Consider the following 140,742-nt stretch of genomic DNA (forward strand, 5'->3'; position numbering starts at 1 on the left):
GAAACCACTCGTGACATCATCTCTAAAATCACTGATATGCTCCAAATGCAAACTAACATTGTAAAACCATCTAGATGCAAGAATCAATGGACAAACAGATTTGAATCAAGTGCAGGACAGTAAGCCTCAAACAAGAAAAGGATCGCATTGATTCTCTCCATGAAATATGACATGCATAACAATCCAACTTGCAATTAATTCCAAGGCGAGCAAAGAAGAGTTCCATACCTTCTCAAAAATGCCAAGTACGAACAGCCTCATTTTTCTCCTTTTCAATCTGCCGTACTTCTCTCTCAAGCTCTCTGACCTCCTCAGGAAGCTATAAGAAAGGAATTCTCATTAGCCAAACACATATGCGGAAGACATATCAGGCCACAATACAAACAGCCAATCAAATAAAAGAGTCCAAAATACAGACAAAATAAGATCTCATACAAGCACATACCCATGCATCTTGAAGCCAAATCTGAGGATTCCATTGATGATACAAACACGGCTTTGTGGGGGCAGAAAATGGTCACTGAAGCACAGAGGATATAGACGAAGATTATGTGTAGTCCCCGTGGACAGCAATGAATTTCAGCATCAGGGATCTGTAACCACACAGAAGGAGATGCTATCTCAGCAACTGATAAACTAGTCACATACGTATAACATTTATTCCCCCAGCAAGCAGGTTGGAGAAAAAAATTCCACAAAAGGAACTGGAAACCCAAATTAATGCCTCGGGAATTAACACATATCCACTCTGAAAAATCCATGCAAAAGACTAGAACAGTCAAGATCCCATAAATTTGAACAAAATGATTTAACAGGAATCCCCTATTTATATGACCATAAAGCAGATACCATATGGATGAAGTTGGACCTAATTAACCAATAGGCAAACAGGCGGAATACTTTAGGCATACCACACAGTTTATACATGGGTTTACCATCCCGTCGCAGATACCAATGAGCTTACTCTTTTGACACTGAAATTGGATGTCAGATTAAGGAGCACATCATACCGTTCCACTTATCATTGCTGAAAAAGATACATCCACCTACAAATATGTCACTGGATGATGCATTCATTTTCATCCATCATGAAGAGGTAGCAACAACAGCTCCGTACAAAGTGAAGCTGATTCGTTTTTGAAGCTCTCCTAACAGAATACACGCATTCAATTTCATGTACAATAGAGAGAAGAACCATACAATAATAAGTCCATTTATCCAAAACTGGAGAATGGAATACTTCAGATTCAATGCCTTACTGATTTTACAAAACCTCATCAAATAAAGGAGAGACAAAATTCCTTATCACATACCAGCTGAATTAGGCTCCTTCAGTGACTTTAAAAGACCTGACAAACAAAGAAAATCATATCTTATATAATGCCAGACGTCTAAACATCACATGGAAGGCATTAAAAAGAAAGAAAAGCCACATAAGACATTCAAAATGATTTGTCTAGTTCAGACAGCAAGAGGAGAATTTTATAATCTGGCATGGATTCTTTCACAAGCTAATTAGCTCAAGCATACAAAGAGATCGTTAACTTACAGACGTGAGATATGTTTTAACAATTTTTTGGGACAGACGCCGAAGGCAGCGTGTCCGAAGTCATTTTCTTTGAGACCGACCCTTTATCGACCATCAAATTGTCCTCATCCCTTGAACTAATAGTCCCTGGCCTCATCTTTTGAACCTCCTCTCTAGAATAAATAAACATCTTTCGGACAATGCCACAAAATTCCCTGAAACAACAAAATAAAACTGGTCAGTTAAAAGAACAATGGCATCAAGCAGATTGCCATCAAAATTGAAGGCCGCGAAACATAATCCAAAACATTATTCAACATAAACACTCACTGCCACGGGTCATCCCCAACAAGCATCATGTCATCCTCGTCATCAGTATATACAATTAGCCAGTTGCTTCTCGGATTCATCAACTCCCCACCAAATTCAAATAATCGATCTAATTCGGCCATCAGTTCATCATAATTGTTGAACTTGGCTAGGTCCACAGATCTACCAAGTGCAATCCCCTGCTTGTGAACCTGAATAAATACTTCATTAATATAAGAGAACTCAAAGAAGTCACCTTGCTTGGAAAAATCATTGGAGAAAAATGATAACCTTGGTACAACTTCTAGTTGAGCTACCCTGAACCCTATGTTGGACATCTCTGTTATGTGGTTGACTATTCTGGAACAGCTTCTCCTTCTCCAGCTCATTGGCAACCAGATCATCTCCACCGTTTGCCCCATTTAGTGGCTCTGTTGGCTGATCCAGTGGAAACCCATGAGCTTGACACGACGGGGAATGCCTATCGTCCATTAACACATTTGTCATGACAGCAGACTTAGGCAAAACAGGATTGCTGACCAGAGGAATTCCAAAGAGCTTGCAGTTGCCTTCCTTTGCTTTTATGGCTTGATGCTGTTGCGCCAAGGGAGACTTCGAGATTGACTCACTTGCATGAGGAAAATTAAAATGAGGTGAGGTGGGTGGACGCATCACCCAGTTCTGATGTGGCTGCTCAACTCTCTGGCCATGAACAACCGGATATTCATTCAACCCGCTATATTTACCAATACCTCGTGGAGAGTGCATATCATTTCCATGTAAAGAAGTGTTCCTATTAGATTCTGACAAGTAAAGCGATAGACTAGAAGGTATCATGGACCAAGAATTCCCGATTATATGAAATTTCCTTTCCTGATCAACTAAATGTTTCCTCGCTGGATTAGCTGCAGAAGATTGTTCAGAGGACAAGCTGAACCCACGGGAGACATCAGTATCTCCACCGAAACCTGATAGTAAATCAGCGCAGGTTGGCCCCCTCCTGCCTGAAGTCATCCAGCTCTCAAGCCCATGTCTTTTAGAAGAAGAAAGCATATCAATCTTTTCTTCCTCCATTGAAGATGGAAACATTACAGACTTCTCCACAGCATCAAAATCATTATCGGTGGCAATTCCTCTCAAGGTCGACGATTCTGGACCTTGCAAGACCCTCGAATGCCCATTTGAAGATAAAGGGTCTGCAGCTACTTTACATATATAACCTGAACAAAGTCAGTCAACAGGCCCTGAACCTAGAAATTTATGGACATTACACGAACAAGAGCAATAAAAGCTGTACCTTCCCTAGTAAGAACAGAAGATTCAGGAGACGAGGGCAAAATGCTTGACCTAGGCCTTTTAGGCCTGGAAACTGGAAGAGGGTTTAGTGCAAGAGGAGCCAGAGCAGGTTCTATATTCCAAGGTGATACTCTATCCGGACGAGGTATGGCAGAATTCTCATCCCATCTCACCTGAAAAAATCGCATGGATTTTAAATGGGAACCATGCCAGCAACACCATATAGGCCAGGGATCAAAATACTACCTTGAGATTTCTCCATTTTGAATCTTGCCACCCTTTTGGGTCAGCATCTTCAATGCCGACTATTGTTCCAGTAAACCTATGTGATTTTGAAATGCCCAAGAAAGAGAAATCTTAAAATCAACCATTCAACAACTTAATAAGTCACGCACATTAACAATATCAACCGACTCATCTTGCTTTAGTAAATTCTGAGACCATTAGACACACAAAATCCTCACTGCTAGCCATGTAAGGTCCTAATGTCAACCAGAGAATACAAATACAAGAAGTAACAGATACCGAATAAGGAGCAGAATCTCAGGCATTGATGGTGTGTGGGGTGGGAGGGAGAGAGAGATTAGATTTTATCCCTATTCATCGAGACAAGCAGATATCGTATTCATGCAGTGACACTGGTACTTTTGGCCTTGAAAGCTGAATCCACATATTGTCGTTCTTAAATATAGCCACAACATTGAAGAGAATACTTAAGATCTCATTTGGAAACAAGTTCTATACCTCTGCTCCGGAGCTTCTTCCCCTTCAAATCTCATTTTGAATCTCATTCCAATAAAGTAATTCTTCTTGAGAGACTCCATGTACTGATCATAAGGGATGATGAACTCAGCAGGGCTTATCCTAAGACAACATATTTGTCACAAAACATTTGGTTAAAACAACATAACAACAATAAACTTAAGCAACTTGACAATTTTGCTTGCTCCATTCAATAAAGAAAAGGGTCAATAATTTGTAGACTACTGAAAAATCTAAATTGAACGTGACTGGTCCAACCATGTAAAAGCCATATTTGTTGCTAGACTTTGCTATAGCAAAACCATTAACGAGGGCAATTGCATATCTAAGTATATTAAAAAAATGTCAACCACAGGGCCATACATATTCTAGAGCAGACTGTCAACTACATTACAGTGTGTTCAAATATGTCAAAAATTGGAAAAAAAAATGTCAAAGCAAACACAGTTATCTCACAAAACTGTTAAAGAAGCAATTTCTTTCCATCTCACCCTATACAAGGTAGGAGAAAATATTTTCCGTCTCCCTCCTCCACAAGGGACAACAGAAGTAGGAGATTTGGGTATCATATGTCAGTGCATCACCTGATACTCTTTTTCCCCCTTATTTTAAGGGGAGTGACGGGCATAGGTTAACAAAGTTGGTCAACCGCATGCATAAGATACCAGGACTATCCTCTGGTACGATCACACCTCATTTCTATATATAAATATGAAGCCCATAGACTCTTTAAAGAAGCATACGACAAGAGAATCCCAAACCTATGCTAGAGTCAAAATTGCAAAGCTGGTTAAGCAAGCACCTCCATGAATTGAAGCATAAAGCATAATGTTCGAACTGACCAGTTAATATCTGCATCTAGAACAAACTATGAAGTACAAAGTTATATTTGGCTTAAAAAAAATTCAAATCACAAATTCTAAATGGAAACCGAAAACTTTCTTCTTGACCATATGTACATACAAGTATCCGATGCAAAGTACTGACCTAGGTTTGTAGTAAACAGTGAACATAGTTCCTGTAGAAATGGCATGCCATGCAGTAGCAAGGACACCAAGATGCATGCTGTGACTAGATATGACTGATGGTGAAATGTTGGCTTGCTGTCTCATAGCTCGTCTAACACCAACACGAAGTTCCCCATTTTCGCCCCTGTATTACATACATCAGTGATGCCTGGGTTTTGATGCCACAAAAACCATAGAAAAATTTCGACCAAAAAAAAAACCATAGAAAAATAATTCTGAAGACAATACAGCCACCTTAGGAATATAAATGCATCCCCGGCAACAAGTCTTTTGGAGCTCACAAAAACACTCCAACCACTTTGCAAAAGGTGCCTCTTCGGCTGGCCTGGCAATATCATACCAGATTAATAGGGTTAACCATGATGAGAGGGTCAACAAATTTGGTTTAAAGGCTGATAAAAGCTATGGTATATTGATGCAATAATAAACCCAAACTCGGAACAATTTCCCAGCACATTTGATTAGGGGGTGAGAATTTTTAGCCCAAATACCATGTATATGGAACTTAGCATTCATGTCAAAGACAATTTCGAGCAGCTAGGGCTATTAATAGCCAAGAATCATAGTCATCGATTTGTACCCCGGAATATATGCCGAAAATGCCATTCATTCCCATGCAAATCCTTGGCGACTAGTTCTTGTGTAGGAGGTTGCTTGGACATGTCCTGTGAACGTTAGGGCGAAAGGCAATAAATTAGTGAGCGTGCACGGATTGTTTGGAAGGAAAGAAGTTCAGGTTCTCCATATCATGAGCAGGTCGACATCCTCACCAGGGGTGGAAGGCATTCATCCGCATGACGTCTCAACACCGAGAATCCACCGTGAGTGCTGGTGTCCGAGGCAGTCAAGGTCTTGCAGAAAGAATGCACCTTGAATCTCGGAGGAGGCGGAGGAGGAGGTTCTTTGTCCGGGGAGTTCTCATCTTGCTGAAATTGAAGAAGCAGGTCAGCTCAAATATAAGGACGAATATACTAGAATAATGCCCATCCATCGATACAATGGATCATCACTTACGTTTGCCTCGGGAAGCAAGGTCATTTGCGCAAACACCTCGTCAGTGTCTGGCTCGGCCTGCAAAGCCAAGAGAATGAGGTAAGCGAACGGAAAGCAAGCAGTCGATCAAGTCAAAGTTGAGTGGATATTTGCCAGGAACAGGACATGAATGAAAAGGGGGGGCTGATGATTGATACCAACCTTCAATTGGACGTTGATGACACGACAAAGGATCTTCGAGGGAAGGTTATAGAGGGGCATCTGCTGGTTCCCGACCTGATTGATGGAGGCCTCGACCTGAAACCAAACTCGAAAAAAGTAACATCAGTTGAGTTGGTCATAAACAAGCACTACTTGGGGTTCATCATCAGAGAAAGACCCGTGTTCTGGACTCCACACACACACACACACACACACACACACACACACACACACACAGAGGGAGGTGATTGACCTGCTCGATGTGGCCCTGGGGAAAATAGAAAACACGCTCGCCTTGACGAGGGACGGCGACGAGAGGACCAGCGCAGGCTTGCCAGAGCTCGTTGTAGAGCGCGGTTTCAGCATCTGCCAAAGTGCAAAAAAAACACGCAACTTCACAATCAGTTCACAGATCTCAAGCAGCACACCTCGACCTCGCCGGACAAAAGAAAGCAGGAATTACCAGCTCGGCCCTCTACCCTGGCGTTCCCGGACGCCATTTCTCTCCGGTCGCGGCACAGATCTCTGGTCTCCCGCCAAAACGATAGTCAGACAAAACGGCAAAAGACACACACAACCCCCCCTGAGCTCTTCACTCGGCCCGCTCGGTCAGTCCATGAACCGAGGCCGCTCCGGTTCTTCACGACGAGGTCGAAGGAGAAGCAGCGCAGTCCCACTAAGCGAAAAGGGAGAGAAATCGAGGTGGGACAGGGAGGGTATCAGGACGGAAGGGCTTGTGCTCGGAGCCCGTGGTGGTGGTGGTGGTGGTCGTCCTCTGAATCAGGGAACCAACCCGCATCAAAAGGAAGAGGAGACAACGCAGACGAGACCGCGAAATCGCCGGCGATTCGTTCCTCGAGAATATGGGAATCGATGGTCTCGCGTGTGCTTTTTGCTGCAGGTTGCTTGCAGTTGCAGATGCCACTACTAGAAGAATCGATCCAACTCGCTCTCTCTCTCTCTCTCTCTCTCTCTCTGAGTTGCAGATGACTCGAGGGGGCGGTGGGGAAGGGGGACGCAATTATTCAACCGCGGTCAATTCTCAACCACCCTCCCGCTGACCGGCCTTCGCCGGTTGGAGTGCTTTATGAGACCGGCTGCAGGCGGTGGAAGCCGTAGGTTGCTTTCGGGGCGCTGTTTGTTGTTGTGCGCATGTCGGGGTGTGGTTGGCCAAGGGGCACGCAACGATAATAATAACAAGATATAATGTGGGGGGAATTCGGGTGGGTCCCCCCGTTCGTTTTGTCGTGGGAGCGACAGGCAAGTCGGAGTGTGGTTGGGACTCCTAACCGGGGTTACTTTTCCCCACTCTCCTTTTCCTCGCTCAGGATCCTCCTCAAACATGAAATGCATTCTCAAAAGCCATCGCCATTGCCACGTCACGAAATCTATCCAAACGCCATATTAAAAGAGATGGCAATATGCATTGAATATTAATACGTGCCTCGTGCATAGTTATTGGTTCAAACGGTGCGTGGCCCATGATGCGAAACTAGTAACTTTGTGACGGATGGATGCAAGGCTGCACATCACGGGGTGTGCTCTGTAAGTGTACAAAGAGGATCGCAACGATGGAGCACGTGATGGGGGGTGCTCTGGCAAATGGCAATGGCATCCATCCCCAAGCAACTAAAATGGGCGTCGTGTCGCGAGGGGGGCTATAAAGCGGAAGCCATTTGTGAGCCAGCAAGGGAGAATCCGAGCGCGTGCACGCTGCCACTTTTTGCTGCTTCTAGCATTTTCACGAGCCCATTGAAGGGACAGGAGAGAGAGAGGGACATTTCAATGGGAGAGGAGGTGGACCCATGGTGAAGAAGTTTTCCGACTCGTTTCACGAGCCCAAGAGAGAGGATTTTGATTTGTCACGGGACTGTGATGCGGCATCGCAGCTCCTCCTGCCGCTTGCCAGCGGTTTGACTGGCAGGTGAAGGGAGGGAGACACGCTGGGACCAGGGCTCCGTCCCTGGATTTCTGCTCCATAATTAATATCATTCAGGACAACATTATTTTAGCCCCAAATTATACACAAAATAAAGGAAAAGGCCTTAAGTAGGACCCTCTATGGGGTTAGATTGCGCGGGTGTCCGCTCTTCAGCTTACACTAACCCGATGTTACGGGGGGGTCTTTCACCTTTCCTTTGGCTCCTCTCTCTTTCCCCCGAACCCCCAAGCCCGACCAAAAACAAGCATACTTTCCTAATTAACCCAAACGTAATTTCACGTCACAGTTTCGCGACATTACAAGTCACGTATGTCACAAAAAAGGGAATTCATGGAAATTGAATGAATTTCAAGTTTAAATATCAAATGTAATGACAGAGACTACATCGCGTTCCCTCAAAGATACTTGTAACTTTTACCTACAACTTAAGTGTATTTCGACAAGTCGAATGGAAAGTTTGTTTAATAAATCCTCATCCCAAATGTGTCGTTGCATCGTTCAGTAAGAAAAGCCGGGGTCAATTTCACTGACCATCAGCTCTTTTCATTAGAATTTTTCAAATCTGATTTTCCATGTTCCCTTTTTCCGTGCCTACCACACGCATACATATGTATCAATTCGAGCCCACGCGTGACGTGTAGAACGTATACAAAAGGGAATCAGAAGGATAAGGAAGAAAGTGAAAGGATTCGTCCTTCGACAATTCACGGCTAGCAAAGGCTAACTCATGCAAGCAAGCAACTTGTGAGTCATGGTAAGACAAGACAAAGTAGGAGAAGTAAACTACATTTAAATGGTGATAAATCGGGTTCCGATCAGACCAGCAGCTCCACATCATCTTGAATCTCCTCGATCTGCTTCTACGTGTCTCGTTTCTCATGTGACCAAATAGGATCTTTTAATTATCTCCCCGTACCTCCTCGAAGACGGCTGAGTAGTTCCACCAAACCGGTTTAATATGAAGATTAGGAGCCATCATCACGTTCATTATTCGGACAATTTGGACTAAAACTCCCAATTGAGACGACTTTGTCCAAGTCAAACCACCTGAAGATAAGCTTTTGTATTACTTAGAATCGAGGGCCAAAGGATCTGGATTGAACATTATTATTATAAATTCAATGTACTTGGGTACACGCACGTCATTCTTAGAATGACTTGTGTGTACTCTCTTCTCTCGTTTTCAACGACCCTATAATAGTAGCCAGCCAAGGACCGTGTCTACGTGTCTCAAGATCTGTGATCGACCCTTTGAGTGGACCGTCCACCAGAGCAATTTCAATATGTTTATCATGGTCAGCTCCAAAACATGGTGGCGTGGGAGAAAGCAAATATATATCAAGACATTATCTAGATCATGGTCGATCCGTGAATTTTGGCCAAATTCCATACTTGGGATCGCGGGGTTGGAGGAGAGCTTCCTCGATCCCAGCAACACAAAAGTGATTGTTAATTGCCAAAGGTCAAGGATAGCCCACGACAATCACTAGCATGATCGCACTTTGAATTCAATCGCCGTCACCGCCCCTATCCATTTGCTTAATTAATTCACATATAGATCAATCTAGGTGCCACCTCAGTCTACACCATACCGTTCAATTAAATTCTCAATTATATCTGGCGTTTGGATGGCTTCCATCTTCTTCTTATCTATAGTTTTAGGTTATATTAATCTATCTTCATTATCTCTCCCCGTGTCAATCATCGACATGTCTCTACTCGACCCTTAATACCGAGTTGTAGGTAAGCTGGAATAGCTAATTATGTAATTACGTATGATTGCAGCACGTTTTGAATTATTCTTCAATTTGAACGAAATCTATAAGAATATATGAGAGGAGGGTATTGGGGGTGAACGCTTGTCGCTCGCCCGAGCTCTCATTGTGTTATTTTCTTCATTTTGTATTCACAATCCATCTAATCTTTTCTTTTGGTTTATTTCTTCTTTGGATTAACAATTTAACCACTTTTATCAACAAAACTACGAGCTATACTTTATAATGTTCATGTTCATAGATGTTTTCATAAATTTTCGCCTTTTCTTTTTTCTTAATTATAGAGTTTTCTGAGAAAAAAATTGTTTAATGTTATTTTCAATCTTTAGAATTCATGTAGATTTGTCATTCTCTTTAAGCACGTTTTCTTAAATTTATTGCATACAATAATTTGTATGCTCGGTTCCGGATACTATCAAACCGGAAAATTACTTACCGCATGGAAAGGGATACTTAAATATTGAAATATTGTTAGGATTTGGAAATGACTCTGGATATTAACAATTGTTCATCTTTGTTTGCATTTGAAGTGTTTGATACAATATAATTATTCAATATCATGCGTATGATTAACATGCACTTCACAAATTAAACGGCGAATTGAGTTTGGGAACTTAACCAGTAACAAGGTAAATTGTATTGAAAATATATCATCAGATTGCTAACCATTCGTCACATGTAATTGGCCCTCGTGCTCGTATACGAAACGTTATCGATCAACTTAACCATTGCCCGTGCACTCTTATTATTTCATTCATTCTCCTAAACAAACAAACCTTTCTTTGACATAATTAAAACTCGAGTAAGAGCTCCATTTGCGTGAGACGTTACACTGTCCTACAATCCGGTATGTTGCGATTTTCTTCTCCTCTTTCTTCTGAGTTTTCCCGATTGATTAATTTTATATAATTTAGTGACTGGGACAATTTAGTTTGCACGAAGTTGAATTCCTTCTAATCAAATGGTCAGTGAGACGTGTGAATCACAATTAAACAATCAGTCTTTGAACTGCGCAATTCTTAAGATCATTGATTGTGGGGTAACTCTCAAACAGTAACTTGAGCGTGTATTGATCTAAATCACCCTTTTTTTTTTTACCTTGGAAAGTGAACTGTGCTTCTGACTAGGGGTGTCAACAAAACCCGGGCTGGCCCGGCCCGGACCGCCCCGGCCCGACTCGACCCTAAAATTTGGGGTATTTTGGGGTCGGGCCTCAACCTGGCCCTAAAATTTGGGGTATCACAGGATTGGGGGTAAAATCGGGCCGACCCATTGACACTCTGGGCCGACCCATCTGAGCCATCTCCCTCTCTCAGTCTCTCTCCCATTCTCTCTCCCCTCTCTACGCGCAGAGCGGGATGAAAAAACCCTAGGTCTATCGGCGACGAAATCGAACGCCTCCATCGCCGTCTCGCCGGAGCTCGCTCGTTCGCTCGCTTGCTCAGATCTCTCCGCTTCCGCCGACAGGGTCATGTCCTCCCGAATTCATCTCTCTCTCTCTCTCTCTCTCTCTCTCTCTCTCTCTCTCTCTCGTCTCTGCGAATTGTCTGCAACTAGAGAGAGAGAAATGGTGAAGAAGACGAATCGCGGCAGCTATGTCGGTCGCACTGCACGGCGGCCGCGGGGTAGAGGTCGAGCCCCCCGCGTTCTCGATCGGTGCCGCCCGGCCCTCGGCCTTCGATCTGCCGGAGCTTGACTCCTCCGGCGGCGAGGGGGGCGCGGCGGCGCCGACGTGAAGCGGCTCATCGTTGGCGGGGTTGTCCTCGATCGGGAAGGACAACGACGACACCGGGAACCGCTCGTCGGGGGGAGGAGGAGGAGGACAAGGAGGAGAACGAGGTGCAGAGCTCTTACAAGGGGCCGCTGGAGATGATGGACACGCTGGAGGAGGTCTTGCTTATGATGTAAATCGATCAAAGCTCGTCGATTTAGTCGATCTCTTAGGGGACTGAGAGCTTACTTGAGGATGGGATTGGGTTTAGATCGCTCTGTGCTGCAAGTCTGATGCTTACAGGAGATTCTCATCGGTGGGTGTCGGAAGAATGTTTCATAGATTGTTGTCCCTCTGTATCAAATTCATCTCTCTCTCTCTCTGGTCTCTACAAATTGTCTGCAACTAGAGAGAGAGAAACGGTGAAGAAGACGAAGAGGAGGAGGAGAGAGAGTGGGAGAAAGGTGTGTCATTGTGTTTGAAGAGAAAAAAAAAATCTGAAACCCGACCCGGCCCTGACCGGCCCGACCCGGCCCTTGGGGTGTATGTTGAACAGGGTCTTGGGCCGAGTCTGGGCGGGTCAAGCGCAACCCTATTGTTTTGGGGTCGGGTCGGGTATCATGAAAGCCCGACACGATCCGATCCATTGACACCCCTACTTCTGATCCCCCCCCCCCCCCAAACACAAAAAAAAAAAGCGAACTGTGCTTTTATACTAGGATTTGTACCTCCCCTAACCCAAGAGAGATATTGGTCCCATTTAGTCCAACATTCCAAATGGGGCTTTGGGGCTCTAAAATTCTTCGGATCGTTTTTGCTCAACTTTGGACAAAATGCAATTGCATTTCCAAAGCCCTCTAAGGGTGCGTTTGTTTAACGAAAAACGTAATATTTCTTGGCAAATGTTTTCCGGAAAATCATTTTCCAGAAAAATGGTTAATTTTCATTTATTTAGTGATATGTAATTGAAAAAGTTTTATGGTGTTTGGATCTCATATGGAAAATGATTTCAAAATGCGTTTGTTTCGCCAACCCATGCTTGTGGCCGGTCGCTGAAGCGGAGGGAGGAAGAAGGAAAAAGAAAAAGAAAAAGAAAAAAGAAATAAAAGAAAAGAATAAAATAAAATATTAACAAATTCAAGATGAGTAATTCTGAAAAGTATTTTCATTTTCTTAGATTAAGAAATTCATTTTCCTAATTTTATACATGAATATTTTCCTTGATTGAAAAGTGTTTTCGGTTGGCTAATCATTTTCGGCGAACCAAACGAGTGAAAGTCCGAAAAATGGATTCCCGGAAAATATTTTCTGTGAAACAAACAGAGCCTAAACGAAGGGAGAAGTTCCTATCAAATACTAAAATATGAGTCCTCTTATTTAAATATCCGATTACAAATTATGACATCACTTAATTGACCACCATCATAAATCATTCTATACTCTAGCATTACTTTTTGTCTTCATCTCCTCTCTCTAAATTGCGACGCCAACGTGAGTATAGTTTGCACAGCATAGCTTTGGTCGTATTCAGCTTCGAAATCTTCCATTTGAATATCTTCAGTGGTTCTGAGAGGAAGAGAGTGGGACGATGGCCATCTTCATGGCTGAGAATCCATGAATACTCACTTTTCGAGTTCTAGGTACTTTACACATATTATCTGACTGTTTTCTAGTTACTATCGAACTCCAACCAATGACTTCGTTTTCACGCGTTTGTCAACCTTTGGATGATTCTTGTCGTTGCTAATATCCTATCCATCGTGATCGTTTTGGCCCCAGTGTTAGTTAACTCTTTCTCGCTCCGTGCACGCTGACAGTATAAGGTTTAGGACTTAATTTAACTTTTTTTTGGCAGGCCGACATGTTTTTAGGGTATGCAGGAAGGAGGTCAACTGAAGGGTTTGAATCAGTTCCATACGTGGTTTCTTTGTTTAGCGCCATGCTTTGGCTATACTACGCATCCCTCAAGTCCGAGTCCAACGCTTTCCTACTCATCACGGTCATCTCGGTCGGATGTGTCATAGAGGCCATCTACATCGCTCTCTACCTTGCTTATGCTTCTAAACAAGCCAGGGTATTCTACGTACAAAGTTGTTCGCGAGGAACAGAGTTAGAAGTAGTTTAATTGTTGCAGACTGGATGCAGATGCTGACACTGAGGCTGCTGATCCTGCCGAATTTTGGAGGGTATTGTTCCATTCTCCTTCTCTTTTACTTCTTGGCAAAGGGATCGACGAGGATCCAACTTCTTGGGTGGATATGCATTGCGTTCTCCATTGCGGTCTTTGCTGCTCCTCTAAGCATCATCGTAATTACTAATATGTGACTCCTTTCTCTTTTCTGCAACACAAGTTGTGCATGGCAAGCATTTAGTTTTTGACGTACATGTAAGTTTATATATGTGCATGTAAGAATATGACTTGATGGAAAGCTAGGTGGAGGAAAACCTGGGATAAAAAAGTGTATATTGCTGTCTCATATCGAAAATGTACGAATACATCCCTATTTATATTACAAAGGGCTTAATTAATCTAGGGAAGAAATGTACAAAAAAATCAATTTCCTGATATACAATATCCCAATAAATCAATTAAGGACAATCGTATCAATTTATGTTATCAACAATATCTTCAATATCTTCATCGTATCAATTACGAGGCAACGGTATCTTTAACACTCCCCCTTAAGTTGGTGGCCTGTACACATCGAGGACACCAAGCTTGCTTAGTAGATACATATGTTGCCTTTGACACGAAGGTTTGGTGAAGCTGTCTACAAGGTGCTCTATCGTCTGGATTTCCATTGTCTTAATCACTCCATCGTGGATTTTGTCTCTGATGAAATGACAATCAACTTCTACATGCTTCATTCTTTCATGAAAAACTGGATTCATTGCCAGCTTGAGCGTAGCATCATTATCACAAAACAGAATCAATGGTTTCCTCACCCATATACCGAGATTTCGAAGCAATCCTCTTATCCAGACAATTCCACAGCCAGTCTCTGCCATTGCTCGATATTCTATCTGTACGGATGATGAGGAAACACTTTTCTGTTTCTTCGTTTTCCACGAGACCAGTGAGTTTCCTAATTTGATGCAAAACCTCGTTACCGGATTTCTACTCATAGGGCAAGTAGTATAATCTGTCACAATATGCCATCATTTTCATGTCGTTCTCTCGAGTATTCCCAATATCGGACATCCTTTCAAGTACTTCACTACTTTCAATACAGCATTTATATGGAACTGTTTTGGACCATGCATGAATTGGTTGACGATTTGTACCACATAGCATATATAGGGTCTGGTCATGGTGAGGTAGATGAATTTCCCAACAAGTCTTTGATATGCTGAAGGATCCTTGAGTAAGGGGTCCTCATTCACCGGTAACAATTCCTTGTCATATTCAGCAGTTGTCAACTTAGCATTATGCTTAATTGGAATAACAAGCTGGTTTGGAACTGGATAATCCTGCTGCTAATATGCTTTCTACGACAAATTTGCGTTGACTGAGACAAATTCCTTTATCTGATCATGCAATTTCAATCCCAAGAAAATATTTGGGGATCCTAAATCTTTAATGTTAAAAGTGGAATGCAGGTACTTCTTAAAATCTTTAATGGCAGACTCATCATTCCCCATAATCAATATATCATCGACACGTATCAACAAGTAGATGGATGATGTACCGACTCCATGTGAATAAGGCATAATCGTGTTTTGACCGCTTGAACTTTGCAGCTGTGAGTGCACTGGTAAATTTAGCATACCACTGACGAAATGCATTTGAGTCCATATGGGGATTTGCGGAGACGACATACTCAATCCTCCCCCTATCCCCGTAGTTCCGGTGGAAGATGAAAAGCACTGTGAACGTCCATCTGATGTAGAGGCCAATCACGAAGAAAAGAATGAACAGTGACTTCCTTGGCTATCGGAGAAAATGTCTCCTGATAATCGAAGCCTTCTCGCTTTGTGAATCCCTTGACTACCTAGCCTTATATCGCTCAACAGACCCGGTCCAAGAGTATGTGAAAGAATTCATTGAATGGATGGACTAATTGTGGGCACAACTCGAGCTCAAGCGAAGGGACGTTCGAAGTATCTCAAGGGCGCTAACCATAGCTGAGTCTCTTGCCACTTCACCAGAGTCGAGTCCTCCAAGTCCAAAGAGAATGAACGGAAACAGGGTACCATCTTCTTTAGACTGCATCGCTAAAGAAGCATGGGTAAAACAGTGAGAATAAGTAGACCCAAGGCAATTGGCGTACCTGGTGCAAGGCTAGAAGCGATAGGCAAGAAGTCGAGTAACGAGTTGAAAAAAATATACTTGGATAGCCAGAAAAGCAAGAAACCTACATGCTCATTAGCAGCAATCGGGCTAGATGTTCGGTAAAACCTATAAAATAAAAAAACCTAACGTAAACAAGGACATTATCGGGTTTAAGAGATTCGAGAGGGCCAATATCCTTTACAGGTACGCCATTGGGGAGAAAACCAGCTATAGCATAAATGTCTAAAAGAGTGATCGACATAGGGCCCCAAGAAAAAATGAAGCACTTACTCGATGGAGACCAAAAGCTTATGGCAGCACCTAAAAGCCCCAAGTCCAAATCACAAATCAGACTACTAAGTTGTAGAGTAGACTCAATCCCAACCTTTTTCCAAGTATTCGAAGATCATCTTTCATCCGTAGGTACCATATGTGGAAGTCTGCTTCAGAAGAAGGAAAACCTCGGATACAAGAAGGGTCGGTAGGCCAGATATCCATGATAAAGGGCCTCTGACAGGGAAGTAGCTCCCCACGTTGTTGAGGAAAACAAGGTTTAAGGGAGGCTGGAATTCGAAGATGACTTTGGAAACAGGGGCCAAGGATAAGACGCTCGGGGTATTTTTCGATCAGGTTCAAAAGATGAAAACAACAATTGTCGGAGTGCTCATCTCTCTCAAAGCCGTCGAAATTGGCGATATAATCCGTGGAAGAGTACGGAGGGGGATTGGGTGCCATAAAAAATGATGAAGCAAGGAACAGAGAAGAAACCAAGGGCTTTAGACCAAAAGAGAAGACTGGCTTAAATACGAAGATGAGGGAAGTACGAAGATGGGGGAAGTGTAAAAATCAAATCTTTTTGCGTATATACGCTTTCGCAAGATAAACAGCAATCCAGAAGATGATGATTCGCAAGATGTGTTCCATAATGACAACGCAGACGATAGGCAATCAGCACGACGTGTCGAAGTACTACAGGGTACCATGAGCTGGCCGATTGCGCGTAGAGTACGAAACGTAAGAGGGACAACATGCATGTCAGGATTACCTACAAAGGAAAAACGCACTCGATTGAAGTTCTTGACTCTTTTGAAAAAGGGACATATGTCGACACCAAAAATAATCTAGTCATCGATAAGCACATGCCTAGCATGTGAATGAGAACAAGCATGTGAACAGCACATGTGAAAAATTTATTCTGCAACTTTTTGAACCCAAAACTTGCCTTTTCCAAGCCCGGAGTCTGAAGCATTTGGTAAGTACTTTGATAGTCATTTCCAGGTGACACAAACAAATGTGAAAAATTAAACATGCAATAAGTTGTGAGGAATGATACTGGAAGAACAAATGGCTGATGATCAAGGGAGTTCAGTATAAAACTAGGTTCTATGTTTTTAACATTTAAAATTACGCCACATTATCAATAAACGCACATATTATTCTTCCAGCAATAGATTCTCATTATACCTGACTAGAGGTGCATAAGTTAGTTTTAACAGTAGACTAGCACTGGTATGAAAAATACATAGAGTGTGCTGAAAATACATAGCACAATAGGAATTGTGTCCGGCATATTGTCAGCAACGAGCGACTACTGCACAGCATAGGAAATATAACAGAGGTCAATTGTACATCCTAACCTACTGACACGCCTTAAGGTGGATTTATCTATCTAACAATTTTCTTAACTTGTGGCGCATAAAATATTGAGGATGGGAATAAAATGGGAAAACAAAACATGCTTTGTCTACATCAATTAGATACTGGGAAAAGGACATGTCAATATCTTCAGGGAAGTAACACCAGCCCTCAAGACAGTTCTGCTTCGTTAAGAACTTCCTCAGGATTACTAAACTTCCTCCAAATTTGTTATAGCATTGAAAAGTCACCCATGACAATCCACGGAAAAGACCTGAAATACTATCAGCAATATTCCACAGAAATCCCATACAACCGTCCTATCAGATAAAAAGTTAACCTAGATCTAGAAGCAATGAGTTGAAGCCTGCGATGCTGGAGGCTTATAAGTTCGGCTCTTTGGAGCGATGACTGAGACGAGCGACCGTGACACCGAGAGAGGAGCCTGTTTTACAAAAAAAACGAGTTACCCATACTGAAATATGAGTCACAAAATGGGTTTAGGAACCACTTTGCAGGCTCTAGCAAGAGTGTTAAAGTTTACAGGAAACTTAGACGAGGTCCTCCTCCTGCTACAATCAAACAAGAACGAGATTTACAAGAAACAAAAATCCAGTATCAGCTTTTTCCCCTAGTCGAAACACTAAAAGGTTCCTTAGAGGCTTGAACTACTAAATTATCAAGGCAAATCAGCAACCAATGATGTTCACATATGCGAAGATGCAATCTTACTCTATTCTAGCCCTGCATGAAGTGAACTATTTCATTTACACAGATAGTCTTTGTCGTCTTTCTACTGTACTTCAAGGAAAATTTTGACATTTTACTTTATGCATTTTGCACTAGGTCTCCTTGCTCCTATCAAACAAAAAATTCCTACATAACCAATATTCATTACATCTCGGACGAAGTCCATTCACTAGCACCACATGTAAACGACTTTGCACGTAATACTAGCAATAACAACAATGACAACTCATTCAAGGTTCATTTCCCCAGTTTTTCAACTCACTGAGAACAGAAGATAACAGCAACAATCCCACATCCGTTCTCCAGTTTCATCTCGTAAAATTACAGGTTTTTTTTCGTACTCATGATTATTATTTTTTCTTTTATGAGAAAACATGAGTATGAGTTTCTCTATAATATTGTGCTACTGCAGATATACCTTGGGGAATAGATATAGATAGGGAAAAGATCATCTTAGGTGAGGGAACAACTACAAAGTCAACTTGGTAACAACTATAGACGATATCTATTCCCTGGCTTCTTTATCATCTTTGCATCTAGCAGCTCCTAGCTCAATGCCGGCTACCCTCTCGACAAACTTGAGAGTAGCAACTGTCTGAGAATATGAATCTCTCAGGATTGATATGGACAAACATGAGTCTTTGCTTGACCACCTGAGCAAAGGAAAGATTGGAGAAGCAGTTAGCAAGAACTACAAATTAAACTTCATGTGCTGTGGGCAAAAAAAATCATTAAGAATGCTTTAGTTCCCTCATCATTATACGTTGACATACATCCATCTTCTCCCAACCCTCCCATCCACCTGGGTAGTTCTGCATGGAGGGGTGATAAAACTAAAATGCGAAACACTTGAAACATTATCTTACATAAACTAAAGTACCTAAACAACTCTGAAGAATTCTCGTCAATTTGCTATTCCAGTAAGGTACATGAGACTTCTTTTGTGCAAGTGCAAAAATAACATCTCCTAGGGCCGAGAGTGATCGATTTATATATCGAGCCTCTTTTAGCGTATCTCCTGTAGCTTTTGAACTATCCACTCTTTCACTTCCAGCAAGATCAACGAGGGAGAGACTACCATGTATTATACCATCACTTTTTCCTTGCACGTGAATGATCAAAACACTGCATGTGCACGAGTAAAAGAGGAGAACCTCATGATTAGATTTCAAGATTTAATAAAGCAAATACAGAGGCGCTAAAAATAAAAAGTGAACAACCTATGGGATCTGCTCCTTTCATTCAAAGCTGTGGCACTTACAGCCCGCTTACTTAAGCCGATCCTCATCAATTCCAGCACATCCGACGTTGATTCGACGAGAAGCAGGCACAGCTAACCCACTTGGTTGGATGATATTACAAATCCCACGCGTGCACAAGTCAAAGAAAAACCAGTGACTCTTTATTTCAGAAAAGAAAAAAATAAAGAGTGCAAACTGCAAAGAAACACATTGTCCGAGATATGATATGGACTGATAATATGAAATCATCAATAGCTAATGAAATTTAGGGAATACCAAACAAAAACATTATAGCAAAACTAGAAAGAAACCATATGGAAAGGATATCTTGTATGAAGTCCATAATTTGAAAGTAAATCACGAACTTGCTCATTATATATTTCAACCATTTGCACAACTTCATATGAAACATCCGTTCTGCTTTGTGCAATTTGAAAAAGATCATTTAGGGCCCGATAATTGACACCCCAATCCTCCCTTGATGATGCACCAGATCCACTCTGTATTAGCAGAACAATGTCTTTTAATAAATAAAAGAGCAGTCCAAATTTTGTAAAGACGAACAAAAATTCCGACGAACCATCGTATATGTTTTTCCTGATCCAGTAGGACCATAGGCAAATATACAAACATTACATCCGTTAAAAACAGACTGAATTAATGGTCCAGTGTCCGAGAAGACCTCCTCTGCAAAATAGGTATAGTTAGAGTTTACTGAAATAGCGTTGGTGCATGCAAACAGTAAACTATTCAATAGAGATGCTTTATGGAAAGACAAAAGAAACCTTGTGTTGCAGTAGGACCAAACACCTTGTTGAACTTGAACAGCCAAGTGCTGTCTCTTCCCTGCTTGGGATTTGAAATTACCAATTCGCCAATACTATTAACTGTCTTCTCTTTCGTGCTTTGACCTGGAAGGATTGGTCTAATTCTACAGTACACTCTGATATTTCCTACTCATCAAACACAAGAACAATCAAATAAACAAAAAATGAAAGGAAGAGATCGATAGAGCAAAATAAATGCAAGTACCTTTCAATTCTTGCATCTTATTGTATAGCCACCTGTTTTCTGCAAGAGCCTGCTGGTAATTTTGAGTAGCATCTGCTACTAACCCGTTCAATATTACTCCTGATCAATTCGAATGTAGATGAGAAAGTGACATGAGAAAGATTCAACGGCGGGTAACAATTATAAGCGTAGCCATACCCAAGTCACTTAGCTCCTTTAAGTGTCGTCTTCTATTCTCCAACAGTTCTTTTTTCATATATTCTGAGGCCGCTCTCAAGTCCTAGCAATCCAATGTGCTCATTGTAAACATAATGAATTATCAACGGAAGGATGGCTAACATACCTGCAAAGCATTGACTTGAAAGTCAACAAACCTTTGGAACTCCTGTTGTTGTCTCTTCCATGCGGCCTCCTCTCTCGAATCCTCTATTAGACTCTCAAGCGCCTCCACCTTCTTTTTCAATTGAATCTTATCATTCTGCATTATTAAAGCAATGATTATAGCACTTTTCAAGAATTAAAAAATTAGAAGGATTATGTAGCAAAAATTCAGAAATAAACATGAAAGACGTGCTCAATCATAGAGGAAGATGAAAAACAGGATTTGAAGATAACAATCACACCTGAAGACTCTCTAACATCTCCACACTCTCCTGTTAACCAAAGGAAATATGTGAACAGGTGATAAATGAGTCATTTGATTCAAGTAAAACGAGATGTTACAAGGAATACCCGATAACTTCAATAGCTTCCATTCTAAGCTTCTCAAGTTCATTGTCAACATCGTCTACCTGCAAACAAAGCTAGTTAAGAACTTGCCATGCCCTATATGTGAATTTCCAAATGTAATTACATGTCTAAAACTCTTGCCCAGTACCTTAGACGAAGCCTCTGAGCCCTAGTAGAGTTGCCCATCCCGAGACCTGCAATGACCACATTGGGTATGCACTCATAAACATGGCGCAGTATAGATGACAATCATATTGGCCCAATTCCTGGTCAGTAGATCATGAGTTTGCAGGAGCGATCGAGTGCAGACCCATTTCCAACGGTCCACGTCACAGGCTTATGTGGTGGGTGTCATCCTAGTCAACTTAACTCAAAGAGGGACGCGTTTCATTTGGATGAAAAATACTAAATCCTACTCTCTCATATCTCGGCTTGGAGAGAGCTTTCTGTGAAGAGAACTCAGAAAATGTGAAAGAGCATCTGCGCAGAGACGGCAGAAGGAGCTCAGAAATGTGAAAGAGCATCTCTGCAACTAGTTACAGAGGTGCTCCTTCCTGTTTCTTAGCGACCTGCTGCCCATGGAACCCCAATTTGTTCTATTTCTCTTGCGGACCGACTTTCAATCCTCTCATTTCCTTGCGACCGAATCATCTCCTGCGATTTGACGACGGCCATCGCCTCAATCACGATCTAAACTCGATCTGACATAAGAGGAAACAGACACCATGCAACAAAGTTTCTTAATTTTGTAAAGCAATCCGGCATTTTCAGTTCTAATAATGATTTGCACATCGAATTTTCGGACGTTCTGGTGCAAACAACATCAAGGGAGAGGGGAATCCGAGGATCCAATGAACCCAAAGACAGAGAATTCTCTAGATCGGTGACAGAAACTCAACTACAACGACATGCATCCCGATCAATCACGTGCAGCCAAGAGATCACGTGACGATCTGTCTTTTGGATCCAGTTATACAATTCAGAGACCAATTGTTGGTGCAATATATCCAAATTGCTTAAGGCATACTTGTTAGGACGTTTGAATATATTGCACCAACTATTGGTCTCTGAATTGTTTATCTGGATCGAAAAGACAGATCGTCGCGTGATCTCTTGGCTGCACGTGATTGATCGGGATGCATGTCGTTGTAGTTGAGTTTCTGTCACCGATCTAGAGAATTCTCTGTCTTTGGGTTCATTGGATCCTCGGATTCCCCTCTCCCTCGATGTTGTTTGCACCAGAACGTCCGAAAATTCGATGTGCAAATCATTATTAGAACTGAAAATGCCGGATTGCTTTACGAAATTAAGAAACTTTGTTGCATGGTGTCTGTTTCCTCTTATGTCAGATCGAGTTTAGATCGTGATTGAGGCGATGGCCGTCGTCAAATCGCAGGAGATGATTCGGTCGCAAGGAAATGAGAGGATTGAAAGTCGGTCCGCAAGAGAAATAGAACAAATTGGGGTTCCATGGGCAGCAGGTCGCTAAGAAACAGGAAGGAGCACCTCTGTAACTAGTTGCAGAGATGCTCTTTCACATTTCTGAGCTCCCTCTGCCATCTCTGCACAGATCCTCTTTCCAATTTTCTGAGTTCTCTTCACAAAAAGCTCTCTCCAAGCCGAGATATGAGAGAGTAGGATTTAGTATTTTTCATCCAAATGAAACGCGTCACTCTTTGAGTTAAGTTGACTAGGATGACACCCACCACATAAGCCTGTGACATGGACCGTTGGAAATGGGTCTGCACTCGATCGCTCCTGCAAACTCATGATCTACTGACCAGGAATTGGGCCAATATGATTGTCATCTGTACTGCGCCATGTTTATGAGTGCATACCCAATGTGGGCATTGCAGGTCTCGGGATGGGCAACTCTACTTCTCTGGAGAAGAAGGGCTCAGAGGCTTCGTCTTCGTCTAAGGTACTGGGCAAGAGTTTGACATGTAATTACATTTGGAAATTCACATATAGGGCATGGCAAGTTCTTAACTAGCTTTGTTTGCAGGTAGACGATGTTGACATTGAACTTGAGAAGCTCAGAACGGAAGTTATCGGGGTATTCCTTGTAACATCTCGTTTTACTTGAATCAAATGACTCATTTATCACCTGTTCACATATTTCCTTTGTATACTTTGGTTAACAGGAGAGTGTGGAGATGTTAGAGAGTCTTCAGGTGTGATTGTTATCTTCAAATCCTATTTTTCATCTTCCTCTATGATTGAGCACGTCTTTCATGTTTATTTCTGAACTTTTGCTACATAATCCTTCCAATTTTTTAATTCTTGAAAAGTGCTATAATCATTGCTTTAATAATGCAGAATGATAAGATTCAATTGAAAAAGAAGATGGAGGCGCTTGAGAGTCTAATAGAGGATTCGAGGGAGGAGGCCGCATGGAAGAGACAACAACAGGAGTTCCAAAGGTTTGTTGACTTTCAAGTCAATGCTTTGCAGGTATGTTAGCCATCCTTCCGTTGATAATTCATTATGTTTTACAATGAGCACATTGGATTGCTAGGACTTGAGAGCGGCCTCAGAATATATGAAAAAAGAACTGTTGGAGAATAGAAGACGACACTTAGAGGAGCTAAGTGACTTGGGTATGGCTACGCTTATAATTGTTACTCGCCGTTGAATCTTTCTCATCTACATTCGAATTGATCAGGAGTAATATTGAACGGGTTAGCAGCAGATGCTATTCAAAATTACCAGCAAGCTCTTGCAGAAAACAAGTGGCTGTACAATAAGATGCAAGAATTGAAAGGTACTTGCATTTATTTTGCTCTATCGATCTCTTCCTTTCATTTTTTGTTTATTTGATTGTTCTTGTGCTTGATGAGTAAGAAATATCAGTGTACTGTAGAATTAGATCAATCCTTCCAGGTCAAAGCACGAAAGAGAAGACAGTTAATAGTATTGGCGACAATGGCGAATTGGTAATTTCAAATCCCAAGCAGGGAAGAGACAGCACTTGGCTGTTCAAGTTCAACAAGGTGTTTGGTCCTACTGCAACACAAGGTTTCTTTTGTCTTTCCATAAAGCATCTCTATTGAATAGTTTACTGTTTGCATGCACCAACGCTATTTCAGTAAACTCTAACTGCACCTATTTTGCAGAGGAGGTCTTCTCGGACACTGGACCATTAATTCAGTCTGTTTTTAACGGATGTAATGTTTGTATATTTGCCTATGGTCCTACTGGATCAGGAAAAACATATACGATGGTACGTCGGAATTTTTGTTCGTCTTTACAAAATTTGGACTGCTCTTTTATTTATTAAAAGACATTGTTCTACTAATAAATAAATAGGAAATAAAAAAAGATCCACTCTTACAATTTAATCTCTATCGAATTTGAATATCAGAATAGTGGATATAGTCATGATTCAATGGGCTAGGTCTAATTACTTTTTCTTTTGTTTGTTGGTTTCTAATTTTTAGAATAGATTTGATTGGAATAATGGAAAATAGGAATATTTGGCAATTCAAGAGACGACTTATCATTATTCATTATAATAAATATAAACAAGTGTTCCACTTTATTTTATAACTAGAATTACTATAAATCATGATAATGATAACTTATCGATAATGATAACTTATCCTAATAAAGATTATAGAGTTAGTTCCTTTTTTTATTACAAATATCAACAATATCTCTATTTTTCTACAGAGTGGATCTGGTGCATCATCAAGGGAGGATTGGAGTGTCAATTATCGGGCCCTAAATGATCTTTTTCAAATTGCACAAAGCAGAACGGATGTTTCATATGAAGTTGTGCAAATGGTTGAAATATATAATGAGCAAGTTCGTGATTTACTTTCAAATTATGGACTTCATACAAGATATCCTTTCCATATGGTTTCTTTCTAGTTTTGCTATAATGTTTTTGTTTGGTGTTCCCTAAATTTCATTAGCTATTGATGATTTCATATTATCAGTCCATATCATATCTTGGACAATGTGTTTCTTTACAGTTTGCACTCTTTATTTTTTTCTTTTCTGAAATAAAGTCACTGGTTTTTCTTTGACTTGTGCACGCGTGGGATTTGTAATATCATCCAACCAAGTGGGTTAGCTGTGCCTGCTTGCAGCAGGCGTCTCGTCCAATCAACGTCGGCTGTCCAATCAACGTTGGATGTGCCGGAATTGATGAGGATCGGCTTAAGTAAGCGGGCTGTAAGTGCCACAGCTTTGAATGAAAGAAGGAGCAGATCCCATAGGTTGTTCACTTTTTGTTTTTAGCGCCTCTGTATTTGCTTTATTAAACCTTGAAATCTAATCATGAGGTTCTCCTCTTTTACTCGTGCACATGCAGTGTTTTGATCATTCACGTGCAAGGAAAAAGTGATGGTATAATACATGGTAGTCTCTCCCTCGTTGATCTTGCTGGAAGTGAAAGAGTTGATAGTTCAAAAGCTACGGGAGATACGCTAAAAGAGGCTCGATATATAAATCGATCACTCTCGGCCCTAGGAGATGTTATGTTTGCACTTGCATAAAAGAAGTCTCATGTACCGTACTGGAATAGCAAATTGACGAGAATTCTTCAGAGTTCTTTAGGTACTTTAGTTTATGTAAGATAATGTTTCGAGTGTTTCGCATTTTAGTTTTATCACCCCTCCATGCAGAACTACCCAGGTGGATGGGAGGGTTGGGAGAAGATGGATGTATGTCAACGTATAATGATGAGGGAACTAAAGCATTCTTAATGATTTTTTTTGCCCACAGCACATGAAGTTTAATTTGTAGTTCTTGCTAACTGCTTCTCCAATCTTTCCTTTGCTCAGGTGGTCAAGCAAAGACTCTCATGTTTGTCCATATCAATCCTGAGAGTGATTCATATTCTCAGACAGTTGCTACTCTCAAGTTTGCCGAGAGGGTAGCCGGCATTGAGCTAGGAGCTGCTAGATGCAAAGATAATAGAGAAGCCAGGGAATAGATATCGTCTATAGTTGTTACCAAGTTAACTTTATAGTTGTTCCCTCACCTAAGATGATCTTTTCCCTATCTATATCTATTCCCCAAGGTATATCTGTAGTAGCACAATATTATAGACAAACTCATACTCATGTTTTCCCAGAAAAGAAAAAACAATAATCATGAGTACGAAAAAAAACATGGAATTTTACGAGATGAAACTGGAGAACGGATGCGGAATTGTTGCTGTTATCTTCTGTTCTCAGTGAGTTGAAAAACCGGGGAAATGAACCTTGAATGAGTTGTCATTGTTGTTATTGCTAGTATTACGTGCAAAGTCGTTTACATGTGGTGCTAGTGAATGGACTTCGTCCGAGATGTAATGAATATTGGTTATGTAGGAATTTTTTGTTTGATAGGAGCAAGAAGACTTAGTGCAAAATGCATAAAGTAAAATGTCAAAATTTTCCTTAAAGTACAGTAGAAAGACGACAAAGACTAATAGTTCACTTCATGCAGGGCTAGAATAGAGTAAGATTGCATCTTCGCATATGTGAACATCATTGATTGCTGATTTGCCTTGATAATTTAGTAGTTCAAGCTTCTAAGGAACCTTTTAGTGTTTCGACTAGGGGAAAAGCTGATACTGGATTTTTATTTCTTGTAAATCTCGTTCTTGTTTGATTGTAGCAGGAGGACCTCGTCTAAGCTATGTTGCACCGACACGTTCCAAAGGCCACCGTGTCCGTGTCCGACACCGACACGCACTGACACGCGGCGCACACGCTCGGAGACGCGGTCAACGCACCGGACACGTCGGCGAGTCCGGAGCAAAAGGGAGAAAGAAGAAAGACAAGCCCCCCTCGTTAGATCTCTCGCTCGCCAGAGCAATGAACAAGGACACATACCGCATAATCCCGATCCCTTTCGACAGCGAGTAGCCGTTGTTTCGAATGTCCACAAATCGAGGCTCGGATGCTGCGAACCCCACGACGAATCCTCTCGAAAAAATGGGGAACGGGGAGGTGGGGGATCTGGGAATCGGTCCGGATTGGGGGAGAGAATTTGCCCGGGGAGGGAGGATTTGGAAATCTAGGTCGGGAAGGGTTTTGAGAACTCACCGACGACCCCCGATCCTCCCGAGCCGAGCGTCACGGATGACCGAGCTGAGCGAATCGGAGTTTCCGCGGTGAGAGCTGCCGGAGGAGAGGATGAGAGAGAGAGAGAGAGAGGGAGGGACTGTTGCAGTTGCAGAGACGAGAGAGTGATAGGGTCGAGAGAGTACTTGATGGAGAAAGCTGAATAATAAAAGCTTTCTGCCCTTCCCTAATAAAAAAGACGAAGATGGCTTCTTAAAAGCTTTAAAAAATTGATGGAGAAAGAGGAATAATTAAAAAGACGGGCAGAAAATAAAAACAAAAATGTGTACTCCGAGAGAAAAATATATATGACCAAATAAAAGAATTTTTACTATATCACATGGCATAATAAAATATGTCATATATAATTTATCAAATTAATTTGATTTTTTTATTTTATGAATTTGTATCGAATTAATTTGATTAAAATAATTAATAAATTATAATTTATCATGTATATATAAAAATATACATTTAATATATAACGTGTTCCAACGTGTCAGAATTCTCTACTTTTTGAAAAATGACGTGTCTGCGTGTCGTGTCGTGTCGGTGTCGATATCGGTGCAACATAGCTAACAACCACGAGAAAAAAAGTAGCAAACAAGATTTCATCCTACCAAACTTTGATTGCAAACTGCGTTTTGGGGGGCTGGAAGGGATATGAATCTGCACCGAGAAAAGGAAAAATAGTGGATATCAATCAATACAGTGCAAGATCGAAATGTCACTCTTTCTGCACTTTATAACAGCAGCTAAATTATAGCACATGAATGAGAAAGAAAGGCACATGTGACAGCGTAGAACAGAAAACAAGCAATGCAGACATTGGAATTTTTTTTCAAATCACCGTGTTGAGTTCGATTTTGCCCTTCTTAAGGAGGATCCCCTCCAAACCTAGACCTATTAAATGGGTAGGTCGGGTCGGGTCATAAATCGTCCGACCCAAATTGACCCATTAACCGGACCCAAATTGACCCATTAACCCATTTATGACCTAGAATTCCCCAGTTTGGGGCATTTTATACTGGACAAATTCACACTTCGCTCTGCCGTTGAACTGCCGTATGGGGCAGAATCATCGGCAACAACAATGCAGTCACCACTCAACTTCTACCACCTGGAAGAAACCAAAAGGTAGGTAGAAATACTAACACAAATAAGCACAAGCACGTGGACTTGAGCAAAGCTAAGACTGTACCGTCCCACTGAAGTTTTGATAACAGATTGCCTTTGAATTACTAGGAGGAGGAACATAGTTTGTCCAATATCTTAATCGACTTTTCTTGGCCTGGAGTTCTGCAGCCTTCAGCCGTCTCTTAACTTCTTCTTCCATCAAGTTTGCACTCCATTTGACATATTTAGCCAAACCCTGCCAAGGAAACATAAGAGGAAGGAGATTCAGTGACACAAGCTATATAAACAAAGCAGCACAAAATGTGGAGAGTGGTAACAAACAGACAAACATGTATCCTTTTAGAAGCTCAAGAAAATTGACAAGATGTCAGAAGCAACTTGCAAATACTCATGACTGTTTATGCAGAGTTATTGGCACTCTAATTCTCAAGTTTTGACTGTTTTCTGGTCAACTACTAAACAGTCACATTGTTCAGGTAGACCAATCTAATCATGGGACAAGCCTTCTTTTAGAAAAAAACACATCATTATTAAATGAAGAGTAGTCTGTCAATTCGACTTTTACCAAAAATAAGTAGTTTGACGTTAATCAAGATACAGATATGTCAATGCAAAGTTCACTGAAATAAGTATCATTACTTCTCCGAAATAAATATCACAAACAATCCACATTGCTTTCCTTTGGACTGAAAATGATGTCCATTTTACTGATCAAATACTGACATGGTTTCTCAGTGGGACATAGCTCAACATCTAACTTCAATAATAACGGAGGTCACAAGACGCACTATGTACCTTTGTTATTAACCGTACATGTTTTACACGTCTAGAGATAGCTTATGCAAGGTAATGTGGTGTGGATCACCATGAAATATCTTATCTACATTGTTAGAGTGGGCACACTTTTCTCCAAACAACTTTTTTGAATGAAACAAAATTATTCTCAACACTAGACAATTCCCAGATATATATAGTAAAGAAGAGTTTCGAACTCCAGCGGCATCTACACCCTACACATCTGTTGCGCACCTAGTGTCCTCAGTCCTCATATGCTCTTTCGACACATTTTAACTTTCATTTTCAACACATGTACCAATGTAGGCATTTATTTTTATGTATATTGCACATTTGTTCTGTAATTTATTGTCTGCTATGTTTTGCCCTCAAGTATTTCATACATGTCTATAAGCGAGACCTATAATGACCATAACTAATCTAATGAATTATAGAAAACTTACGATAAATAGAATTGCTGTTGTTTAGACTAAAAAGGCTAATACAGGAAAAATTGATTTGTCCACGGTTGTACTCCAACGAATAATAATAGGTGCATTGTCGGGCAAGGTGCAGATATACTAGGTCATCTATATAACTCATGAGCCCACTATCACCAATGCCATCAAGGTGCATTTTGTCCTCTAGTGTCTAAGACGTTAAAAATTTTATGCGTGATTAATTCTTGAGATCTATCTTGAAAGATATGAAGTCCAAATAAAATTGTTGGATACAATTTGTTTGCATGTGTGTTGTGATGCAAAATGCATATACACCGAAGCTCTCAAGCTTATCTGTACAACACATGAGCCCCACTATTAATTCAGACAAATCAAACTGAGGTGCTGTATGTCTTTTAGTGTCTGAAACCTCAAATAGCCAAACAGTGCTTATTACCAAGATACATTATGAAACGGACATAATTCAAACAAAATGAAAAAAGAAGCTTATATTGAATACAATTTATCTGTGATAAGTTGATAATAAATAATGATATGTCCATCCATTGTCATGCATATAATAGTCCGGGATAGCTTACTAGCTTATTGTAATTGCAAGATATTTCACTAGTTAACTTAATAAGTAATAAATGCAACCCCTCCATCTAGAGATGTAAATCACTGGAGACATTAAACATGACATACAAAGCCATTGCTGACAAATTTGAACAGTCACACATTCGAATTTCATGCTCATTATAACAGAAATCCAGGCCCCTAATCATCCACAATTTGGATCTCTCATTTCCGTTGTACTAGATGCTATCTCAAATGCTAAAAACAACATTTCGTGTATACCACTGTAAAATTATATTGGAGTTTCATGTATTGTTAGGAAAAGTCTACCTCAATCTAGAGATACATTCCACATAGTCTCTCCATAATATAAACATATGGTCATCTACTTTATGCTTGCCACACATTAAAGCATCGAATTAAAACTTTACTCCAATGGCTTAACAATTTGTCCCAAAAGCTTAAGCTATCAAAATAACAGACCCATTATAATTGTCAAGCATGTATTCCTTAACACTGCTTCTTGCATGGAAGCTAAATCTGACACGTGAAACATGGAAATAACCAGAACTAGAGTACAGATACAAGGAAAACAAAAAAAATAACACTAAGAAAAATGTTTTGAAATTTGGTCTCTTGATATGTGCTAATACGATAATACCGTATGAACTAACAATGTGCTCCAAAAACTTAAGCTATCAACCAGAGCCATGACATATATCAACCATTTCTTACTCAACAAGTCCAAACAAATATATCCTAGTATTACGTTCTAGGCAAGTGAAGAACACATTTCAGCACCCATGAACAGACCCATTCCATCTGCAACCTTGCTTCACACAGCACGAGTGACACAAAGCAAAGCAAATTTATGCAGATCACTGAACAGGAAACATTTCCCAGTATCTAGGTCAAAGAAGACAAATCTCTCCACAATCTACCGTAATGAAGAGATGTCTCACAGCAGAGTGGCGATATAAAGGGAAGCATTGAGGATCCTACAGAACCTCATTACCATTCACAAAGGACAGCAATTAATCTAATGCAAATGCGCAACACGGAGTAACATACATTTTCCAAAAGCTCCAATGCCAGATCCTTTGCTGAGTCTGAATCAGAATATTAGACCGAACCTATAAGGTTACTGAATTTGTCAACACCTTCCAGGACAATACAGACCAATACAAAAAAAACTCCTTAGATATGTGAAGAACGGTGCTTATAGAATTTCTTAAGATCAGAAAGCAACAAAAGGTTCTTACATCTCTATTTAAAACACGAAACTCCGTGAAATGTTTGGCTTCCAAACCAAAGGGATCAGGTGAAACATCAGCAGCTGAGGCAGCAGAAATTGCAAGTCTCTGTGCAGATGTTAAAGGGGCCCTTGGTTCAGTAGAAGCAACTCCATTCAGTTCATCAGATACTTCTGCTTCAGCAACAGGTTCGGATGCAGTCCTTCCCACGGAGGGTGCCTGCAAGAAGTAAAAGATTGGCAGGCAAGTTAGTTAATATTCACTTAGAAAGCTAAATCAAACAACTAAGTCGCTAGCATATTTTCCATATCGTAGGTTAGTGGAGCCCACTAACCCACAACTGTACTAGCAAATATTTTTATGCTTATTAACTTCTAAGGATCTGATTTATTTATTTATTTTTGTTAGGATCTGATTTATTTCATTAATGGGACAAAAAAGAAATTTTAATATTCATAAACAGCATTATATACCTTTATAAAGCCCACTATTAGAACATAAAAGCCCACCGAATGATTTCTATCATGGATAGAGAAATGCAGGAAGGTACCAGAACTATGAGTACATACCCCAACAAAAAGTGGGCGACAGTCTCAATTTTCCTAGTGATAGCTAGAAAAGCAACAACAACAAATGGTCATGATGCGACAGTTTTAAGATACAACACCAAATCATTTTCTCACCACATTAGATAGATCTGATTTCAACGGACCGGGTGGAATTGTATAGGTTGATAAAGACAAATTCCTCGTTCCCACGCATAATGCAAGCAATTTCATTACGAGCTCATGTCACAAGATGATTACTTAAAGGCAAATTCCCGTTTAAATTAGCTGAAACATCCACATTACCTGACTTCATTGAACAATCTAACCATCATCGTTGTATGGAATTTGGTTAATCATAAGCAATCCATCTCTTACCTACTCTTATTGCAAGGAAAGATAGAAACAGAACCTAATATCTCTCAAATGTTAGAGTGGAACCATCACGAGGGCAGATGCCTTTTTCCACCATTATGTTTCCATGGTTGAAGTGTAAAAAGCACGACAATTTTGCAGCTCTAGAACCCAGATCTTGTGCAACCACAATGAATTTAAGCCAAATCACAACCCTCGAGTCAATAGAATTGCTACCATTGCTATCCTCTCTTGGACTATAAAAAAAAAGTGAAACAGGAAAGGACAAAAAACGTCAGCAAAACAGAATAGTTCGGTTCCTTTAACCTTTCAGCAATCTAACTGAACCCATCTTGAATTTCAAACCTACAAATCATGCTACAACCAAGGTGTGAAGCACTCAAGAGTTTATGCAAAAGAAGGAAAAATAATGATACCATGTAAAGGTAAGACCACAATTCCGATTTTTCCTTCCACTGGTATGTGAAGGCTATGTCGCAAGTTAAACCCTCCTGAAAATGAGTCAAGCTTTCTAGGGAAGTCACTTCAGGCGAAATCAGTAGTTTGGACCTCAAACCGAATTAAGTGCATGGAGTTGTTTTCTTAGATCTTCGAGGTCATCAATTTATGCACGTGCTAATCCAGAGGCAGAACATTCTGAAACTCATCAGCACTGGGAAGTTCTCGAGTAAGCCCTCAGGAAGAGCATCTGAATAGAACATAAAGTTGTATGGTAATGGCTGAAATAAAGTTGCAAGTGAGCAAACGAAGAACTGAAACGAAAAGCAGGGGAAGAACATGAAATCTGGAATTCTAACAGCCACTAAGAAGTATGCAATACAGCCAGCAACTGATTATACAATAAAGCAAGAGTTCCCAATTTTTCTAGAGCACTATTGGACCTTTTATCCACAATGAATAACAAAACTACATCACAAACATGGGAGTTCAAACAAAATCAGAGAAACAAGAGGGAGTAAATACCAAAAGATAAATTGTAAAAACTCAACAGGTCAAAAGCGCAGCTCAGTCACATGTGCATCCAGGGAAGTAGTGTAATTGTGCAAAGTGGAACTTTTCGTTATTTATATCTGTCAACATAGAAATATAATTTTCTCACACAAAAAAATAAGCCCAGATCCAGAGGGACTAGTCGCAGATGGAACTTGAAATGTTCAGTGATACAGCCATAACAAAGAACAGCATCATCACCAGTTAAGGAGAACTTGTACGTACAAGTTTATACTAAATAACAAGTTCCCTACGGTGAATCACTTCCTTTAAATAGAAGAAACGAAAGTCACCTGAACTTGCAGCATCCGTGCTCTTCAGATCACTATCAACAACAACAATGAAGAGGAGAAAAAGATTTGCAGAAAAAAAATTAGATCATCAACAACAATGAAGAGAAGAAAACATCAGAATAAAGGAACCTCAAGACACCATAACTAAGCCCTAGAAAGAGAATAGCCAAATGCATAAGATTTCCCACTAAATATATGGAATGCCGGGTCAATCTGACATGAAATGACATGACAAACATTTTTTACACACCATGTTTAGTTCAAATGAGGGGGAACGATTCCAATTTCCAACGAATTCAATTGTTTGGACAATATCAACGACTAGAAGACAAGAAAAAAAAAACTTATGCTGTCACTTCGCAAGGAACCTCTAGAGTTTTCCTCCCAAAATAGTAAAATTTTGCAAGAAAAAGACTTCCATCTTATATTCTCTGGTCTTTCCCATCAAAACTGACAAAAGAGAGGAAAAAGATTGTCTCTGCCCCTTCTATCCTCTTCATTATTTTCTCCCACTAAAAATGTTTGATGAGGTGTAAGTACACTGCTTTTGGTCGAGCACAAAAGTTATTCATCTGTCAAGTGTTAGGCACATACAATGAATACCTTATGTTCCACTCATTATCAGCATGAAGAGGACATTCAGCAGCAGACAATGCCTCAGCCTCCATCTTGGCTTTAGCAGCAGCATACCTTGATGGCTTCGCAAGCATGTATTCTTTCTGCATGGTGAATCAAAAGAGAACCAGATGACCAAATCACCATGTGGAACAGATTAAGCTGTCACAAAACAAAGGCTGCTCAAATTAGTCGCCTTTCTTTCTAGACATGCTGCATTTGCACACTGAAGATTTGGCCTCATTTCCATGGCTGGGAAATAGTCTTTAAGGGAATTGTATCCCTGCAATCATGCAATAAAAACTTTCAGAATTTCAAAGGAAAAGGAGCACAAGCCCCAGCTTCTATGCACAGATGCATATAGAGAGAGAGGGAGAGAGTACCAGGTATGGTGAGACATGTCCAAATTTAAGCAAGAACTTTGGTGTATTTTGAACAAGAAGACCAGCAACAACTCCCTGAAAACTTAGGGAAATTAATATTCAGTGGATGCTGCAACACAATAAGGAGGAGGGCAAACCTGTGTACCATGGCAGTTGGACACGATGCAGCAGAAATCCCCTCACGTTTAAGTGTACGTTCATCCACTCCAGATGCTACAACCTAAAATAGTCCATGAGAAATTACCACCAGAAAAAACAAAAATTTAAAGAGAGAGAAAACTAATAAAAGGAAGCAAACCATGTCTAACCTCCATGTTATAAATGAATCAAAAGTCCACATCAAGCAAGTTTGACAAAACTGCTCATGCTTCAGACCAGTCAACAAAATGCACAAGATTCCTGTACTATGTACTCGTCATATATGTGGGCTTGCAATATAGAGTTTCTTTCCTCTTCAGATATTTACACATACTGTCCTTCAAATTTTTCATACAATCGCAGATAAAATTTTACCTCCAATTAAATACCATAAGAAGCACTTGACAAACAGACAACAAGATTCTTACTCAAAAATTAATTGCGTAGCAGCTCCTTTCCTTCCAAGCCAGTATGGAAACTATTACTTTCCATAAATGAGGAACAAATTCATATGTCCAATGTGTCGATGAGTGGGAAAGAGGATGCATATAAAAGCTATTACTTTCCATTCTTTTGTCTCAGGTCCATAGATCTGATTTCAATCAATCGGGTGGAATTGGAAAGGTTGATTAAAACGATTCCTTCATTCCCATGCATAATGCAAGCGATTTCATTACGAAATCATGTCACGGGATAAATACTTAACGGCAAATTCCCGTTTAAATCAGCTGAAACATCCATATTACATGACTTACTTGAACAATCTGACCATCATCATTGGATGGAATTTGGTTAATCATAACTAATCCATCTCTTAGCTACTCTTATCACATGGAAAGACAGAAACAGAACCTAATATCTCTCAGATCTTAGAGTGGAACCATCACAAGGCCAGATGCTATTTTCCATCACTATGTTTCCATGGTTTAAGTGTACAAAGCACAATAATTTTGCAGCTCTAGAACCCAGATCTTGCGCAACCATAAAAGAATTTCAGCCAAATCACATCCCTCGCATCAATAGAATTACTACCATTGCTATCCTCTCTAAGACTTGAAACAAAAATGAAAAGGGAAAGGACAAAGAAAGTCAGCAAAACAGGATAGTTCAGTTCGTTTAACATTTCATCAATCTAACTGAACATATCTCAATTGTGATTTCTAAACCTACAAATCATGCTACAACCAAGGTGTGAAACATTCAAGAGTTTATGCAAAAGAAGAAGGGGAAAAAATGATACCATGTAAAGGTAATACTGCAGTTCCGATTTTTTCTTCTAGTTGCATGTGAAGAGTTAGATGCTCCTGAAAATAACTCAAGCTTTCTGGGGAAGTCACTTCAGGCGAAATCCTTAGTTTGGACTTTAAATCGAATTAAGCGCATCAAGTTGTTGCCTTAGCCTTCGAGGTCACCAATATATGCATCTACTTATCCAGAAGCAGGAACATTTTGAAATTCATCAGCACTAGGAAGTTCTTGAGTAAGCCCTTCGAAAAGAGCATCTGCATGGAACATAAAGTTGTATCATAATGGCTGACCTAAAATTGCAATTGAGCAAACGAAGAACTGAAAAGAAAAGCAGGGGAAAAACATGAAATCTGGAATTCTAACAGCTACTAAGGAGTATATAATCAGGCCAGCAACTGATTATACACTAAAGCGAGAGTTCCTGATTTTTCTGAAGCACTATCGGACCTTTTATCCACAATGAATAACAAAACTACATCACAAACATGGAAGTTCAAAAAAAATCAGATAAACAAGGGGGAGTAAATATAAAAAAATAAATTGTCAAAACTCAACAGGTCGATTGATCAGCTCAGTCACATGTGCATCCGGGGAAGTAGTGTAATTGTGCAAAATGGTACTTTTCCTTGTATATATCTGTCAATATTGAAGTAAAAACTCCTTGCGCACAAAACCAGAAGCCCAGATTTTCCAAAGGGACTAGTCGTAGGTGGAACTTGAAATGTTCAGCGAATCAGCCGTGACAACTAAACTAAAATCACGCGAACTATGGCATGAAAAGAAGACAGCAACATTACCAGTTAAAAAGAACTTGTACTAAATAACAAAATCGCTACAGTGAAACACTTCCTTTAAATAACAGAAACAAAAGTCACCTCAACTTGCAGCATTCGTCCTCTTCGGATCACCATCATCAACAACACTGAAGAGCAGAAAAAATTTACAGATCATCAACGACAATGAAGAGAAGAAAAGATTACAGAAGAAAACATCAGAATAGAAGAACCTCAAGACACCATAACTAATTCCTAGAAAGAGAATAGCCAAATGCCTCATATTGCTCACGAAATATATGGAAAGACAGGTCAGTCTGATATGATATGACATGACAACCATTTTTCACACACCATGTTTAGTTCAAAGGAGGGCAACAATTCCAATTTCCGACGCATTCCATTGTTTGGAGGAACATCAACAACTAGAAGACGAGAAAAAAAAACTTATGCTGTTGCTTTACGGGGAACCTCTAGAGGTTTCCAACCAAAATAGTTGAACTTTGCAAGGAAAAGACTTCCATCTTATATTCTCTGGTCTTTCCCCATCAAAACTGATAAAAGAAAGGAAATGATTGTCTTTGTCCTTTCTATCCTCTTCATTATTTTCTCCCACTAAAAGGTTTGATGAGGTGTCAGTAACACAGCTTTCTTTATAAATGATTTGGCCGAGCACAAAAGGTATTCATCTGTCAAGAATTGTAAGGCATGGACAATGAATACCTCATGTTCCACTCGTTATCAGCATGAAGAGGACATTTAGCAGCAGACAATGCCTCAGCCTCCATCTTGGCTCCTAGCTGGCTTCTTACGCATGTATTCTTTCTCCATGGTAAATCAAAACAGAACCAGATACATAAATCACCTATCTGTGGACAGAATAAGCTGTCACTAAATGAAGGCTACTCAAATTAGTTGCCTGTCTTTCTAGTCATGCCGCATTTGCCCATGGAGGATTTGGCCTCATTTCCATGGCCGGAGTCTTTATGGGAATTGAATCCCTGCAATCATGCAATAAAAACTCTCAGAAGTTCAAAGAAAAGGAGCATAAGCCCCAGCTTCTACACACACATGCATATAGAGAGAGAAGGAGAGAGTACCAGGTATGGTGAGACATGTCCAAATTTAAGTAATAACTTTAATGTGTTTTGAACAAGAAGACCAGCACCAACTCCCTGAAAATTTGGAGAAGTTGATATTCAGTGGCAACGGCAACACAATAAAAAGGAGGAACCTGTTTACCATGGTAGTCAGTAATGATGCAGCACAAACCCCCACGCGTTCAAGTATATGTTCATCTACTCCAGATGCTACAACCTAAAATAGTCCATGAGAAATTACCACCAGGAAATTGAGTTTCTTTACAGCTACCTCTCCCCCCCCAAAAAAAAAAAAAGACTGGAAGAGATAAAAAATAACAAAAGGAAGCAAACCACGTTTAACTTCCATATATAAATAAATCAAAAGTCCACAATCAAGCAAGTCTGACAAAACCGCTCATGCTTCGGACCAGTCAAAAGATGCACAAGATTCCTGTAGTATGTACTCATCATAAATGTGGGCTTGCAATATAGAGTGTCTTTCCTCTTGAGATATTTACACATACTGTCCTTCAAATTTTTCATACAATCTCAGATAAGATTTGACCTCCAATTACAAATAGACAAAAAGATTCTTATGCAAAAGTGAGAAATGCTATCAGAATCTCATTCATTGTAGCAAACCCATTTACTTAAAATCAACTATATAGGACTATGTGAAACTGCCTTTGAACTACAGAAAGAGATATGGAAGCCTTTATTTCAGATTTTCTCAACTTCCCGAAGACTTTGCTCCGGACTAGTAGTACTCTGAACAACTAAACCAGCTGACCAAATTGAACTTATGTATGTAGTATGTAGAGAGAGAGAGAGAGAGAGAGAGAGATGGAAAAGATGGAAAGTATGTATCATACCAGATTCCATCCATGTCTGGTTCAACTCATTGCAAGCCTGTATGACCACAAAAATTTTGATATCACACAGCCATTGAGAAGATTCCATAAAACTACACCAAGATATGTACAATTCGTTCTTGTCTAAATGAAACAAAGTCACTCATCAGTCCTAGCACCCCTACGACATCAACTCTAACCGGTTAACAACCATTCTTGCTTCATAATTATCAACACAGCTTAACACCAGATCCACGCCACTACCTTCTTTATCTGGGTAAAAGGATTTATTCTTCAAACTTGATACAAAGGTTTCAAAGTCTTGCAGTGCCGTTATATTCCATGTACAGCTCTGAAAAAATCAGAAAAGTTGACAATGGAATGATAAACCGAAACGGATAGAATCAATACTCACATCAGACTCCACAAATTCAACCGGCTTTGAGTAACAAGGATATTTATATAAGATAGGAATTGAAACATCTAGTTGTCTAAGCCTAAGCTACTTTTAGAACTATAAACTAGCATAGGCCAGGAATAGCAAATCGATGTCCAACTAACCTAAACATCTCCTTAGGTCAGTGATATCTGTGAATGATAGAAAATCCAAATCAACACATTAATGTCCAAGGTGTGGTAACTCATGCCACCAGCACAACATGCAGTGAAAACTTTCAAGATGCCGGATCAATTTTCCCATTTTGATAAAAACTTTTGGTTCATAATACAGGAATGTGTATCTACGAAGAGATGTGGGTTGACTTCTAACATTGACAGGACAAAGTACACACCTCAAGGACAACATCTGGATTTATATGTCTATGAGAGTCTGAACAGCTGCATCAGTCTTCCCAACCTAAGAAGGTATAAGAAAGAAATTTGAATGACCATTGACCAAGCAATACAATTTCAGATACCAACGTGCATGCTATATAATATACAAGCAACTCTGGCCAGCATTACACTTCTACAGTTCTATTTTGATCTCAAGCTTATAGTTAATTGTTGAAGGAGAAGGATTCCTGATTTTATTACATTGATTGTAAGGATGAAAAACTTAAGCGCTGTCAGCTACCTGCTCTGGACGGAAAAATAGCCTGTTCATATTAGATAACTCGACTTTGTCATAGTCATACAGCAAGAGGCGACCTACACCACACCTTGTGAGCATCTCAGCAGCAACACTTCCCATGCCATCAATTCCCTGCAGCTTGAATTATGTCAATAGAAAGGAATAGATTAGTCAATTGAAATGCTTTTTCATATTAGATAACTCGACTTTGTCATAGTCATACAGCAAGAGGCGACCTACACCACACCTTGTGAGCATCTCAGCAGCAACACTTCCCATGCCATCAATTCCCTGCAGCTTGAATTATGTCAATAGAAAGGAATAGATTAGTCAATTGAAATGCTTTTTCTTTGCTGAGTTAATTTTGCAAATGCACTATGAATATCTCTTTTGTTTTCATACAAAACTATATTTTCATACAGGAACAGATTGAACGAAGAAATAACTACAGACAACTATAGCACCTGAGTACTCCCGTATCCTTTTGAAGTTCTCCACAATTCCCATCCTTTGTAGTGCCATGAGCCTACCATAAGGGTTACTGTCTACAACCTCGGCACTCATATCCTGACAGTCGAAGAAAAAACAGATATCTCCAAATCATAAACTGAAAGTTTGATGACCAGGCAATATAGAGAAAATAGGAATAGAGAACCAACAGAATATCACCTAGACTTTCGAGCAACGAACTGGGGCAAATTTTGCAAGCTCAGATAGATGCTTCACCTGCAACCTCAGCTATAAAACTACACCAGATGAAGGCAAACAATATTCAGAAACTCACTCATTTATTACGGAAAAACTTCATTTCAAGGACCCAAGCTTCCCTGAACAAAGGTTTTCCTCTATGATCCTCCTTGTTTTCAGAATCACCAAAAGTCATGAGGCAATGGAAAGCCGAAACAATCAAGTACTCTCTTTCATGTCCACGCATAGTATTCACCCGCCATTCATATAAACTCTCCAACGTTCAAATTTACAGTCTCGGGATCCACAATAGACGAGTCCAGCATTAACCCAAAGACGAACAGAGCATAGCCTCATCAGAAATGTCCCCATTCTGTAGGTCTCTTTACTCAAATCAAAATTGCAAATGAGGTGGTGTGAATGTACCTGGCTTGACGAAAAAATTCTTTTCTGTCAATTCAAGCAGTACGTCCTACAGTAATTTTTAACAGGAAAAAAGAAGATGCACTCAGTTGTCTGGCAAAGGAACACGATATTCTATAGCTAGCATAATCCACACTGGTGTGGGCTTATACAAGAGATGAAACACCACCAAAGTGTCGGAAAGAGGATATGGCTCAAGAAAAGTAAACAGCAGAAAACAAACACAGTCCACAAGCAGATCTAAAGTTCAAAATTCTGAAAACAAACAGGTCTACCATGGAATAGCAGTCACTCTTCTTACGAACCTGGCAAAGAATGTCCACAAGGAGGTGAGTTTGCAGCTGATGACTGCTGACTGGATGGGTACACCACATAGAGAGCGCATACTGGGTTTTTGTAGTAGTTGCACCTGAAGTTTTCTGGGGTGACCCAATATCAGAATATCCTCTAGGAGAGCCATTTGTAGAAATATTTTTTTGGAGTCCTGTTTGGAGCAAGTTTCTGTGTAATATATGGAGTTACCGAAAATCTTTGCGTAGAGTGCCGTGGAGCAGTGAAGAACTAAGAAAAAAGTGCTTAAAATTGTTGTTTCTACATTTAAAGTTGAGGTAGATAACATGGCATCATATCAATCTGCAATATGCCGACCACATTCAATTGACACTTCATTGGAAAAGTTCCAGAGGATCCCATATAAGGTAAAAACAACTCAAAAGGAAGAAAGCACATGTGAGTGAGAGCGTGCACACCCTGGTTATATGCTGCACATGCGTTGATATCCACCACCTTAAATCATACGTGAAGAGTTAAATGAGTAACTCGGGATGGTGTATTCTAGGTTGATAGCAATTTGAGATTTAAGTTAAGCAATTTGAGATTTAAAACAGTTTTCCTGACGCTTTTGAAATTATCATGTAGACTTTACCCAAACGAGAATTTCTTTATTTTAGGAGTAGAATTCCTTTTAAGGAATTTCACTTATCATACTTCGCAGGTATGTATTTTTGCGTACGGTCAAACCTGTTCAGGGAAAACCTATACCATGTTTGGTAAATCCGATACTCCGGAACAGAAAGGGTTAATACCACGCTCTCTGGAGCAAATATTTGAGGCTAGTCAAACCCTTTCTGCCTAGGCGTGGAAGTCCGAATTACAAGTAAATTTCTGTCTTTTATACTTTGTTTTTCTGTTTGATCTATATCGCTGGCTGATATGGAGGTGCAATTTAGGCTTCCATGTTGGAGATATACAATGAGACGATACGTGATTTGCTGTTACTGAAAGAGAGTACCCCATTAAACAAGATGCAAATGGAGATGCCTATGTAGCTAACCTCTCCCTAATTACAATACACAGTATTGAAGAAACTACCTCACTTTTGGAGCAAGCTGCACGAAGCAGGTGTGTAGACTGATCCTCATTTTTTTTTTGTTGATTTAGATGTCAATGATGATTTTAGGTGCCTAGCAAAAACTTTCTTACATTCTATGGCATTAGAAAATTTCATTTGTTAGCTTCATGTGGCGAAGCTGATAGTTCATTTACGTTACCTAGCTTATTACTGTTTTGATACTCTTATGCGTCTTTTTCTCTTTTCTAGTTACGAATAAAATCTGTCTTTTGTTTCTTTACATCTGTGGAAATGACACTCGTGAATGAGCAGCCATCTAGAAGACACTCTGTTTTTACATTGTGGATACACGGGGCGAATGAGGTATAAACAATTCTGTTACTATGTTCTGTTCATATGTTGTGCTACACTATTATTTGTTTGATGCTTCGGCCGTTCCACCAATTTTTTGACTCACGCACTTGTCTTTAATAAAAGTTTAACACACCTGGGTGATGTTATATATGCCTTAACAACGAAAAAGGAGCATGTTCTCTTTCGGAATTCCAAGCTAACAAACTTAGGGTGCGTCTCCTTCCCAAGTTTTTCTCTTTATCCATTCGGATCATGACTTTTACCTCAAAAATATATATGAGTTGTCTAAAACACTACCGAATGATGCAGTTATCTAAAACACTACCGAATGATGCAACAGAATGATAACTTGATTGTGTTAATATTTCAACTGTCACATTGCATATATCATTCTTGTGATTGATACATCGAAGATTGTTTAATTCTTATTTAATATCTGAAACAGCCATATTTGAGCAGGAACTCCAAGACAGTAATGTTTATTAACATCTCTCCGGAACAATCTTCAGCGAATAAGTCCCTCAGTTCTCTACGATTTGCTAATAGAGTAAAATCGTGTGAACTTCACATCCGTCACCGAAGCCCCATGCGTCCGGAATCTCAAACATCGGTGCGTCCTCCACATTCTCGAAGACCCATGCATCCTCTAGATTTGTGATGGGGTATGGCTGAAGCTGATGAAATTGTAATAGAACAAAAGCGAGAAACTGCATTGTAGGTTATAGTCTAGAAATACCAAAGTATGTTATAATTCTACTTTGAACACTTCAGCCTGCAATTTGTCTTTTGTTTTTACATTTTTCTATAGAAATTAACATCACAGGCTGAATCTCAGCTACCGTTTATTTTGCTTATGGTTTCTGCATATATATTATATTAGTTGGCTTTTTTATAGCAAACAACAAATTGCATCACAAGGTATAAGCCACAGACATCAGGTGGAGGTGGCAGGCATGTGCTTTGCTTGAATTGTGATACAAATAAGAAGTTGTACAAAGCTAATAGTTTTTTGTACAACTTCTTATACAATTATTTGTATAAGAAGTTGTACAAAGCTAATAGTTGTACAAAGCACATGCCTGCCACCTCCACTTGATGTTTGGCTTATGCCTTCTGATGCAATTGGTTGTTTGCCATAAAAAAGCTAACCAATATAATATATATGCAGAAACCATAAGCAAGATAAACTGTAGCTAAGATTCAGCCCGTGATGTTAATTTCTATAGAAAAATGTAAAAACAAAAGACGAATTACAGGCTGAAGTGTTCAAAGTAGAATTGTAACATACTTTGGTATTTCTAGACTATAACCTACAATATAGTTTTTCTCGCTTTTGTTCTATTACAATTTCATCAGCTTCAGCCATACCCCATCACAAATCTGGAGGATGCATGGGTCTTCGAGAATGTGGAGGACGCACCGATGTTTGAGATTCCGGGCGCATGGGGCTTCGGTGACGGATGTGAAGTTCACACGATTTTACTCTATTAGCAAATCGTAGAGAACTGAGGGACTTGCTCGCTGAAGATTGCTCCGGAGAGATGTTAATAAACATCACCGTCTTGGAGTTCCCGCTCAAATATGACTGTTTCAGACATTAAATAAGAATTAAACAATCTTCGATGTATCAATCACAAGAATGATATATGCAATGTGACAGTTGAAATATTAACACAACCAAGTTATCATTCTATTGCATCATTCGGTAGTGTTTTAGATAACTGCATCATTCGGTAGTGTTTTAGACAACTCATATATATTTTTGAGGTAATAGTCATGATCCGAATGGATAAAGAGAAGAACTTGGGAAGGAGACGCACCCTAAGAATGTTTGTCAGCTTGGAATTCCGAAAGGGAACATGCTCCTTTTTCGTTGCTAAGGCATATATAATATCACCCAGGTGTGTTAAACTTTTATTAAAGACAAGTGCGTGAGTCAAAAAATTGGTGGAACGGCCGAACCATCATACAAATAATAGTGTAGCACAACATATGAACAGAACATAGTAACAGAATTGTTTATACCTCATTCGCCCCGTGTATCCACAATGTAAAAACAGAGTGACTTCTAGATGGCTGCTCATTCATGAGTGTCATTTCCACAGATGTAAAGAAACAAAAGACAGATTTTACTCGTAACTAGAAAAGAGAAAAAGACGCATAAGAGTATCAAAACAGTAATAAGCTAGGTAACGTAAATGAACTATCAACTTCGCCGCATGAAGCTAACAAATGAAATTTTCTAATGCCATAGAACGTAAGAAAGTTTTTGCTAGGCACCTAAAATCATCATTGACATCTAAATCAACAAAAAAAAATGAGGATCGGTCTACACACCTGCTTCGTGCAGCTTGCTCCAAAAGTGAAGTAGTTTCTTCAATACTGTGTATTGTAATTAAGGAGAGGTTAGCTACATAGGCATCTCCATTTGCATCTTATTTAATGGGGTACTCTCTTCCAATAACACCACTTGGTAATAGCAAATCACGTATCGTCTCATTGTATATCTCCAACATGGAAGCCTAAATTGCACCTTCATATCAGCCAGCGATACACATCAAACAGAAAAACAAAGTATAAAAGACAGAAATTTACTTGTAATTCGTACTTCCACCCCTGGGCCGAAAGGGTTTGACTAGCCTCAAATATTTGCTCCAGAGAGCGTGGTATTAACCCTTTCTGTTCCGGAGTATCGGATTTACCAAACATGATATAGGTTTTCCCTGAACAGGTTTGACCATATGCAAAAATACATACCTGCGAAGTATGATAAGTGAAATTCCTTAAATTGAATTCTACTCCTAAAATAAAGAAATTCTCATTTTCGTAAAGTCTACATGATAATTTCAAAAGCGTCGGGAAAACTGTTTTAAATCTCAAATTGCTGAACAGAATAATAACATCTAGCGGTTCAATTCTACTCCCACATAATCAAAGAAAATAAGACACAAATATCACCTTATAGCCATCAAGTGCACTTTGAACCATTTGTGATATCTCAACAAAAACCTCTTGCTGGGAAGCCTTGTGCATGAAGATTTTGTCAAATTGGAATGAATACTTTTGTCCTCCTTGTACTAAAATGAATAGACATGAGACATTTAGGTTGTGCTTCTAGTCAGGCTAAATAAACTAGAAATATCAAAAGCCAGGATGAATACACAACATGAAGCTGTATTTGGTTCGTAAAAAAATATGTTGTTGACAAGAATTTCTCTAACTCACAAGAAGTATTTTTTACCTAACTCGATGCCTTGACCAACAGTTCCCATCGACATTGGATAAGAGATGATTCTTTTCTTTCCGAGACCATCACCCGACAACAATGGACATACTCAGCAGAACACTCTGATATTGCCTTTTAGTTCCTGAAATAAGCAAGATCTTAGTATTTTAGAACTTTCTATATGTTATTTTTGTGCTATTGGACAAGACGGTTACCAAAATGATATTATGTTGTTTCTTCCTCAATTGTTCTCCTTCAACCAATTGGAGCTCCGCAGCTGACAAACGTTCTTGCAATTCAGATATTGTCCTCTTCTGTTCATCAAATTGCGCCCATGTTTCTATAGCGGACAAATCAGCCAACTAAAGGAAACAAAACAAGTACTATTATAAGATATAAAGATAGAGAACACCGCTAAGGTCACATAATAGAAAACATTACCATTAATTTTTCATTTACAGCAGCAAGCTGTTGCTGCAACATTTGTATTTGCTCCGATTGAGATGAACATGTGCCCTATAAATAAAGAAAAACTTACATAAATTTATTTTTAAACAAACTTATGCATCCAAACAAAGGAAAATGGCTTTCAAAAAACCTTTAACGCTTTGGCCTCTGTCCTCAAGCTGTCTAAATGCAGGAGCAATTTTTCGGTAGTTTCCCGATGACTGCGCAAATGAGTCATTAAGGCCTGGACACGTCTGATGTGGTCATCACGATCTTCTTCCAGTCTAAGAAGTTCTTCTTGAAGACATTTTACTGAAGCCTGATCCATAGAGCATAATAGTAACACTAATATGCTCAAAATGTGTTCACATAGTAAAATAAAATAGCATCAATATATTAAACTACTTAGTTACTCTTGGAGTGTATTGTAATAACCCTTAACATACTAAGGCTTTTTACAATTGGCAGTTTCTCCTTATCCATTTTTTAGTGACTATTCGGCAGTTTCTCCTTTTCCACGGAAAAATTGATCTTACCTGTGGACGAGCAGCCAATTTCTCTTGTGTAGCTTTGCCAAGGTTTATAATTGCTTCTTTTTCCATCGTATGGCACTTAACTGCAATAGTTAGGGAAAGAAGTCGCGGACAACTATTGCAATTTAAGTCAAACGCAACTACATGAATAGTAGTCTTACCCCCATCATTTCGTTTTGTTTTGCAAGTTCCTTTCGCAAATCAGAGTATTTTTCTCTTGATTTAGCAAAAATTTCATTGAGCTCACCCAGCTTCTTTTCCATTTCAAGCTCTACATGCAAACGAAATTGTCTATTTCAATAAGCATGCAATTGTCACTAATGATTCCCACAATAATTGATCCCATATCAATGCCACAAAACATGCAAAAACACTTCCCATTTCATAATCAACAGGACACTTGTGTATCATTCAATGAAATTTATTGGCATGTTATGATGGACATCACACGAGATTAAGACTTGTCCGGCATGGTTACCATTATACAAAAGCCATGAAGGGATTTGACTAGGATAAAATTCAGCAAGTAAATAGATACATAGCTTTTTGAATTGTTCCCTTCCTCTATTGCTTAAATTTAGGTGGCCATTATCTAATTACAAGCTCAAACACACTTCAAGATCATCAAAGCATGTCGATGTACTTATAAAAGAGTATTTTAGCTATATTCTCAAATAGTCTACACACTCAAATGCAAACTTAAGGCAGTGACTCCATAAGTTGATCAGTTAAGCAGGAATCATTAGTTGTTGCCCATCACGCCGATCAACAACTTGTTACAGTTGACAAACTGCCAATATCTTCTTCTATTCGATGTTAGAATTGTAAATGGTCCTGGTACTTTTGACAAGCACGTGAAACATCTTGTCATGAATGTGCATACTTAAAATGGAGTGTTACTCCTGCAAACACGGTAAACCAAACAGATCTATAGAAGTTTCTTTTGTCAATTAATGCCATCTTAACTCCATGACATGTTACTATTACAAATGCTTGTATCCACCATCCACCAATCCACTTCCGTGGTTTGGAAAACTTAAAACCAAGTTAAAGTCTTACTTCAAAAGAAATTAGAATCATATTGCAAGGAGAGAACAATTTTACGGGTATCCATGAATTTCTTCTCTGCAGATTCCACTTAATTTCGCAATCTCTCCAGCTCAAGGAGATGGGTTTCATCAACTTGTTGAAACCACTTCACACAGAGCTTTAGCCTCCTATTTTGATGGGTCATATACTCTAACTCACCCTGTCAACAGAGAGAACATGAATATGAATACTTTCATTAGGAAATTTTTAAAAAGATTAAAATGAAGACAACCTTGACGTCAGACTTTGTGGTTATTGGCTCGTCATTCAACAATGCTTGTATGTCCTCTTTCGTAAACTGAACAGTGACATTCTCTGAACCCTCTGTACTTGCCATTTCTAGCACAACAACCCTCTTCTCGAAACAGAAAAAGAAAAAACAGAAGTCAAGTTAGTTGACATTTATAACGGAACAATACAAACCGAGACAAACATCATCGCTGGCAGATATGAGTGCATCGTCAGCAATCGTAGCATTAAATTCCAGTGAACTTCTATTTTGATTTTGGCCTGATTTCAAAAGAGGAACTATCATAAATCGCACGTATCCGGTAGCAGTCCACATACAATTGAAATTGGTCATCATACATGCCTACAGAGAAATTCAACAACAGTAGGGCATCTAGCAAGCATACTAAGGATGCGTTTAGCTCAGCATTTGCAAGGAGCTTTGGGGAAATGCAAAGACTGTTTGGTAAACTGTGCTTTGAGAAGCAACTTTGAAAAAAATGCCATTCGGTAAAAACACATTTGAAAAGCCCCTTTAGATAATTAATTTAAGCTTTTTTAATTTTCATTTGTTTAAAATTGAAAAAAATAATGTTTGCAACTTTTTTAATTTTAATTGACAACAACTTTAAAGATATCTTGAAAATTTTTGCCCAAAAATTCAATTGAAAAAAATTCACATCAAAGTTGTCTCTTTCTCAATTAAAAAAAGAATATTTTCATCACAATAAATGTGGTAACAAAGCTTGCATGTTATCTGCAAGCAGAGATACTGCACAGCAAAATCTTTGAAGCGAGACCATAAGAAAGGATTAGAGGACATTCTAGCTACCAGAGGCCGGTTTATCAATCAAACACATCTCAATCGTCTCCACTCGCTCATTGTCCCATACGATGAGATTTGAGATCACCTTTTCTTACAAAGGGAAATAAAAATGGATACATAGGCAACTTTTTGTCTGGCAATTGGAAGTTAAAACCTGAATTCATTTAACAGTGAACCCAGAAACTGCCAATTAAGAGGTCTCTTTTGAAAAAAGTTGAAATGGCAGAGAACAAGATGTCACGGATATATTAGCAGAAACAAACTAGCAAAAGCGATTGTAATGTCTTCACACAAATCTATATGAACTTGTATAATCAAAATAAGGACAAAGCAAAATGAGATCCTCATTGGATTGAGAAATACAAACACATTCAGCATGCATTTTTTTTTTTTTTGAACTGGGTGTCGACCTCGAAAAAAACTGACATTGTCGAGAATCATTGCCCCTCTAAAGTAACATTAGCATCCTCATTGTGTCCATGCTAAGAATAGAACACGATATGAGAATTTCCGAGGAAATTAGTAATTAAGCGGAATCCTTGCTTGACAAAGTCTACAATTACTTTCCATTTTGGTCCAAGCAAGAAGATTAGATAAAAAAAAAAGGGGTCACCCTGGTGAATGTCGGTGGGGTAGGGGTGATCGGTTCCAAGGTGGGTCAGTTCCCACCCTGGAACCGGACCAGGTAGGGTCAGTCCCCGAACCGGTGATCGTCATACTGAAAGCTCCCACCGGCTACCAAACAAAACAAGAAAAATCCAGATAACACAACAGCAATCAATCAATAGAGAATCACGGCCATATGAGGAAGCAAATTTGCACAAATAAGAACCAACAGTCTCGTAACCGAGACCTAAGAACGAGGCGAAATCAAAGGAGGCAAACCCACAAAGAAAATTCCAGGCAAAAACGGAGCAGTACCTCGAGCGCGAAGTTGGGAAGACCGAGAGCGCCAGAGAGAACGCAAAGGCAAAAAGCGAGTCAGCGACCGAACGCAAAGGCAAACGCGAGAGAGAGCAACAGAGACGGAACTCGAGCGCGGCACCTTGGGGCGGTGGACGGCAGCCAGCCGGCGAGACCGCGGTGGTCGGCCGGTGGCCGGCAGGCTGCGCAAGAGAGGGAGGAGGGTACTGAGCGAGAGCGCGGGCGTGAGGGCGCGAGAGGCGAAAAAGAGAGAGAATTGACTCTTATCGCCAAAAACCCTAAATTATGTCACATATAACAAATTTAAATAATAATTTTTTTTTTTTTTTTTTTTTTTTTTTTTTTTTTTCTTTTCCAGTCGCGGGGGGGGGCGGGGGGGGGGAAAAAGCGAGAGCGCGAGATGAGGGCACGAGAGGCGAAAAAGAGAGAGAGAATTGAAACCTTATATAAAAATGAGGGTTTGCTTTACTTCAAAATAAAAAGTAATAAATGTAAAGAAATTTGGGCCCATCCATCCGTCTGATCCAGTTAGTACGGTTCCTTTCATAAAATTTGGAACCACACCGATTATTTCTAGTTCCAATATGCTAGACCCTATCCTCTTGGAAATCACCTACAATCAGTTGGTTCAGTCCGATTCGATATAGTTCCTAATTGGACCAAACCAATACACACCCCTAGGTCGGGTTTGGCATTCACCATAAAAAATAAAGAAATGATCCATTTCATCTAATTTAATTAATTGAAAAAAAAAACATGTTCATTGTTCTTGAATTTTAGTGATTTAGTTAAACTCAATTAATATGTTGATCGACTACTAAAGAAATTTCAAAATTCAATGCTCTTGCAAAATGCTAAGACAAAATCAAGAAACCAATCCGCAATCTCTCTCATCAATGTCCTGGCTTTTAGCTTGTCGATGTGTTCAGATTTGAATTCACCAATATGTCTCGATAATAACCCGGAATAACCTTGAAAAGAAAAGAAAATATATTAGTCTTGTACCAAACAAAAAGCCTCTCGAGGGCTTGTTTGATGACTCCAATAAGTGTTGAAAATCAAGTTATTAGCTTTTAATTCAAATGAAGCATGTCCGACAACCACAACTAGTTTTGACTGAAATGATTTTCAAAATTGCTAAAAGCCTAAAATACCGAGTTTGCAACCCGATTGTTCCCTTATGACGTCCAATCAAGAACAGAACGTGTGCAAAACACGGGCAAAGAAGCCAGCGATTCTGTAGTTCTTTATTTTAGTCGGGAAAATTAGATAATGAGTTTATGTATTTTTTATCTTTTCTAAGAATTAAATTTTTAATGAACTCGACAAAAAAAAACTGAAGATGGAAATGCCTTTCGCAAGCTTTTATCCTTCAAGTAACTCGAGACAAACATGATCTAATGAGAGGCTTGAGGTTCGAGTACTTGGCGGTCTTCTTTCCACGTTATACCTAACCCCTACCATGACGAATTGCCGATCTGATCGAATCAAAAGAAAGCATAGCAAAAAAAAAATATGAATGAATAAAGAAATGCCAATTTGAGATCCGCCAAAGTTAGTTGATCAAGTAAATGAAAGGGAGGGTCAAATGGAGGTACTATACTCCTTGCCTTTCGTATATGCACCTCCTTCCATCTCACCTAATGAATGGAGGATAGAATCAATCCTTCACACATTAACAATCATTAGGTGCTCTGAAATTACCAGTCCGGACATAACTACGGCATTTTTAAATCGCGATACGTGGTTGGGCGTACTTAATTGCGTCTTGAGAGAAACACTTCCTCTTAATCAGCCCAAAGGAGAGCAAGTAAAATTAAGATAATGGGGTTGCTGTTTCGGATGGGCTTCCGAATTGGGATTAAAAGGGATGGGCTCTCTAGTGGTCTGGAATGATGGGCTTGGGGCGAATTGAATTGAGCTGATGGACTGGGCTGCGCCGAGATAGGCCTGTATGGCATTTATTTATTTTGCCTTTTGTTCTTTTCCTATAATTGTTATCCTCTATTTCCATTTCTAGAAAGATGTACGCTCGATTCGTCGATTAAAATTCGGGTGTCAACATCTCAAAAAATACCCGTTTCAATTTTTTGGTTAACTTTTTGAGGCGGTCCTTTTTATAATTAACTTAGTTAGTATTCTTAAGTCATCTATCAACGAAATTCCTATTTGTACGTAGATGTCTTGTGATGAGTTCATTGAAAAAAAATTCACTTGGTAGCAAATTATTTATCAAGATAAATCAAGAAGATTGACACAGTATAGCTTCTTTGTTGAGATTTTTCTGAAAGACCTATAGATGTCGCAAAGTGGTGGCTTTCAAAGTTTTAAATGCCATAAAAGGGAAATGGACACCTGATAATGTAATTCAAGTACAGGTCCCTGGGTATTTCGTCGAACTGTAGTGGGGAAAATACTTTTGAATGCATAGTGTGGAAGCTGCATGACTAGGTAATGGTCAATATGTAGTTTGATAACTAAGCATAAGATGTTTCATTTACCATCAAAGCCATATCAGTCTGAAAGCTGCATGACCGTGGCCACTTTGCTTAATTCCATTGATAATTAGTACCGGAAATCGCGCTGGTTCTCGTTCCATTATGAATCTCACGGCAAAGTTTGCGATTGCCCAATTTTGTGCATGTTCAATTGTCCATACTTTTCTATGCCGTTTTAAGAATGGTTGATAATGGTGGCCAAGTATCAGAATGCGGGTTGTCAAATCTTTGCGGAAATGGGACGGTTGTTCCTCGGTGGCTTGCAATTGCTGGTGCCAATTACAATTTTGCTACAGATGTGGATCAGAAAGGACTCAATTGTAAGAGTTTTTCTTATGTGAACTAAATTAATTGAGATTGTAATTTATTGTTTTATGGGATTTATCTAATAAAGTAAAATATAAAGATTCTTAATTGGTCTAATATTAGACTGGCTAGCGTGGGCCGAGTAAGGCCTGGCCCGTGATGAGAGCGCTTGGTATAAAACTCTATAAATAGTGATCAAGTCTCTCTCTCTCTAATTCTGATCCACAAATTATCTCACATAAGGAGCAAATGCTAACCGTGAGAGGCAGTCTCATTGAGTTAATGATACAGAGGATAATAGAGGAGAAGAATTTGTGCTGAGGATCGTGGCTATTCCGCAAAAAACGATGAATTCCAAATCAAAAGCGCAAATCCCTTTTACTATAATTATATGTGTTCTAAATTCCAGTTATGGAGATCTTGGGTGCCATTTTCGCGGCCAACATGTGAGTATTAGAGTAGCCATAGACTAGATGTCGAACGTATGAATTTGGCTCGTTTTTGTGATTTTTTGTATGGTAAAAATTAATTTTGATTACATAAACAGGAAGAACTCGATGAGACGAGCATTTTGAGTAGCGGCGCGCCCCCAGGGGACGCTACACGCGTCCCATGCGCAGCGTCGCCCAACGTGTGTATTGCACATCGATCCGCAAAGCGGGTTGACCCGGATGACAGGGTGATCCGACCTGGGATCCAACCCGGTTGACCGTTGACCGAACCAATCAAACTAGTCGGATTGGGTGTTGACCGTTGACCAATCCGGTCAAATTGGTCGGACTTGGTGTTGACCATTGACCGGTCCGACCGGTCACCGGTTCACACCGGTTTAGACTAGCTAAACGTGCATTTCACGAGCTACACACTCAGGCGGTGCGTGAGGCCGCGTCCGGAGTCCATTTGGGACGTTCTTGATACCGTCGCACTCGTATCGAGATTCTCTACACTATGATGTATCTATTTTACATGTTTGATACTTTTAAGGATGTGAAAATACATATAGAACCCTATATACGCGTATTTTTAGGGTATTTTTGCGTATTTTCTTGTATTTCTATAAGGTTTCGGAAATACAAATGGTAGCTTACATGTATATGACCACATAAAGAATGTGTAGAGTGTAATTCATTATCTATCAATGAATGGAGCAATGTAATTAGCATGGTATGTGATTTTAATGACAAATTGCCCTTGTCTTCAAGTCTAAATGTGAAATATATAGTTTATATCCCTGATATGATAGAGTTTCAAGGATTCAATTGGGTTGTGACCGTCAAAGTGGCACACTTGATTGGGTTCGAGAAATATCGGTCTCATATTGTGGTGGGATGTCTCATATTCTAATGCGTGGTCATATTTCAAAGGAGGTTATTGTGTATTAGTTCATGGAGGGAAACATGTATGCTTGAGGAGTGACTGATTTTAGTGGTTCATACACCTAAATGTGGTAAATTCATGAAAGTTGGAATATATTCTTATGGCTGCTGTCATGTGGAGAGTATACAACTGTATGTCATATATTCAGTCCAAAGGTATATGTATACATACATATAGGCCCCATTTGGTTCAGCATTGGGAATGCTCATTTGGCCTTAAATGAGCATTTCCAAAATGCTAAACCGTTTGGTTCAGCATTGGAGTTCCAGATAACCGTTTGGTAGCATTTGGAATGCTGACTGTTCCCAAAAAAAAAAAAAAAATCTTCTTCAGCAAAGCGTGGCCGGCTAGGGCAGCCGGCGAGGGGCCAATGCCGCCGGCAAGGGGCTGGCGAGATCGCGCGACCCCAGTGACGGCCACCTATGGTCGGGCGACCGCCCAGGCCATCGCCGCCCGGGGTCGTACGACCCAAGCGACTGCGCATGGACGGTTGCGCGACCCTGGGCGGCGACAACCTGGGGTCGCACGACCGCCCATGCAATGTCACCTGGGTCGCGCGACCCAGGCCGTCGCCGCTTGGGTCGCGCGACCTCAGGCGACGGCCGCCTGAGGTCGCGTGACCTTAGGCCTCCTCGTGCGGCGGCCGCCGGCGCCAGATTTGGCTCGCCGGCGATCGTAGCTCTTCGCCGGAGCAGGCGAATGGTACTTTTAAAAATAATAATAAAAAAAAACCTCCCAAAGCCCATTTGTAAAAAAAAATAACCAAACACAATTACATTTCCCCAAGTGACTTTCAAATAATTTTTTACCAAACGCCATTTGCATTTTTTCAAGTGGCTTTTACCTAAAGGTATTTGCATTCCCCAAATGAGCATTCTAAAAGCTGAACGAAACGGGCCCATACACACACTATATGTCATATATTCGGCCCAAAGGTATATGTATACATACATATACACACACATATATAGTGACCATTGAAACGACCCCAGGGAGCAATTATTCATTTCACTAATCGCATTTGTTATATTTGCAGCTAGTTGAAGACTCGTGCATCGCGCTGCATTCGAAAAGTGATTTCAATGTACATGACAATATATATTTATCAACTCAACAACAACCAAAAGTCCGTCGACTACTACTTTACTAAGTATTATCCGAAATTGTTAGCATATTTTTTAACTACCATTTACACAATATATTCAGATTTGAAGTTTTTTACTAACTAAACAACAAACATAAGTCATGTTGTCTATTGCTTTAATAAGTAATTCATCACAAACTATGTCTTGTCTATTCAAATATTGCTAGATAATATTAAATCAACATGTACGTAAAACTATTCAAATTTGAAGTTATTTCGATTTGTTTGCATCATATGTAGCTAATTTCTGGCTATTAAATTGTTTATTTTAATGTGATATATTATATATTTTTTTGCAAGGATGGACTGAATTATAATTGTTTTTTCAGTAGAGAATTTCTAAGCCATGAAGTATGGATCTTACCATATCTGATTATTCTCCTTAATATTTTTCGTTTCAAGGTTTTGATTAGCTTAGGCAATCCATTCTATCTTTTGATTTCATTCCTTCGCCGTATGCAATTACTATCTAACTTGCTCACTCTATGCCTAATCACATCTCCTCTTTGAAATGATCGTGTACGTTTCGAACGTTGATGGGAAGAACCCTCCTGATGTAGAACAGTTAGCCTGTGATTATCTTAAAAAATGTGATCGCCGTAATCGCCGGAAATCTCGGCAGTTTTTCTGATTAGGCAGTTTTTTTTACTTCAGGCAATTTCGAATTATCAATATTTCGTTTGATTTTATTATGTAAGATTAGATTTGATTTGCTTTGATGTTATCTTCATTAATTCGGATATCTTTAGGAGTCCTATCATTATAAAAGGACGTCCAGCTTTGTATTCAGATATTATGAAATTGAATTGAATTCCAGTCGAAACGTGAAAGAGTTTTCCAAGTTATCGCTTCTATCTGCGTCATTCCATTTCATAATATCTGAATACAAAGCTGGACGTCCTTTTATAATGATAGGACTCCTAAAGATATCCGAATTAATGAAGATAACATCAAAGCAAATCAAATCAAATCTTATCTAATCAAATCAAATCTAATCTTATATAATAAAATCAAACGAAATATTGATAATTTGAAATTGCCTGAAGTAAAAAAAACTACCTAATCAGAAAAACTGCCGAGATTTCCGGTGATTACGGCGATCACATTCTTCAAGATAATCACAGGCTAACTGTTCTACATCATTCCCTCCCTCTTCGGGAAAACTCGCCCTCAAGTTATGATTAGGATAGAGGGGTGTATTGGGAGCATGATACTCAAATAAGTCTGCCACATTAAATGTAGGGGAAATGTTGAGATCACAAGGAAGATCAACTACATAGGCATTGTCGTTGATCTTCTTCAGGATGCGGCAATGACCAATCTTCTTGTGCTTCAGTTTATTATAGGTACCTACAGGAAAACGCTCCTTTCGCAGGAAAACCATTACCTCATCGCCTACCTAAAAAATTTTCGAACGTCGCCGTTTGTCAGCATCCTCCTTATACTTTGAATTAGAAGTAGCCAATTGACTAGCAAGAGTAGCTTGGACTTCATTAATTCTAGTCGCCAAATTCTCTGCCGCGACACTATAGCCAGGAATTTTGGGCAAGGGAACCAAATCTAGAGTATGCTGTGGTGTACGCCCATAAACGACCTGAAAGGGAGATGTACCGGTAGAGCGGTTAACCGAGTTGTTGAAGGCGAACTCAGCAGGAGCAAGATACCGGTCCCACTGCTTAAGCATATCACTGCAGAGGCAGCGAATGATATCCGCCATAGTACGATTCACAACTTCCGTCTGACCATCCGTTTGGGGATGAAAAGAACTACTATACTGTAAATCAGTCCCAAACAAACGCTATAAAGTATGCCAAAAATGGCTCAGAAATTTCGTGTCACGATCGGAAGTGATTGTCTTCGGCACACCATGGAGACGGACTACTTCACGAAAGAATAAACTTGCCACATGCGAAGCATCCGAAGTTTTCTTACAAGGGATAAAGTGCGCCATCTTCAAAAACCGGTCAACCACCACGAAAACAGAATCTAAACTCCATTGAGTGCAAGGAAGTCCCAACACGAAGTCCATCGATATGTCTACCCAAGGACCCGAAGGAATAGGCAAGGGGGTATAAAGACTAGTGTTCTGAGAGTGGCCCTTAGCGGTCTGACAAATGTAGCATTTATTGACAAATCGCCCCACGTCTTGCTTCAGTTGAGCCAATAGTACCGCTCCTCCACCAAGGCTACAGTTTTATCACGCCCCAAATGTCCGCCGAGAGTACCACCATGAAGCTCTCGAATGAGTTGTTCACGCAATGAACCACGAGGAATGCATAATCTATTGCCAAAGAACAAGAATTTTTCTTGAATTATCATATCGCCATGACAACCTGTTTCAGAACACTTCTCCCATATCTCACCAAAATCATCATCCTCAGGATAAAGAGAACATAGGTGATCAAAACCGACAACATCAGTGCGCATGGTCACGAGTGCCGTAGCACGTCGACTCAGCGCATCTGCCACTTTATTTAAATGGCTTGCTTTGTGACGAAGCACAGAATTAAATTGCTCCAGAAAAGAAACCCATCGTGCATGCATTCGATTTAAGTGCTTATGACTCTTGATATATTTAAGAGCCTTATGATCGGTATTAAGAATAAACTCCTGCTGATAAAGATAGGACTGCCAATGCTTTATAGCTCACACGACAGCATAATGTTTCTGCTCATACGTCGACCAACGCTAGCGAACTTCATTAAGTTTTTCACTAAAGAAGGCTATAGGCTTACCTTCTTGGGAAAGGACAGCGCCAATCCCGACGCCGGAAGCATTACAGTCCAGCTCGAACACTTTCTCAAAATCAGGGAGTATCAATACCGGCGCCGTGGAGAGCTTTTCTTTTATAAGGGCAAAACTGGCCGAAGCTTCATCTCCCCAATGGAATTTGCCCTTTTTTAAATAGTTAGTGATCGGGGCCATAATACTACTGAAATCTCGAATGAAATGCCTATAGAATGTTGCAAGGCCATGGAAACTTCGAGCCTCGCCAACATTCTTTGAACTGGCCAATTGCGAATCACGGCCACCTTATCTGCATCAACGTGAAGTCCATCCGCGCCAACAACAAAACCCAAAAACAAGAGGCGTTCTGTCATGAAACTACACTTTTTCAGATTAATGAACAATTTATTTTGCTGCAAGGTTAGTAGGACATCCCTCAAGTGCTCCATGTGTTGACGCCCATCCGGACTATATATGAGTATATCATTAAAGAAAACTACCACAAACTTGCCAATAAAAGGTTTGAGAACCTGAGTCATCAAACGCATGAAAGTACTAGGCGCATTAGTGAGTCCAAACGGCATGACAAGCCATTCGTACAAACCCGCACTTGTCTTGAATGCCGTTTTCCATTCGTCGCCAGGACGGATGCGAACTTGGTGGTATCCGCTTCGAAGGTCGATCTTCATAAAAATCTGTGATCCAGCAAGTCTGTCTAGCATATCATCAGGTCATGGAATCGGAAACCTATACTTGACAGTAATCCGGTTAATGGCACGACTGTCTACACACATACGCATGGTGCCATCTTTCTTAGGCGTGAGAAGCGCAGGAACTGCACATGGACTTTTGCTTTCACGCAAGAAGCCCTTTCGAAGGAGCTCTCCCACCTGCTCCTGTAGAATTTGATTATCCTTCGGATTCATCCGATAATGCGGCAAATTAGGAAGACTAGCACTTGGAAGAAAATCAATCTCATGCTGGATATCCCTCAAAGGAGGTAATCCGTCAGATAAATCCTCAGGCATAACATCACTGAATACCTTTAATAAGGGCTTAAGAATGTTGGGAACACGAACCACAACTTGCTGGTCGCCCTTGTCCACAATCATATACATCCCTTCACGCTTTCGGATGTTCATCATAACCCCTGCATTCTGCTTCTTCATAATCTGAGGGGAATTACTCTTCGGTCTCAAAGTAATTTTAGTCATTTTCCACACAAAAGAATACGTATTCTCCCTAGCTCGGTGTGTAGCATCAACATCATATTGCCATGGCCGACCCAGTAAAACATGACATGCATCCATCTCCACAACATCATAGACAATAGTATCTTGATATGATTTCCCGATCGAAATAGGTAAACGGCATAATTGGTTTACCTTAAGTTCTGCTCCCTTGCGTATCCACCCGATCGTGTAGGGCGCAGGATGCGGCTCCGTCTTTAGTTGCAAGTGATCCACCAAGGCCTTTGACATTATGTTCTCGCAACTTCTGCTGTCAATAATGATATCGCATACTTTGCCATTGACAATACAGCGAGCGCGGAAAAGCTTATTCCGCTGGGTATCTTCTGTCCGCGGAGCAAGCAATAGACGACGCATAACACAATTAACTTGCTCGCCCACTTCATCTTCCATTCCCACTTCTTCTTCATTTTCCCAATCTTCCTCATACACATCTTCGTCATGTTCAACGATATTGGCCATTCTACGACGAGGACAATCGCTGGAACGATGGCCTAACTCGTTACACTTGTAGCACTTGATTGGTTGGGGCTTGGCATATGGATTCCAGGTATTCTGATTGGGAGTGCGATTGCTTACTGCGACTGCTTCCTTAGGCATCCCAGTAGTACCCCCTGGAACTCGGCTCGAATCAGGGGTTTGTCGACTAGAAAAACTTGCAACATCAGGCTGTCTTCCTTTCCCGAATGACCCACGACCCGAATAATTACTACCACGAGTACTAGGGCTAGTCCTCTCCAATTGCACCTCAATTTTTCGCGCCATATCCTGGGCGTCTTCGACAGAGAATAGTCGATGCAAAGAAACCCGATCCTGGATATTAAGTCGCAAACCATTAATGTACCTAGCAGTTTGTTGTGCCTTGGACTCATCTAGGATATTGCGAGCGGAGAGTCGAAGGAACTCTTCCGTATAAGCTTGGACCGATCTATTCGATTGTCGGCAATTCTGGAATTGCTGAAATAACAGTTGCTCATAGTCCGTTGGGACGAACCTCTTCTTCAACTTCTGTTTCATCTGACTCCATGATCGAATATGAGCCTTGCCTTGTCGACGTCGCATCAATTGAGTCTGTTCCCACCAAGCTGAAGTGCCACCCTTCAACTTGTACACCACAAGTTTCACTTGGCGATCCTCATCAATATCCATAGCGTCGAAGAATTTCTCGACCTCCCAAAGTCAGTCCAGGAAATCTTCAATATCCAAATTCCCATTGAAAGTAGGGAGATCTACCTTTAGTTGATACTGCTCAAGATCTCGTCGATAGCCCCCCTGCCGTCGATCCCCACGAACATGCTCCTCCTGGAATCCCCTGTATCGGCGACCACCACGAATCTGCATCTCCTGGAAATCATCGTCTTCGTCTTCCGTATCCTCGACATAGTCTTGACGCCTATGTTGGGGAATTCCTCCACGCCCCATAGTATCTTCGGGATCACGAACAACAGGAATTCGCTCGGCTGGAAGAACGCCAGGCGCATGGTTTGTGGACAAACGCTGGATGGCATCAAGGATCTTTTGAAACCTCCGATCGGTTTGATACACGAACTGATTGAACTCAGCCCGCATAATAAGCTCGTTCTCACGGCTCTCAGCAGCGGGGAGATTGACATTCACGTTATTCACCATCGTCACAGGAGAAACCTGCTTTGATACCAAATGACGCAGATAGAAGCGATAACTTGGAAAAACAAATTTATGGGAATGAGAATGAAATTGCTCCATGATAGGTCTACAACAGGTCTGATGTAGTTGACTCTACAATTTCTATAACAGGTCTGGTCATTAGTCATCTAACCCATGATAAATGATGCTGCTGTTCTGAGTCATGACCTATTCACATCAATCTGTATTATACTGGAAACTTGATGATTGTTAAATGCATGAAACATGCTTTTTTTTATCTTGCCGAATCTTCCATCTGCAGAGGATTCATTGCTTTGGTCTTTCATTTTTCGATTCTTACTCTTAAGCTTGAAAAATTACCAAAAAAAATAAGACTTGATGGCTAAAAAGCCAGAAAAGGCGACAGCAATTTCCTCCCTTGAGTGAACTCTGACATGTGGCTAACCAAGAGCGTGGTGATTCCCGACCCCTCGAACAAGCAATGGATCCAATCTGGTCAGCATTAAATGGGAAGCCTGCGAGTTCAACGAAGAGCCGAGTTCAAGTGTAGATCTTCCAAGCGGTGTCTTTCTAATATTGATCTCAAACCAGTGAAAGAACACGAGGCTACTGATGAATCTCCCATGCAACCAGTAACGCAATGTAGCCTTTCTTTGAAGGACATGAGCGATGCTGTCTTGCATTATTGTATCATTAATAATATGAGTAAAACTAAATAGAATTCAATAAGAATAATTAGAAGTTAAGGAATGTATCGCATTATGAATAATGTTAGATATAATTATGAAAATCATAGTTATATTAAATGAGTTTCTATTTATATAGTAGTGCTCACTAACCACAATGGAAACACCCCGTAATCAATTTAATTCACTTAGTTGGGTCAATAGGTGAAAATTTACGCAGTCTTTAAATCCATTATATGATTATAAGGTCGGCTGATACTAGCAACGAAGAGAAGGTCATTAATCCTTGGAAAGTAACATGAGACCAATGAGAAAGTGGAGTACTTATCCATTTGAGAAAGTAAGGGACCAATAAAATACAGGTCAAAGTGTGTCTATGACTCTCCAAATTCTGTTCTTAGGACACAAAAATGTTAACCCTTATTAGCGGCTAAGTCTCAGCAAGACCCCAAATAATTAAACAAAAATAACGTTTAATAAATGAAAGGGGGTTGTGGCTGAGAGCTGTTTATAAGGGAGAAACTAAGCTTTTTCCTTGGAACTTTCTTAAATTTTCACCAAATTTTCTTCTAGTTAAAGGTGATGAAGGTGGAGAATAAGATGGAAATGTGTTGCTCATGGAAACAAATTGCATTTGCGGCGAACTTTGCAAGCTCTTAGTTTAAACTTTATATGCCATTTTGGAATTCGAAGGTACGAAAATGTTGTCTCTTGAATCCATGAGTCAGGTTGTGAAGAATTGAGGTGAGAGTTGAACTTAAGAGGAGTGGAGCTTGCCTTTGGAGCGCCCATTTCTTGTGCTGGTAAGACATTTAAGAGCAATTCTAAGTATGGATTGCTATCTATGCCTAGATTGAGGCCTTAGTCATAGACTCCGTTGGTAAGACATTTGAGACCAGTACCAAATGTGGATTGCTATCCATGCTTTAGAAGGAGGCCTAAGTCAAAGATTTAATTGCACTAGTAAGACAACTAGCCTGCATTCTCTCTTTCTCACGTATCCACACGATCCATGTTATTTCCAAGCGGTGTTGTCGGCCTTTTCTAATTTTGATCTTTAACCTGATTTGACCAAAAAAAAAAAAAATCTCCAACCTGTGAAAGAACATGAGGCTACTGATAAATCTCCCATGCAACCAGGAACGAAACATGAGCGATGCTGTCTTGCATTATTGTATCATTGATAATATTGACTGTCATAAAAATTATATAGCTAAATATAATTTAATTAGTTTTACTGGAAGTTAAGATGTTTATCACTTTATAATGCATATTTACTGCCCAAAGTTTTCTCGGCTGAACTTGACGCAATCCAATAATAGAGTATACATCTTTTGACGCGTTATTATGTGTTTACAGCAAGAAGCAAATGATAAGAGGACAAGAACTTGGACCAACTCGCCATCCAGCATTCAATTAAAGAGGGACCTCTAGGTCCTCTCCCTAGTTACAACTATACTCAACCATAACTTTAGCAAATCTATACACCTAATTTGTTCATAGGTTTTGACTTGCGATCATCCTATTTATTAATACACATGAGACAACACATTTGTGCACGACATCAAACAGAGCAAAAAGCTCGAGCGAATCGGCTAAGGACCAACCCTTTACAGCGCCTTTTCAAACTCTCATCACTCGGTCTCTTTGAGTTTCTAGCACTCTCGTCTCTAAATTCCTCTCTAAGCATGAAATGCATGATGCATTGTGTTTTCTTCCTCTCGGTGTTCATCCTCATGCTTTCGGTGACTGCAAGAGCAGTCGATGAGGAGGTCTCGAATGACCAGATTGCCAGGCCAGCCGGAGTTGCACGCGGCCCAGTTCTCTGGCTACGACCACGTCAACAGGGGGGCGTCTCTCTTCTACTGGCTAGTAGCTGTTGATGTTTAGAGTCAGAGAGAAAACAACGACAAAGTGTTTATGGTGGCTCAACACTAATTAGGGTTGTATGATATGTATTTATAGGAGTGACTAATTACAGAAAGGGTACACATATAAACATAATTACATAAATACCCCATAATACATATAATTATACATTAATACTCCCCCTCAATCCGAAGTAGGTGTAACAACTGAGAGATTGGATCTTAATAACGCGTGACGCGGACTAGGTAGTCCCTTGGTGAAGATATCTGCCAATTGATCTGTTGTAGGCACGTAGCGAACATGGAGATCTCCGGAAGCAACCCGTTCTCGAACAAAATGGTAATCCAACTCAATGTGTTTGGTGCGAGCATGAAACACAGGGTTGATAGCAAGATAGGTGGCAGAGATGTTGTCACAATAAACGGTGAGAGGATTATAAAGGGGGACCCCAAGCTCACGAAGTAAATGACGAATCCAAATAGTCTCGGCAACACGGTGAGCGACAAGCCACGATACTCGGCCTACGTACTAGAACGGGCCACGGTGGGTTGCTTCTTGGCACTCCATGAAACAAGATTGGTGCCTAGAAAAACACAAAACCCGGAGGTGGACCGTCTAGTATCGGAGCATCCACCAATCTGCATCCGCATAAGCGGTCAAGGAAGTGGGAGAACCCCGCTCAATGAGCAAGCCATGGGTGGAGGTGCCGGCTAAATATCGGTATATACGTTTGACGGCCTGGAGATGAGGTAATCGTGGTTGATGCATGAATTGACTAACCAAATTAACGACAAAACTAATATCTGGTCCAGTCATAGATACATACCGTAGAGCACCAACCATTTGTCGATACAACGTCGGAGAAGCGAGAACCTCACCATCATTAGCAGACAATAGAGTCTTCGAGGCTAGAGGAGTAGATACGGGGGCTTGACCTTAACAAGGTCAAACTTGCGCAAAAGACTATCAACATACTTGGCTTGAGATAAAAGCATACCGTCAGAGCGGTGATGAGCCTCAATGCCTAGGAAATAGTGAAGTGGTCCAAGATCCTTCATAGAAAATTCCTGTGAGAGTCGAGTAATCAAAGACCGTAATAACTCAGGAGTATCACCGGTGACAAGGATATCATCAACATACAGCAGGAGATACACACGGCCCCGAGAAGAAGCATAGACGAATAATGAAGGATCGGCCTTACTCGCCATGAAGCCCAAAGATAATAAAAAACTGCTCAAGCGATGAAACCATGCACGTGGAGCTTGTTTTAAACCGTAGATGGCTTTCTGGAGACGGCACACATGATTCGGGAATTCAGGATGAGAGAAACCGGGAGGTTGGCGCATGTAAACTTCCTCACAAAGGATGCCGTGTAAGAAGGCATTCTTGACATCAAGTTGACGTATGGCCCATCCCGAGCAAATTGCAATAGAGAGAACAACCCGAATTGTAGTGGGTTTAACGACTGGGCTAAAAGTCTCGTCATAGTCCGGTCCACTGTCGCTTAAATCCCCGTGCAACGAGGCGAGCTTTGAAGCGTTCACGGTTCCATCGATTTTTCCTTAATCTTAAAAACCCATTTACAACCGACTAAATTCTTAGAAGGATCGGGTGGTACAAGATCCCACGTGTGATTGGTGACCAAGGCATTAAATTCATACGCCATGGCCGCTTTCCAACGAGGGTCAAGAATAGCCTTAGAATAGCAAGTCGGTGTCTCGTCATGAAAAGAATGAGAGAGATTAAAAATTTTCCTCTGTTTAGAAATTCCAGTTTGGCACGAGTCCGCATAGGATGAGTCGGAAGAGAGGAAATGGAAGTGGTAGAGCTGGATAGAGATGTAGAGGGGATTTGCGGGTCTGTTATGGGAGGAATTTTGTCGGGAGAGGAGTGAGGTTGAGACATAGTGACTGAGTTCGGAGAGAGGGGAGGTGGAGGTGAAAAAGAATTGGAAGTAGATTCGGTAGTTCGAGAGGAGGAGAGAGGCAAATTAGGAGGTTGGGCTTGAGAAGAAAAAGGAGGCGGATGAGAAATTTGAGGGCCAAAGGAAGTAGAAGGAAGAATAGATTGATTGGAGTAAACAAAAAGTGAAGAAGGTGATGTAGAACAGTGGGGTACGGGACTATGATTTGAAGATTTTGTTGAAAAGGGAAAATTCTCCTCATCAAACCGAACATGACGACTGATAAAAACACGACCACTTGACCGATCAAGGCAACGATAGCCTTTGTGATTTGACGCGTACCCAAGAAATACACATGGCACAGAATGAGGTGCCAGCTTATGAGAGACACGAGACGGAAGAAAAGGATAACAAGCACACCCAAAAACCCGAAAGAACGAGTAATCAAACTTGAACCCAAATAAAAAGTGGAAAGGAGAAATATTAGATATGACGGGAGTGGGAAGTCGATTAATGGTGTAAACAGCGGTGAGAAGAGCATCGACCCAATATGAAGAAGGCATATGAGCATGGATTAATAAGGTTCGAGACATTTCAACTAAGTGTCTGATTTTGCGTTCGGATAAACCATTTTGAGATGGGGTTTGTGGACAAGAAAAACGTTGAATAATACCATTTTCACGTAAGTATGTTTGAAACGCATTGCTGGTATATTCACCTCCCCCATCAGTTTGTAAAAATGTAATTTTGGCATTGCACAGATTTTCGATAAAACAACGAAAGCGATGAAAGTGTGTAGGCACTTCAGATTTATTTTTCATGGGAAATGCCCAAGTGAACCGAGAATAATCATCAATGAATAACACAAAATATTTGAAACCAGAATTAGAGAAAATTGGACTCGTCCATACATCAGAATGAATTACAACTAAAGGAAAAGATGCACGATGACTAACAGACTCAAAAGGCAATCGATGAGACTTGCCTACAAGACAGGACTCAAATGATATCAACTTAGAACTAGAATTGCAAACACGACTCAAAACTTGTTTATTTGGATGGCCAAGACGAGCATGCCAGCGAGTGAGTGAAGCAGAGGAAGCCACGATAGGATGCGACTGAGATGACACCATTGAGTTGGAAATCGGATAAAGACCATGAGAAGAATCAGCTTGGAGGAGAACTTTCCCGGTTTGTTTGTCCTTCAAAGAAAAGGATGAACCATTAAAATCAATGGCACAAGAATTTTTATGGCAAAGTTGAGCAACGGAGAGAAGATTGCGAGCAAGATTAGGAACATGATAGACGGGAGATAATAATAAAGATCGAGAACCAGTATGTAAAAAGGCTTTACCGACTTGCTTAACAGGCAATAAACGACCATCACCAACCGAGACTTTTGTCAAATCGTAAAAAGGTCTAGGATTTAGGATGTTACCAATATCACTAGTCATGTGTGCCGACGCTCCACTGTCAAGATACCAAGATGAATCAGAGGTCTCACCAACCGAGAGAGCTGAGAACGAGTCCGACAGATCAGTAGTGGTAAAAGCATGGTTGAATCGTTGTCGACATTGTAGTGCAGTATGCCCAACTCCGTTACATATCTGACAAGTAAGATGAGGCCTAGATCCGAGAATACCTCCCGGTGTGAAAGGGGGAACATAGGGCTTCGAACCACCATGAGACCGACCAGAGGAGGTGGAGGAGGCATAGGGAGCCGATAATGATTGCGAACCAAACCGATCATTGGAAGATTGCCAATTCGATTTATCACGCGAGAATCGCCCACCTTGTCCCCAACCAGATCTACGACCTCTAGAATTACGTCCACCTCGAGATCCTCGAAACGGTGGACTGGGTGAAGTGGTGTGACCAATCAAAGCATGATGAATATCAGATGAAGATGATGCATTGGATTTTCGGAGAAATCGTTCTTCTTGGATGAGGAGACGTGACCGCAGATCACCGAAGGAGAGAACAAGCGACGACGAGGATGATTGCACAGCCGTAATTTGAGTAGCAGCAGAGATCGGAGCAGCAGTGAAGAGTGAAGAAGAGGGGAAAGTGGGCGCAATATTATCGGGAGGCGATGGGAAATTGGGATTAACAGAAAAAAGAAGATGGTGGGTAAAGAGATGGTAGAGAAGAAGAAAAATTTAGAGATGTATTGGACATTGTTGAGATAGTAATTGGAGCAAAGGAAGTGTTGATTTGGGGTAGGGATGTTGAAGAATTCGATTTGTTTTCCTGCTCTGATACCATGTTGATGTTTAGAGTCAGAGAGAAAACAACGACAAAGTGTTTATGGTGGCTCAACACTAATTAGGGTTGTATGATATGTATTTATAGGAGTGACTAATTACAGAAAGGGTACACATATAAACATAATTACATAAATACCCCATAATACATATAATTATACATTAATAGTAGCAGCTGTTGGCGACAACAAGAAGAAGCCACTCGTCCTGTGGCTTAACAGAGGACCCGGGTGCTCCTCCATCGGCTACGGCGCATTTCAGGAGCTCGGCCCATTCCTAGTCTCGTCCATTGGCGAAACTCTGGTCTCCAACATGTCTTCGTGGAACGGAGGTGTGTACACAAACATGAACAGATTCCATATTCAAAATGCATGTAATATTTTCCTCTTTTTTTTTTTTCACTTTAGATTCTGGTTTTTTCATGCAGAAGCGAACTTGTTGTTCTTGGATTCGCCTGCCGGAGTTGGGTTTTCTTTCTCCACTAACATCTTCGCTCGATATGGAGACCACTCCACAGGTGTGTACCTAGTTTTACTTCTTTTCCCACTCCAAAGATTTGCGAGTCTTTTTTTCACCAAAAAATAGGAAACTGAAGTTTTTCCTTGTCTTCCGTGAATGAAATTCTAGCCCATGAGGCTTATACATTCTTGAAAAGATGGTTCAAGAGATTCCTAGGGTATAAACGCCGAGCCTTCTACATTGCCGGAGAAAGCTATGCTGGTAAGCATCCTTCTATCGTCATCCTTCCTATTGAAAATATGTCTCGAATTTAAGCCCAAAGCGAAAATCTGAATATTCGGAATTGGTATTTTGCGGACGTCCGAAATCGAGCAAAAGGAAATATTGGAAATTTGCTTTCCTAATATGCAAGAGTTGGCAGCAAACAAAAGAAAAGGAAAATAGAATGAATATTTATTCTTTCCTAATTTTAGTGGGAGTCACGGTCTGCCAAAGAAAGAAGAAATAGGAAAGTCCAAACTTGGACTTGTTGACCGCATGGAATCTCTTTCCAAGTTGGAGTCGGCCACTGTTCGTGGGCACTTTGGAAAGGAGAAGTTGAAGAAAGCAGAGTGGTTTTCATGAAGCCTATGTCCAGAGCAAGAGCGAAGACTTCTTGAAGCGCCGGCCTTTGCGAGTGCTTAGCGATTGATTTTGTTCGTGGAATTACACCAAGAACTCAAGTGTTCATAGCGATTAAATCTTGTGTTAAGATTTGTGTATAATTCTTTTGCGAGATTCAGAGATTATTTCGTGAGGAATTGTGGGGCTAAACACTGCGTGAGTTATTGGGTGTAATTGGGGCTTGGGAAACACTTAGAGTGTTTGAGTGACTCGAATGTGGTTGTAATCTCCGTTGTATCGCTTGATCTATAGTGGAATTCCGTGCTGCTCTCCCCATGGACGTAGGTCACTACGACCGAACCACGTAAATCTGATGTCCGATTTATTTTCTTATTCTGTCAATTTTATTGTTCGATCGCTTGGCTTCCGCAACAATTGGTATCAGAGCTAGACTTGCCGAGTTGAAGCGAATCGATGGCGATAGAAGAAGGAAAAGTGAAAATTGACAGATTTGATGGGAAAGATTTTGGTTTCTGGAAGATGCAGATTAAGGATCATCTATATTAGATAAAACTGCACTTGCCCCTGTCTGGGGAGAAGCCAGAGACGATGAAGCAAGCTGATTGGGAATTGCTGGATAGACGAGCTTTGGGTGTTATTCGGCTGACGTTGGCCCGTAACGTTGCGTTTAACATCGTGAATGAGAAGACCACTGCGGGTTTGATGAAAGCCCTGTCGGACATGTACGAGAAGCCCTCTGCGATCAACAAGGTCTATTTGATGCGGCGTACTGTTTAATTTGAAGATGAGCGAAGGTGCGTCGGTTGCGAGATCATATCAATGAATTCAATGTAATCGTTAGTCAATTGAGTTCAGTTGAGATTGACTTTGAAGATGAGGTACGTGCTTTGATTCTATTGTCCTCATTGCCCGATAGCTGGAATACTACTGTTACTGCTGTTAGTAATTCCTCTAGGTCAACAAGTTTGACGTTTGATGGTGTTCGAGATTTAATTCTGAGTGAAGACATCCGTAGAAGAGAATCTGGCAAACATGTATCTGCTGCTTTAGTAGGTGAAAATAGAGGAAGAACTGGTACACGTGTTAGCAGAAGTAGTATGAACTCGAATAGACGAAGTCAGTCTAGGACTGGTGGTGTTGTCTGTTGGAGCTGTGGCAAGAGGGGGCATATTAGAAAGGATTGCCTTAAGCTGAAAAACGACAAGGTTAAGGGAATTAGAGTTGAGTCTGCGGATGATGTTGCTGCTATAGCAGACAGTAATTCGGATAATGCTGATTTTGTCTTGTCTGTCACTGATGATTCGTCGTTTGGCGGATGGATTATGGATTCTGGTTGTTCTTTTCACGCTACACCAAACAGAAACTGGTTTACTACTTATCAGTGCACGGATAGTAGTAAAGTGCAGTTGGGGAACAATTATGAATGTGATGTTGTAGGTGTTGGTGATGTCAGAATCAGAATGCATGATGGTATTGTGAGGACATTGACTGGAGTGAGGCATGTTCCAGAGTTGAAGAAAAATCTGATTTCCTTGAGTGCCCTAGATTCAGCTGGGTGTCGGTATTCTTCAGAATGTGGACTTCTGAAAGTTGTTCGAGGTGCCTTGGTGATAATGAAAGGAATCAAGCATAGTAGCCTGTATGAGCTTCAAGGTGAGACAGTGACGGAATTCGCTGCGGAAACGTCGAAAGCATCGGTTTGAAAGTCTGAATTGTGGCATATGCGTTTGGGGCACATTAGCGAGAGAAGCCTGAAGGTTCTAAGTGAAAGAAATTTGCTATGTGGTTATGTGGCTAACGAACTGAATGTATGCAAGTGCTGTGATTTAAATCAACGGCGGAAAGTGCAGTTTAGTACGGTTGTCAGAGAAACCACGGGAATTGCAGAATTAATTCACTTAGATGTTCGCAGGTTGTCACGGTTTCCTTCAAGGAAGAGTGCCAGATTTATGATAACAGTTGTTGATGACTACTCGAGGAAGACTTGGGTGTTTGTGCTAAGGCACAAGTTTGATGCTGTTGTCAGGATCAGGCAGTTGAGAGCTTTGATCGAAAAGGAGACTGGTAAGAAGATCAAGCAGGTGCAGACTGACAATAGCATGGAGTTTTGCTCAAAGCTGTTAAACGAATTCTGTATGAAGGAAGGCATAATGAAACACCGCCCTAGTGCCATTGAACCACAACAGGTTACTAGAGATGGCCCATAAAATGCTCTCTAGTGCTGGTATGGCTAGGAGATTCCTGACGGATGCGCTTAGTACGACGAGCTACCTGAAGAATAGATCCCCATCGACTGCGATTGAATGTCGGACTCCCGAAGAAGTGTGGTCATGTAACGTTGCTGATTATTCTGTTCTTAGAATGTTTGGTTGTCCATGTTATGTTCGAGTTAGTGCTGGTAAGCTCGATGGAAGGACAATGAAGTGCATGTTCCTAGGTTATGCACAAGGTGAGCGGGGCTATAAGTTGTGGTGCCCGAAATTAAATTTACCTGTTATCAGCAGAGAAGTTACATTTGACGAGTCTCCAGTACTTCTGGCTAGAAGTGTTAGTAGCAGTGTTCATACGGATCTGGACGGTGTTCAGCTTGAGGTGGAGTTGCAACCAGAAACTCCTGAGGTAGCGGGTGCTAGCAAAATAATCGACACGGATGGTGCTTGTAGCGAGGTGGAGCCTATTGAGCCAACAGTTGCTGTAACTGTTGATATTGACAAGGTGCGTATTCGATCTCCGAATAGATATGGATGCAACGATGATTTTGCTTTATCTGTGGTTAAGGAGATTGTATCGGAAAATCCTTGTGGAGCGGTTAAAGGTGCATGTGGAGTTGGTATTCTGATGAGGTCCACGGCTATGGCGAAGTTCAAGCGAGGCTTGGACTTGAAAGACGTCTGTGGCGGTTGAGCCCATTGGGGCTATGGGAGAGTAGTAGCAGAATTCGGATTCTATTGAAGCGATTGTTACTTGGCTCAAACGTCGAGCCAAGGTGGAGATTGTTGAAAATATGTCTCGAGTTTAAGCCCAAAGCGAAAATCTGAATATTCGGAATTGGTATTTTGCGGACGTCCGAAATCGAGCAAAAGGAAATATTGGAAATTTGCTTTCCTAATATGCAAGAGTTGGCAGCAAACAAAAGAAAAGGAAAATAGAATGAATATTTATTCTTTCCTAATTTTAGTGGGAGTCACGGTCTGCCAAAGAAAGAAGAAATAGGAAAGTCCAAACTTGGACTTGTTGACCGCATGGAATCTCTTTCCAAGTTGGAGTCGGCCACTGTTCGTGGGCACTTTGGAAAGGAGAAGTTGAAGAAAGCAGAGTGGTTTTCGTGAAGCCTATGTCCAGAGCAAGAGCGAAGACTTCTTGAAGCGCCGCTGCTTGCGAGTGCTTGGCAGTTGATTTTGTTCGTGGAATTACACCAAGAACTCAAGTGTTCATAGCGATTAAATCTTGTGTTAAGATTTGTGTACAATTCTTTTGCGAGATTGAGAGATTATTTCGTGAGGAATTGTGGGGCTAAACACTGCGTGAGTTATTGGGTGTAATTGGGGCTTGGGAAACACTTAGAGTGTTTGAGTGATTCGAATGTGGTTGTAATCTCCGTTGTATCGCTTGATCTATAGCGGAATTCCGTGCTGCTCTCCCCATGGACGTAGGTCACTACGACCGAACCACGTAAATCTGGTGTCCGATTTATTTTCTTATTCTGTCAATTTTATTGTTCGATTGCTTGGCTTCCGCAACACTTCCAAAGCCCCGATTGAATCTTTAAACTCATGATTTGATCTTCGATCTCAGGTTATTATATTCCGTCATTGGCAGAGATCATTCTGAAGAGGAACTCCGGGAAAACAAATCCGGTGATGAATCTCCGAGGCATTTTGGTAAGAGGGGTAGAACAGTTTCATCTGTTAAAGCATGCTCAAGAACTAATCTGGGAGAGCAGCTTAGTATGTAAAAGAATATTCGTCTTTCGTTTTCAAAGGGTATGTGTTTAGTGATCACTACCCCCAATAACGGTGCTTCTTAAATTGTCCTTCAGATGGGTAATCCTGCCTTAGACCGGGAGACCGAACTGAAAGGCAGAGCTCTATACTTTTGGAGCCACGGTCTTATCTCGGACGATACTTACCAAGGGCTATCGAGTACTTTGTGCAGCTCTCTTAAGACATACAGATTGAAGGCATGTGAGCCCTACTTCATCATATATTTGCTCGAGGAAGCCGGAAATGTTAATGGATTTAATGTACTAAGGACAGAGTGCAAGAAAAAGGAGGTAATTTTTCACTATTTTCTCGTCGTCGAAACCTAACAAATGGTAAGCATTCACTGTACTATATCTAGTTTTCTAAAACTATGATTTTTCCTGTACAGGTGTCTAAGTATTGTCTCGATTGGATTACCACCAAGTACATGAACAGGAAGGATGTGCAGCAAGCCTTCCATGCAATCCCCACCGCATGGACACTTTGCAGATTTGTTCCTCTATCTTCCATTATTTCCATTTCATTTTCGATTAGTTTTAGCTTTGATTAACCACTCAAGTCTTATTAAACTACTTCTTTTGCCTTGCAGTAAGGCTATACAATAGAGCTACAGCCTTCCTGCTAAGGAAAAGTCAATGTTGCCCACTCTGGAGCTACTCATTCGGTCGGGCTTGCAAATTTGGATATACAGGTAACTAGTAATGAAATTATTGATAAAAGGGGAAACGGATTCAAAGTTGCACCAGCTTGTGCGATGAAAATCAGTTTGTGAGAAATTCAGTAATGTTCGCGTGTTTCTTTGATGAAAGCTCTATTGAATCTTCATTTCCATTCTTATCCGAAAGAGGGTATCTGTTTGGTTGGACAGAAACAATTGAGGCCGGGGAAATATAAACATGAAGCTTCTCGCTTCATTACCATCCTGGCCATGAACTTGTTCTTTTCAGATTTTTGGCTGAGTCGTTTCCTTCTGTCCTGTGTCACTGACGAAGCAGGTCGAGCTTGCTTCTAGGGAAGTTGTGCTTTTTGGCTTTCGTTCTTTTCAAAATGGCGACCTAGCCGAAAGTCAAAATAAAATAAAATAATGTTTTGCTAGATAATTTTTTTAGCAGTTTTTTATTCACCTCGAATGTCTTTTTTGTTTGTATCAGTGGAGATGCAGATTCAATGATTCCTTTCACAGCAACTCGGATTGCTATTTCCAAGTTGCATCTCAAGAGGAAGGCAAAATGGTATTCTTGGGGCCATAGTAGCAAGGTAATTTATTCATTGGTCTAATGTTCCCACATCTTAAATGAAAGGGGAGTTTGAATATTGTTTTTCCTTTGCTTATGATCAATGTCTATACTGGTATGATATCAGATCAGTGGATGGTATGATATCAGATCAGTGGATGGTCTGAGATATACGAAGGGATTACCTTCGTGACGATCAGGGGATGCAGTCATGAGGTCCCAATGTACGCGCCTGCTCAAGCACTCAAGGTGTCGAACACTTTTTAGCTAACGAGTCGATGCCTAAGTATACAGAGTGATGCAAGATTTGTGGCCATGTGAGGTTGTATTAAAACGTCGATCTAAATGCTACTATAGAATATTATGTACCATAAAACAATATCTCGCATCATTTCTAGTGACTCAATTCTGGAATTCTCTTCATTATTAGAACCCAATTAACGTTTTCTTCATGTATGAGTGTCATATCTTGATTCATACGTACACCAACTTAAAATTCAATAAGTATTTTCCTATAACTGGTTTTAAGAAAATTTCTTTTACCTACAACTTTTGATCGATGTGGATTAACTAGATGGACATCGCCCACAATTATATTTAAACAAAGATAGATATGAATTATGTTCATCTATGTCACCCACCAATCACAAGTCCAATTGAATAGATTCTCCAACCGCTTGGAGAAAAACATAACCCAGCATGGATTTAGAATGGACATATTTGGTGGCAAAGTATCGGGAAAACCAAATGATTTGTCACGATTTTAATGCTATAGACTTATAGTGAAGTAAATCGAGAAACTTGAAAGTGGTGACTATGAACATATGTTTTTCTAATTCATTGCTTTGTCCGATCTTGGTAATGGACTACAATCTAGCTAATCTTTATTAGATGTGGCAATCTTCCCATCTCGATCTCACTGGATAATTATGTTCTAATTATTGTAATACATTTAATGCAATTCAAGTTGCGAATGATTATTGGGATTGATAGCTACTAAATGAAATACTTGGGCTTGGGATTTAGTTGATTGCCATCATGAACTATTGGGGAATACTGGAAAGGGGAAAACATTGAAATCAGGGGAATTTAATTTGGCTGGTTTCTAAATTGTTCTACGTGTAGAAGGACTAATGATATAAGCTATCATTTTTAAGAAAAATATTTTTCAAATAATTTATTTTCTATGAAACAAATGGAGCCTTAAACTAGTAAGTTGTGCCGTTTTGTAGGCTCAAAATATACCGGAATACACTATTGATTTATGTGCTTATGTATGAGTGATAATCCAAATGATTTGTCTAAAATTATGGTGGGGCTTAGGAGCTATATATTAAATGATCTCCAGACATCATGCATCTGCACTTTGCATGACAATAGATCTATTTGCTTTCATTTACAACTTACCACAAGAAAATTGAATTCAATGGATCTTATTAGTAGTAAGCACGCGTAAAGATTCAAACACTAAAAAGACCTCAATGTGATTTGTCCAAAGATCAAATGTGCTTGTGTCTTGCATAACAACACATTTATGCAAATAAATTGAATTTAACGTATGCATTTTCCAATTTTTATGCGTCTATTGTTTTTTACAATAGATCTCGATGATAGTCAATCGTAAAATATTTGAAGTCAGAGACATATTAAAGAAGAAATCCCACGCCAATAGGATTTGTCATAAAAAGCTCATGAGCTGCATAGGTGAATTCAAGAGAACTAGTGTCTTTGCACCTTATATGATGGAGTAGTTATTCTTATTCGTTTCGGTCTAGACATGGATAAATTGTATGTAAGGATCAGTTCACCATAGATCTTAAAACTTTTCATCAGTTCAATCTAGTTCCAAAAATTTTAAAATAATATAATAGAATCCTAAAATTTGTCATATGGACGCACTACCAACAACCATAGATAAGGTGAAGCTAGGTCAAACCTTGATAGGCTGTGCACCACCAACGAGCAAAGATCGAGGTGATATTTGAGAGAGAGAGAGAGAGAGAGAGAGAGAGAGAGAGAGAGAGAGAGAGAGAGAGAGAGAGAGCCACATGTATAAGCAAACTTGGGTCAATAAAATACAGCCCTAACCTCATAGATCATATAACATGCGAGCCTCAAATGGTCCATGCCCCTAATACGAAACAATATTTTCACATCTAGTCAACAATAGAAGAGCAAACAAAAGAAAGTGTGCACATGGACCATACATACATATATATATATATATATATATATATATATATATATGTATGTATATGGACAACTTTATTGCATGTGTAATATATGGAATTGACCTACAATAATCTCCAATATCATGAGCCTCGGGTTCCTCTAATTAGCATTATCTACATAAGGAACCACGATTCCAGATCATCCCAATATACAGCGCAAAAGGCATTACAATAGTCAGAACATATCTTATCATATTTCCTACTTTGTTTATCTTTCTTACTACACTCTCTTATGTGATAACATACATTTCAGCGTTTTCAAGGCGTTTTATGAGGAACGGATGCGTTCCTCATAAAATGCCTTGAATTTGAGCTTATCACGACTTGAATATGGGGTTATCACCGATGCGAACTCGAACAGCATGATGGCCACAAGACATCTCATAATAACTTGCTTCGTGGACATGTGTGGGGTACCTGCAATCACAAGCTAAGATTTCTGAAATCATAGTTTTTGGATCATTTAATTCGAGAAAGTTGCTGCTATGAGAAAAGAGTTAGGAGCCTTGATGATAAGATTGGAGAATAGTCATTGATTCATTGTCATTGTAGCTCAACCCACTGATACAATCTTGACCGAAAATCACAGATTATTATTATTATTATTATTATTCTATTGAAACAACCATATTTTTTTTATAGGAGTGGAGCGATGAAAGTCTAATGTCTGTATTTATCGAGGAGTTATTAGATTTTCTTTTAATAGTCCTTCATAATATCAGTTTCAATCTGCACCATCCAATATTCTAACAATTGAATGTTAACGCTCTCAAGCCATTAAAGAAGCCTCATTAAGGATCCGTTCATTTAACGGAAAATGTGACGGTTTTGGAAAATATTTTCCAATAAGCCATTTTCTAGGAAAATGACAATATATTCCAGTGGTCAATTGAGAACTAAAAATAAATTAGAAAATAATTTCCGCTGTTTGATATCTGATTAGATTTTATGGGGAAAATTATCAAAATATTTGAATTTTTTAATTATTTATTTATTTTTTTTCCTTTTCTTTCTTTTTCTTTTTGCTGAAGAAAGTTTACACAAGGAGAAAATATAGAGTGGACGAAATTTATTGCATGTGTAATATGTGGAATTGAGCTACAATAATCTCCTAAGTTATGAGCCTTAGGTTTCTTTATGACGATTAAGGTTCCACGATTTCAGATGGTACCATTTTTCAAGCGCAAAAGTCATCACAATAATCATTACATATCTTTCCATGCTTTCTACCTTGCTTATTTTCGTTACCATGCTCTCTTATGTCGTAACATAAATCTCGGCATTGCGAACTCAAACAAGATGATGGCCGCAAGCATCCTCCTAATCACTTGCTTCGGGGACAAGTTTTTCTTTTTTCTTTCTTTTTTGTTTATGGGGTTCCTAAAATCACAAGCTAAGATTTTCAAATTCATAATTTTTCGTTGATTAAGTCCGAAAAAATTGCTACGTTGAGGAAAAGAATTAAGAGCCCTGAGGATAAGAATGGAGAATAATCATCGATTCATTGATTTTGTAGCTCACCCACCAATACAATGTCGAGCGAAAAGTGATTATTCTGACTCTATACGAAACAATCATTTTTATGGGCGCTAGAGCCATGAAACTTCAACACTCGTATTTATCGAGGAGTTAATTAGATTTCCTTCTAATCGTCCTACATACTATCAGGTTTCAATATGCATCGTCCAATATTCTAACCTTAGAATGCTAAGGTCCTGTGCACACAATTTTTGCTATTTGAACTTTCTTGTAATTTTTTAGAATATTTTAAGGATAATTACCCAAATGGTCCCTGAACTTTGGTCCAATGTGCAATATCGTACTTAAATTTTTAATTTGTTTAATGTAGTCCATGAACTATAACACAGTGTGCAGTATCATTCCTGAACTTTGAATTTGTTTAATGGCCCATGAACTTTTGGTAAATATTCAATATAGCCCATAAACTATATGAAAATGTCCAATGTTAATGGAAGGACAATATTGAACATTTTAATATAGTTCATGGACTAAATTGAACATATACAAAAAATTTAGGGACTACATTGAACGAATTAAAAGTTAAGGGATGATATTGCACATTGGGTTAAAGATCGGGGATTACATTGAACAAATTAAAAGGTCGGGGATGAGATTGAACATTGAGCCAAAGTTCAAAGACCATTTATTTATTTCTGAATATTTTATGCATTTATTCTATTTATGACTATCTTGCTCATAAGATTATTATTTAGCAAAAACAAGTGAGAATAACTATCTACTTTGATGAATGGGAGCCTGATGTGTGCTCCTTTTAATGGCCATTGCAATTGATTTATTCACACAATATATCGATTAGAACTGCATTACCTTAATCCTTAAAGATTTAGTTATAATCGACCTTAATATCTATGTCCGCTATCATTAACAAACATATCTCCATAAAAGAATGAGCAAAAAATAAAAAAATTTGTCAGGGAGTAGCATATTGTCTTATGATAGAGTATAAACAATCGTGAACCTTAAACCAACTACATTTCACGGACTATTTATGAAATTCTAGAGTTCAAATGAAAAATAAAACACATACAAATATTCATGTCTCGTAAATCAAATTTAATCACAAAAAGAAAGAAACATTTGATTAAGATTTAATTCGAGTGCAGAATAGTGGCTTTTAAGTCTAGTTAACTCGGTTTATTATACCTATCTTTGGGCGTTGACTTGACATGGCATGATTATATATGTAATATTGCAGCTTTTAAATTTTTGACAATACGTGTAACATTCGCATTCCATGAGACCTCACATTTCCGTCATAATTTTTCCAAATATTAATCGATATGATTAGTTGATGTGCAATTATGTGATCTTGGGTAAAAGAAATGGACTTCAACATTATTGGTGAAAAAGTATAATTTTTCGGCTACACCAGAAATACCCCGTAATCACTTAAATTTACCTAGTTGGGTCAATATGTGAAAATTTACACAAAGTCTTTCTAGGAAGGAAGAGAAGTTTAAAAATCCTTGGAAAATAACACGGACCAAAATAAATTTTGGTGGAATTGAGGGCTTTGAAGGTGTTGCATGGGGGTTCACTTCTCAATAAACTTCGAAGGCCGAATCATCTTGAAGTTAAGGCTACAATCTTAATTTAATAATACATCTCCCTCTAGCCAGTAGTTAATGAATGAATGAATGAGGTGCAGGCATTAAATACTTTTCTGCTGAGTTTACACGTGACTAGTTTTGAAGACCGGTTGATCGTGTCTTGATTCCAGTTAATAAATAAAGATTGTGGCTGCACTTGTGACCTGCTTTTTGCATCATCAGACAAGTTCCATTAAACCTGACTTTTGTAATTAATTTGTTTTTAATCAGAAGCCAGCTGATGAAACTATGCCTTGGAATATTTGCTATTGACACCTAAATTTGACTAACTATTTAATTGCGTAGAAAATTAGGAATGAAATTTTAACCTCTAAACAAAAATATTAAAATTGCACAACATATAATTTAGGTTCATATAGGATAATTGCATTCCGCATCGGACCGGCGGTGGTGAGTAAGCTGAAAGTACATTGCGTAAACCGAGCTCGGACACCGAGCGAAACTCGACTCACTCAAGGGATGGGAAGCCGAAATTCACAAGTCTAAAAGGTCTTAGTTGTCTTAATTTGAGCTTAAATCAGCTCATTGAGCTTAATTAGAGAAAAATCCAAGTTAATTTAGCCCATTGAGAATTAAAATAAAATTAGATGATAAAGCCTAAGCCAAAGCCCACTAGGATTAGAAAAGCCCGGTCAATTAACCTAGGTATGTGATATAAATATGTCCTTATGCCTCATAATTAGAGGGAGCTCTCATAATTTCCAGAACATAATTCCTGAGAGCATGAGAGACACACGTGAGTGAGAGCAAGAGTAATAGAGAGAGTCGGTCATATGCGTGGGAGGATCGGTCTAATTCTACTATCAACTGTATTCTCTTTTGTGCTTTAACCTGGGAGAATTGGTCTAATTCTACGGTACACTCCGATATTTCCTACTCATCAAACACAACAACAATCAAAATAAACAAAAAATGAAAGGAAGAGATCAACAAAGCAAAATAAATGCAAGTACCTTTCAATTCTTGCATCTTATTGTATAGCCACCTGTTTTCTACAAGAGCCTGCTGGTAATTTTGAGTAGCATCTGCTACTAACCCGTTCAATATTACATATGATCAATTCGAATGTAGATGAGAAAGTGACATGAGAAAGATTCAACGGCAAGTAACAATTATAAGCGTAGCCATACCCAAGTGTTACCGGGTCGGTCGATTCACAATGATCCCACACCCGTGCGGCCTTAGGATCACTCCCAAGTCAGTTTACACACACACACACACACACACACACACACACACACACACTCAATTCACAAAAATGGAGAGAAAGCAACGTAGTTGTATTTCTCGTAAATGAGCTTTTTACAAATTAAGGGGGAGGGTCCCCTGTATACACATGTGCGGGTCTAATTTGAGCCGTTGATCCTCTTATGATCTAACGGTGGTGTTTGAACCGATACAATCATTGCATAGCTATACAAGAAGTTCTAGAGGTCCTAGGGGCGTGGGGGAGCTCAAGGGATGCCTGCCAAGAGAAACTGCATGATCGTTTGTTAGAGGAAACTGAAGGGTCTGCGGATGGTGCTCGCGCCTAGTCACGGATGGGTCACGTCCCATGCACGGAGGGGTTACAGCCCGTCTGTGGCACTTGTTCGGACTAGCTCGGAGTCCTTCGCTCCCTTGGGCCGTGTCATTCTCCCCCACCTAATCAGGCAATGACCTCGTCGCATCTTCGGCATGAAATGCGTCAATGTGCTTCCGGAACTGCCAAAGAACCTTGGAGGGTTTCCAGCTTGCTTCACTCTCTAAAAGACCTCTCCATTGAACCAAGTATTCTGATCCGATTAGCCATGATGCACTCCACATCTCGGTCATACGAGGTTTTTGCCCCAAGTGGCGCCCGCTGTGATTCCCCTTTGTCCGGGTCTTTCTCATCTACATGGAAAGGCTCAAGCATACTTACATAGAACACCGGGTGTAGCTTGAGCTTCGATGGCAAGTCCAGCTTGTATGCGACTTTTCCAACCCATTTAAGCACTCGAAAGGGCCCTTCATAGCGACAGATCAAGCCTTTGAACACGTCCCTGTATCGAAGGACAGCGTGTAGCTTGGCCAACACTAGGTCCTCGACCTAGAATTCCACGTGCCATCACTTCTTGTCGGCCCATTTCTTCATGTTTTTGGAGGCCTTATGTAGGCATGCCCGCGCCAAGTCCGCTTGCTCGTGCCACTCTTTGGCGAACTTGTACGCGGATGGGCTATTCCCTCGATAGCCCGAGGCAACCGTGCTCAGAGTGAGCGGTTGCTGCCCCGTCACGATCTCGAACGAGCTCTGATTTGTGGACTCGCTCCACTATAAGTTGTACGAGAACTGAGCTACATCGATCAATCTCGCCCAGTTTGCTTGTATTGCACTCACATAATGCCGGAGATATATTTCGAGGAGTGCATTCACCCTCTCCGTCTGTCCGTCGGTTTGGGGATGCAAACTTGTGGAGAAATTGAGGTTCGACCTTAGCAACTTAAATAGCTCGGTCCAAAATCGCCCGATGAACCGAGGTTCGCGATCGCTCACGATCATCCGTGGGACTCCCTAGTATTTGACGATGTGCTTGATGAATAATTTGGCCACCTCCTTGGCCGGACAATCTTTTGTTGCGGGCACAAACGTCGCGTATTTAGAGAACCGGTCCACAACGATCATGAGGGTCCGACACCCTTCGGACTTGGGCAAGTTCACGATGAAGTCCATGGAGACACTCTCCCATGGATGTTTTGGGACTGCAAATGGCTCGAGGAGCCCCGACGGCGAACGTTGCTCGATCTTATCCTGTTGGCACATGAGGCATGTTTTCACATATGCCTCGACGTCGTCCCTTATGTGAGGCCTGTAGTATTGATCCTCAATGAGTGCCATGGTGCTGTGGATCCCCGGATGTCCTGCCCATTTGGAATCGTGGCATTCATGTAGCACTTCCTTCCTTAGTTTCCCGTAGAGCGGTACATATAGTCGCTGTCCCTTGGTGTAGAGAAGATCGTCCTTCCACTATAATTGCCTAGTTTTGCCTTCCCGTGTGTACTCAAGGAGTTGCCGGGCTGTTGGATCATGCTTGAGCCCCTCCTTGATACGATCGATCCATGGACATCTGGGTCGACTTATAATGTTGGCCAACTTCATCTTTCGGCTCAAGGCATCGACCACCGAATTGGCCTTTCCTGGTTTATACTCCAGCACGTAGTCGACCTCGGCGGTCGACGAGCATCCGGTGAAGGTAATAAACTTGCTGGCGGCGAGCCAGATGTGGACGTGGCACAAGTGACCTTAGGCGAGGCTGCCAACGCCAAATCTGGCTCACAGGCAGCCAATTTATTAGCCTTGTCGGCCGACGAGTCTTGCCAGTTTTGTTTGTGTGTTTTTTTTCCTAAAAAGGCAAAAATACTTTTCAATGATCGATTTTGCTAAACACCATTTAAGCCAAAGTCGTTTCTCATTGCAAATTAAGATTACAATTTACTAAACACTATTTGCATTTCTAGAAATTCCTTTAACCCAAATGGATTTGCATTTTCCCAAAGATATTTCCCCAAAACCGAACCAAACGGGCCCATTGTTGGTGCAAAATGAAAGTCTTTCTGCACTTTATAATAGCAGCTAAATTATGGCACACGAATGAGAAAGAAAGGCACATGTGACAACGCAGAACAGAAAACAAGCAATGCAAACATTGGAATTTTTTTCAAATCACCGTATTGAGTTCAATTTTGCCATTCTTAAGGAGGATCCCCACCAACCCACCCACGCAACGGCACTCGCGCATGCATACACACATATGGCGAGTACAGCTCAGTTTTGCGAGAGAGTCCAATATCCTCAGGAAAATGGAAAGATAACAAAGCAGATAATCACACTTAATCATGTCGTCTTAGAACCGAAATTGGATGTCCAAAAATTATACATGGACAATGCTTAAACCATCTTCGAAAATTTAGGTATGGACACATAGGTACTCTCACTCCCTTGCGATACCAAGTAGATAATGAAACTGGAGGAAATCCTAAACAACATATGCGAAATGTGCTCGAACCACATTGAACTCCAAACGACGAGAGAGGCGACATAGGCCCTGAGGGACGATAAAGTGGGAAACTCCAAGCAAACAATGAGCTAACAAAAGGGTGGGAATGCACTGGGAAGAGTGACATCGATTTGGAAAGTGCCGCCTTCACAAGGAGTGCCGGTAGGACTGGGTATGGTTCCAATCAAAAGAGCAAGGTTGTCGGCTTGAGGGCTCACTTGGATGTCCGACGCTTCCAAGTCCCCTTGCTGCATTCCTTCATCTTAACCTCAAATGAACGAAACCCTGGACGAGCTCCCGGTACTGGAAACGAAGAAAAGGTGGATCTTGGAGAGGAATACTAGAAAGCAGAGTGTGTGTTTGTTTTTGTCGGATGAGAGATTTGAATGCCCTTGGAGCTCTAGTTGCAAAATGTTCCACGTTCTAATTTTCCCATAGCTGAACTTTCATAATTTCAGAAAATATCCATACATAACGTCACGTCACCGGCTAGGTTTTAGGCCACTGCGGGCGGCCAACGAGCATCCGTTGAAGCTAATAAACCTGCTACCGATGAGCCAGATGTGGATGTGGCACAGGAGACCTGAGGCGAGGCTGCTGGCGCCAGATCTGGTTCACCGGCAGCCAGTTTATTAGCCTTGTCGGCCGACGAGTCTTGCCAGTTTTGTGTGTGTGCGTGTGTGTGTGTTTTTTTTTTTTTCCTAAAAAGACAAAAATACTTTTCAATGTGTGATTTTGCTAAACACCGTTTAAGCAAAAGTCGTTTCTCATGTCACTTTAAGATTACAATTTACTAAACACTATTTGCATTTCTGAAAATCCCTTTAACCCAAAGGCATTTGCATTTTCCCAAAGACATTTCCCCAAAACTGAACTAAATTGGCCTATTGTTGGTGCAAAATGAAAGTGTTTATGCACTTTATAATAGAAGCTAAATTATAGCACACGAATGAGAAAGAAAGGCACATGTGACAACGTAAAACAGAAAACAAGCAGTGCGGACATTGGAATTTTTTTCAAATCACCGTATTGAGTTCAATTTTGCCATTCTTAAGGAGGATCCCCACCAACCCACACACACAACGGCACGCGCGCATGCACACACACATATGGTGAGTACAGCTCAGTTTTGCGAGAGAGTCCAATATCCTCAGGAAAATGGAAAGATAACAAAGCAGATAATCACACTTAATCATGTCGTCTTAGAACCGAAATTGGATGTCCAGAAATTATACATGGACAATGCTTAAACCATCTTCGAAAATCTAGGTATGGACACACAGGCACTCTCACTCCCATGCGATACCAAGTAGATAATGAAACTGGAGGAAAACCTAAACAACATATGCGAAATGTGCTCGAACCACACTGAACTCCAGACGACGAGAGAAGCGACATAGGCCCCGAGGGACGATAAAGTGGGAAACTCCGAGCAAACAATGAGCCAACAAAAGGGCGGGAATGCACCGGGAAGAGTGACGTCGATTTGGAAAGTGCCGCCTTCACAAGCAGTGCCGGTAGGACCGGGTATGGTGCCAACCAAAAGAGCAAGGTAGTCGGCTTGAGGGCTCACTTGGATGTTCGACGCTTCCTAGTTCCCTTGCTGCATTCCTTCATCTTAACCTCAAACGGACGAAACCCTAGACGAGCTCCCGATACTAGAAACGAAGAAAAGGCGGATTTTGGAGAGGAACTGGAAAGCGGAGTGCGTGTTTCTTTTGGTCGGAAGAGAGATTTGAACGCCCTTGGAGCTCTAGTTACAAATGTTCCGCGTTCCAATTTTACTCTAGTCGAACTTTCATAATTTCGGAAAATGTCTATACGTAACGTCACATCACCGGCTTGGTTTTAGGCCACTACGGGTGGTCGACGAGCATCCGGTGAAGGTAATAAACCTGTTGCCAGCGAGCCAGATGTGGACGTGGCACAGGCGACCTCAGGCGAGGCTGCCGACGCCAGATCTGCCTCACAGGCAGCCAGTTTATTAGACTTATCGGTCGACGAGTCTTGCCAATTTTGTTTGTGTGTTTTTTTTCCTAAAATGGCAAAAATACTTTTCAATGTATGATTTTGCTAAACACAATTTATGCCAAAGTCGTTTCTCATTGCAAATTAAGATTACAATTTACTAAACATTATTTGCATTTCTAAAAATTCCTTTAACCCAAATGGATTTGCATTTTCCCAAAGGCATTTTCCCAAAGACATTTCCCTAAAACCGAACCAAACGGGCCCATTGTTGGTGTAAAATGGAAGTCTTTCTGCACTTTATAACAACAGCTAAATTATAGCACACGAATAAGAAAGAAAGGCACATGTGATAGCGCAGAACAGAAAACAAGCAGTGCGAACATTGAAATTTTTTTCAAATCGCCGTATTGAGTTCAATTTTGCCATTCTTAAAGAGGATGCCCTTCAACCCACCCACGCAAAGGGGCGCACGCGCACACACATATGGCGAGTATCGCTCAGTTTTGAGAGAGAGTCCAACATCCTCGGGAAAATGGAAAGATCACAAAGTAGATTATCACACTTAATTGCGTCATCTTAGAAATTATACATGGGCAATGCTTAAGCCATCTTCGAAAATCTAGGTATGGACACACATGCACTATCACTCCCACGTGATACCAAGTAGAAAATGAAAATTGAGGAAATCCTAAATAACATATGCGAAATGTCCTCGAACCACACTGAACTCCAAACGATGAGAGAGGCAAGATAGGCCCCAAGGGACGATAAAGTGGGAAACTCCGAGCAAATAATGAGCTAACAAAAGGGTGGGAATGCACCGGGAAGAATAACGTCGATTTGGAAAGTGCCTGCTTCACAAGGAGTGCCGATAGAACCGGGTATGGTGCCAACCAAACGAGCAAGGTTGCCGGCTTGTGGGCTCACTTGGATGTCCGACACTTCCAAATCCCCTTGCTGCATTCCTTCATCTTAACCTCAAATGGATGAAACCCTGGACAAGCTCCCGGTACTAGAAACGAAGAAAGGGCGGATTTTGGAGAGGAATACTAGAAAGCCGAATGTGTGTTTGTTTTGATTGGAAGAGAGATTTGAACGCCCTTGGAGCTCTAGTTGCAAAATGTTCCATGTTCTAATTTTATCCTAGCTGAACTTTCATAATTTCAGAAAATGTCCATACGTAACGTCATGTCATCGGCTAGGTTTTAGGCCGCTGCGGGTGGCCGACGAGCATTCGGTGAAGTTAATACACTTGCTGCCGGCGAGCCAAATGTGGATGTGGCACCGGCGACCTCTGGCAAGGTTTCCGGCGCCAGATGTGGCTCACCGGCAGCCAGTTTATTAGCCTTATCGACCGACGTGTATTGTCAGTTTTGTGTGTTTGTTTTTTTTTCCTAAAAGGACAAAAATACTTTTCAATGTGTGATTTTGCTAAACACCATTTAAGCCAAAGTTGTTTCTCATCACACTTTAAGATTACAATTTACTAAACACTATTTGCATTTCTGAAAATCCCTTTAACCCAAAGACATTTACATTTTTCCGATTACATTTCTCCAAAACCGAACCAAACGGACTCATTGTTGGTGCAAAATGAAAGTCTGGGATTTCACAAACTTAGATTGAACCGCTAACTCGGCCCGGCAGACATGAGTGGATCAAGAACAAGGACACGACTGTCGAGGATCCCAAGGCCCAAGCCCCAGGGATGACGGCCCATGCGGAAAGCCACCTGACGCCGTCGTCTCCATCATCTCTTCCCTCTCCCGTCGCGGCTGGTCCTCCAGTTCAGTGGCGATCCCGACCTCCGCAGAGCCACCCACGCACGCACATATTCGAAGGATCGAGTTTCGTCATTGGCCCATGTCAATGTCAAGACTCGCTCGCCTCAAGCACGTCCGATCGCTCTCCACCTCGTCGCATTCGCAGCTCGACCACCACCGGACGGCGAGCGAGATCGCCGCCATCCTCCATCACCATGACTGGGAGCTCCTCCTTCGTTCCTCCGACCTTCCCCAGAGGCTCAATCCCGACGTGGTGCTCTCCGTGCTTCGCCAGAACCAGGTACGCGACCCCAAACGCCTCCTCAGCTTCTTCCGCTGGTCCGATTCCTTCCTGGGTGGGCCCCAGAACTTGCATTCCTTCTCCATTCTCGCCGTCGTTCTCTGCGATTCCATGCTCTTTCCTCTCGCCGATGGCGTCGCCCACCGTATGATCGATACTGGGGCGCCGGTGTCCCAGATATTAGACTCTTTGCTCTGCAGTCACCGTCAATTCAGTAGAGGTCACGACGTTGCGGTTTTTGAGGTTGCCATCAGTGTTTACAAAAGGAGAGGGCTTTTGAGCGAAGCTTGCTCCGTTTTTTTGGGTGCCAAGGATGGTGGGCTCGTGCCTAGGTTGTGTGTTGCAATACGCTCCTCAAGGATTTGTGCAAGGCCAATAGAATGCCCCTGTTTTGGAAGGTTTACGGAGCCATGTTGGAAGCCGGTGTTGTTCCTGACGCTTACACCTATAGCAGTCTCATCACTGCTTACTTCAAGGTGGACGATGCTGAGGGGGCTAAACAGGTGCTTGCTTTCTGACATGAAGAAGAAGGGATATGCCCCCAATTTAGTTACTTTCAACGTGATGATCGGAGGACTCTGCAGATCTGGGCTCCTAGATGACGCTTTAAGTTTGCTCAAGGCAATGCCTGGCCAGGGTTTTACGCCCGATCGATATACTTACACCATACTCGTCGATAGGGGTGTGCAACCGGACCGGGTTTACCAGGAAACCGGACTGGCCCACCCGAAAAATAGGTCCGGGAACCGGTTCTAACAAGAATCGGTCCGGGAACCGGTTCCATTTTTAGGGAACCGGTTATAACCGGTCTGGTTTCCAATTCCAAGTAAAAATCGACCCGGACCGGTTTTAGAACCGGTTTTGAGATAATGTAAAAAAGGTAAAAATCCTAGATCACTTACCCTATCCGGCTACCCAGTCTGTCTCTCACGGTTTCTCTCTTTTCTCTTCGCGACCTCCTCTGTCTCTCATGGTTTCTCTCTTCGCAAGCACCTCCTCAGTTGCCGTAAGAACGCAACCCAGCTCGTCGCCTGCCTGCGTGTTGAAGAGGGCTAGGGTTCGGTCATCTCGGCGTCCGTACCGTGCGTGTGTTTTTTTCGCCTTTTTGGCTTGCCGATCCGGTAGATCTTTTACTTTGAATCGTTTCATTACTACCTATATTATTTTGCTAAAAAAAAATGAAATCAGAAAAAGGAACAAAAAAGAAAGGTTCTCGGGTAAATCCTAAAACCGGACCGGAAAAACAGGGTCGGTGTCAAAACAGGGTCTAAGGAAAACATGATAGATTTCAAGTTTCAAAAATTAAGAACAGGTTATTACAGGATTGATTTCAGATTCTAGGTCTGGACCCAATCCACCCTGGAACCAATCACCTTTACTCATCGATGGCTTTTGTAAGCACAGAAGGTCGAGAGAGGCAAAAGCATTACTTGACGAAATGTTCGATATTGGATTAAAACCTGAACAAATTACCTACACAGCGTTGCTGGATGGGTTCATGAAAGAAGGTGATGTCGATGAGGCTTTCAGAATCAAAGATTCGATGGTTGACCGTGGTCTAAAGTTGAAGGTTCCCACATACAACGTACTCATCACCTGTCTTTGTAGGAATACTGTAGGAAGCAAGACATGGTTAAGACTCGTGAGATGTTGATTGAGATGAAAAGTAGAAACTTGCTACCCTCAGTTTACACCTACGCTGTGATAATAAAGGGCCTATGCCTCAGTGGACATCTCCAAGCGGCTAACAGCCTTTTGGATGAGATGATTAGCGCAAATGTAAAACCAAATGCAATTATTTACGACTCTAATCAAGGGCCACATCCAACAAAATAAACTTGAAGATGCAAAGAAATTTTTTGAGGAAATGAAGAGGAGAGGGATTTTACCTGATGTTTTTTTGCTATAATTCTCTTATCATGGGGCTCTGCAAAGCCAACAAGATGGAAGAAGCGAGGCTATACTTAGTTGAAATGTCGGAGAAGGGGTTCAAGCCTAATGAATATACTTATGGGTCTTTCATCAGTGGGTATTGTAAGGCAGCAGATATGCTGGCAGCTGGCAGATTCTTCATGGAGATGATAGACTGCGGTGTAGTACCAAATGGTGTCATCTGCACGACTCTTATTGATGGTCATTGTAAAGGAGGTGACGTTGGAGAAGCATTCACAGTTGTTAAGGTCATGCTCGAGCGGCAAGTGCTCCCAGATGTGCAGATTTACGGACTGTTGATCCAAGGACTTTCAAAGAACGGGAAACTAAAAGAAGCAACGGAGGTTTTTTCTGAACTCCAGGAAAAGGGCCTAGTGGCTGATATTTTTATTTACATTTCTGTTATACCTTGATTAATGGTCTTTGTAAGTTAGGAGACGTTGTTGGAGCTAGGACGCTGTTTGATGGGATTTCAGCTAGAGGCTTGGCTCCTAATAGAGTGACGTATGCTACAATCATAGATGGATACTGTAAATCTGGCAATTTAGGTGAGGCATTCTATTTGTTTGATGAGATGCTATCTGTGGGAGTTGAACCTGATAGCTTTGTTTATTCTGCCCTTATCGATGGTTGCTTCAAAGAAGGCAATGTAAAGAAGGCTCTCTCTTTGTTTAATGATATGGTGAACAAAGGCTTTGCATCTACTGTTTCTTTCAACGCTGTAATTGATGGCTTCAGCAAGTTGGGAAAGCTGAGTGAAGCTGAGAATTTGGTGGAAGTTATGGTTGATAGGCACATTGCACCTAATCATGTGACCTATACCATTCTCATTGATTATTTTTGTAAGGCAGGAATGGTAAGTAAAGCAGAGGATCTCTTTGTCAAGATGCAACAGCAGAATCTGCCACCAAATGTCGTGACTTATACTTCACTAATAAATGGTCAGAGCAGAGCTGGCAACAGACTCAAAGCATTCGCTGCTTTTGAGGAGATGGTGGGCCGAGGGATTGAGCCTGATGAAGTACTCTATTCGGTGATGGTTGATGCTTATTGCAAGGAAGGTGACTTGATAAAAGCTATTGAGCTTGTTGATGAATTGCTTGTCAAGGGCTTTTCCATGAGTGAAGATGTCTATAATGATCTTCTGGCTACATTGTGTGGAAAAGTAAGTTTTCTGGAAATTGTGATGGTACTCGATAAGATAGGAGAGCGCAAGCCTAAGCTAAGTGTGACTACATGTAATACTTTAGTCTGTGGATTTGCCAAAGCAGGAAGTGTGGAAAAAGCAGAAAAGATTCTGGAAAGTGCGGTTAGGCTTGGATGGTTACCAGTTTCCACTGTTTCAAGTGATTTTTATAAGGGTCAAATTGGTGGCCACAAGAATGACCCGGGGAACTTCTTTAAAGAAGAAGAGATGAAAGTCGCTTCTCAGGCTTCAACTTGATATCAATAAACGTTATAAGTTTCAAGTAATTAACCACTCAATAGTTAAGAAGGCCCTGGATATGCGTGTCATCGCTCTTTGAGATGTTTATCGTTTATTACACGCGGCATTCTTCCTCAGAGAACTGCGATAAATTTTGGAACCAAAACGACATAATAATGCCCAAAGAGGTTTATATCTTGCATCTTGCTTGAATAATAATTCGGTTATGATATATCCTCAATGATGACGTAACTAATCCTTTCATTCACGTTTTGTTTAGGAGTATGTGCATCCCTTCCCAGTTATATACTAGACGAATGTTCTGATGCCATGGTACTAGTCATAAAGGTTGCCAGTGGAGTTCTTTTCTTCATGCTGCCTCCAAAATGTAAGGTCAGTCATATAGTTGCAAATGAAGGATAGGGATGGACCTGTAATGGCCTTCGTCAGTTTTCTCTTCATGAATTTCTTCAGAAATGTCTAATGAACTCCAACTAATATTTATGAACACATCCGCTTGGTCATGATGATCTCTCAGACAACTTTTATTTTGTGGGTTGCATGAAGTTTTTCAGATTGGGCAGCAGTCACCTCTTTGTATTTTTATTAGGCTGTAGTTGTGCATTTGACTAGCTTATTGGCTTTTGTTAAGTATAGCTATCTGTATGCAGAAGCCAAGTGCTACATCCACTATTGTTCGTAGTGAAAAAATTGCTTACTTCAACTGCACATAACGATTTTTTGCTTGCATTGGTTTTTCTCTTGGATTGTCTTCAGATTGCTCACCCAGTTCAAATTGGTGTTCTGTTTTCTAGTCTCTGTGTATTACTGGGTTCCAAATTGCTGATACTGTTGGCATCACTTTAATTAAAATCTTTCATTTGCAGTGAGCAATGGAGGGGAACTGGAGAGGCAGGAGTTGACTTAATTTCAACTTTCACTCAAATGTGATATGATTCCATCTGGCTGATTTTCATGACCGCAATTGTCAAAATAAGTGCTTTTCATCGACTCGGAAGACATTAGAGACTCACTTGCAGTGGAATTGGAAATAACAGATAGAGCGGTCTTAGCAGTGGTAGATGCGGAAACAACGGATATACCAGTAAGCTTGTGATTATGTGGGCTCACTCAATGGTTGCTGTCAGTTTAGCACTACAGCCATTTCAATTTGTGTGCCCGATGCAATTGTTATTTCTCGAGATTCAACTACATTCCTTTGCTCCCAAATTACAACCATGCTCAAGTTGGCATAACTATGCCGTCCTGTTAATTTTAATTGAGGCGCTAGGTTCATGTCCATGTGGTAATTGTGACGGGGAGTGTATCTCTCTTAATGAAAAATAAAAGTTGTCAGTTCTTTAAATGTGTCATCTTGTAGTATTATATGAATAGTATTAGTGTATTGTCTTTTTGGCATAAGTGCATAGCTGCAACATCTCCAGATGATATGATGGTGTTTCATCACCTTGATATAATGGTCACGATATCTTTTTTTGTTTTTACGTGAGAAGGGGGGGAGTTGGTATGGGATATATCCTAAGTGCAAGAAATAGCTCCTTTGATGCACCCGTGTTCGTTGAAATTAGTCCATATTGCGGTAACTTATCTATCTCAAACAGAGACACTTCAAGCAGCCTCTCCAAGTTTTCGGTAATTACTACGCTGAATTCTTCTGGCGGAACATAAAATTGTTTTCATCTTATCACCCATGAACGATCATAATTAACAGTCAGTAGAAAGTCTGAAGTATTGTGAGCTCTAGCCCATTGTTATATAACATGGCATACGCCTGTTATGCAATGTGCGCTTGAACTACCCTAGAGCTTTGATAATTAACTTTGCAAGCGCTCTTATGGTATGTCTGGTAGAAAGGATAGAATGATTGAAGTTATTATATTGGCATATGAGGACGAACTCTATAAACATCGCATGAGTAAAGCTCTTCGTGCGGTGGTGCACCAACATGTAAAGCAGGTGAATCACCCAAGAAGTGGGTTTCACATAACTTGTCCGACAGACAGTATAAATCATGAAATCAAGCTCCCGTGGTTCTTTTTCTATGATGCTTGGAACAACGTGATGTTCCAAGTCCAATGTTTTGTTTCGGTTCTTGAATTTATTATAATTTGTAGGGGGTACCCCATATATGTTAATGTTGAGGTAGCTTTTTCTTTAGGAGAAAGTACCAAATTCATAAGATAATGTACACACCAATCCCATAACAACGGAAGAGCTTCCAAAATTGGAGAGAATGAAGGCTGCCATGTTAACCTTTTTTTGCTCTCACTGGTTTCTCAAATATGTAGGCAGTTTATACTTGATCTATCACTTGCACATACCCAGCTACAATATGAAATCCTAGCTCATGTGATAGGATAGACAATAATACCTACATGGTTCGGGGCCAAATAGGATGCTTTGTTGACCTAGAAGTGTAGGTTATGGAATGTTGAGTCTATTTCTATTAGATGAGACCTGTTGTGTTTAGGATTGATTGGTGATATGCAACAAAATGTCCACCTGGCAGACAAGAAGAGTCATTCCATTGAGAAGACCTGCTTGTGGAGATGAAATTTGCAGGGGATTAATAATTAAAACCAGAGAAGAGAGAGAGAGAAGTAGAGACCGAGTAAGATGATGTCTGATTTTTGTCCCATACAACATATGCCTTCCCCTTTCAAACTGAATTGGGGTGAATACTCCATAGACTTACCCAAGTTGCTCGTGTACCGTTCAGGATGGCCTTATAGACGGTTAACCTGCACGATTTATAAATTGTCCGATGAAATCTCACATTTGCACCGCCCTTAAGAGCCAAAGTTTAAAACAAAGGTGCGGATCTCCATGGGTGCAAGCTCCACCACAAGTTCTATAGGATCTACAGGACCTCCCCTGACTGGATTGGCTCCTTCAGGAGAGCCTTCTACTTTCCACACCAGTCTTCTTTTCAGCATAGCCGCTTTTTCTTGGTTAGCAGATAAATTAAGCTCCACTATCCTGTTTATCTGAATCATTGCAGGAGAAGATAACATGAGACAAATCACTTAAGCGGCTGACAGCATACAACTGTGAACTGTTGCTCTTTATTCTGCTGTTACCTTCTTATCTGGAAAGAGTTTCTTCAATTCGACATTGGCCATAACTGAGAGATCCTTGTCCTCTCCAATCTTGAGTTTAAATTACCACAGAAAAGTTACATCTTCAAGAAATATTAAGAACGTGTAAATAATTCTCTGGAGAGCTACGATCTAAATAAAGTAAGAACCTCATATAAGTGTGCCAATCTAAGGAGAACATTCCCATCTTCCAGCTCCTGCAGTGATTGAGGATACATAACAACGATTTAGCAAAAGAAGGGAGATATTCTTTGTTCCATCATTTGCGTTTTTTAAGTGGCAATGTCAGGCTGAAATATAGAAATCTTTGATCCAAATATCTAGAAGAACTGCAAATACAATTTCAAAGCACACTTTATAAAGTTGGTCTTAAACTTTTCCTTTTCAAAAAACTAAACATAGATTGAGATACATAACCTGGAGGGTGATCAGGGCAATATTATCAGGTAAGGTGTAAGAAGAAGCTAATGCTGAAAAGGTTGGTATATAGGAGTTTGCCCCATCTTTCCCTCCCTGCAGAACGATAATAAGCTAATAAATGAATTTTGTCTGCAGTGATGACAGAAGAAACGAAGACGTTACTCTTTCACCTGCTCTGTAAAGGCTAGTAGAAGCGGAGAATATATCTCCTGTCCAAATGTTCTACGCCATTTAGCACCCTCGCCTGAAGGATCAATTCTCAGGTAGTGCTTTCCCATGATCTGCATGTTACATCTTACAATGTGTAAGTAGAACCAGTTTTAGACTGAAGACAATGGAATAGAACCTGTACCACTTACAGTGAGTCCCCTGCAATCATCAATGACACATAGTGTTTCATTTAGCGCCTCGGCGATGCCTTTGTCATCATCACAAAGTAACCTCCTGTATGACCCAAACTTATCTCAGATCTCTAAGTGGTATACTGGAATATGGTATTCATCATTGTTTATTGAGGTTCAAAGCAACAGGGATAAAAGAAACCTGTGGAGCATTAGTTCCAATTGCCCATCAATGATGCTTGAACCTCCCACAGGTCGATCGACTAGAACTGAGAGCTCTGTACTGTCATCTCGAATATATAGGCCAAGACTAATCTGGAAGGACAATACCAGAATGATTGGCACCCGAGTAGATTGCAGTAAAATATTTTTACTTTCACATTATCTTTATGTAATTCAAAGAGTTAATGAGGAAACAGAGACTAAAACAGTAATTTGATGTGATTGGAGAATTTCTAGTCGTGATCTTAGCAAGCAAAATTCTGTTTTTCCTTTTTAAACAAAGTCTATGTTAAAACCTACTTCCAATCAAGCTTGAATTGACCTTTTTCTGACGCATTCTGATATGTGCCTGTTTCGTAACTCATTGCTAGAAGGGGATTCAGCGTTCTCGAGTTGACTTTAAGAATGTTACTCATGCCATTGAAGAATTTGACAAAGCATTGACAAAGCTGAAAAATTCTCTTTTGCCACTAATTCATGCAAAAAGATAACCGTATAGGTTATCAACCTGGTTAATAATATATACAGCTCTGGAATTGGCTGCGCCCATATGAGTTAGACAAAGGGATGCCAGCATCTGGGTTTGTTTCAATTGTGTGCTGAAAGTGAAAAACAAAATAAAGTGGATTCTTCATATTATTCCGGGCAGGCGAAATGCATTTCAACTGTTAACTTAATGGCAAAAGGTAAATACCTTGATATTATCCAATGATGTAACAAAAAGCGACTAGTATCTTCAGATGGATGCTAAACTTTATGCAACACGGTTGAATGTAAACTAAGGGTAGACTGTCTATATATGTATGAAAATTACATTTTAGTTCACTGTCTTCATTGTGGTTATGTTTACCCTGTAAGTATATTATATCAGCTCTCCGTCCTATTAATTAAATTGGAAGTTTTCGAAAGTTACTTTGCAATTTACATGAATTTAGTCTGCTGCAGAAACCATGAAAGCTATCCAAGTCAAGGTCAGCACCTCAAGTCTTCCTCTCCATTTATTAGCTTATCAGATGAGTTTTTGCATCCGGATTATGTTCAACTAGGCAGGAAGGAAAACGTAGTGGACAAGACTGAGCAATTAATACACGTGTGGATAAGATGGTTGCGCAATATGACCAGAACATACAGGGTAATAATTTCCCGCAACTGGTTGATTAACCTTCAAATCCCAATCTTCTCTGTAATCTCGAATCTGCAAGAAAATTTTTCATAGATTATCTGAACAACTGAATGTACAATTAGAATCACCAACACCCCATCATAGCACAAATGACATGGGGAAGAAGAAATAAGCACAAAATAATAGCAAAGGGATATAATTGTACTTTAGGACATAATGTCGGCTTTGGGGCAAGTGCATGCCATACCCTTTTTAGGAAATCACGACCATTAGAATCAGTGTAGAACGTCTTATTGTTGTTTATGGTAGTTCTAATCTGAGTGACAACCTCTTTGCCAATATTATCATCAATTGGGATAGGCCCTACCTGCAAGCACAACATAGCTCCAGCAGAATTTGGATAAGGTTATTACATAGTGTTTCATAGCGCTCACCCTGATGATGCCAGAGGATAAGATCGACAAACTTACAGTGAACTCAACCTCAACATGCTCTTTTTTCTTGTAAACTCTTGTTATCTGCAATACAGGCCAAATTCTCAAGTTACCACAAAACACAGAGTTCTATCTTTTATTCCAGACCCAGGCAGTTTTCAAAATTGTGGCATTTTCTGATATGGAGCCTCTTCTAAGAAAATCGGTCATTTTCTGAAGCACGATGCTATCAAAAGAAAGGACCTGCTGAAAAACTCAGAAGATAGAACCATCAATCACATGGTTCAATCTCCAAAGACAGAATATTATGCTGAGTTATTTCTGTTTCATAATCTATTAATGTTGTATTACCAAGTGACATTGATGACTGGCGTGCATAGTTTTTTTTTTTTTTGGTCCAGCGTGCATAATAACTTGCTATTGATTTAAGAATTCATGTGTATGATTCTGAAAAGAAATGTCTAACAAAATAAGCTAGACTAGGATGCTAGAATTGTTATCTTGAATAAAGCGCATATGGACATATATGCATACCTGATGCCAACTAACTCAAATGATAAAAGGATACCTAGTCATTTTCTAACAGATAGGGCTTATGAGGGTAGCCCAACTGCCAAAGTGTTTTGCATGAAATTGACCCATGAAATGCTTCTAGACACTTTCATCATGAACAAAATTCACATGTGGTGATGATGTGATAGGCCCTGGTGTTTCTTTTCATTCCACATAGTGACTGAATGATGCTTACCCCGCATGGTGATGGCACGGGAGGTAGCAAACATTACGTAGATTATCTGTGGAGATGATCTTGAGAATTTCAACATCCTTTGTTTCGCACAACCATTTTCCCCAATATCTCTTAGCTATTATGAAGTGAGACCATAATGCATATCTAGCTTATTTCTTAACTCTTAGGTATTTAAGATAACTTAAGAAAGAGTTTCTATGCATGTAATGGCTATCCTGGAAAGTGAAAACCTTCCCTATGCCTTCCCACAGAAGTCCCTTCTGTAGTAGCACGTATTATCAGCTTATCAAGTACACTGAAGAATCATAACAGGGCAAGGATCTGAACTAGGAGTTGAAGAATATATTCCATTTGAATTCCAAAAGGCATATTAACCGAAAAGACATGTACAGAAAATAAGAAAATGAGAAGGACAGCAAGAAAACGAAAAATTTCTCCCAATACTACTTTATGAATGTCTGTAGTGCCCTAACTCTTTTGGATTCCAATATCATCGTTTTCCTTTTTAGTTTAGTTAAGATCCCATGATTAAGTTCTTAACATCAACAAACTAAGATGACAGGTACCCTAAGAGAACAAATCACATCAATGTAGCTTTCCACTATATTGGGGACTTCATCAATGGAAATGCAAGCTAAGAGTTTCTGCTAATTGTGATCACCAGGCACATACACAATAATCCTATGTGCTGCTTGTTTCCTCAATTCCATCATCAGTTGAACATTATCGTGGTTCAATATGGACAAAAGTCAGATATATTGGGACTCCTGTTGGTCCATGTGTGAGTTTCACACTCACAGTTGTCGATACAAATAGTTTATTATGGTCGGCTTTAATGTCCTAAAACCTCTAAAAGCTTAGTCAATATGAGGAACATGACGAACCAATCTAATAGTTTGATGCAGCGTCATGAATGCATTTTAGCAATCTGGCGAGAAAACTAAAGTGCCATAACAAACGACCTGATCCATCCATGGATTGATCCTTTGATGTACTTCATCCACCAGTGGTCCACGCAAAATAGTCAAAGGAACCTAGACATTGGAAGGTGTTACAATTATAGACTGTCATGAGTCATGAGCTGTCCCGAGTAGATATTCTGGAAGAAACTATACCTTCCTGTCATACTTAATAGGGTATGTACCATTCGGCCGAAAGACGTATGCTCCAGATGCAGAGGACTACCAGAGTTATACAAGAATATCTGTAAGATAAAGACACTTTTGCAGATGCTCCCTTAGGTAGCAACCATTGATAAAAAATGATTTACCTGAAGATCCACACTTCCATCATCTCCGGTGTAAAAGCTGTATGATTGCTCCAAAGGTGCTTTGACCTTCATTCAATCATTATGTCTCTCATTAAAGTACATGAACAAATTTAAATGCGAAAGCAAGTTGCCTCATCTAAACATTTCTGCTGAAGGAGAAAGCATGGTAAAGGATGAAGATGCTTGTAGATAGACATTAAGAAAAGGAAGAAAATTCTGGTTTTTTCTACTCATGAAACACATTGTGCTATAACAAAGGACATACCGAACTTCTTCTGTTTATATATTCAGCCTGTCTTGCATCATTTCCAGAATAAACAAGTTTTAAGTTTCCTTCCCCTATTTCTACTGTATCATTCATTCCCCTTTCCGAAGCATACATGATTTGTACCTCAGAAGTTGCAGCAGCAACTGCCAAATGGAGCCAAAAAGAAGAAGAGAAATAGAGATGTGAATTTGGCAATACTTCACATTGCAACAGGACGAAACCATTCGCGTACCTTTTCCTTTTGCACTTGAAATGATGTAACTATTGAAACCAAGGGGTGGAACGTATACAGTGAAAGCAAGCCAATATTTGGGGGTCACAATTGGGGATTTTTCCAGATATGCCAATGTATAATAGTTCCTTATACCCAATGTGACATTCATTATAGGAAGAAGCTGCGATTGAACTTCTCTTCCACTGGAGTCTTGAACACTAACATCTTCACTAACAACCTGTACCATGTATGTCAAATACTTGCAGGAACTCTAATAACAATTAATAATTTGTCTTTCTAAGATAAAAGCACGTCGAATACTCACAGGAACTCTTATAACATCCTCTCTTTTCCATCCTAGTGAATTGTAGACAACAACCACCTACAAAAATTATGTCACACAAACTTTTTTGGTAGTTCAAGAAAATTCATCCAAGGTGTTTGAACACTCACCAGCTTCTTCCCATTTGATAGATCAACTTCTGACGGGGGACAGTAACTAATATTCAAAAGTGGACACTGAACTCATGCCAAGAAGACAGACCAAAGTTAGCATGTCGTGATTTTGAAATAATAGACTGCTTGGCACGTAAAGTGCAGAAAAGTTTGCAAATTTTAAGAGGGAATAGTAACTATATACTAAAATCTCTTCCATCGATGCTGACTCAAATATTCAACCATCGCATGTCAGTCTGATGCTAAAGTGGGTGTATCTGCATTTTTTTATGTCTCATCTGTAATTATATATTTTGCAACCAATGTGAAAAGTATAATGTAGAAGCATAATAAGATTTTTATGTGATGGCCTAAAAGCTCAAATGGGAGCAGGCTAATCCTAAGAAATGTCAAAACAGTCTACTATTGCCTGTTGAATTTTTTTCTCTGAAGAATTGCAAGAAGCTGTTCTGGGTGACTCCATCATGCAGCCAAGAGATGCTGCAACTACGTCCTCAGCCTGACAAAGTAAATATGAGTCGCAAGAATATGGAAATATATGTGGTCATATGTCTTCAAAACTCTCAAGAGGATATAACGAGCTAAACCTCAATGTAGCCTGCAGATAGTCGCTTGGTGTAGTCATCAGCAACATGCTGTCTCTCAGTACCAGTAACTGCATCGTGATGCTGTGCAATGGCTAAAGCGTCAGCTAAGGCATCAGTGTTTGGCCCCAGTTTCTTTCTTCCTGCCAAAAATTCTAATTGCCTGGCAGCCTGTTTATATATCAAAAGGCCGATATTCATAACTCATCCGCATATTATCATCAGCTTATACAATATTTTATTGGCAATTGGAATCAAGAGATGGGTCACGTGGATGCTACCAAGTAGTAACCACTCAGCATCCTCACGTAGCCTTTGAGGGCAGCCCTGCTCGTAAAGTATCCAGTCCAGTAAACATTTATTTTATCTGCATATCTGTCAAGCATCTCTAAGAGGTCAAGATAAAAAAATTAGAAAAGAAAATTTTTCTGCAACTTCTATGTTACTCTAAAACATCGAGCTTACGGTAAGAAGTCCCCAGTTTTGAGTGGCCATTGATCATTGGAAGCATGCTTGGCATCGGTATAAATTGAAGGGGTCGAGTATAAGGCATTGACTCGTCCATCCTAGAAATCAGTCCAAATTGCATTGAGAACAAAATGAAAGTTACTTATCCATGTCTATTCGAGTGAGAAATGATCGTGTCAATATAAGAATGCTGGAAATAACTGGAAATGGATTTCAAAGGGCTTGCAAATGTTGTAGTCAGTAACGAGATATGCACGAAAAGCATTAGTTGCCACACTTGTTCAACATCATTCTAGTCTGTGTGCTAAAGCAATAAGGCATTATGTAGACATCAGGTGGTAGCATGGTATTGGAATCTCTTCTTCTAGCATGTAAAGTTGCGAATTCATCTGATGCATTGTCAATAACTGGTATCAAATGGAGCAAAAACTAGTCGATGCCGATCAATATCACTTGAAACCAGAGGAGTACATAAAGTAACTATCATGAGTACATAAAAGAAAACCATCATGATTCATGTGATGGCATAAAAGATACTAACCTGATTGACGTAGTGAATAAATTTATCCAATTGCCGGAACCACGTATGTGCAAATTGGTACTTGAAGTCACTGCCCATTGTCCACATGACATGGTTTGTACGAGTGATGTTGGCCTGAAAAACATTAGGTGGAGGACATTTCTGATGAGCCTAAATTCAGATGGAGATTATTTTGGCAACAATGATTTTGTTAATTACTAGTGAAACAAAGATACGAATCGTTCTCGATAGAAGTATCCCTTTCACTCCAAAGCACCAGGAGAGAGCCAACCTCTAAATGAACTCAACAAACCGATGATACATCATGAAAAATAAAAGAAAACAGTGATCCCCTTTTGAGTAAATAATCCAAAGTCTAATATTCACGTCATCTATCAGACTCCAATAATCCAAGATAAACTGCTCCTGTAGGGAAATATGATCCACTTCTATGTACAGATTATGAAGAGGCCATCACATTGACAAGAAGCTGAGAAGTTGAAAGCATATGGAAATAAAATCCTGCATGGCTCCTAAGTCAAATGGATTCTTATCTTAGTTATGCCAGTCTTACTTGTGATAGTGCAGCAGACACAAACTCATTCACTCTCTCCAGGACATTGTAATCAAACAGATTGTAGTTATCCTACAAATTGATACAACGTAATGAGATTAGGCAGACAATAATATGAATCTAGAGGGTTAATCATAAAAAACTCGATAGAAGGATAACCTGAACAATAGCCGAATCATCAAGCCAATCATCGTTAACTTCATAATGGAAATTATTGGGAGGTCCATAGTTCTCCGGAAATGCACCTGCAAATATCTACAGAGGACTGAAAGTTCTTAATGCCTATACTTGCGAATCCAAATAAGCTTTGAAAAACACTCCGGACAAAAAAGGTCAATTTGTTGGAGCGTGTATCAAGTTCCTCCGTCAAGGAGGGAGAAGAAAGAATTCACAAGCACTCACCTGAGCAGATGAACCAAAACTATTAGATGCTCGCCAGACAACCTCAAGAGTTTTTTCTGCTTTCCGTTTGGCTCTATCTTGGTAGTCAATTCGGGCAAAGAAGACAGAATCAAATCCAACCTGTAATTAGAGTAAACTTTGTGTTAAGCAAGTCATGAACTCAATGCTGTTCACCTGGATCATCAAAGATCCAAACCATCACTTGACCAACATTCATCATTGAGAGGAAGAGCCGTATATAATAAAGTAGATATGGAGAAGGCAAGACCTCTGCCCCTAACAAGTAAGCCTGCACGGACGAATGACCAAAAGTATCAATTTGCCAACCAATTCTTGGGGTTACACCAAATTCTTCCTTGATAAATCGGTGACCAAGAGTCGTCTGATCAATCATGTCGATGTAATGAGTTGTTGCCTCATCATGCATGCACATTCCTCCATTTCTGTGCCCCAAAGTTAGCAATGAACAATTAAAGTCCTCAAGGATGAGTTTAAAGATGCATCCCGGTGAGTCAGTTAATTATTTGGCAAGTAAAATGAAGCTAAAAGGCACAGACTGGTGCAAGACAATTCAACAGAAAGTAGTTTTGCCTTCCTCACCCTCATCCTCACAGAAGGGTTAATTATTCTAGAAGAGTGGGAGTCGGTCATTTACATGAACTCCAGTTGACCTGAATTCACGAGCTGCTTGACTGTACTTTGGACTTGCTCGCTCTGGTCTCTCCACCAACGTTGGAAAAAAGCCTTCATCGACAGAGGGAATAGCCTAAGTCAGGTTAAAGAAAGCGTAAGAAGGTAAAAAGAAGGGGAGAGGGTGCAAGTTCAAGCCTGTTCCGCATAGATGAACTTGCGGTTCTTATCGGTGAGCAGTGCGGGAACTATGGAATCCAGTTCATTCTGAACACACGCGCCCTGAATCCATCAAAGGCGTAAAGATAACATGTTTTGTACGAAAAGAATGAGATTGAGACTTGGTTCTGGAGCGTGAGGCGACCTGAATGGTATTGTTGGAACCGACGTAGTACTGATCAACGGTCTTCTTCCAGCCGACGTCATCGTGGGTGTGAGGGACCAAATGGACGTTGAGCTTACCAGGCACGACGCGGGAGGTGGTGTTGTAGGCAATGTACTTGGATTGGGCGCATGAAAGAAGCAAGAGCAGAATTAAAGCCCGGACAAAGGCCCTCATGCTCATGGCAGGAGCAGTTGCTAACGCTATGAATGAGCAAAAAGCCAGAGAATCCAAACCTTTGAGGGGCAATAGGAGTGAAAGAAAGAGAATGGAGCAGGCAGAGGAGACGCTGGCAATGCATTTAATGGTCGACACAAGTCTGCCGAGTCCATTCAACAGAGCAGGACCAGGCCAAAGTCTCTTGCCGTCCCAAACGAGCGAGAAAAACATGAGATGGGTGGACAGAAGAGTTGCCAAAAGCAGAAAATGGACCAAGACAACCCCAGTCTTGCCGCAGAGGGCTTGGCTATTACTACGAGTCGTCCTCTTTTCTCCTTTTTCTAGCCGTTTCTGTTAGTTTCCCATCTCCCTCCATCTACGCTCACACACAAAATCACAAAATGTATTCACAAATAAATGATGTTATACCTACATTGAGAAACTATACATAATATGATAGTCCATATTCGACCAATAAATAATATTAGAGGATTAATTTAAAAAATTACGATTTCTTATAGATAGATGGCATGTTAGGAAATTAACCAAAATAAATTTTGACAAATATAAAAAATTATTATCACATTTTCTTAATGTATGACGTTTTTTTCTATATTTCCTAAATCGATATGACTAATATAATTAGTGACAGCTCTTATGATGAACACATTATTAGAGATAATGAGATAATATTTTTCTTTGAATTGCACATAATGATTTTTTGCTAGTATTGGTTTTGCTCTTTAATTGCTCGTCCAGTTACAAATTGGTTTTGTGTCTTTGAGTCTGTGTGTGTTTTACTGGGTTCAAAATTGTTGATACTATCGGCATCACTTTAATTGATGAAATCTTTTTCATCTGCAGTGAGTAATAAGAGTGAGTACGGTTGCAGGGTAGAACCAGGAACCGGATCGATGGGTTTAGTTAGGTTCTCGGTTCTAAGGAGGAAGGTTTCGGTTCTGATTCCCGGTTCCACTTTTTTAGGAACCGATGTTCTTAGTTCTTATAGGAACTGGAACCGGAAGCGGAAACCCTAAATCTAAAATCCCTAATTTTCTTACTACTTCTCATTTCTTAGCTCTCAAATTCTCATCTACTTAGATTAGTGGTTGGAAGTTTTTTTTTTTTGTCTCTCCAAAGAGTTGGGCCATTACCATATGAAACAAAGGGCATATATCTTCTTTAAATGATCGACTCTAAGAGGTCTAGCAGAAAAATTATAGCCCATCACTGCACGTGCATGGTTTGATCGGATGTCTTTCTCATCCATCGGAGCAGAATGATTTACTGATTCACCGAGAGAGGTTGATATTCAATTTTGTTTCTTGTGAAGACTTACGGTAGGAAATGTAGCTATATGCTTCAGAGGAGCATGTAGAACATTTTCTAAAGTTTGTTTAGACCTTGGGTTCATTGTGGTTTTGGAGTACCCACAATTCGCATGCTCATTGCTTTGCTTAACTTGTCATGTTTGGGTATTCATTGTCATACATCTATGCCAAGTTTTTGTTCTTTAGTAAGGTTCGATTGTTTCCGTCATTCACTCTTTCAAGAAACATCTTAAGCTTGATGGCTGCATAATTAGAACAATGGTGATAATGGATGGTGGAAGGAATAAAAAAAGTTGTAGTTGCAGTTGCAAATAAGCGATACGCGACGCTTTAATTTTAAATTTAAAACTATTATTAAGTTATTAACTATGATTGTTGTTTCTTTTGATTTCACATGGTCAGAATTTGAAACAAATTTTCATGGATGTTTGAGGACCAAAAGCTTATCTTTCTTTCCTTTTTCCTGCTTTCCATTTTGTTTGTGGTCCTAATATTGTCTTGATCGACATGCTAATCCCTCGTGAATTCTGTTACGTATCAATTCACATAATAACTTCTCATTTTAATTGTATTTATTCGAACCGTAATGTTAGGAAAACTAGCCTTTTTGAATTCTCTTTGATGAATGACAAGTTTGTTCAATATTGTTGCGTTTATTTTTATTTTGTTTAACTAAAAATGAAACAAAAAAAAACTATTTGGTCGCGGGAAATGTGAGAATCGGAAGGTCCATGTCAACAGCTTATGTGGTGGGTGTCATCTAGTCAGCTCAACTCAAAGAGTGACACATTTCATTTGGACGAAAAATAAAAATAAAAATAAATGGGGCGCATAGCAACTTTACTAAATGCTACTCTCTCGTTTCTCAGCTCCAAAGCTTGGAGAGAGTTTTCCGTGAAGAGAACTCATAAAATGTGAAAGAGCATTTGTGCAGAGGAAGCACAGAAATTTGAAAGATTATCTCTTTACAGAGATGTTCCTTCCCGTTTCTTAGCGACCTACTACCCATAGAGCCCCAATTTGTTCTATTTCTCTTGCGGGCCAACTTCCAATCCTCGCATTTGGTGTGACTGAATCATCTCCTGTGATTTCTATTTCTCTTGCAGGCGACGGGGTCGACCTTCGCCTCCGCACGAGGTCACGATCCACGGTTTCCCATCCTGTTCAATTTCACGAATTGATTTGCATTTTTGTCTTCGGGCCCAGTTTCATCCGATTCTCACACCGAATCATCTCCTGTGACTTCAATCCTAAGGTTTGTTCTATTTCTCTGCGACCTTCAATTCTCATATTTCATGCCACCAAATCTTCTCCTACGACTAGACCTGTTAAATGGGTCTTAAAACCCATATATGACCCATTTAGAAATAAATGGGTTATAAATGAATCAACACAACTTTGAAAAATCCATCTTAAATTGGTCTTAAAATTTTAAGCCTATCGTAAATAGGTCTTAATGGGTTGAGTGTGGAACTTATTTCCAACCCACCCATTAAGCCCACTCCTTTTTATAAAAATATAATTTTTAAAAAAATCAAAATTATTTATTTTTCCTTACCAAAAAAAAATTTTTTTTTTTTTTCTGTTTTTATTATTGTTTATTTTTTTCCTTTCTTTTTTCTTTATTTTCGGCCGGTGGCCGGCCACGGTGACGATTCACATATGATCTAATTCTCGCTAAAAGAAAAGGGTTGCAAACACCTAGAAATCACACTGGGCGTGTCAATTTTGAATACTTGAATAATTTCCAAAAAGTAGGAGATAAAAAATAGCAACAGAGAAAAGAACTCGATCTTGGGTTTTGAAACACAAAGTCTCAAAGGAGTGACAGACCCGACTTCTAAAGACAAAATGCACGCGGGATTCTCTTTTCCCTGCTTCTCCGTCATTGACGATCCATTTCCAAGCCCGACGGACGAGACATTAGATAGACTCGGGTACTACCCTAAGAGAGTTAACAAATCTTCTCGTTTCAAAGTAGTGGAACATTCTTGAGATGGTTTATACTTTTTACATTTTAGAAACACCCAAAAAGCCAAACAAATGAATCCGCTAGGAAAATAAATAACAAACCCAATTTAGAAGAAATGCGAAGTGCGGAGATGCAAGCTCGCTTGGGTTGTTTTGCATACGCAGTTGTAAATATTCATCTTGGTTGGAACTCATTGATGGCCTGCAACAGTTGACTTGCGGCATGTGAATTGAAACTTGAATTACTAAGCCGAGCGGGAGCATTTATTGTGGTTGTTCGCGAGCGTAAGCTTTTATTTCGTTTTCCCTTTCTCTCTAAACTCTTTGCGGAAATCTAGAACATGAATATATTGTGGAAGATGTCCTTTGCGCCACGCAGTGCGCGCATCACAGGGACGACCGACCTGCGCACCAACCTACACCAAGCCTTTGTCGGCTGTAGACGTTTGGTGACACGACTTACTAGAATTACTTGCTTGAGCTTGTCAGAAAGTTTATTAAAATTCATTAATTAACGACGTGGCAAGTTTTACATGATGTTTGGATTAGTAAATTTCATGCTAATTGGTGTGTTTGCTTATATATATAAAATATATACACAGTCGAGTAGGTTACATTTGAAGTATGTAATTCACCGATAAAAAGGGATATTTTCTTGTGAATGAGATATGATCAGAAGAAGATATTAGATAAACTCTACTGGGAACATTGGTTTGGGGGAGGATAGACATAGTTGACTTGCAAACCTCCACAACCAAGATGTGGATGGGCGGCGATCCAAAGAAGCCGAATTCTATGACCATTTTCTAAAATTCATGTCCCTTAGTTAAGATAGTAAATGAGAGTGAATGATGCAGGAATGAAGTTGATAGGCACACACAAACACGGGACTTGGATCGGAGCTGCTATAAAAAGAAACGCAAATTCAAGTTTAGCCGTGTCCATTCCACCTTCATCGATCTCCACGATTCCATTCACAACAACGACGACAACGACAAAGGTGTGTCCAACATTATTTTCACACACACACACACACCCCTATATATCGTCCTCGGCACCGTCGTCTAAAACGAGGTCTTCCTCAAACAAAGCCCATCATCACATTCCCTACAAGGTGTGTTTTCGGTGTCAGTTGACTCTCTTTGCGGCTTCCTCGCTTTCGTATTTGTTTTCCCATGGCTGGTGCCTACTCCAACTATCCACCACCACCACCCGCAATCGTGTTGTTCAGAGGGTAAGTATTCACATATTTGTTTTGTGCGGATATTACCCCTTCCCCCATAGTTTTTGCTTTCTCATTTTTTCTCTATCTGAACAAGTGATGGTAAGCTCGAACGAGTTTGAAATCACTCTTCTTCATCACCTTGTCTCCAGAATGAGATTTCACAACAAAACCTCTTATTGCTCATATTCCATAATCATACAGAGCTTCTTCTCTACCTAGATCAACATCTTAGGGATGCAATCTTTATCTGAACAACTACAGTCAGCCTTCACTGTAACAACAAAACCTCACAGTGATATCACAATCTTTGTGCTTGAGTTTCACATGGTATCAATGTCTAAGAAAACTTTTGATAGACTCAGTCTATTTATGATGCGTTGAACAAAACCAATCACAATGCCAGAACTGTATAGGAACTGGTATATTTCAGTGAGGCCTCGTGTGGGTCTTACGAATTCTTCAAATGTGATCAGCTTGATCTAACAATATGAGTTCATACAACACTTGCTTCCTATCTAGCTAAAAATTTGATCTTACCTGGGGACGAGCATCCAATTTCTCTTGTGTAGCTTTACCAAGGTTTATAATTGCTTCTTTTTCCATCGTATAGCACTTAACAGCAGCCTAGTAGACAAAACCATGAATAGTTAGGGAAAGAAGTCGCGGACAACTATTGCAATTTAAGTCAAACGCAACTACATGAATAGTAGTCTTACCCCCATCATTTCGTTTTGTTTTGCAAGTTCCTTTCGCAAATCAGAGTATTTTTCTCTTGATTGAGCAAAAATTTCATTGAGCTCACCCAGCTTCTTTTCCATTTCAAGCTCTACATGCAAACGAAATTGTCTATTTCAATAAGCATGCAATTGTCACTAATGATTCCCACAATAATTGATCCCATATCGATGCCACAAAACATGCAAAAACACTTCCCATTTCATAATCAACAGTACACTTGTGTATCATTCAATGAAATTTATTGGCATGTTATGATGGACATCACACAAGAATAAGACTTGTCCGGCATGGTTACCATTATACAAAAGCCACGAAGGGATTTGACTAGGATAAAATTCAGCAAGCAAATAGATACATAGCTTTTTGAATTGTTCCCTTCCTCTACTGCTTAAAATTAGGTGGCCATTATCTAATTACAAGCTCAAACACACTTCAAGATCATCAAAGCATGTCAATGTACTTATAAAAGAGTATTTTAGCTATATTCTCAAATAGCCTACACACTCAAATGCAAACTTAAGGCAGTGACTCCATAAGTTGATCAGTTAAGCAGGAATCATTAGTTGTTGCCCATCACGCCGATCAACGACTTGTTACAGTTGACAAACTGCTAATATCTTCTTCTATTCGATGTTAGAATTGTAAATGGTCCTGGTGCTTTTGACAAGCACGTGAAACATCTTGTCATGAATGTGCATACTTAAAATGGAGTGTTACTCCTGCAAACATGGTAAACCAAACAGATCTATAGAAGTTTCTTTTGTCAATTAATGCCATCTTAACTCCATGATATGTTACTATTACAAATGCTTGTATCCACCATCCACCAATCCACTTCCGTGGTTTGGAAAACTTAAAACCAAGTTAAAGTCTTACTTCAAAAGAAATTAGAATCATATTGCAAGTAGAGAACAATTTTACCGGTATCCATGCATTTCTTCTCTGCAGATTCCACTGAATTTCGCAATCTCTCCAGCTCAAGGAGATGGGTTTCATCAACTTGTTGTAACCACTTCACACAGAGCTTTAGCCTCCTATTTTGCTGGGTCATATACTCTAACTCACCCTGTCAACAGAGAGAATATGAATATGAATACTTTCATTAGGAAATTTTTAAAAAGATTAAAATGAAGACAACCTTGACGTCAGACTTCGTGGTTATTGGCTCGTCATTCAACAATGCTTGTATGTCCTCTTTCGTAAACTGAACAGTGACATTCTCTGAACCCTCTGTACTTGCCATTTCTAGCACAACAACCCTCTTCTCGAAACAGAAAAAGAAAAAACAGAAGTCAAGTTAGTTGACATTTATAACGGAACAATACAAACCGAGACAAACATCATCGCTGGCAGATATGAGTGCATCGTCAGCAATCGTAGCATTAAATTCCAGTGAACTTCTATTTTGATTATGGCCTGATTTCAAAAGAGGAACTATCATAAATCGCACGTATCCGGCAGCAGTCCACATACAATTGAAATTGGTCATTATACATGCCTACAGAGAAATTCAACAACAGTAGGGCATCTAGCAAGCATACTAAGGATGCGTTTGGTTCAGCATTTGCAAGGGGCTTTGGGGAGATGCAAAGACCGTTTGGTAAACTGTGCTTTGAGAAGCAACTTTGAAAGAAATGCCATTCGGTAAAAACACATTTGAAAAGCCCCTTTAGATAATTAATTTAAGCTTTTTTAATTTTTATTTGTTTAAAATTGAAAAAAATAATGTCTGCAACTTTTTTAATTTTAATTGACAACAACGTTAAAGATATCTTGAAAATTTTTGCCAAAAAATTCAATTGAAAAAAATTCACATCAAAGTTGTCTCTTTCTCAATTAAAAAAAGAATATTTTCATCACAATAAATGTGGTAACAAAGCTTGCGTGTTATCTGCAAGCAGAGATACTGCACAGCAAAATCTTTGAAGCGAGACCATAAGAAAGGATTAGAGGACATTCTAGCTACCAGAGGCCGGTTTATCAATCAAACACATCTCAATCGTCTCCACTCGCTCATTGTCCCATACGATGAGATTTGAGATCACCTTTTCTTACAAAGGGAAATAAAAATGGATACATAGGCAACTTTTTGTCTGGCAATTGGAAGTTAAAACCTCAATTCATTTAACAGTGAACCCAGAAACTGCCAATTAAGAGGTCTCTTTTGAAAAAAGTTGAAATGGCAGAGAACAAGATGTCACGGATATATTAGCAGAAACAAACTAGCAAAAGCGATTGTAATGTCTTCACACAAATCTATATGAACTTGTATAATCAAAATAAGGACAAAGCAAAATGAGATCCTCATTGGATTGAGAAATACAAACACATTCAGTATGCATTTTTTTTTTTTTGAATTGGGTGTCGACCTCGAAAAAAACTGCCATTGTCGAGAATCATTGCCCCTCTAAAGTAACATTAGCATCCTCATTGTGTCCATGCTAAGAATAGAACACGATATGAGAATTGACGACAAAAATGCGCTCCGAGGAAATTAGTAATTAAGCGGAATCCTTGCTTGACAAAGTCTACAATTACTTTCCATTTTGGTCCAAGCAAGAAGATTAGATAAAAACAAGGGTCACCCTGGTGAATGTCGGTGGGGTAGGGGTGATCGGTTCCAAGGTGGGTCAGTTCCCACCCTGGAACCGGACCAGGTAGGGTCGGTCCCCGAACCGGTGATCGTCATACTGAAAGCTCCCACCGGCTACCAAACAAAACAAGAAAAATCCAGATAACACAACAGCAATCAATCAATAGAGAATCACGGCCATATGAGGAAGCAAATTTGCACAAATAAGAACCAACAGTCTCGTAACCGAGACCTAAGAACGAGGCGAAATCAAAGGAGGCAAACCCACAAAGAAAATTCCAGGCAAAAACGGAGCAGTACCGCGAGCGCGAAGTTGGGAGGACCGAGAGCGCCAGAGAGACGCAAAGGCAAAAAGCGAGTCAGCGACCGAACGCAAAGGCAAACGCGAGAGAGAGCAACAGAGACGGAACTCGAGCGCGGCACCTTGGGGCGGTGGACGGCAACCAGCCGGCGAGACCGCGGTGGTGGGCCGGTGGCCGGCAGGCTGCGCAAGAGAGGGAGGAGGGTACCGAGCGAGAGCGAGAGCGAGCGCGAGATGAGGGCACGAGAGGCGAAAAAGAGAGAGAGAATTGAAACCTTATATAAAAATGAGGGTTTGCTTTACTTCAGAATAAAAAAATAAAAAAAGTAAAGAAATTTGGGCCCATCCATCCGTCTGATCCAGTTAACACGGTTCCTTTCATAAAATTTGGAACCACACCGATTATTTCTAGTTCCAATATGCTGGACCCTATCCTCTTGGAAATCACCTACAATCAGCTGATTCAGTCCGATTCGATACAGTTCCTAGTTGGACCAAATCATACACACCCCTAGGTCGGGTTTGGCATTCACCATAAAAAATAAAGAAACGATCCATTTCATCTAATTTAATTAATTGAAAAAAAAACATGTTCATTGTTCTTGAATTTTAGTGATTTAGTTAAACTCAATTAATATGTTGATCGACTACTAAAGAAATTTCAAAATTCAATGCTCTTGCAAAATGCTAAGACAAAATCAAGAAACCAATCCGCAATCTCTCTCATCAATGTCCTGGCTTTTAACTTGTCGTTGTGCTGAGATTTGAATTCACCAATATATCTCGATAATAACCCGGAATAAACTTGAAAAGAAAAGAAAATATGTTAATCTTGTACCAAACAAAAAGCCTATCGAGGGCTTGTTTGATGACTCCAATAAGTGTTGAAAATCAAGTTATTAGCTTTTAATTCAAATGAAGCACGTCCGACAACCACAACTAATTTTGACTGAAATGATTTTCAAAATTGCTAAAAGCGTAAAATACCAAGCTTGCAACCCGATTGTTCCCTTATGACGTCCAATCAAGAACAGAACGTGTGCAAAACGCGGGCAAAGAAGCCAGCGATTCTATAGTTCTTTATTTCAGCCCGGAAAATTAGATAATGAGTTTATGTATTTTTTTTTTATCTTTTCTAAGAATTAAATTTTCAAATAACTCGAGAAAAAAACTGAAGATGGAAATGCCTTTCGCAAGCTTTTATCCTTCAAGTAACTCGAGACAAACATGATCTAAAGAGAGGCTTGAGGTTCGAGTACCTGGCGGTCTTCTTTCCACGTTATACGTAACCCCCACCACGATGAATTGCCGATCTCATCGAATCAAAAGAAAGCATAGCAAAAAAAAAATGAATGAATAAAGAAATGCCAATTTGAGATCCGCCAAAGTTAGTTGATCAAGTAAATGAAAGGGAGGGTCAAATGGAGGTACTATACTCCTTGCCTTTCGTATATGCACCTCCTTCCATCTCACCTAATGAATGGAGGATAGAATCAATCCTTCACACATTAACAATCATTAGGTGCTCTGTAATTACCACTCCGGACATAACTGCGGCATTTTTAAATGGCGATACGTGGTTGGGCGTACTTAATTGCGTCTTGAGAGAAACACTTCCTCTTAATCAGCCCAAAGGAGAGCAAGTAAAATTAAGATAATGGGGTTGCTGTTTCGGATGGGCTTCCGAATTGGGATAAAAAGGGATGGGCTCTCTAGTGGTCTGGAATGATGGGCTTGGGGCGAATTGAATTGAGCTGATGGACTGGGCTGCGCCGAGATAGGCCTGTATGGCATTTATTTATTTTGCCTTTTGTTCTTTTCCTATAATTGTTATCCTCTATTTCCATTTCTACAAAGATGTACGCTCGATTTGTCGATTAAAATTCGGGTGTCAACATCTCAAAAAATACCCGTTTCAATTTTTTGGTTAACTTTTTGAGGCGGTCCTTTTTATAATTAACTTAGTTAGTATTCTCAAGTCATCTGTCAACTAAATTGCTATTTGTACGTAGATGTCTTGTGATGAGTTCATTGAAAAAAAATTCACTTGGTAGCAAATTATTTATCAAGATAAATCAAGAAGATTGACACAGTATAGCTTCTTTGTTGAGATTTTTCTGAAAGACCTATAGGTGTCGCAAAGTGGTGGCTTTCAAAGTTTTAAATGCCATAAAAGGGAAATGGACACCTGATAATGTAATTCAAGTACAGGTCCCTGGGTATTTCGTCGAACTGTAGTAGGGAAAATACTTTTGAATGCATAGTGTGGAAGCTGCATGACTGGGTAATGGTCAATATGTAGTTTGATAACTAAGCATAAGATGTTTCATTTACCATCAAAGCCATATCAGTCTGAAAGCTGCATGACCGTGGCCACTTTGCTTAATTCCATTGATAATTAGTACTGGAAATCGCGCTGGTTCTCGTTCCATTATGAATCTCACGGCAAAGTTTGCGATTGCCCAATTTTGTGCATGTTCAATTGTCCATACTTTTCTATGCGGTTTTAAGAATGGTTGATAATGGTGGCCAAGCATCAGAATGCGGGTTGTCAAATCTTTGCGGAAATGGGACGGTTGTTCCTCGGTGGCTTGCAATTACTGGTGCCAATTCCAATTTTGCTACAGATGTGGATCAGAAAGGACAGAGGTTTTCTTACGTGAACTAAATTAATTGATATTGTAATTTATTGTTTTACGGGATTAATCTAATAAAGTAAAATATAAAGATTCTTAATTAGTCTAATATTATACTGGCTTGTGTGGGTCGAGTAAGGCCCGGCCCGTGATGAGAGGGCCTGGTATAAAACTCTATAAATAGTGATTAGGTCCCTCCTCTAATTCTGATGCACAAATTATCTCACATAATGAGCAAATGCTAACTTTGAGAGGTAGTCTCATTGAATTAATGATACATAGCATAATAGAGGAGAAGAATTTGCGCTAAGGATCGTCGCTATTCCGTAAAAAACGATGGATTCCAAATCAAGAGCGCAAATCCCTTTTACTATAATTATATGTGTTCTAAATTCCAGTTATGGAGTTCTTGGGTGCCGTTTTCGCAGCCAACATGTGGGTTTCAGAGTAGCCGTAGACTAGATGTAGAACGTACGAATTTGGCTCGTTTTTGTGATTTTTTGTATGGTAAAAATTAATTTTGATTACATAAACAGGAAGAACTCGATGAGACGAGCATTTTGAGTAGCGGCGCGCCCCCAGGGGACGCTGCACGCACCCCATGCGCAGCGTCGCCCAGCGTGTGTATTGTACATCGACCCGCAAAGTGGGTTGACCTGGATGACAGGGTGATCTGACCCGGGATCCAACCCGGTTGACCGTTGACCAAACCGATCAAACTAGTCGGACCGGGTGTTGACCGTTGACCAATCTGGTCAAATCAGTTAGACTTGGTGTTGAACATTGATTGGTTCGACCGGCCAGCGGTTCACACTAGTTTAGACTAGCTAAACGTGCATTTCACGAGCTACGCACTCAGGCGGTGCGTGAGGCCACGTCTGGAGTCCATTTGGGACGTTTTTGATACCGTCGCGCTCGTATCGAGATTCTCTACACTATGATGTATCTATTTTACATGTCTGATACTTTTAAGGATGTGAAAATACATATAAAACCCTATATACACGTATTTTTAGGGTATTTTTGCGTATTTTCTTGTTTTTCTATATGGTTTCAGAAATACAAATGGTAGCTTACATGCATATGACCACATAAAGAATGTGTAGAGTGTAATTCATTATCTATCAATGAATAGAGCAATGTAATTAGCATGGTATGTGATTTTAATGACAAATTGCCCTTGTCTTCAAATCTAAATGTGAAATATATAGTTTATATCCCTGGTATGAGAGAGTTTCAAGGATTCAATTGGGTTGTGACCGTTAAAGTAGCACACTTGATTGGGTTTGAGAAATATCAGTCTTATATTGTGGTAGGATGTCTCCTATTCTAATGCTTGGTCATACTTCAAAGGAGGTTATTGTGTATTAATTCATGGAGGGAAACATGTATACTTGAGGAGTGACTGATCTGATCCCAATGGTTCATACACCTAAAGGTGGTAAATTCATGAAAGTTGGAATATATTCTTATGGCCGCTGTCATGTGGAGAGTATACAACTGCATGTCATATATTCGGCCCAAAGGTATATGTATACATACATATATACATACATACATACATACACACACATATATGTGTATATATATGTGTGTGTTTATATATAGTGATCATTGAAACCACCCCAGAGAGCAATTATTTATTTCACTAATCGTATTTGTTATATTTGCAGCTAGTTGAAGACTCGTGCATCGCGCTGCATTCGAAAAGTGATTTCAATGTACATGACAATATATATTTATCAACTCAACAACAACCATAAGTCACGTCGACTACTACTTTACTAAGTATTATCCGAAATTGTTAGCATATTTTTTAACTACCATTTACACAATATATTCAGATTTGAAGTTTTTTACTAACTAAACAACAAACATAAGTCATGTTGTCTATTGCTTTAATAAGTAATTCATCGCAAACTATGTCTAGTCTATTAAAAAATTGCTAGATAATATTAAATCAACATGTACGTAAAACTATTCAAATTTGAAGTTATTTCAATTTGTTTGCATCATATGTAGCTAATTTCTGGCTATTAAATTGTTTATTTTAATGTGATATATTATATATATTTTTGCAAGGATAGACTGAATTATAATTGTTTTTTCAGTATAGAATTTCTAAGCCATGAAGTACGGATCTTATCATATCTGATTATGCTCCTTAATATTTTTCGTTTCAAGGTTTTGATTAGCTTAGGCAATCCATTCTATCTTTTGATTTTATTCCTTCGCCGTATGCAATTACTATATAACCTGCTCACTCTATGCCTAATCACATCTCCTCTTTGAAATGATCGTGTACGTTTCGAACGTTGATGGCAAGCACCCTCCTCCTCCTCCTCTTCTTCTTCTATTTCTTTATCCTTTTCAGCTAACTAAATCTCCGGACCATAATGTCTATCTGAAGTAGTACTTGAAGTTTAACTTTTAGCAAAAGTTGCCATGTCCCTTTCCGCTCATGGTGTTAGGTCTATCATGCATCGAATCACAATATATGCAAATAATAAATGTTCTTTTACCTCTTCCACGTCTATTTACTCTCGTTTCCTACCTCTATCAACTCCCCAATGAAGCACGCTCGCTCTAGCAAACATTCCATGTGCTTCGGCTGAAACAAAGGTCGGGGATCATTTGTAACTGTTCATTACAATGCCCTAAAAAAAGTTGTCCGTAGGTTGATAAGGCCAACCTTAATCCTTCGCTTTTTTTTCTCTTTTGATGATGATTATATGTCGCAGGAGACTTGGGCAGGTTTATGGGTTGGAAATATGGGAAACGACCAGGTTTGTTTCGATCCCATCCCTCGGTTGAGCCTTGAGTTTACTAGTTAATTGGGAACTAGACTGACTAGAACGATTTTGAATTGATCTTTGGGCATTAACTTTTATTTAAAATGTTTTATGAATAACAAAAACAAATGTAAGTGACGAAACACAAATTTATGGGAATGAGAAAAAAGGGGTTTCGTAGTGAAGTAACAGGAGTCCAGTCCTAGCAATTCATTTAGAGTGTTTAGACAAAAACAAATGGAAGTGATGAAAACCTCATTTCGATTTTAGACTGCAAAGCTGTGAAAACGGGGAGAAAAAGTGTTTTCACTTCACCAGCTAAAAACTGAAGACAGATCCATTGCGTTTTTCGATGGAAAACATTTTTCAAAATCAACCAAAAACAAATTTATGGGAATGAGAATGAAATTGCTCCAGGTTAGGTCTACAACAGGTCTGATGTAATTAACTCTACAATTTCTATAACAGGTCTGGTCATTAGTAATCTAACCCATGATAAATGATGCTGCTGTTCTGAGTCATGACCTATTCACATCAATCTGCATTATACTGGAAACTTGATGATTGTTAAATGCATGAAACATGCTTTTTTTTATCTTGCTGAATCTTCCATCTGCAGAGGATTCATTGCTTTGGTCTTTCATTTTTCGATTCTTACTCTTAAGCTTGAAAAATTACCAAAAAAATAAGACTTGATAGCTAAAAAGCCAGAAAAGGCGAGAGCAATTTCCTCCTTTGAGTGAACTCTGACATGTGGCTAACCAAGAGCGTGGTGATTCCCGACCCCTCGAACAAGCAATGGATCCAATCTGGTCAGCATTAAATGGGAAGCCTGCGAGTTCAACGAAGAGCCGAGTTCAAGTGTAGATCTTCCAAGCGGTGTCTTTCTAATATTGATCTCAAACCAGTGAAAGAACACGAGGCTACTGATGAATCTCCCATGCACCTAGTAACGCAATGTAGCCTTTCTTTGAAGGACATGAGCGATGCCGTCTTGCATTATTGTATCATTAATAATATGAGTAAAACTAAATAGAATTCAATAAAAATAATTAGAAGTTAAGCAATGTATCGCATTATGAATAATGTTAGATATAATTATGAAAATCATAGTTATATTAAATGAGTTTCTATTTATATAGTAGTGCTCACTAACCACAATGGAAACACCCCGTAATCAATTTAATTCACTTAGTTGGGTCAATAGGTGAAAATTTACGCAGAGTCTTTAAATCCATTATATGATTATAAGGTCGGCTGATACTAGCAACGAAGAGAAGGTCATTAATCCTTGGAAAGTAACATGAGACCAATGAGAAAGTGGAGTACTTATCCATTTGAGCATGTAAGGGACCAATAAAATACAGGTCAAAGTGTGTCTATGACTCTCCAAATTCTGTTCCTAGGACACAAAAATGTTAACCCTTATTAGCGGCTAAGTCTCAGCAAGACCCCAAATGAACAAAAATAACGTTTAATAAATGAAAGGGGGTTGTGGCTGAGAACTGTTTATAAGGGAGAAACTAAGCTTTTTCCTTGGAACTTTCTTAAATCTTCACCAAATTTTCTTCTAGTTAAAGGTGATGAAGGTGGAGAATAAGATGGAAATGTGTTGCTCATGGAAACAAATTGCATTTGCGGTGAACTTTGCAAGCTCTTAGTTTAAACTTTATATGCCATTTTGGAATTCGAAGGTACGAAAATGTTGTCTCTTGAATCCATGAGTCAGGTTGTGAAGAATTGAGGTGAGAGTTGAACTTAAGAGGAGTGGAGCTTGCCTTTGGAGCGCCCATTTCTTGTGCTGGTAAGACATTTAAGAGCAATTCTAAGTATGGATTGCTATCTATGCCTAGATTGAGGCCTTAGTCATAGACTCCGTTGGTAAGACATTTGAGACCAGTACCAAGTGTGGATTGCTATCCATGCTTTAGATGGAGGCCTAAGTCAAAGATTTAGTTGCACTAGTAAGACAGCTAGCCTGCATTCTCTCTTTCTCACGTATCCACATGATCCATGTTATTTCCAAGCGGTGTTGTCGGCCTTTTCTAATTTGATCTTTAACCTGATTCGACCACAAAAAAAAGAAAAATCTCCAACCTGTGAAAGAACATGAGGCTACTGATAAATCTCCCATGCAAGCAGGAACAAAACATGAGCGATGCTGTCTTGCATTATTGTATCATTGATAATATTGACTGTAATAATAATTATATAACTAAATATAATTTAATCAGTTTTACTGGAAGTTAAGATGTTTATCACTTTATAATGCATATTTACTGCCCAAAGTTTTCTCGGCTGAACTTGACGCAATCCAATAATAGAGTATACATCTTTTGACGCGTTATTATGTGTTTACAGCAAGAAGCAAATGATAAGAGGACAAGAACTTGGACCAACTCGCCATCCATTAAAGAGGGACTTCTAGGTCCTCCCTAGTTACAACTATACTCGACCATAACTTTAGCAAATCTATACACCTAATTTGTTCATAGGGTTTGACTTGCGATCATCCTATTTATTAATACACATGAGACAACACATTTGTGCACGACATCAAACAGAGCTAAAAGCTCGAGCGAATTGGCTAAGGACCAACCCTTTACAGCGCCTGTTCAAACTCTCATCACTCGGTCTCTTTGAGTTTCTAGCACTCTCGTCTCTAAATTCCTCTCTAACCATGAAATGCATGATGCATTGTCTTTTCTTCCTCTCGGTGTTCATCCTCATGCTTTCGGTGACTTCAAGAGCAGTTGATGAGGAGGTCTCGAATGACCAGATTGCCAGGCCAGCCGGAGTTGCACGCGGCCCAGTTCTCTGGCTACGTCCATGTCAACAGGGGGGCGTCTCTCTTCTACTGGCTAGTAGAAGCTGTTGTCGACAACAAGAAGAAGCCACTCGTCCTGTGGCTTAACAGAGGACCCGGGTGCTCCTCCATCGGCTACGGCGCATTTCAGGAGCTCGGCCCATGCCTAGTCTCGCACATTGGAACGGAGGTGTGTACACAAACGTGTACAGATTCCATATTCAAAATGTATGTAATATTTTCCTTTTTTTTTTTTTTTTCATTTTTTCACTTTAAATTCTGGTTTTTTCATGCAGAAGCGAACTTGTTGTTCTTGGATTCGCCTGCCGGAGTTGGGTTTTCTTTCTCCACTAACATCTTCACTCGATATGGAGACCACTCCACAGGTGTGTACCTAGTTTTACTTCTTTTCCCTCTCCAAAAATTTGCGAGTCTTTTTTTCACCAAAAAATAGGAAACTGAAGTTTTTCCTTGTCTTCCGTGAATGAAATTCTAGCCCATGAGGCTTATACATTCTTGAAAAGATGGTTCAAGAGATTCCCAGGGTATAAACGCCGAGCCTTCTACATTGCCGGAGAAAGCTATGCCGGTAAGCATCCTTCTATCGTCATCTTTCCAAAGCCCCGATTGAATCTTTAAACTCATGATTTGATCTTCGATCTCAGGTTATTATATTCCGTCATTGGCAGAGATCATTCTGAAGAGGAACTCCGGGAAAACAAATCCGGTGATGAATCTCCGAGGCATTTTGGTAAGAGGGGTAGAACAGTTTCATCTGTTAAAGCATGCTCAAGAACTAATCTGGGAGAGCAGCTTAGTATGTAAAAGAATATTCGTCTTTCGTTTTCAAAGGGTATGTGTTTAGTGATCACTACCCCCAATAACGGTGCTTCTTAAATTGTCCTTCAGATGGGTAATCCTGCCTTAGACCGGGAGACCGAACTGAAAGGCAGAGCTCTATACTTTTGGAGCCACGGTCTTATCTCGGACGATACTTACCAAGGGCTATCGAGTACTTTGTGCAGCTCTCTTAAGACATACAGATTGAAGGCATGTGAGCCCTACTTCATCATATATTTGCTCAAGGAAGCTGGAAATGTTAATGGATTTAATGTACTAAGGACAGAGTGCAAGAAAAAGGAGGTAATTTTTCACTATTTTCTCGCGCGTCGAAACCTAACAAATGGTAAGCATTCACTGTACTATATCTAGTTTTCTAAATCTATGATTTTTCCTGTACAGGTGTCTAAGTATTGTCTCGATTGGATTACCACCAAGTACATGAACAGGAAGGATGTGCAGCAAGCCTTCCATGCAATCCCCACCGCATGGACACTTTGCAGGTTTGTTCCTCTATCTTCCATTATTTCCATTTCATTTTCGATTAGTTTTAGCTTTGATTAACCACTCAAGTCTTATTAAACTACTTCTTTTGCCTTGCAGTAAGGCTATACAACAGAGCTACAGCCTTCCTGCTAAGGAAAAGTCGATGTTGCCCACCCACTCCGGAGCTACTCATTCGGTCGGGCTTGCAAATTTGGATATACAGGTAACTAGTAATGAAATTATCGATAAAAGGGGAAACGGATTCAAAGATGCACCAGCTTGTGCGATGAAAATCGGTTTGTGAGAAATTCAGTAATGTTCGTGTGTTTCTTTGATGAAAGCTCTATTGAATCTTCATTTCCATTCTTATCCGAAAGAGGGTATCCGTTTGGTTGGAGAGAAACAATTGAGGCAGGGGAAATATAAACATGAAGCTTCTTGCTTCATTACCATCCTGGCCATGAACTTGTTCTTTTCAGATTTTTGGCTGAGTCGTTTCCTTCTGTCCTGTGTCACTGACGAAGCAGGTCGAGCTTGCTTCTAGGGAAGTTGTGCTTTTTGGCTTTCGTTCTTTTCAAAATGGCGACCTAGCAGAAAGTCAAAATAAAATAAAATAATGTTTTGCTAGATAATTTTTTTAGCAGTTTTTTATTCACCTTGAATGTCTTTTTTGTTTGTATCAGTGGAGATGCAGATTCAATGATTCCTTTCACAGCAACTCGGATTGCTATTTCCAAGCTGCATCTCAAGAGGAAGGCAAAATGGTATTCTTGGGGCCATAGTAGCAAGGTAATTTATTCATTGGTCTAATGTTCCCACATCTTAAATGAAAGTGGAGTTTGAATATTTTTTTTCCTTTGCTTATGATTAATGTCTATACTGGTATGATATCAGATCAGTGGATGGTCTGAGATATACGAAGGGATTACCTTCGTGACGATCAGGGGATGCAGTCATGAGGTCCCAATGTACGCGCCTACTCAAGCACTCAAGGTGTCGAGCACTTTTTAGCTAACGAGTCGATGCCTAAGTATACAGAGTGATGCAAGATTTGTGGCCATGTGGGTTGTATTAAAACGTCGATCTAAATGCTACTATAGAATATTATGTACCATAAAATAATATCACGCATCATTTCTAGTGACTCAATTCTGGAATCCTCTTCATTATTAGAACCCAATTACGTTTTCTTCGTGTATGAGTGTCATATCTTGATTCGTACCTACACCAACTTAAAATTCAATAAGTATTTTCCTATAACTGGTTTTAAGAAAATTTCTTTTACCTACAACTTTTGATCGATGTGGATTAACTAGATGGACGTCGCCCACAATTATACTAAAACAAAGATAGATATGAATTATGTTCATCTATGTCACCCACCAATCACAAGTCCAATTGAATAGATTCTCCAACCGCTTGGAGAAAAACATAACCCAGCATGGATTTAGGATGGACATATTTGGTGGCAAAGTATCGGGAAAACCAAATGATTTGTCACGATTTTAATGCTATAAACTTATAGTGAAGTAAATCGAGAAACTTGAAAATGGTGACTATGAACATATGTTTTTCTAATTCATTGCTTTGTCCGATCTTGGTAATGGACTACAATCTAGCTAATCTTTATTAGATGTGGCAATCTTCCCATCTCGATCTCACTGGATAATTATGTTCTAATTATTGTAATACATTTAATGCAATTCAAGTTGCGAATGATTATTGGGATGATAGCTACTAAATGAAATACTTGGGCTTGGGATTTAGTTGATTGCCATCATGAACTATTGGGGAATACTGGAAAGGGGAAAACATTGAAAACAGGGGAATTTAATTTGGCTGGTTTCTAAATTGTTCTATGTGTAGAAGGACTAATGATATAAGCTATCGTTTTTAGGAAAAATATTTTTCAAATAATTTATTTTCCATGAAACAAATTGAGCCTTATAGTAAGTTGTGCCGTGTTGTAGGTTCAAATCTTATTCACCTGCTATTATTTTATATGAGAAATCATGATCAAACTTCTTAATTAGTGGAGCTTCAAATATCAAAATATACCGGAATACACTATTGATTTATGTGCTTATGTATGAGTAATAATCCAAATGATTGGTCTAAAATTATAGTGGGGCTTAGGAGCTATATATTAAATGATCTCCAGACATCATGCATCTGCACTTTGCATGACAATAGATCTATTTGCTTTCATTTACAACTTACCACAAGAAAATTGAATTCAATGGATCTTATTAGTAGTAAGCACGCGCAAAGATTCAAACACTAAAAGACCTCAAATGTGATTTGTCTAAAGATCAAATGTGCCTGTGTCTTGCATAACAACACATTTATGCAAATAAATTGAATTTAACGTATGTATTTTCCAATTTTTATGCGTCTATTGTTTTTTACGATAGATCTTGATGATAGTCAATCGTAAAATATTTGAAATCAGAGACATATTAAAGAAGAAATCCCATGCCAATAGGATTTGTCATAAAAAGCTCATGAGCTGCATAGGTGAATTCAAGAGAACTAGTGTCTTTGCACCTTGTATGATGGAGTAGTTATTCTTATTCGTTTCGGTCTAGACATGGATAAATTGTATGTAAGGATAAGTTCACCATAGATCTTAAAACTTTTCATCAGTTCAATCTAGTTCCAAAATTTTTTAAAAAAATATACTAGGTCAAACCTTGATAGGCTGCACACCACCAATGAGCAAAGATCGAGGTGATATTTGAGAGAGAGAGAGAGAGAGAGCCACATGTATAGGCAAACTTGGGTCAATAAAATACAGCCCTAACCTCATAGATCATATAACATGTGAGCCTCAAATGGTCCATGCACCTAATACGAAACAATATTATCACATCTAGTCAACAATAGAAGAGCAAACAAAAGAAAGTGTGCACATGGACCATATATATATATATATATATATATATACATATATATGTATGTATGTATATGGACGACATTATTGCATGTGTAATATATGGAACTGACCTACAATAATCTCCAAAATCATGAGCCTCGGGTTCCTCTAATTAGCATTATCTACATAAGGAACCACGATTCCAGATCGTCCCAATATACAGCGCAAAAGGCATTACAATAGTCAGAACATATCTTATCATACTTCCTACTTTGTTTCTCTTTCTTACTACACTCTCTTATGTGATAACATACATTTCGGCAATCACGTATCCATTCCTCATAAAACGCCTTGAATTCGCGCTTATCACGACTTGAATCTGGGGTTATCACCGATGCAAACTCGAACAGCATGATGGCCACAAGACATCTCATAATCACTTGCTTCGTGGACATGTGTGGGGTACCTGCAATCACAAGCTAAGATTTTTGAAATCATAGTTTTTGGATCATTTAATTCGAGAAAGTTGCTGCTATGAGAAAAGAGTTAGGAGCCTTGATGATAAGATTGGAGAATAGTCATTGATTCATTGTCATTGTAGCTCACCCACTGATACAATCTTGACCGAAAATCACAGATTATTATTATTATTATTCTATTGAAACAACCATATTTTTTTTTATAGGAGTGGAGCGATGAAAGTCTAATGTCTGTATTTATCGAGGAGTTATTAGATTTTCTTTTAATAGTCCTTCATAATATCAGTTTCAATCCGCACCGTCCAATATTCTAACAATTGAATGTTAACGCTCTCTGGCCATTAAAGAAGCCTCATTAAGGATCCATTCATTTAACGGAAAATGTGACTGTTTTGGAAAATGTTTTCCAAGTAGCCATTTTCTAGGAAAATGACAATATATTCCGGTGGTCGGTTGAGACTTGAAAATATATTAGAAAATATTTTCCGTTGTTTGATATCTGATTTGATTTTATGGGGAAAATTATCAAAATATTTGAATTTTTTTAATTTAATTTAATTTAATTTAATTTTCCTTTTCTTTCTTTTTCTTTGTGCTGAAGAAAGTTTACACAAGGAGAAAATATAGAGTGGCAAAAATTGATTGCATGTGTAATATGTGGAACTGAGCTACAATAATCTCCTCAGTTATGAGCCTCAGGTTTCTTTATGACGATTAAGGTTCCACGATTTCAGATGGTACCATTTTTCAGCGCAAAAGTCATCACAATAATCATTACATATCTTTCCATTCTTTCTACCTTGCTTATTTTCGTTACCATGCTCTCTTATGTCGTAACATAAATCTCAGCATTGCGAACTCGAACAAGATGATGGCCGCAAGCATTCTCCTAATCCCTTGCTTCGTGGACAAATTTTTCTTTTTTCTTTCTTTTTTGTTTGTGGGGTTCCTAAAATCACAAGCTAAGATTTTCAAATTCATAATTTTTCATTGATTAAGTCCGAAAAAATTGCTACGTTGAGGAAAAGAATTAAGAGCCTTGAGGATAAGTGTTGACACCTAAATTTTGGCGTATCATTTAGTGTAATTTGCATAGAAAATTAGGGATTAAATTTTTAACCCCTAAACAAAAATATTTAAATTGCATAAACATATAGTTGAGGTCCATTTAATTTAATTGCATTTTTTGCATCAGTTAGCGAGTGGCGAATGAGCTTAAAATTTCATCGAACGAGACTGGCTATCATTCGGAAGGCGGCAGGAATTACAAGTCAAACGGGCTCGGTTGTTTTAATTTGAGTTTAATTCAGCCCATTATCCTTAATTAATTCAGCCCATTTAAATTAAATTAAACCTAAGCCCAAACCTAAGCCCATTAGGACTATAGAGCCCATCTAATTGACCTAGGTTAGCATTATATAAACATGTTTAGGTCAGATTTTTAAGAGGACTCTAATAATTTTCGGTTCAGAATTTTTAGAGATACACACGGCCACCATTGAGAGAAAAGAGAGAGCTTGAGAAGGGAAAGTCGCAACTGAGCATCCTCCTTCTCAATCGTGACCTTGTGCCGTCTGCTGAGTTTCGCTGCTATTCTCGACTCCACCGACTGTCCTTGAGTCGCTTTCGAAGACACACGACGGTCGCCCACAGCATACTTAGTCATATCTAGAGCATCCCGTTGCTCTCGCAATGACACCGAAGCAGCATGTGTTGATTGAGTACAGCCGGCTCCATTGACGAATCTGAACAAATTCTTGCGCAAACACACCCGAGCATCACAGCCATTCGGCAACTCCATTACGTGTGGATTTCTTCTTGTAGGACTTTTGGAGAATTGAGCAGGTGGCAGTCCTTGGCCGCGTGTCCCATATCAGCACCACATCCTTCCAGCAATCCAAGTGCTTCATTGAATAATCCAAGTGAACTTCACCACCATCGTGAGTGCCCTGCCGTTAGGCGCTTCCGTGGCTGTGCCCACCTAGACCCACGAGCACCACCACAAGCCGAGTCGTTCCTCGTCGAGTCACCGCCACCACCGCGCGCTCCACCGCGCCCGTCGCCGGACGCCACCGTAAGCCGCCGCGCCGACGCCGCGTCGCCCGTCGTCCGAGTCCGATCCCGATCCGCAAACTCGATCCCGAGTCGATTTGAATTTGGGAATTATCTGCAAATTAGGTAATTCAACATTATCCGATATTTTCAGAATATTTAATTTCCTAATATGGGTGTTTGAATATTTTGTGAATATCATGTGGATATTTAGATATCTTAGGATAATGTTCGATATATCCGCAATATTTTTAAATATTCAAAATTAGGAAAACTTCCTAATTTAGCAACGTATCTCGGACGACTATCCGACTTTATCCCTAAGGTTCGATACTCGGCGATACGGAAAATTATTATCCTATCCATAACCACTTGGGTACGATAATGATTTTTATCCGCTTTCCAAATTTAAACAATCAACTTTCTGTCGATATCTATAACCCTATAGATATGACCGATAGTTTGATTTTTGTGCCTAATCCGAATTTGAAACAAATATGGCGGATCGCGTGGACGTTTTGAATGTGGTTGCTATCCTTGTTTATTTAATTGCTTTCCTTTTTCAAATAAACAGAAAATTCAAAAAATATTAATTAGATTTGAATTAGAGTTTTTGCATGTCTAGGAATCCTAAATATATCTAGAAGATAGAGTAGTTATTTAATTTAAATTAGGACTTGAAATGATCTATTTCCTAGTTTAAATTAAGTAATATTCTAATCTTAATAGATTATTCAGGTAATTCATTATTTCGAATTTTAATAAAAATCCTAAAAAGAAATCATGCTAGGGTAGATTAAGTCATCATAGTTTGCATGTTAATTTAGGCATTTTTATTATTCCGAATTTAAATTGAGAAAATACCAAAAATAATCATTCGTCTTGTCATTAGAAATAGGTCACGTCGTCACACGACATATAGTTTGCATGCTAGGTTGCATTAATCACATGTCATTTTCGCATGTCATTGCATATAGGCTAGATTTCATTTAAATAAGTGAAAATCCAAAAAAAGAAATTGAGTGAATTGCTTGTTAATTAGATTCATATTAGGGTGTCAATGTGATTTTCTAGCTAACAATGCAGATGCTTACGTTGCTTCCAGGTAAGTAATTCTTCCAAACTTGCAATTTATTTAATGCTTTCTCGGGTGTTAAATTGGTGGTTTGCGCACCGCATGAACACCTCACATGTTAGTAACTAAGTTGAAATGGATCAAAGCAGCCTCGCCAAAACATTTTTGAAAAGAAAAGGTACCGAAAGGGCGTTAGACCGAGATCTAGCGTAATCAAGTCCCAGGGCTTAGAATCTCTAGTTCGTAGGAATAAAACATATCTCCCTATGTTTTATTTAGGTTTCTAATCAACCTACCATAAATTGATTAGTGGCGACTCCAAGAATAAAAACTTTTGCATGTTAAAAACTTAAACTCTAAGTTGCGATGGTAGGGCTTGGGAGGGCCGAGTTAGGCATTTAGTCTTAACAATCCATTAGCACGAGAGAAATTTTAGGTCGCGACAATAAGAATGGAGAATAATCATCCATTCATTGATTTTGTAGCTCACCCACCAATACAATGTCGAGCGAAAAGTGATTATTCTTGTTCTATGCGAAACAACCATTTTTATGGGCGCTAGAGCCATGAAACTTCAACACTCGTATTTATCGAGGAGTTAATTAGATTTCCTTCTAATCGTCCTACATACTATCAGGTTTCAATATGCATCGTCCAATATTCTAACCTTAGAATGCGAAGGTCCTGTGCACACAATTTTTGCTATTTGAACTTTCTCGTAATTTTTTAGAATATTTTAGGGATAATTACCCAAATTGTCCGTGAACTTCAGTCCAATGTGCAATGTCGTACTTGAATTTTTAATTTGTTCAATATGATCCATGAACTATAACATAATATGCAGTATCATCCCTGAACTTTGAATTTGTTCAATGGTCCCTGAACTTTTGGTAAATATTTAATATAACCCATAAACTATATGAAAATGTCCATTGTTAATGGAAGGACAATATTGAACATTTTAATATAGTTCATGGACTAAATTGAACATATACCAAAAGTTTAGGGACCACATTGAACGAATTAAAAGTTAAGAGATGATATTGCACATTGGGTTAAAGATCGGGGATTACATTGAACAAATTAAAAGGTCGGGGACGAGATTGAATATTGAGCCAAAGTTCAAAGACCATTTATTTATTTCCGAATATTTTATGCATTTATTCTATTTATGACTATCTTGCTCATAAGATTATTATTTGGCAAAAAAAAGTGAGAATAACTATCTACTTTGATGAATGGGAGCCTGATGTGTGCTCCTTTTTAATGGCCATTGCAATTGATTTATTCACGCAATATATCGATTAGAGCTGCATTACGTTAATCCTTAAAGATTTAGTTATAACCGACCTTAATATCTATGTCCGCTATCATTAACAAACATATCTCCATAAAAGAATGAGCAGAAAATAAGAAAATTTGTCGGGGAGTAGCATATTGTCTTATGATAGAGTATAAGCAATCGTGAACCCTAAACCAACTACATTTCACGGACTATATATGAAATTCTAGAGTTCAAATGAAAAATAAAACACATACAAATATTCGTGTCTCGTAAATCAAATTTAAACACAAAAAGAAAGAAACATTTGATTGAGATTTAATTCGAGTGCAGAATAGTGGCTTTTAAGTCTAGTTAACTCCGTTTATTATACCGATCTTTGGGCGTTGACTTGACATGGCATGATTATATATGTAGTATTGCAGCTTTTAAATTTTTGACAATACGTGAAACATTCGCATTCCATGAGACCTCACATTTCCGTCATAATTTTTCCAAATATTAATCGATATGATTAGTTGATGTACAATTATGTGATCTTGGGTAAAAGAAATGGACTTCAACATTATTGGTGAAAAAGTATAATTTTTCGGCTACACCAGAAATACCCCGCAATCACTTAAATTTACCTAGTTGGGTTAATATGTGAAAATTTATGCAAAGTCTTTCTAGGAAGGAAGAGAAGGTTAAAAATCCTTGGAAAATAACACGGACCAAAATAAATTTTGGTGGAATTGAGGGCTTTGAAGGTGTTGCATGGGTGTTCACTGCTCAATAAACTTCGAAGGCCGAATCATCTTGAAGTTAAGGCTACAATCTTAATTTAATAATACATCTCCCTCTAGCCTGTAGTTAATGAATGAATGAATGAGGTGCAGGCATTAAATACTTTTCTGCTGAGTTTACATGTGACTAGTTTTGAAGACCGGCTGATCGCGGCTTGATTCCAGTTAATAAATAAAGATTGTGGCTGCACTTGTGACCTACTTTTTGCATCATCAGACAAGTTCCATTAAACCTGACTTTTGTAATTAATTTGTTTTTAATCACAAGCCAGCTGATGAAACTATGCCTTGGAATATTTGCTGTTGCCACCTAAATTTGACTAACTATTTAATTGCGTAGAAAATTAGGGAGGAAATTTTAACCCCTAAACAAAAATATTAAAATTGTAAAGCATATAGTTTAGGTTCATATAGGATAATTGCATTCCGCATCGGATCGGTGGTGGTGAGTAAGCTGAAAATACATCGCGTAAACCGAGCTCGGGCACCGAGCGAAACTCGACTCACTCAAGGGATGGGAGGCCGAAATTCACAAGTCTAAAAGGTCTTGGTTGTCTTAATTTGAGCTTAAATCAGCCCATTGAGCTTAATTAGAGAAAAATCCAAATTAATTTAGCCCATTGGGAATTAAAATAAAATTAGACGATAAAGCCTAAGCCAAAGCCCACTAGGATTAGAAAAGCCCGGCCAATTAACCTAGGTATGTGATATAAATATGTCATTATGCCTCAAAATTAGAGGGAACTCTCATAATTTCCGGAACATAATTCCTGAGAGCATGAGAGACATACGTGAGTGAGAGCAAGAGTAACAGAGAGAGTCGGTCATACGCGTGGGAGGATCGGTCTAATTCTACTATCAACTGTATTCTCTTTTGTGCTTTGACTTGGGAGGATCGGTCTAATTCTACAGTACACTCCGATATTTCCTGCTCATCAAACACAACAACAATCAAATAAACAAAAAATGAAAGGAAGAGATCAATAGAGCAAAATAAATGCAAGTACCTTTCAATTCTTGCATCTTATTATATAGCCACCGGTTTTCTGCAAGAGCCTGCTGGTAATTTTGAGTAGCATCTGCCACTAACCCGTTCAATATTACATCTGATCAATTCGAATGTAGATGAGAAAGTGACATGAGAAAGATTCAACGGCAGGTAACAATTATAAGCGTAGCCATACACAAGTGTCACGGGTTGGTCGATTCACAATGATCCACGACGAGAGAGGCGACATAGGCCCCAAGGGACGATAAAGTGGGAAATTTTGAGCAAACAATGAGCTAACAAAAGGGTGGGAATGCATCGGGAAGAGTGACGTCGATTTGGAAAGTGCCGGCTTCACAAGAAGTGCCGATACGATTGGGTATGGTGCCAACCAAACGAGCAAGGTTGCCGCTTGAGGGCTCACTTGGATGTCCGACGTTTCCAAGTCCCCTTGCTGCATTCCTTCATCTTAACCTCAAACGGACGAAACTCTAGACGAGCTCCTGATACTGGAAACGATGAAAAGACGGATTTTGGAGAGGAATACTAGAAAGCGGAGTGTGTGTTTGTTTTGGTCGGAACAGAGATTTGAACGCCCTTGGAGCTTTGGTTGCAAAATGTTTCGCGTTCCAATTTTACCCTAACCGAACTTTCTTAATTTCGGAAAATTTCCATACATAACATCACATCACCGGCTAGGTATTAGGTCGCTGCAGGTGGCCGGCGAGCATCCGGTGAAGCTAATAAACTTGCTGCTGGCGAGCCAAATGTGGACGTGGCACAGGCGACCTCAGGCGAGGCTGCCGACGCCAGATCTAGCTCACAGGTAGCCAGTTTATTAGCCTTGTCGGCCGACGAGTCTTGCCAGTTTTGTTTGTGTGTTTTTTTCCTAAAAAGGCAAAAATACTTTTCAATGTGTGATTTTGCTAAAGACCATTTAAGCCAAAGTCGTTTCTTATTGCAAATTAAGATTACAATTTACTAAACACTATTTGCATTTCTAAAAATTCCTTTAACCCAAATGGATTTGCATTTTCCCAAAGACATTTCCCCAAAACCGAACCAAAAGGGCCCATTGTTGGTGCAAAATGAAAGTCTTTCTGCACTTTATAACAGCAGCTGAATTATAGCACATAAATGAGAAAAAAAGGCACATGTGATAGCGCAGAATAGAAAACAAGCAGTGTGGACATTGGAAATTTTTTCAAATAGCCGTATTGAGTTCAATTTTTCCATTCTTAAAGAGGATGCCCTTCAACCCACCCACGCAAAGGGGCGCGCAAGCACGCACACATATGGCGAGTATCGCTCAATTTTTTGAGAGAGTCCAACATCCTCGGGAAAATGAAAAGATCACAAAGCAGAATATCACACTTAATCGCGTCGTCTTAGAATCAAAATTGGATGTCCAGAAATTATACATGGACAGTGCTTAAACCATCTTCAAAAATCTAGGTATGAACACACAGGCACTCTCACTCCCACGCGATACCAAGCAGATAATGAAACTGGAGGAAATCCTAAATAACGTATGCGAATTGTGGTCGAACCACACCGAACTCCAGACGACGAGAAAGGCGAGATAGGCCCCGAAAGATGATAAAGTGGGAAACTCCGAGCAAACAATGAGCCAACAAAAGGGTGGGAATGCAACGGAAAGAGTGACGTCGATTTGGAAAGTGCCGGCTTCACAAGGAGTGCCGATAGGATCGAGTATGGTGCCAACCAAACGAACAAGGTTGTCGGCTTGTGGCCTCACTTGGATGTCAGAGGCTTCCAAGTCCCTTTGCTGCATTCCTTCATCTTAACCTCAAACGGATGAAACCCTGGACGAGCTCCTGATACTGGAAATGAAGAAAAGGCGAATTTTGGAGAGGAATACTAGAAAGCGGAGTGTGTGTTTGTTTTGGTCGGAACAGAGATTTGAACGCCCTTGGAGCTCTGGTTGCAAAATGTTCCATGTTCCAATTTTACTCTAGCCGAACTTTCATAATTTTGGAAAATGTCCATACGTAACGTCACATCACCGGCTAGGTTTTAGGCCGCTGCGAGCGGCCGACGATCATTCGGTGAAGCTAATAAACCTGTCGCCGGCGAGACAGATGTGGATGTGGCACAGGCGACCTCAGGCAAGTCTGCCGACGCCGTATCTGGCTCACCGGCAGCAAGTTTATTAGGCTTGTCGACCGACGAGTATTGCCGGTTTTGTGTGTATGTGTTTTTTTTTCCTAAAAAGGCAAAAATACTTTTCAATGTGTCATTTTGCTAAACACCATTTAAGCCAAAGTCGTTTCTCATTGCATTTTAAGATTACAATTTACTAAACACTATTTGCATGTTCCTAAAGACATTCCCCCAAAACCGAACCAAATTGGCCCATTGTTGTTGCAAAATGAAAGTCTTTCTGCACTTTATGATAGCAGCTAAATTATATCACATGAATGAGAAAGAAAGGCACATGTGACAGTGCAAAACAGAAAACAAGCAGTGCGGACATTGGAATTTTTTTCAAATCACCGTATTGAGTTCTGTTGAATTTATGTCTCGAGTTTGAATCGTTTACGGAACGTGACTCGCTTGGATAAATTTCATATTTATCGTGAAGATATATATATTTTCTTTTGGAGAAAATATTCAAAATTGCCTATAAAAGAAATCCTTCTGATGGCACGTAAAGTGAAGGACGTCTTCAACAGAGAAGGAAAACTGGTGGGCCCTGGTCAAAGTTATTCTTTGTTGACTCTTGGAATTAAATAATAAAATAAAAGAGAAAGAAGGGGCACACATATAAAAGGCATGGTATCTTCTGCGAGGGTTTTGAAGCCGCACACGCACAGAGTCGCACTAGCTGCGAACGCCCATGAAGCTCTCAAGGAGAAGGACGCCGCGCGAGAACAAATAGAAAGTACGTACGACGTTCTTGATTTTGATCATACGAGAGCGTTTCACTTTAGGCTTCAACACATGGAGATTTGTGCGGTGAGTTTATTTTGTCCAATTAAGTTGTTTATTCGTAAACACTTTGGGTTTGGGCTTAAACGTAGGTGTGGGAAACACTCGAGCGTATGAGCGAATTGTAACTACGATTCTCCGATTATAGTGGATTATTTGTTGGGCCGGCTCTCCCGTGGATGTAGGTACCGATGATTTGGGACCATTAACCACGTAAGTCTACGGTGTCCTTTATCGTTCCTTGTTTATTTCTTTGGTATTTTCGCATTGACTTAATTTACAAGATCCTGTCGTTTGCGTTATATTTCCAACAAGTTCAATTTTGACATTCTTATGGAGGATGTCCTCCAACCCACCCACGCAAAGGGGAGCGCAGGCGCGCACACATATGGCGAGTACCGCTCAGTTTTGAGAGAGAGTCCAACATTCTCGGGAAAATGGAAAGATCACAGAGCGGATTATCACACTTAATCGCGTCATCTTAAAACCAAAATTCGATGTCTAGAAATTATACATGGATAGTGCTTAAGCCATCTTGGAAAATCTAGGTATGGACACAGAGGCACTATCACTCCCACGTGATACCAAGTAGATAATGAAAGTGGAGATGTCCTCGAACCACACTGAACTCCAAAAGACAAGAGAGGCGAGATAGGCCCCGAGGGACGATAAAGTGGGAAACTCCAAGCAAATAATGAGCTAACAAAAGGGTGGGAATGCACCGGGAAGAGTGACGTCGATTTGGAAAGTGCCGGCTTCACAAGGAGTGCCGATAGGACCAGGTATGGTGCCAACCGAATGAGCAAGGTTGCCGGTTTGTGGGCTCACTTGGATGTCCGACGCTTCCACGTCCCCTTGCTGCATTCCTTCATCTTAACCTCGAATGGACGACACCCTAGATGAGCTCCCGGTACTGGAAACGAAGAAAAGATGGATTTTCGAGAGGAATACTAGAAAGCGGAGTGTGTGTTTGTTTTGGTCGGAAGAGAGATTTGAACGCCCATGGAGCTCTATTTGCAAAATGTTCCACGTTCCAATTTTACCCTAGCCGAACTTTCATAATTTCGGAAAATGTCCATACGTAACGTCACTTCACCGGCTAGGTTTTAGGCCGCTGCGGGCGACGAACGAGCATCCGGTGAAGTTAATAAACTTGCTGACGGCGAGCGAGATGTAGATGTGACATCAGCAACCTCAGGCAAGGCTGCCGACGCCAGATCTGGCTCACCGGCAGCCAGTTTAATAGCCTTGTCGGTCGACGTGTCTTGCCGGTTTTGTGTGTGTGTGTGTGTGTTTTTTTTTTCCTACAAAGGGAAAAATACTTTTCAATGTGTCATTTTGCTAAACACCATTTAAGCCACAGTCGTTTCTCATTGCACTTTAAGATTACAATTTACTAAACATTATTTGCATTTTCCTAAAGATATTTCCCCAAAATCGAACCAAACTGGCCCATTTTTGGTGCAAAATGAAAGTCTTTCTGCACTTTACGACAACAGCTAAATTATAGCACATATATGAGAAAGAAAGGTACATGTGACAGTGCAGAACATAAACCAAGCAGTGCCGACATTGAATTTTTTTTCAAATCACTATATTGAGTTCAATTTTACCATTCTTATTGAGGATGCCCTCCAACCCACCCACGCAAAGGGGCGCGTGCGCGAGCACACATATGGCGAGTACCACTCAATTTTGAGAGAGAGTCCAACATCCTCGGGAAAATGGAAAGATCACAAAACGGATTATCACACTTAATCGCGTCATCTTAGAACCAAAATTCGATGTCTAGAAATTATACATGGACAACGCTTAAGCCATCTTCGAAAATCTAGGTATGGACACACATGCACTATCACTCTCACGCGATACCAAGTAGATAGTGAAAGTGGAGGAAATCCTAAACAACATATGCGAAATGTCCTCGAACCACACTGAACTCCAAACGACGAGAGAGGCGAGATAGGCCCCGAGGGACGATAAAGTGGGAAACTCCAAGTAAATAATGAGCTAACAAAAGGGTGGGAATGCACCGGGAAGAGTGATGTCGATTTGGAAAGTGCTGGCTTCACAAGGAGTGTCGATAGGACCGGGTATGGTGCCAACCAAACGAGCAAGGTTGCCGGCTTGTGGGCTCACTTGGATGTCCGATGCTTCCAAATCCCCTTGCTGCACTCCTTCATCTTAACCTCAAATGGATGAAACCCTAGACGAGCTCTCCTTACTATAAACGAAGAAAAGGCAGATTTTGGAGTGGAATACTAGAAAGTCGAGTGTGTGTTTGTTTTGGTCAGGAGAGAGATTTGAACGCCCTTGGAGCTCTAGTTGCAAAATGTTCTACGTTCCAATTTTACCCTAGCCGAACTTTCATAATTTCGGAAAATGTCCACACTTAACATCACATCACCGGCTAGGTTTTAGGCTGCTGCGGGCGGTCGACGAGCATCCGATGAAGTAAATAAACTTGCTGCCGGCGAGCGAGATGTAGATGTGACATCAGCAACCTCAGGCAAGGCTGCCGACGCCAGATCTGGCTCACCGGCAGCCAGTTTAATAGCCTTGTCGGTCGACGTGTCTTGCCGGTTTTGTGTGTGTGTGTGTGTGTGTGTTTTTTTTTTTCCTACAAAGGGAAAAATACTTTTCAATGTGTCATTTTGTTAAACACCATTTAAGCCACAGTCGTTTCTCATTGCACTTTAAGATTACAATTTACTAAACACTATTTGCATTTTCCTAAAGATATTCCCCTAAAACCAAACCAAACTGGCCCATTATTGTTGCAAAATGAAAGTCTTTCTGCACTTTATGATAGCAGCTAAATTATAGCACATGAATGAGAAAGAATGGCACATGTGATAGCGTAGAACAGAAAACAAGCAGTGCGGACATTGGAATGTTTTTCAAATCACCATATTGAGTTCAATTTTGACATTCTTATGGAGGATGTCCTCCAACCCACCCACGCAAAGGGGCGCGCGCGCACACATATGGCGAGTATTGCTCAGTTTTAAGAGAGAGTCCAACATTCTCGGGAAAATGGAAAGATCACAAAGCGGATTATCACACTTAATCGCGTCATCTTAAAACCAAAATTCGATGTCTAGAAATTATACATGGACAGTGCTTAAGCCATCTTCGAAAATCTAGATATGGACACACATGCACCATCACTCCCACGCGATACCAAGTAGATAATGAAAGTGGAGGAAATCCTAAACAACATATGCGAAATGTCCTCGAACCACGCTGAACTCCAAACGACGAGAGAGGCGAGATAGGCCCCGAGGGACGATAAAGTGGGAAACTCCGAGCAAATAATGAGCTAACAAAAGGGTGGGAATGCACCGGGAAGAGTAACGTCGATTTGGAAAGTGCCGGCTTCACAAGGAGTGCCGATAGGACCGGGTATGGTGCCAACCAAATGAGCAAGGTTGCCGGCTTGTGGGCTCACTTGGATGTCCGACACTTCCAAGTCCCCTTGCTGCATTCCTTCATCTTAACCTCAAATGGACGAAACCCTGGACGAGCTCCCGGTACTACAAATGAAGAAAAGGCGGATTTTGGAGAGGAATACTAGAAAGCCGAATGTGTGTTTGTTTTGGTCGGAAGAGAGATTTGAACGCCCTTGGAGCTCTAGTTGCGAAATGTTCCATGTTCCAATTTTACCCTAGCCGAACTTTCATAATTTCGAAAAATGTCCATACGTAACGTCACTTCACCGGCTAGGTTTTAGGCCGCTGCGGGCGACGAACGAGCATCCGATGAAGTTAATAAACTTGCTGCTGGCGAGCCAGATGTGGATGTGGCACCGGCAACCTCAGGCAAGGCTGCCGGCGCCAGATCTGGCTCACCGGCAGCCAGTTTATTAGCCTTGTCGGTCGACGTGTCTTGCCGGTTTTGTGTGTGTGTGTTTTTTTTTTTTCCTACAAAGGGAAAAATACTTTTCATTGTGTGATTTTGCTAAACACCATTTAAGCCAAAGTCGTTTCTCATTGCACTTTAAGATTACAATTTACTAAATACTATTTACATTTTCCTAAAGGCATTTCTCAAAAATCGAACCAAACTGGCCCATTGTTGGTGTAAATGAAAGTCTTTTTGCACTTAATGATAGCAGCTAAATTATAGCACATGAATGAGAAAGAATGGCACATGTGACAGCACAGAACAGAAAACAAGCATGCAAACATTGGAATGTTTTTCAAATCACCGTATTGAGTTCAATTTTTCCATTCTTATGGAGGATGTCCTCCAACCCACCCACGCAAAGGGGCGTGCGGGCACACATATGGCGAGTATTGCTCAGTTTTGAGAGAGAGTCCAACATTCTCGGGAAAATGGAAAGATCACATAGCGGGACTGTCACACTTAATCGCGTCATCTTAAAACCAAAATTCGATGTCTAGAAATTATACATGGACAGTGCTTAAGCCATCTTCGAAAATCTAGGCATGGACACATAGGCACTATCACTCCCACGTGATACCAAGTAGATAATGAAAGTCGAGGAAATCCTAAACAACATAGGCGAGATGTCCTCGAATCACACTGAACTCCAAAAGACGAGAGAGGCGAGATAGGCCCCGAGGGACGATAAAGTGAGAAACTCTGAGCAAATAATGAGTTAACAAAAGGGTGGGAATGCACCGGGAAAAAGTGATGTCGATTTGGAAAGTGCTGGCTTCACAAGGAGTGCCGATAGGATCGGGTATGGTGCCAACCGAACGAGCAAGGTTGCCGGTTTGTGGGCTCACTTGGATGTCCGACGCTTTCAAGTCCCCTTGCTGCATTCCTTCATCTTAACCTCAAATGGACGAAACCCTGGACGAGCTCCCGGTACTACAAATGAAGAAAAGGCGGATTTTGGAGAGGAATACTAGAAAGCCGAATGTGTGTTTGTTTTGGTCGGAAGAGATATTTGAACGCCCATGGAGCTCTAGTTGTAAAATGTTCCACGTTCCAATTTTACACTAGCCGAACTTTCATAATTTCGGAAAATGTTCATACGTAACGTCACTTCATTGGCTAGGTTTTAGGCCGCTGCGGGCGACAAACGAGCATCCGGTGAAGTTAATAAACTTGCTGCCGGCGAGCCAGATGTGGATGTGGCACCGGTGACCTCAGGCAAGGCTGCCGGCGCTAGATCTGGCTCACCGGCAGCCAGTTTATTAGCCTTGTCAGCTGACGAGTCTTGCCGATTTTGTGTGTGTTTTTTTTTCCTAAAAAGGGAAAAGTACTTTTCAATGTGTGATTTTGCTAAACACCATTTAAGCCAAAGTCGTTTCTCATTGCACTTTAAGTTTACAATTTACTAAACACTATTTGCATTTTCCTAAAGATATTTCCCCAAAATCGAACCAAACTGGCCCATTGTTGGTGTAAAATAAAAGTCTTTCTGCACTTTATGACATCAGCTTAATTATAGCACATGAATGAGAAAGAAAGGCACATGTGACAGCGCAGAGCAAAAAACAAGCAGTGCGGATATTGGAATGTTTTTCAAATCACTGTATTGAGTTCAATTTTTCCATTCTTATGGAGGATGCCCTCCAACCCACCCACGCAAATGGGCGCGTACGTGCGCACACATATGGCAAGTACCGCTCAGTTTTGAGAGAGAGTCCAACATCCTCGGGAAAATAGAAAGATCATAAAGCGGATTATCACACTTAATCGCGTCATCTTAGAACCAAAATTCGATGTCTAGAAATTATCCGTGGACAGTGCTTAAGCCATCTTCGAAAATCTAGGTATGGACACAGAGGCACTATCACTCCACGCGATACCAAGTAGATAATGAAAGTGGAGGAAATCCTAAACAACATATGCGAAATGCCCTCGAACCACACTGAACTCCAAACGACGAGAGAGGCGAGATAGGCCCCGAGGGACGATAAAGTGGGAAACTCCAAGTAAATAATGAGCTAACAAAAGGGTGGGAATGCACCGGGAAGAGTGACGTCGATTTGGAAAGTGCCGGCCTCACAAGGAGTGCCGATAGGACCGGGTATGGTCCCAACCAAACGAGCAAGGTTGCCGATTTGTGGGCTCACTTGAATGTCCGACGCTTCCAAGTCCCCTTGCTGCATTCCTTCATCTTAACCTCAAATGGACGATACCCTAGACAAGCTCCCGGTACTGGAAACGAAGAAAAAGGTGAATTTTGGAGAAGAATACTCGAAAGTGGAGTGTGTGTTTGTTTTGGTCGGAAGAGAGATTTGAACGCCCTTAGAGCTCTAGTTGCAAAATGATCCACGTTCCAATTTTAACCTAGCCGAACTTTCATAATGTCCATATGTAATGTCACGTCACCGGCTAGGTTTTAGGCCGCTGCGGGCGGCCGACGAGCATCCGGTGAAGTTAATAAACTTGCTGCCGGCGAGCCAGATGTGGATGTGGCATCGACGACCTTAGGCAAGGCTGCCGGCGCCAGATCTGGCTCACCGGCAGCCAGTTTATTAGCCTTGTCGGCCGACGAGTCTTGCCGTTTGTGTGTGTGTGTGTTTTTTTTTTCCTAAAAAGGGAAAAATACTTTTCAATGTGTGATTCTGCTAAACACCATTTAAGCCAAAGTCGTTTCTCATTACACTTTAAGATTACAGTTTACTAAACACTATTTGCATTTTTCTAAAGACATTTCCCCAAAACCGAACCAAATTGGCCCATTGTTGGTGCAAAATAAAAGTCTTTCTGCACTTTATGATAGCAGCTAAATTATAGCACATGAATGAGAAAGAATGACACATGTGACAGCGCAGAACAGAAAACAAGTAGTGCGGACATTGAAATTTGTTTCAAATCACCGTATTGAGTTCAATTTTGCCATTCTTATGGAGGTTGCCCTCCAACCTACCCACGCAAAGGGGCGCGCACGCGCACATATATGGCGAGTACCGCTCAGTTTTGAGAGAGTGTCCAACATCCTCGGGAAAATGGAAAGATCACAAAGCGGATTATCACACTTAATCGCGTCATCTTAAAACCAAAATTCGATGTCTAGAAATTATACATGGACAGTGCTTAAGCCATCTTCGAAAATCTAGATATGGACACACATGCACCATCACTCCCACGCGATACCAAGTAGATAATGAAAGTGGAGGAAATCCTAAACAACATATGCGAAATGTCCTCGAACCACGCTGAACTCCAAACGACGAGAGAGGCGAGATAGGCCCCGAGGGACGATAAAGTGGGAAACTCCGAGCAAATAATGAGCTAACAAAAGGGTGGGAATACACCGAGAAGAGTAACGTCGATTTGGAAAGTGCCGGCTTCACAAGGAGTGCCGATAGGACCGGGTATGGTGCCAACCAAATGAGCAAGGTTGCCGGCTTGTGGGCTCACTTGGATGTCCGACACTTCCAAGTCCCCTTGCTGCATTCCTTCATCTAAACCTCAAATAGACAAAACCCTAGACGAGCTCCCGGTACTACAAATGAAGAAAAGGCGGATTTTGGAGAGGAATACTAGAAAGCCGAATGTGTGTTTGTTTTGGTCGGAAGAGAGATTTGAACGCCCTTGGAGCTCTAGTTGCGAAATGTTCCACGTTCCAATTTTACCCTAGCCGAACTTTCATAAT

The 140,742-nt window shown here is 40.1% G+C and overlaps 6 protein-coding genes, 1 long non-coding RNA gene and 4 pseudogenes across 22 annotated transcripts in view; 5 read left to right on the top strand and 6 right to left on the bottom strand.

Annotated features, from left to right (window-relative positions):
- LOC115693104 (auxin response factor 2) overlaps positions 1 to 7,099 on the bottom strand; it is an 8,820-nt gene extending 1,721 nt beyond the window's left edge. For 2 of the 15 annotated variants that reach the window (XM_056314375.1, XM_056314364.1), the window contains exons 1-17: positions 6,581 to 7,099; positions 6,371 to 6,483; positions 6,118 to 6,213; positions 5,938 to 5,994; positions 5,694 to 5,849; positions 5,504 to 5,588; positions 5,158 to 5,248; positions 4,883 to 5,047; positions 3,878 to 3,997; positions 3,380 to 3,455; positions 3,135 to 3,306; positions 2,129 to 3,057; positions 1,859 to 2,049; positions 1,550 to 1,743; positions 1,314 to 1,349; positions 446 to 593; positions 229 to 319 (exon numbers count right to left, since the gene is read on the bottom strand). In XM_056314375.1, coding sequence (XP_056170350.1) covers positions 1,566 to 1,743; positions 1,859 to 2,049; positions 2,129 to 3,057; positions 3,135 to 3,306; positions 3,380 to 3,455; positions 3,878 to 3,997; positions 4,883 to 5,047; positions 5,158 to 5,248; positions 5,504 to 5,588; positions 5,694 to 5,849; positions 5,938 to 5,994; positions 6,118 to 6,213; positions 6,371 to 6,483; positions 6,581 to 6,617 — 2,466 coding nt within the window. In that variant the 5' untranslated portion in view covers positions 6,618 to 7,099 and the 3' untranslated portion in view covers positions 229 to 319; positions 446 to 593; positions 1,314 to 1,349; positions 1,550 to 1,565. Of the gene's footprint in view, positions 1 to 228; positions 320 to 435; positions 594 to 964; positions 1,149 to 1,313; positions 1,350 to 1,549; positions 1,744 to 1,858; positions 2,050 to 2,128; positions 3,058 to 3,134; positions 3,307 to 3,379; positions 3,456 to 3,877; positions 3,998 to 4,882; positions 5,048 to 5,157; positions 5,249 to 5,503; positions 5,589 to 5,693; positions 5,850 to 5,937; positions 5,995 to 6,117; positions 6,214 to 6,370; positions 6,484 to 6,580 lie in introns of all 15 variants that reach the window. The other 13 variants (XM_056314376.1, XM_056314374.1, XM_056314370.1 and 10 more) reach the window with 12 other exon arrangements.
- Positions 7,100 to 13,406: 6,307 nt separating this feature from the next.
- Positions 13,407 to 13,870, top strand: LOC130138968 (bidirectional sugar transporter SWEET12-like). Its single transcript, XM_056314752.1, has 2 exons — positions 13,407 to 13,619; positions 13,691 to 13,870. The coding sequence occupies exons 1-2, from the start codon at positions 13,407 to 13,409 to the stop codon at positions 13,868 to 13,870; spliced, it is 393 nt and encodes a 130-aa protein (XP_056170727.1).
- Positions 13,871 to 18,542: 4,672 nt separating this feature from the next.
- LOC130138890 (kinesin-like protein KIN-14J) lies at positions 18,543 to 19,693 on the bottom strand (annotated as a pseudogene).
- A 46-nt stretch (positions 19,694 to 19,739) lies between these two features.
- LOC130138889 (kinesin-like protein KIN-14J) lies at positions 19,740 to 21,121 on the bottom strand. Its single transcript, XM_056314417.1, has 7 exons — positions 21,079 to 21,121; positions 20,799 to 20,933; positions 20,654 to 20,735; positions 20,477 to 20,575; positions 20,230 to 20,397; positions 20,025 to 20,131; positions 19,740 to 19,944 (listed from the first exon to the last, which is right to left on the bottom strand). Exons 1-7 carry the CDS (start codon positions 21,094 to 21,096, stop codon positions 19,744 to 19,746), a joined length of 810 nt encoding a protein of 269 aa, XP_056170392.1. The 5' UTR covers positions 21,097 to 21,121; the 3' UTR covers positions 19,740 to 19,743.
- A 2,152-nt stretch (positions 21,122 to 23,273) lies between these two features.
- LOC115668505 (kinesin-like protein KIN-14J) lies at positions 23,274 to 26,241 on the top strand (annotated as a pseudogene).
- A 1,516-nt stretch (positions 26,242 to 27,757) lies between these two features.
- On the bottom strand, positions 27,758 to 40,722 carry LOC115662008 (ubiquitin-like modifier-activating enzyme 5; annotated as a pseudogene).
- On the bottom strand, positions 40,282 to 110,759 carry LOC115668426 (kinesin-like protein KIN-14D; annotated as a pseudogene).
- On the top strand, positions 87,121 to 91,985 carry LOC130138894 (uncharacterized). 2 transcript variants are annotated; one of them, XR_008817178.1, is made up of 3 exons: positions 87,121 to 87,261; positions 90,900 to 91,012; positions 91,507 to 91,985. It is a non-coding gene; the product is annotated as an uncharacterized LOC130138894 (long non-coding RNA). The 2 variants fall into 2 exon arrangements; XR_008817179.1 differs by lacking the exon at positions 90,900 to 91,012 and having other exon boundaries at positions 87,122 to 87,261.
- LOC130138891 (pentatricopeptide repeat-containing protein At5g61990, mitochondrial-like) lies at positions 89,099 to 89,621 on the top strand. The gene has a single exon (XM_056314418.1). The coding sequence runs from the start codon at positions 89,154 to 89,156 to the stop codon at positions 89,604 to 89,606; it is 453 nt and encodes a 150-aa protein (XP_056170393.1). The 5' UTR covers positions 89,099 to 89,153; the 3' UTR covers positions 89,607 to 89,621.
- On the bottom strand, positions 93,417 to 102,522 carry LOC130138892 (probable alpha-mannosidase At5g13980). Its single transcript, XM_056314419.1, has 26 exons — positions 102,438 to 102,522; positions 101,783 to 101,902; positions 101,540 to 101,635; positions 101,381 to 101,452; positions 100,828 to 100,941; positions 100,284 to 100,384; positions 100,100 to 100,193; positions 99,822 to 99,989; positions 99,644 to 99,733; positions 99,232 to 99,297; positions 99,104 to 99,160; positions 98,797 to 99,016; positions 98,562 to 98,707; positions 98,297 to 98,362; positions 98,142 to 98,207; positions 97,989 to 98,060; positions 96,315 to 96,362; positions 96,092 to 96,211; positions 95,851 to 95,916; positions 94,702 to 94,814; positions 94,518 to 94,602; positions 94,329 to 94,439; positions 94,156 to 94,251; positions 93,888 to 93,935; positions 93,721 to 93,789; positions 93,417 to 93,627 (listed from the first exon to the last, which is right to left on the bottom strand). Exons 5-26 carry the CDS (start codon positions 100,912 to 100,914, stop codon positions 93,430 to 93,432), a joined length of 2,187 nt encoding a protein of 728 aa, XP_056170394.1. The 5' UTR covers positions 100,915 to 100,941; positions 101,381 to 101,452; positions 101,540 to 101,635; positions 101,783 to 101,902; positions 102,438 to 102,522; the 3' UTR covers positions 93,417 to 93,429.
- An 8,552-nt stretch (positions 110,760 to 119,311) lies between the features above and the next one.
- LOC115664202 (serine carboxypeptidase-like 28) lies at positions 119,312 to 121,683 on the top strand. The gene is made up of 9 exons (XM_056314753.1): positions 119,312 to 119,536; positions 119,643 to 119,732; positions 119,881 to 119,935; positions 120,012 to 120,097; positions 120,256 to 120,489; positions 120,589 to 120,689; positions 120,790 to 120,895; positions 121,356 to 121,436; positions 121,567 to 121,683. The coding sequence occupies exons 1-9, from the start codon at positions 119,312 to 119,314 to the stop codon at positions 121,681 to 121,683; spliced, it is 1,095 nt and encodes a 364-aa protein (XP_056170728.1).
- The last annotated feature ends 19,059 nt before the right edge of the window (positions 121,684 to 140,742 follow it).

The sequence above is a fragment of the Syzygium oleosum genome, unplaced genomic scaffold, assembly GCF_021117445.2.
Source record: "Syzygium oleosum isolate NSW1041296 unplaced genomic scaffold, Sole_v2.1 Sole_v2.09, whole genome shotgun sequence".
In the NCBI taxonomy this organism is placed as follows: domain Eukaryota; kingdom Viridiplantae; phylum Streptophyta; class Magnoliopsida; order Myrtales; family Myrtaceae; genus Syzygium; species Syzygium oleosum.

Coding starts and splice junctions, on each gene's coding strand:
- LOC130138968 (XM_056314752.1), top strand. CDS start 13,407: ATGTTTTTAGGGTATGCAGGAAGGAGGTCAACTGAAGGGTTTGAATCA. Junction 13,620..13,690: donor ATGCTTCTAAACAAGCCAGG/GTATTCTACGTA, acceptor GACTGGATGCAG/ATGCTGACACTGAGGCTGCT.
- LOC130138889 (XM_056314417.1), bottom strand. Junction 20,736..20,798: donor TTCAAGTCAATGCTTTGCAG/GTATGTTAGCCA, acceptor TTGGATTGCTAG/GACTTGAGAGCGGCCTCAGA. Junction 20,576..20,653: donor AAAGGAGCTAAGTGACTTGG/GTATGGCTACGC, acceptor CGAATTGATCAG/GAGTAATATTGAACGGGTTA.
- LOC130138891 (XM_056314418.1), top strand. CDS start 89,154: ATGTTTTTTTGCTATAATTCTCTTATCATGGGGCTCTGCAAAGCCAAC.
- LOC130138892 (XM_056314419.1), bottom strand. CDS start 100,914: ATGTGGACAATGGGCAGTGACTTCAAGTACCAATTTGCACATACGTGG. Junction 96,363..97,988: donor TCAATCCATGGATGGATCAG/GTCGTTTGTTAT, acceptor CCTGTATTGCAG/ATAACAAGAGTTTACAAGAA. Junction 96,212..96,314: donor ATGTTGAGGTTGAGTTCACT/GTAAGTTTGTCG, acceptor TTGTGCTTGCAG/GTAGGGCCTATCCCAATTGA.
- LOC115664202 (XM_056314753.1), top strand. CDS start 119,312: ATGACCAGATTGCCAGGCCAGCCGGAGTTGCACGCGGCCCAGTTCTCT. Junction 120,896..121,355: donor TTGCAAATTTGGATATACAG/GTAACTAGTAAT, acceptor TGTTTGTATCAG/TGGAGATGCAGATTCAATGA. Junction 121,437..121,566: donor CTCAAGAGGAAGGCAAAATG/GTATTCTTGGGG, acceptor GTATGATATCAG/ATCAGTGGATGGTCTGAGAT.